Source organism: Schistocerca cancellata, chromosome 1 (assembly GCF_023864275.1).
Source record: "Schistocerca cancellata isolate TAMUIC-IGC-003103 chromosome 1, iqSchCanc2.1, whole genome shotgun sequence".
Classification (NCBI taxonomy): domain Eukaryota; kingdom Metazoa; phylum Arthropoda; class Insecta; order Orthoptera; family Acrididae; genus Schistocerca; species Schistocerca cancellata.
The window spans coordinates 184,314,257-184,458,435 of record NC_064626.1 but is presented as its reverse complement, the minus strand read 5'-3'; positions in this window follow the sequence as shown (position 1 = coordinate 184,458,435).

Below are 144,179 nucleotides of genomic sequence, written 5' to 3'. Positions count from 1 at the left end.
GGGGAAGCAATATACTGCTTGACTCCTCGGTGAAGGTATGTTCTCGAAACTTCAACAAAAGCCCGTACCGAGCTATTGAGCGTCTTTCCTGCAGAGTCTTCCACTGGAGTTTATCTATCATCTCTGTAACACTTTCGCGATTACTAAATGATCCTGTAACGAAGCGCGCTGCTCTCCGTTGGATCATGTCTATCTCTTCTATCAACCCTATCTGGTACGGATCCCACACTGGTGAGCAATATTCAAGCAGTGGGCGAACAAGTGTACTGTAACCTACTTCCTTTGTTTTCGGATTGCATTGGCTTAGGATTCTTCCAATGAATCTCAGTCTGGCATCTGCTTTACCGACGATCAACTTTATATGATCATTCCATTTTAAATCACTCCTAATGCGTACTCCCAGATAATTTATGGAATTAACTGCTTCCAGTTGCTGACCTGCTATATTGTAGCTAAATGATAAAGGATCTTTCTTTCTATGTAATCGCAGAACATTACACTTGTCTACACTGAGGTTGAATTGCCTGCACCATGCGTCAATTCGTTGCAGATCCTCCTGCGTTTCAGTACAATTTTCCATTGTTACAACCTCACGATATACTACAGCAGCATCCGCAAAAAGCCTCAGTGAACTTCCGATGTTATCCACAGGGTCATTTACGTGTATTGTGAATAGCAACGGTCCTACGACACTCCCTTGCGGCACACCTGAAATCACTCTTACTTCGGAAGACTTCTTTCCATTGAGAATGACATGCTGCGTTCTGTTATCTAGGAACTGTTCAATCCAATTACACAATTGGTCTGATAGTCCATATGCTCTTACTTTGTTCATTAGACGACTGTAGGCAACTGTATCGAACGCCTTGCGGAAGTCAAGAAGCACGGCAGCTACCTGGGAACCCGTGTCTATGGCTCTCTGAATCTCGTGGACGAATAGCGCGAGCTGTGCTTCACACGACCGTCTTTTTCGAAACCCATGCTGATTCCTACAGAATAGATTTATAGTCTCCAGGAAAGTCATTATACTCGAACATAATACGTGTTCCAAAATTCTACAACTGATCGACGTTAGAGATATAGGTCTACAGTTCTGCACATCTGTTCGACGTCCCTTCTTGAAAACGGGGATGACCTGTGCCCTTTCCCAATCCTTCCGAACGCTACGCTCTTCCAGAGACCTACGGTACACCGCTGCAAGAAGGGGGGCAAGTTCCTTCGCGTACTCTGTGTAAAATCGAACTGGTATCCCATCAGGTCCAGCGGCCTTTCCTCTTTTGAGCGATTTTAATTGTTTCTCTATCCCTCTGTCGTCTGTTTCGATATCTACCATTTTGTCTTCAGGTGAGGTGAACATTTCTGTCACTTGTTAGATGGAAATGGCAACACTGCAAGCCCATAGGACGCGTGCACCTGCAGCTTGCTGCCATCTTTGAGATACTGATTTCAGTTCAGTCATCGGGTGCAGGAGCGTAGCAAAAGCTGTAGCACAAGAGGTGACGTGATGCACTCCGGCCTACACTGCGGTACGGAGAATATACACGGGGTCCCTCGTGAAGAACTACGTCATGAAAGACCGTAGGATCGCTCGACTGTCTCTGTCTTATAGACAGATAGAAGCAGTTTAAATCCAGGAAGACGTTCCAGGCAGAGTGTCATCACAATTTGTTTCGGCAGATTACTCGAAGCTGGATTGAGATCTCGAGTCGTCATGTGCCGCTTATCGTCGACATCATACATCAGCTAAGAGATACTCGTAGGACTAAGCTGTAGAATCATAATCTACGGGGACATTCAGTGGTAGATCGACACTAACGTGTTTGTACGCGACCTGGTGAAAGGTCCTGGAAACATCGGTTCTGGACACCCAATCTTTCCAGTTTCGGGAGTCATCGTGTAATGAGCTACTGGATTCGACAACACAATCGATTTCATAATCGCTGATGGGAGGATAACTTTGGGTAGAACGTGGAAAGAATGTTCAACTCCACTAGCATAACCTTCGTGTCCATTGTGTCAAACGGTATGCTTCAGGGAAATAGTACAAGACCGCACACTGCGGGTCATCACACGGCTAGGGGAAACTAACCATTACCTGACTTGCACCATTACCTGACTCCAGCTTTGCAACTCATAGAGTATGCCTTGATTGCGATGGGCAGGCGTACAGTTTCGTACCAGCCACCAATCACCGTGAATTGCCGACACGTGTTTCACACATGGTAAGAAATTCCTCAAGATGACTTTCAGAATCTGTTTGCTTCCCTGCCACAACGAATTCCAGAGAATATCTTACAAGCGCTGTACTGAAGCGGGAAACGGTAGAGAAATATTTAACAGGATGAACACGGAGACAGAAGCCTTATTTTTGCAATCTTCCACCGGTTTATGAACTTCTTTATACGCGCAGAACAGTCGGAAACGTCATTGTTTCAATAGTGCTCGTGATGTAACGTGTTTATACAAATACAATTTTTCACGAACGACTTCGAATATTTTTGTACGAACTGTTTTTCTGACGTGATGGTTATGAAGAACGAGAAGCGTTGGAGGAAATTCTTTGCAGTGGGGTGTAGCCCACGTCCGACGCTAATTCTTAAATATTCCTTCATGGATGCCCTCAGTTTCCAGCAAATACTCACAGCGAGGCAGATGGATAGTTATCGAGTATCGTGTCATAACATTTCTGTACTAGATAACTGAGACGAAAGCGACACTACAGTTTGGACTTCCTGAAATTCACATCTCAGCCTGGTTGTACTATGACTCCTACGCATTTCAGGGTATGGTATTATCAAATGAATTCTTCCTCAAACATCAAAATGCTGGGATGTGAGCCCCTATCTATCCTTCACATATGGTGCTCATGCTACGTGAAATACTCCATCATACTCCAGTCTACACATCTTCCAGTTGCTGCTTGTTACAAATATGAGGAACATTGCAAATAATATTTTTTCGCTTGCGTAAATAGAAGATTGGCACAGAAAGGATCGGAACCACTGTTAACGTCTGAAGTGTGCTCAATAGCTGAGCTCATTAAAAAAAAAGTGTGTGAATTGTTATTGGACTTAACTGCTATGGTAATCAGTCCCTAAGCTTACACACAACTTAACCTAAATTATCCTAAGGCCAAACACACACACCCATGCCCGAGGGAGGACTCGAACCTCCGCCTGGACCAGCCGCACAGTCCGTGACTGCAGCGCCTTAGACCGCTTCTTTTTTTAACAAGGACCTCTTTTTTTAATCTCATTTTGTTCTGTATTGTTCGTTGAATTTGTTCGTGGCGGACGTCCGATGACACTCGTTCAGATTGTTCGTTGATCCGTTGACTCAGTTTTTTATTACAGAGGGTAGCTAAACCCTCTGACCGAACACGCTGAGCTACCGTGCCGGCAACGCTCGGCTAATCCCGTGCGGCTGAGCTCATTAAGATGCTGGCTGTGACCCAAAACGAGATTCGCGTCAGAAATCCTGTAAAATACGTACTTCTATTCTGTCTAGAAAGTACCGTCTGTTCAGCACAGGTTCATAAATTTCATTCATTGCATATTTGCTTCGTGCATAATGATGACTTCAAGTACCGTAAACGTTGCTTACGGCTCTGAGTTATTGATGGTAACCAGAATATCCAGAATATTCCTACAAAATGTGGTTTCTATCTGTTTCTGTTGTTAGTCGATTGGTCTAATTATCAAGACAACATAACCCATACATATTATAAAAATGGATGGATGTATGTAAGAGGTATGCCAGAAAAGTATCCGAAATGTGGCCTGGAAAGAAACTGGCTTACCTGCAGCGTTGGACAGCTAGTCACCCTCAAAGTAGTTCCCTCGGAATTGCACAATCTTTTCCCAGCAGTGCCGCTATTGTTGGAAGGATGCTCGTAGTTCTCTTGGGACTCCACAGATTTCTCCCACCAGTGCCACGATTGTTGGAAGCGTTCCGGTAGTCCCCTAGGGACTACACAGATTTCTCCTAGTAGTGCTGCCATTGTTGGAAGCGTAGTCCCCATGGGATTCCACACACATCTCCCAGCAGTACCGCCATTGTTGGAAGCCTGCCGAAAAAGCCTCTTCTGGAGTAGAGTTTAGTTTGCCTGTTGTTGCTGCCATAATGTCCTCTCTTGTCTGAAATCTCATTTCTTTCAATAGCCTCTTGTGTTTGGGGAACAGCCAGAAGTCGCAGAGGGCCAAATCAGGAGAGCAAGGAGCCTGGTGAAGCACAGGAATCTGTTTTTTCGGCAAAAAAGTCTGAATCAATTTCGAGAAATGTGCTGGGGCACTGTCACGATGGAGGCACCAATTTCCTGATAAATACAAGTCCGATCTCTTGCGCCATACGGAATCATGTAAGCGACCGAGACATCCCTGTAGCACTCTTTGGTAAGTGTTTGACTCTATGGTGTGTACTGGTGGTGACGACACCATGAGAGCCAAAGAAAGCACTCAGCAATACTTTGATGTTGCTGCATACCTGACGGGCCTTCCTTGATCTTAGTGACGGTACTACCAATGTGACGACAGGGATCTGGTTTCTTGGTCATACATGTACACCCAAGACACTCAGCAATGATTATGATGTTCACGAAGTAAGGGTCACTGCGAGACTTTAACAAGAAGCTGCATTAGCTCTTCCGTCAACAGCTTCGGCACGAATTTCGTCGACAGTCTCTTCATGATCGAATTATCGGCCACAATGGAATGTTCCGAAAAAGTGCTGATGTTTATCTATCCTGGAGTTTCTCTGATAGTCACACGTTAGTCCCGCATCACCACAGCGTTCGCTTTGGCCATGACTTGGTCGTTGTGGCATATTGATGGCCGACCGGAGCATTGCTCACTCTCCGTCGATGTGCAGCCGTCTTTAAACCGCATATGTGGGCAAATCTATGAGTAAAAAGCCCCTTGTAAACGCCTGGATCGATTTAAATCAAGTTTGGTGCACATACTAATCACTATCTGGGAAAAGAAACTTTCTGTTAGGGTGGGAGTGATAACTTGGAGAGAGAAGGAGGAAGTATGAGATGGACAGGGAGAGATGTCAAAGTAGTAGATGGACACAAATAAGTCGGTAGGAGGAAATGCACAGAGGGAGGGGGAGGGAAAAGGACAGAGGTCAGGGAGTAGAGTAGATGGATAGAGAAGGGAAAGAGGAGGAGACTGACAGAGAAAGGAAAGAGGAGGAGAGAGGTAGAGAGAAGTGGAAGAAGATATGGACAAAGGAACAGAAGAGGAGGAGATGAACAGAGAAAGGAAAGAGGAGTAGATGGACAGAGACAGCATTAAGAAGGAGATGTAAAGAAGGGGTGGGTAGGAGGGGATGGACAGAGAGAGGGGGAAGGAGTTACACACAGAGAGAGGGGAGGAGGGGATGGACCTACAGGAGTGGAGGATAAATGGACATAGGAAGCAGGAGCAGATGGTCAAGTGAAGGGGTGGTAGTAGATTGACAGGGAGCAGGGGCTGCAGGTGGAGAGGGGGTTAGAGAAGGAAGGGGGAAATGGACAGAAAGAGGGGAACAGAGGAGATGGACGGAGAAAGGAAAGAGGATGAAACTGACCGAGTATAGTGGTGGTGGACAGAGAGAGGGGGGTGGTGGAGGAGAAGGAATGAGAGAGAGGGAAGGAGGAGTATGGGTTAACAGGAGGCAATGCCAGGCACTGAGCTAGTAATGATATGAAAACGTTTGTGGCCATATAAGCATCAGATACCCGCTGTCACACCAAACGTTTCAAATAAATTACGTTAGGAAATAAGACAGTAATCTCTGTACTGCAGGGGAAAGGGGAAGCATCCCCATTTTTCCCACCTTTCGAACGCCTATACGACTTCGAATATGACATTGTCCGCCTAGTTGGCTGACTGCGAGGCGGAGGAACCGAGTTCGATTCGCGGTAATAACAAGGAATTTTCCTTGGGATAGGACTGCAGTCTGGTACTCTTAGCCTCGTGAAGCCAAATACGGAGGTACTTGACGAACTAATAGAGACAACAGTTCTGCTAACCCGACAACCACCGGAAGTGTCGAGTGGTGATCCCCCACCCACTCACATCGCTTCCCTAAGACGCCATTCGCTGAAGGACGACACATCTACTGCTAGGCCCGAATGGTTCACCTTTGGCCAGAAAGACGGTGCTTATTATAGAAAGTATCCCTGCGGAAATAAAAAATAAAGAGTTTATACTATGGAACTGTTTCATATGCGTGAAACATATTTAAAACAAAATAATGATGCCTGGAAAAACTTTTTACGGTTATACAACAGGGGTAGGAGGAGGAGGAGGAGAGAGGAGATTTGAACATCCAGTCTGCCGGGACGGATCACAAGCTCGGATTAAACATATTAAAATGATAATTAAATACCTGCAATAATTTTTATTACCATTTAGCGAGGTGTTTACCACTCAAGTATGTAAAACTGACACATTTAAAAGCACTTCTCTCCCTGACAAATTACAAATTTTCTTCCTTGACCGTTCAACATTCCAGGGTAATATTCGAGAACTAGGAAACTGGTGTTCGTCAATGATGTTGAGGATCTAGTCTGATAAATAATTATCAATAGCCCTCGTTGAACTAGTACTGGTTTGAGAAAGGTAAAACATGCAACGAAGTCTCACAGGACACATTGAAGCACGATGTAGTCACTCGGAGCAGCTTTTGGAAATGTAAAAGTGTTTCGTAGCTGTGTCATTTCTATGCTGTGATTAAAGAACACATATGTTAACGTGTTTGGTAAACGTATCAGTTTTGTGCCATGAATGAAATACATAAATCGTTCGGGGCTGAAATTCCAAACTGCAATATTTTTTTTTTTTTTTTTTTTTGTTGAACATCGTGAACTACCTGGACAATATGAATTAAAGATCAGTGAAAAGCCTTAAGTCAGCCTTCCACTCGTATGTTAAACTGCTGCTGCACGTAATGTATGTGATCGGATCCATGCAGTTACGTCTGTTGTGAGCCGTGGTAAGTGCTGATTCCTGTGCATTTCTTTCTGTGTGGTTTCATATTCATCCAATTGTTGTTTGCTTGTTTATCAAAGTCGGCATTTCCGTATTTCGCACAAAGGAAACAGAAATGTTTCTGGTGATAAGATAAATGTTATATAGCAGGCCATTACTATAGGTATAACTTATGTAAGCTACAACGGAAAACACGTCGTAGAAAAGAACACAGATGATGCTTGCAGGTCGGTGGAAACTTCTGCTAAGACAATACCGACAATAATATGGTTTATTTTTCCATTACACCATCTTCCGAACGAAGGAGTTCGTGCAGTGGCTAGCATCGTATTCAGGAGGACAACGGTTCAAATCCCCATCCGGCCATTCAGATGCAGATCTTTTGTGATTTACCTACATCACTCCAGGCAAATATCGGGACGGTTTTTCTGAAAAGGGCACTGCAGATTGTGCTCAGTCGTCGATATGTTAAACTCGATCTTCCTTTTTTTTACAGTTCTCCAATACAGAGTGATTTTCAATGGTGTGTCCTGTATCCTTTCCGTCATAACTATTTTAGAACACCTGATTAAGTTTTTAACAAGAAGTTTCAATTGTAGATGCGGGAAAGTCTGTTTCGAGGGAATCGCTGACAATGATAAAATTGATTTCCACCAAAAATTTCATGACGTTCCACACAGAGATGCTCAAGATGTGTACATAACGGCTCTCAATGAAGCATGTATGTCATGATGAGAAGACCCCGTACATTAGATGGTGACGAGCAAAATAAACGTTGTTGCAGTCTTTTGTATTTTGTTATGTGCTGGACACATAGGGTGCTGGCGTGGTACTCGTAGTAAATGGGAAACTGTCACAAGATAAACATGGGAAAAATAGAACGAAGAAATAAAACTAATGAAAGCATTTTAAAAACAACAGGGGAAGTCCTCACTTTATGCCCCAAAGGAAATTCAGTACTTAGATTTTCGGCTGTAAATGAAAACAACGTACCTTATGTACTGTTATACAGAAACAGCTGTGAAATGCTACTTCTACAGACACCTTTTTCGCAAAAATCGAGATTATCAATTCGGCACCTACACAGTGATGTTTTTGCTTTTTGTGACGAGTTAATGTGAAATTAGAAGGTGTCCATCTGTGAGAAGCTTGCAGCCAAGACACATTTCCAAGTTCATCATCGAAAGAGTCGAAAGTTTCTCTTGTCCCTGAAAGTAGCCAAACCTCAATATCTTCAAAATGAAAAAAAAGGGTGTTGTTGCCTTTGATCATATGCAGAATTTGCCATTACCAGAAATTTCTATCCGAGAAATATTTTAAATGCCCGAACTGTGGTTAAACGATTTCAATTTTCACAACATAACAGCTGAGAACACTGTGGTATTTTTGTGATGAAGGCGATGGAATAGAAGGTGCGAGTAAGGTTTTGATATTTTCTGTACTACTGCATTAAAAACTACGTTCCAGACTCTATCAAAGCCGAAATAATACAGTTGTGAGAATGCATACGGACTGACTGCTACTGGTATATCTGAGTAAATTGCCCACATGTTTCCTGAATATGGCCTAACTACCTACCCTGCGTTTTGGGTACACATAAGAAAAATACAAAACTGAGGAAGAGTTTATATCCCAAAAGAGTATGATGAATTAACAGCAAAAGCAGAACAAATGTAGGAGTTCGTATTCCATAACATGACGAAATCATTCATTTTGATAAATGGTGGCCATTTTAGTTTAAGATGACTTATATCCAGGGAAAGGGAACGACTCCTAAGAGATAAAAAACAAGTATTTCCCCCCTTAAAATTCAAGTAATTCGAGTACTGCAACAATAAGATAGAAAACGCTAAGGCGTCTAATTACATAAACTCTTCTATAGAAAAAAAAACATAATTTTTTTTTCTGAAAGTCAAGTACTGAAGTACACTGCAAAATCGTACCGTGCCACCTGAAAAGATATAGGGCGACAAAGTTCTTAAGAAGTTTAAAGAGGGACAGGACATTGGAAAGATATTAAAATATGTTCCTAAGTATGCGATGCGATTTTACGAGAACATTCTGAAATGGCTGACAATGGCCAGTCTAAGTGAATCTGTATAAAGCCACTTCTAACTAGTCACGTGTGTTTATTAGCTTATTTATTTCGTTAGGAGTTAAAATTATATTGAGTTACAGAGACACCACGCAGTTGAGCGCCCCACAAACCAAACATCATCAACATCATCATACAGAGACAATACATATCGTAATTAACAGTACACTTGTCTATTAATATGTATTTTATGGACACATGTGATCGATATCCTTGTTAAATTTACGTATACAGGTTGTGAATTTTCTAATGATCATGAAACTAAAGAGCATTAAGTCAGTTCTCGAGAAACAAAAGCAAATGTGGATTAAAGATTCAAATTATATTTTCATTAAGAAAATTTTTAGTCTAGGAATTCGTTTTGAACATAAAAACATTAATAATATGTATTTATTTGGCCTTGCTGCATCTACACAGCTTTCTCCTTATCCTGAGAAGCTGTTGAAACTGACGTAACGCCTGTTAGCTTCGATCGATGCAAGATTACTTCCTACTGAACGAAATGTTTTCGCACCCCTATTCATATGACATTGTTTATATGTTTATATACACACTCTATTCGATTAATTCTAAGTAATAACGGAAAATAAAGAAGAATTACAGGACCTATTGAATGAAATGAAGAGTGCAATGAGTACAGAATATGGACTGATAGTAAATTGAAGAAACGCGGAAATAATGAGAACAAGCAGAAATGAGGAGAGCTAGAAACTTAACATAGGTGATCACGAAGTAGATGAAGTAATGGAATTCTGTTACCTAGGCAATGAAATAATCCATGATGGACGTAGCGAGGTACATATAAAAAAGCAGACTAGCCTCAGGCAAAATTAGTATTCCTAGCCGAAAGGAGTCTCTAGTATTCAACGGAAGTCTTAATTAGAGGAAGATATTTCTCAGAATCTACGTTTGGAGCACAGTATTGTATGGTAGTAAAACATGGATTGTGTGAAAACCGGAACAGAAGAGAATCGAGGCATTTATATGAGGTGCTACAACAGAATGTTTAAAATTAGCTGACCTGATGAGGTAACGAATGAGGCGGTTCTCCGCAGAATAGGCGAGCTAAGGAATAAGAGGAAAACACTGACAGGAAGAAGGGACAGGATGGTAGGAAATTTGTTAAGACATCGGGAAATGACTTCCATAGTACCAGAAGGAGCTGTACACGGCAAAAACTGCCGAGAAAGACAGGTATTTGAATACAACCAGCGAACAATTGAGAACGTAGTTCAATCCGCTACTCTGTGATGAAGAGGCTGGCATAAGGGAAGATTTTGTGACACGCCGCATCAGATCAGTCAGAAGACAAAAAAAAAAGAAAAAAATTATAACTGGTCTCTTGACGTGTACTCTTAGCTACTACAACTGCAGTTTAATACAAGACAGAGATTAGAAGAACAGATTGATTGGAATGGGAAGGGGTACACGACCGTAACACAGAAACATTTACATCTACCTCTACACTCTATGCATTAATGATAAACGCATTACGTGTTACACCAAAAGAATACAATGGGACGGCGTTTTCAAATTGAAACCGTTTTCGCGCAAATGTGGCAGCAACCGCTAAATAAAACAAAAAGAGATTTTGGCAGAAGCGAAATACATACGCATGGCTGACTGTATTGTTGGTGTTGCTTTTTTGACCAGTGAATGAACAGTCGCGTGCTGTATACAAAGTGCCGTGTGCTTCAAATCGCGACAGTTTAGCGCAACGAGCAATTTACGTGGTGCTCTCTTTGTGAATGAAGTGTCGCTTTGCGGATCACCAGCAGTGCTCGTTCATTAATTCTCTAGCTGACGTTTTAAAATAAACCAGCTCTGCATGCGCTTTTGAAGACTAATTGAGGAAACAGGACAGGCGTCACGAGTCCAATATAATGTTCATATTTTCCGCTTCGACAAAGACAGGTATTTGAGGTGAAAATCAGACTCTGTCATCGCTGCTCGTTTAATTAGTATCACTACAGGCTATTGAAATTATGATCTCAAGTCCAACTCTTCAGCCTTTCAGCAGTTCAACAATGAAACACGTCGTTAACCTCAAAGTGAAGTGTAAATTAATATGATATTTGATTCTCTCCGTTACCGTACATGAATAACTGTAATTGTGCTCTGTAAATCCCTCTAAATAGACGACCGTAGGTACTTTGCGTTTAGCATATATTGACATCCAACCAATTATGGAGAGATTGTAAAAATAAACATTAGTGATACGTTTGTGTAAGCTGCAATTAATTATTCAATCAGCACTGAAGAAAGCCCTGACTCCATTACTTGTTCCAGCCATTTGACGTTTTAACTGCATCCGATTTCAATCGTCGCTCTAATACAAAAACAACAGGAGGAAATGAAATACAACTGATCAGCACGCATAGATAAACGCTAATTGCAGCCGACGTGGTATGCGTTAGATTATGTATGGAATATTTCTGAGAACTATCTGTCCGTTTTGTAGCGTCAGTATAGCAGTCCCACTGACGTAAATTTACTGTACAATTGTCGGATATATGTTGACTTATTATCTAACCTGACTAACTCCCATATAGGAATGAAAATGCACTTCAGTATCGCTACGTATATCAGCAATGTTGCGTTATTCTTTCACGAGATCCGGAAGGCAGCAGAAAATGGAGTCTTGTTTAGTGCTATGTTTATAGAAATATGGAAACAGCATTTTATACAAGTAGGATATCTACCTACTATCTGGCTCACTTTGTATTCAAATGACCTTTAAAAGTGCAAGTGTCAGCATTAGCTACCTACATGCAGTGGCTGGGACAGTGACCTTGAATGCATGATGGTGATAAGGAGAAAATAGAGAATGCATAAAATTCAGAAAAGATTAAAAAAGTACGAAAAATTAAAAATCTAAGATAGTGGAAGTACCCCAGTAGCCCTCCCTCTATCGAATGAATCTCAATTTAGTACCAAAATGTGACATTCAGTTGCTTGAATTGGGTGAACAAGACATCAACTTCGAATATATACTATATTTCCAAGAAAGAAGAGCCTCCCATGAACTGATCTCAAGTTGATACAAGCATTTTATGTATAATGGCATTATGTTCAAAGGTATTTACCTACGAATTGCGAACAGACACACACACACACACACACACACACACACACACACACACACATAAATATGCTCTGGTTGTTAGCTATCGCCAGCAGATGGCAGCTTTTATGATTGCATCTATGTACCATATGCGTGTACGGTACTGCAAGGCATGAAATTAGTGTTTTCCATCTCTAAATTGCTGTACGATGCTTGCTAAAAATATGCATGTGATATCAAAAGTTGAATCTTTATGTAAAGTGTCACAGTTTTGTATTAGACACCCACCCACCCACCCACACACACACACACACACACACACACACACACACACGAGAGAGAGAGAGAGAGAGAGAGAGAGAGAGAGAGAGATCCATCAAACTTATGCCTAAAACATGGTTGTTAACTCTAAAGCAAGTGGCCGAAATTTTATTTCCATGTCTGAATAGCTACAATTATTATGCTAAACCGTCAACTGACATTTAAAGTTAGGCCCGAAAGATTGAAGAAGTAAAATCAACCTTACCTCGCTTATAGCTGCAGACAACGTTTATTGGCTGAAATGCTCTGCTAAGCTGGCAAAGCATAAATAAATAGGCTGTCTGAATTACTGACAGCTACTGGTTGAATATAGTCAATTCTAGTTTTTAGAATCACTCATGGTGGAAGGCACACTGCACACTCATATTAAACATTTCCACTTCTAAAATGTACTATGATGCTTGAAAAGTATTCCACTGATATCTAAATTGCGAAAAGGGTGTTGTCTTTTAAATCTGAGGTTATTTTAATCGTGGTTCATAGAACAAACTCTCTTCGCCTGTCATTATTATAACATATTCAGTAATGTTTCACCTCAGCAAACACCAGTTTAGGGATGGGAGCCAGAAGTGATGCATCATGTTTTTCGATGTTATTAACAGTCTTTTATTGTTTTTATTTGTATACGAATAGTCACATTACCGGTTATGCACAAAAGTAACTTTTATTGAATGTTGCTACAATATTTACCAGTCGGGTCTATGTTCCCAATGATCACTAAAAGGTTTACATACAGTATTTCTTATAATTAACTACTGCATAACACCAAAATTTTACTTCAAGACATACGATGTAAAACGAACTCTCATACACAACATTGCCGAAATACCAACGAACAGCAAAACACGATTTTAGGAAGTAAGGAAGGAAGGAAGTATTTTAACGAGACATTATTTCTCTCTATCACTGAAACTCAGTATTTTCGTAATACACAAAGAGACCTTCTGTTATGTTTACACACAACATGACCAGAGACGGTGGTGGCGGTGTTCTTATTGGCGCATGTTACTACCCAACAAATTAAATTATACGTTATTACCTTGACAAATCGTAGAGGGAGACCAAGAGATGAATACAGTAAGCAGATTCAGAAGGATGTAGGTTGCAGTAGATACTGGGAGATGAAGAAGCTTGCACAGGATAGAGTAGCATGGAGAGCTGCATCAAACCAGTCTCAGGACTGAAGACCACAACAACAACAACACCTTGACAAGGGCACCTGTAAGAAAAGTGAGGTACAAGTGAACGCTGACGGCATTACGCTGAAGTGATTACCAAATTTGCAAACGTGAAATGTAGGAAGAGAGATGAAAGGAAATTTCCTTATTGATGATTTGCGCCGTAGGAGTGTTGTAGAGACATATTAGCGACGCTAGCCGAGTCTGGGCTTAACTATTTGAGTTAAGCAGAGACGCTAAAACAACACACCATTCAGTGTAAAGGAAGATAATGAAGTTCGCCACAAAAGATAGATGCTCTGAAGTCCAGCCATGAACCTTGGCCACTATCACTGATTTTTACTTGCTGTAACGTGACAGGGATGAAACGTACCATGCTACAGTATTAACTTCATATTACAATTCAAAATGCTGTCATTTCTGCTGTCACGCAGAAGTAACACACAGTTATAGAACTAACAGTGGTTGCTGTGCTTATAGGATCAAACATTATAGCGACTCAATTCTAGGGTATAAATCTTAGCTTGCTGCACAAAACGTATCCTATCTTCCGCTCATTATGATAAATTTTGCTGTCACACACTGAAAACTACATGACACTTCGACAAAATATCATACTGGATAGTAGATGTTGATTGTCATGACTGTCAATGACGACTACCCATACCCAAGCACATGTTTAATACTCTTGTATAGTAATGACGGTCACTCTACAGGCGGGGGGTGGGGTAATTACAATTAGCTAATAGCATGCCTACCATAACATGGAATAAGCATATATATACATGTGTTGGCACATTCTTCCTTGCATCCCTTAGCAAGTTACGAAAAGTTACGAATAGTTCAGAGTAGTTCCGACTGATTCCGACTAGCTCCGACAGGTAACATAAACAGGTTACATCAAAATTATGAGTGAATACCGTTACCAGAAGATACTATTGGATGGGAAAATGATAGTCATTTCAAATTATGACTGTCATTGCCTTCATATAGAACATGCTGACCTCCATTAACCGAAGATGCTATTGGGTGGGGGCAATGATGATCCATTGTCAAGGTGATTATCATTGCACTAAACATGCATTTATCTCATCTCAGCAAAACATAGCGTGCTTGGAGACTGTTTCAATGTACATTTGCAGATGTCAGCAAGTCTAATCGTGATGTCGACTAAGCAAGTTGCGAATTGTTCCAACGAGCAAAAGTGATTAATCAGCAAATTGAGACTTTTTATCACAGTGCAATGGGTCTCGGCTACTGCGTATTCCTTTCGTTCCTTCTGTAATGTATTATAACGTGTTGCCTCATTAAAGTATGCGTTACACCACACACACAGACAGATAGACAGAGAGACAGAGAGACAGAGAGACAGAGAGAATATATAGTCAACAAGTACCCATCAGTTTCCAGACCTGTGAAACTGTAATGAAGTCTCAGATGCACGTGTTCTATCATTCGTTTTAAGAAGCAGAAAACATATATGAATTACGTATATGTCGCTTTCTTATCGCTGTGCTGCAAGCATTGCATTGACTGGCAATAATTATAATTTAACTGTGAAATTAATTCGGCTGTCTAATTATTATCAGCAGATCAGATAACCTATGATAAGAATATTTTATTGCATACTGCCTACCCTCAGCTGCTGTCTCCACCCCAAGCAAGCTCTCAGAAAAGACGCTGTTAAAGCTGTGTTAAAATTTCTGTTATGGAATACTAATACAGATGAAATTGTGGTGAACCAGATCAAACCAGTTTCAAATCGTCAACATTTATTTGATAAACAAAAAGATAACCAAATACCACATTAAGTATTCCAGAAAGTCATCAAGATGACATATATACTGTTGTACCAAGAGAGTAGAAACAGTATCATGAAAGATATACTACTACTATTGCTACTACTACTTCTGCTACTACTAGCATGTCTGGATAACAATAAATAATGTTTTTTCCTCGATAATACTAGTCAATCTCTCAACATACCCTCATTCACGATGGTCAGTGCAGCCCAGCAAGTCTTCAAAATGTGGGAGCACAGAGCAGACGAACTTGTCCGTTTCTGTTTTGATCTTCAGCGAGACAGTGTTTGTTGTAAGCAAAGCCATAGTATACAGTTAACTGCCCGTATCACTGCTTCTGCTACCACACTATCGATTACACGCTATGACAGTAGCCCTACTTTGTATCAAAAAGTTGTTTTTTAATTATTTTAAATATATATGATAATGGAAATGTCTCTGTAAACTGACCACCATTTGCCCCAAGCTACTGGCAGTTGCCCATTGCACTAACAATCATTGTGTCGATGGAAATGACCTCACTTTCCACCCTCTAAACTGACCATCATTGCTCACCCTGAGAACACACCGTCATTCTTTCACTCGGTAGTATTCATGGTAATAACGGACACATGTAAGCTGACTGTCGTTCTCTATCCTGTAAAGTGACCATCATTGCCCTACCCTGCAAAGTATTGCCCAACCCAACAGCAACCAAGGTAATAGTGGTCACCAGTAAACTGACCATCATTTGTCGCAGGGTAATGTCCGTCACCTCATTAAGTGGCAATTTTTTTTTAGATGGGAAATGGTGGTCACCCTTTGAATGGACCATCATTCTCCAACTTGTAAACTGACAGTCATTTCTCTACCGTCTAAACTGGCCATCATTCTCCTACCCAGATGTATACTGAGTAACGGTGAACGCCAGAAAATTGACGATCATCCTCCACCCATAAACTGAACATCATCACTGTAACCTATGAACTGCTCATCATTGTCCCACAATTGTATGCGACGAAATCGTGGTCACCTGTCGCTTACAGGTTGCGTAAGGGATGCTGTGTTCTTGGAATGTTATACAACAATCCAAGCAAAATCATTAGTAGTTCTATTCCAATAAAGCGGATTTTCAACACTTACCTGTAAATTCGCAATAGTGTCGCAAGCGATGGGCGACATGCAAACAAGTAATGTTCTTCGCTATAGATAATGTCATGTAAGCAACTGTAATGAATCAATAGTAACTGCATTCGTAACACTCTCTGCTAGGCCTATGCGAATACTGAGCCGATACTGAGCAGCCAAGGCTGGCACGAGCGGCGCTTATATTCTCCTCTTGTAGAGGCCGCTCCTGTCGTGGTGCGGTTCTAATCAGCGCACCATTGGCCGACGTCGTTTCACCGCCTTCTCTTCTCTTCCGTTCTTCATCTTCGTTCCGGCGCTTGTGGTTACGCCAGAACACTGACCACATTCTCCATCCTGCAAACAGACCATTGTTTCCGTACCCTATAAACTGACGTTATCCCACCCAGTACTATGCAGTATGTTGGTGCCCGCATCTAAACTGTCATTCTCCACCATATGAACTAAGCATCGTTATGCTACCCTGTAAACTGACCCTCATTGTCACACCCAGCACTATGCAGGGTTAATGTGGTCACCATATAAACAGATCGTCGTTTGCAGTTGTGAATGCAGCTAAGCAGCAGTCTTCTAAATATAAGACGAGTAGTGTGAACGATCATGACAGGTTTTGTTTGGATAGCAAGTGCGTTAGGGTATTTTTTGACAGGAAAGCCACAGAACTGTTCAAACTCAATTGCCTGTTTCAGTGCTCCTGTAGTATTGATTACATGTGATCATGGTTAACCCAACTCTGTGCCACGTAGTTTTTTATAAGAGGTAATGATAATAACCCTGTAAACAGATCATCATTCCCCGAACGGTATCCATATCTGTTGTCGTTCAGAAGTATACTGAAAGCTGTAAGTTATATCAGTAGCTGTGCCCTTTTCTCTTTTTCAGTGTTACGGAACCATTTACTATATATTTAGAAAAAGTTAATGTGTCGTAAAGAGATCGAATTGTGGTTGTCTCTTAACACAATTTCAGTAGTGCTAATAAGTGAGCTACGTATATTTTAGTAAGATATACAGACAATTTAGATGTGCAAATATTTACCTGATGGCCCATTTTGTTTGCAAAGTGCGATAAAACGATCAAACATTGATTGTGAACAAGTGCTACTTAGTATTTTTTACGAGTAATACCAATATGCAAGTAATTTGTATTTTGTTCAAATCTTTTAGAAATCTTTATTTACGACAGTAGTGCCATGTGCGTTTTGTGGTTTAAATCTTTCACATTTAAAAAATGACGCACTCTTATTTTGGTACAAATTCCGAATGTTCGTTCATGATCAGAGATGTATGACTATACTGTATAATTACGATAACCAACCTCCATGTATTCAGTTTGGTGTCAACCATTTTACTGTACAAATCTCTCAACTCGGTCTTGTTCCACCAACATCACTTTCTTTGGACATGTTGTGCGTAAACAAAGCAGAAGTTCGCTTTTTGTATTACCAAAATATGCAGTTTAAGTGACACATCGAAATAAAATATTGTCAAAAAGCTTCTTCCTTACTCCTAAAATCGTGTTTCGGCATTTTTTGTCTTTTGGCTATTATTTGTGTGATGTGTATCTAATATCACGTGTTTTAATTACATTTTGATGTTACGTAGTAGTTTATTATGGTAAGTAGTATCTAGAAAAGTTTTAGTTAGCCTTGGCACCATAGTTCTGATTGATAAATATTGCAGCACCCTTCACCGACAGACTTATTTGGTTGCGTTAATCTCAATTATGGTTAGTTCATATGCAAATAAAACGAAATATTAGGCTATTAATGACATTGATTAGAGTTTATAGTGGGCAGCATGATGTGGTGTCTTGCCCGCCCAGCCCTAAAATGGTGCTTGCTAAGGTGAAACATCACTGAGAAACTTATGAGACCGACATGTGATGACTAATTAGTCTATTAATCACCAGTGAAATTACTACAAGTTTTACATATTTTACACGTGGAGATAACATTGTCACACATGACAGCATCGCAGACTATGTTAGATGCAGGGGTATTAGGGTCTAAGGCACATTTTAACTACTTACATTCTTCCAGTAGCTGATAGTAATCAGATTGCCTATTTTTTATGTGTTGTGTCTACTTAGCATAGTATGTTACCCAACATGTGTTTTCTACAGTTATAACTCTTGGCAGATAAGAGATAAGCTTTCGATGTAACTGTTCTCTGCCTAAGTTAAAATGTCAGTTGTCGATCATCATGTTATTTATAGGTATTGAGGCAAGGAAACAGCGTTGAGACACTAAATTTTAAGTTCACAATAATGTTTTGTGTGTGTGTGTATGTGTGTGTGTGTGTGTGTGTGTGTGTGTGTGTGTGTGGTGTGTGTGTGCTTTCCTGTCTGTGTGGGAAATACCATTGTGACACTAGACGTAAAAATGGCATTTTTTGTGTTGCTGGGATATCTTTGGGGTCATAGAAAGAACATTGTAACACATGATAAGCCTCATAGTACAATTTAGTTGTGGACAGAATTAATTTACGGAAGTGTTGTGTCTTACACCATGTGAATACAATAATCGATTTATGAAGTCTTCCTCCTGTTAGTGATGACAAGCAACAGGAGCATAAAACAGCAGTTGATTTTAATTCCCATTTTGAACGTTTACAGAATAGTAGTTGAGGTACATCTACATCTACATTTATGCTCCGCAAGCTACACAACGGTGTGTGGCGGAGGGCACTTTACGTGCCACTGTCATTACCTCCCGTTCCTGTTCCAGTCGCGTATGGCTCGCGGGAAGAACGACTGTCTGAAAGCCTCCGTGCGCGCTCTAATCTCTCTAATTTTACATTCGTAATCTGCTCGGGAGGTATAAGTAGGGGGAAGCAATATATTCGACACCTCATCCAGAAACGCACCCTCTCGAAACCTGGCGAGCAAGCTACACCGCGATGCAGAGCGCCTCTCTTACAGAGTCGGCCACTTGAGTTTGTTAAACATCTCCGTAACGCTATCACGGTTACCAAATAACCCTGTGACGAAACGCGCCGCTCTTCTTTGGATCTTCTCTATCTCCTCCGTCAACCCGATCTGGTACGGATCCCACACTGATGAGCAATACTCAAGTATAGGTCGAACGAGTGTTTTGTAAGCCACCTCCTTTGTTGATGGACTACATTTTCTAAGGACTCTCCCAATGAATCTCAACCTGGTACCCGCCTTACCAACAATTAATTTTATATGATCATTCCACTTCAAATCGTACGCACGCATACTCCCAGATATTTTACAGAAGTAACTGCTACCAGTGTTTGTTCCGCTATCATATAATCATACAATAAAGGATCCTTCTTTCTATGTATTCGCAATACATTACATTTGTCTATGTTAAGGGTCAGTTGCCACTCCCTGCACCAAGTGTCTATCTGCTGCAGATCTTCCTGCATTTCGCTACAATTTTCTAATGCTGCAACTTCTCTGTATACTACAGCATCATCCGCGAAAAGCCGCATGGGACTTCCGACACTATCTACTAGGTCATTTACATATATTGTGAAAAGCAATAGTCCCATAACACTCCCTTGTGGCACGCCAGAGGTTACTTTAACGTCTGTAGACGTCTCTCCATTGATAACAACATGCTGTGTTCTGTTTGCTAAAAACTTCTCAGTCCAGTCACACAGCTGGTCTGATATTCCGTAGGCTCTTACTTTGTTTATCAGGCGACAGTGCGGAACTGTATCGAACGGCTTCCGGAAGTCAACAAAAATAGCATCTACCTGGGAGCCTGTATCTAATATTTTCTTGGTCTCATGAACAAATAAAGCGAGTTGGGTCTCACACGATCGCTGTTTCCGGAATCCATGTTGATTCCTACATAGTAGATTCTGGGTTTCCAAAAACGACATGATACTCGAGCAAAAAACATGTTCTAAAATTCTACAACAGATCGACGTCAGAGATATAGGTCTATAGTTTTGCGCATCTGCTCGACGACCCTTCTTGAAGACTGGGACTACCTGTGCTCTTTTCCAATCATTTGGAACCTTCCGTTCCTCTAGAGACTTGCGGTACACGGCTGTTAGAAGGGGGGCAAGTTCTTTCGCGTACTCTGTGTAGAAGCGAATTGGTCCAGTGGACTTTCCTCTGTTGAGTGATTCCAGTTGCTTTTCTATTCCTTGGACACTTATTTCGATGTGTGCCATTTTTTCGTTTGTGCGAGGATTTAGAGAAGGAACTGCAGTGCGGTCTTCCTCTGTGAAACAGCTTTGGAAAAAGGTGTTTAGTATTTCAGCTTTACGCGTGTCATCCTCTGTTTCAATGCTATCATCATCCCGGAGTGTCTGGATATGCTGTTTCGAGCCACTTACTGATTTAACATAAGACCAGAACTTCCTAGGATTTTCTGTCAAGTCGGTACATAGAATTTTACTTTCGAATTCACTGAACGCTTCTCGCATAGCTCTCCTTACGCTAACTTTGACAGCGTTTAGCTTCTGTTTGTCTGAGAGGTTTTGACTGCGTTTAAACTTTGAGTGAAGCTATCTTTGCCTTCGCAGTAGTTTCCTAACTTTGTTGTTGTACCACGGTGGGTTTTTCCCGTCCCTCACAGTTTTACTCGGCACGTACCTGTCTAAAACGCATTTTACGATTGCCTTGAAGTTTTTCCATAAACACTCAACATTGTCAGTGTCGGAACAGAAATTTTCGTTTTGATCTGTTAGGCAGTCTGAAATCTGCCTTCTATTACTCTTGCTAAACAGATAAACCTTCCTCCCTTTTTTTATATTCCTAGTAACTTCCATATTCAGGGATGCTGCAACGGCCTTATGATCACTGATTCCCTGTTTTGCACATACAGGGTCGAAAAGTTCGGGTCTGTTTGTTATCAGTAGGTCCAAGATGTTATCTCCACGAGTCGGTTCTCTGTTTAATTGCTCGAGGTAATTTTCGGATAGTGCACTCAGTATAATGTCACTCGATGCTCTGTCCCTACCACCCGTCCTAAACATCTGAGTGTCCCTGTCTATATCTGGTAAATCGAAATCTCCACCTAAGACTATAACATGCTGAGAAAATTTATGTGAAATGTATTCCAAATTTTCTCTCAGTTGTTCTGCCACTAATGCTGCTGAGTCGGGAGGTCGGTAAAAGGAGCCAATTATTAACCTAGCTCGGTTGTTGAGTGTAACCTCCACCCATAATAATTCACAGGAACTATCCATTTCTACTTCACTACAGGATAAACTACTACTAACAGTGACGAACGCTCCACCACCGGTTGCATGCAATCTATCCTTTCTAAACACCGTCTGTACCTTTGTAAAAATTTCGGCAGAATTTATCTCTGGCTTCAGCCAGCTTTCTGTACCTATAACGATTTCAGCTTCGGTGCTTTCTATCAGCGCTTGAAGTTCCGGTACTTTACCAACGCAGCTTCGACAGTTTACAATTACAATACCGATTGCTGCTTGGTCCCCGCATGTCCTGACTTTGCCCCGCACCCGTTCAGGCTGTTGCCCTTTCTGTACTTGCCCAAGGCCATCTAACCTAAAAAAGCCGCCCAGCTCACGCCACACAACTCCTGCTACCCGTGTAGCCGATTGTTGTGTGTAGTGGACTCGTGACCTATCCAGCGGAACCCGAAACCCCACCACCCTACGGCGCAAGTCGAGGAATCTGCAGCCCACATGGTCGCAGAACCGTCTCAGCCTCTGATTCAGACCCTCCACTCGGTTCTGTACCAAAGGTCCGCAGTCAGTCCTGTCGACGATGCTGCAGATAGTGAGCTCTGCTTTCATCCCGCTAGCGAGACTGGCAGTCTTCACCAAATCAGATAGCCGCCGGAAGCCAGAGAGGATTTCCTCCGATCCATAGCGACACACATCATTGGTGCCGACATGAGCGACCACCTGCAGATGGGTGCACCCTGTACCCTTCATGGCATCCGGAAGGACCCTTTCCACATCTGGAATGACTCCCCCCGGTATGCACACGGAGTGCACATTGAGGTAGAAATGATCTCTAGCCACTTTGTATTTCTGATTGATAATTACATTGTGTAAGTCAATATTTGTTCTTAACTATTTAAAGGGAGTATGTTTATAATCGTCCTCATATTCCATAGCGATTACTGATGATAGAGTGGAGTATTTGACAAATTCCATTTTTTGTAGTGAATAATGCAGACAGAGTTGGCATTATAAGAGATGGCATTATGTATTAAATAGACAATTATGGGTGCAGGCATGTGTGTGTGTGTGTGTGTGTGTGAGTGTGTACGCGTGTGTTTTCGAAGTTCAGAGGCAAATATCACTACACATAACACCGTTTTATTTAAGAAATGCTTTGAACTGAGAGAAACTTAGATTATTTTTTTCAGAAATACTGTAAATCTTTGAACTTTGAACCATTTTATACAATTCAGTTAATTAGAACTGTGCTGATACTGACTGGGAAGAAGGAGCTAACAAGTCGCTAATAATAATTTCCACTCTCATTACACTTTCCTGTAACTCATTCAACGCTACCTAGTCACTCCCTCCACTACTGATAAGAAAACATTACTTCTGTTCTCTTGACCCTAGAAGTGTATACCCCTGAAACTGTCGCATAAGTAGTACACCAGTCACAGTGACACTCATTTATTTTCTGGAGAAACTGCGTGGAAATAGAATATTTTGTTATGAAATTGGACTTCATGAACTAAAGTCATTTTATTTCACCTCTCCCACGTACTGATTCAATCAATACTATTATTAATGCATCAAAAATTCGAGACTAAATAAAAACTGTTATTGAAACTTTTCAATGAAAAAACCTGAAAGTGATCCTGATTGTGAGACTTTATTTGTAGCTTAATTAGATGAAGATGTTATTCGTTTAATGAAATGCACATATTACACTAATATTTTTTGGTCTTCTCAATTACTCATAAATCCATTGAGTCATTATATCCACACTCTTGGAATATGGACTACAAGTTATCGGCAGCTGACAGACCTGAACTATGAGGGACAGTTATGTTCCAGCAATGACCATTATTGCTATGGACGACTGTATTTTCTCCATCGCTGCCTGAAGAATCGGTAGACTGATCAGTTTCGCCATCATATATAACTGCCGTAGGAATATAACCTCCAGAATCACTTTGATCCAAAAAATCACAGTTGAGCTCTTCTAACAGTGCTTCCCATGCAGCATATTCCGTTACTAAAATGTCATTCCTACGTGCCATTTTAACATAAATGAGCACTCAGCGAAATAAAAAAACCAATGACTCGCTGATTTGGCGAAGGCAACTAGCAAAGCACGCGGGGTGCAGGCTAAGCTGTGTATTTGTAGCATCGTACCCAGGGTTGATCGCATCATACCCAGAGCAGAGTGGAAGGTCTAAACCAAGGCTCAGTATAGGCTGCGAATTTCTCGCCCTCCGCTATCGGGTGCCGAATTGTAGGGTTCCCCTTAATAGATCAGGCGTGCACTGCACGCAGGAAGCGGTTGCTGGGGTAGCGGAGGACATGTGGCATGTACATGGGGCTTTTTTAGGTTAGAGGACCCCTCCCTTGGGGAAAAATCACGATTTTACTCTTAAATCTGCCACAGGGCCTCAGAGAATCTTGGTCTTCGTAGATCAGAGATAGATAAGATTAATATGATTTTAGTAAACTGCAGGAGCATCTAAAATGGCTCTAAGAACTATGGCACTTAGCATTTGACGTCATCAGTCCCTTAGACTCAGAACTACGTAAACCTAACTAACCTAAGGACATCACACACATCCATGCCCGAGGCAGGATTCGAACCTGCGACCGCAGCAGCCGCATCCAAGGAAAGGTCCCAGAATTAGTATCGCTTATTGAAGGTTGCAATGCACAGATAGTATTGGGAACAGCAAGCTGATTGAAGCCAGACGTCACTGACAACGAAATCCTAAGTTGAGACTGGAATGTTTATCGTAAGGATAGGTTAGTCGCCAGTGGTGGCGGCGTGTCTTTTGCAGTAAAAAATTCGATGAAATCTAGCGACTTTATCACGGATTCCGAATGTTAATGAATCTGGATGAAATTAAGTATAAAAGAACGATCAAAAATGGCGACCGTATGCTTTTATAGACCACCTGGGTAAGGATCGGTAGCTGTAGAGCGCCTCAGACAGAGCTTGCAGAATATCACTAGTAATTTTCCTGATAATGCCGTTGGAATAGGGGGGACCTCAACTTTCCAGGTATAGATTGAGAGTGTTATGCCATCAGAACTGGTGTCAGAGAGCGGGAATAGTGTGGCATCGTTCTGGATGTCTTGACCGAAAATTACCTTGAGCAGATAGTTAGAGAACCAACTCGTGAGGGTAACGTCTTAGAACTCCTGGCAACAAACAGACCTGAAATTATCGAATCAGTTAACGTAGAAGAGGGTATTAGTGATCATAAGGCTCTGACAGCATCTATGATGACGAGTCCTACAAGAAATGTTAAGAAGGGTAGGAAGATATATTTGCTCAGCAAGGGTGACGGGATAAAAATTTCATAATATCTGAGCAGTCAGCAACAAATATTCGGTGATGAGGACGAAGATGTGGAGAACAAATGGAAAAAATTCAAAGACATCGCTCAATATGCCCTAGACAATATGTTCCGAGTAAGGTTTTAAGAGATGGGAAAGATCCACCACGGTTTAATAGCCGTGTCAGAAAAGCGCTACGTAAACAAAGAGCTCTTCATCTCAGATTCAATAGAGGTGAAAACCTAAATGACAAACAAAAGCTGAACGAAGCGAAAATGAGCGTAAGGAGAGCAATGTGAGAAGCGTTCAGTGATTTCGAAAGTGAGACGTTCTCAGTCGATCTGTGTAAAAATCCGAAGAGATTTTTGTCGTATGTAAAATCAGTAAGTGCGTCAAAATCATCTATTTATTCTCTCAACGACCACACCGGCACCGAAACAAAAGATAACAAAGAGGATGACGAAGTACTGAATTCGATCTTCCGAAGTTGTTTCACCGCGGAAGATCGTAACACTGTCCCTCCTTTCAATTGCCGTGCGAAGGTCGAAATGGCAGGTATTGAGATAACCGATCGTGGAATTGAATGCAGCTGCAATCGTTTAGTAGTGGAAAGGCTTCAGGAACAGATGAGATACATTTAAGATTGTATGAAGATTATGCAAAAGAACCTGTTCCCCTTGTAGCAGTAATTTATCGTAGATCTCTTAAGTAGCGACAGGTACCTAACGACTGGCAAAAAGCGCAAGTCATTTCCATTTTTAAGAAAGGCCGTGAGACCAATCCACACAATTATATACCTATATCGTTGACGTCAATTTGTTGTAGAATTATGGAGCATATTTTAAGCTCAAGTATTGTGAAGTTCTTGGGAAATGAACAGCTCCTGTATAAAAATCAACGTGGATTCCAAAAACAGAGATCCTGCGAAAGTCAACTCGCTCTGGGCCTCCATGAGATCCACAGCGCAGTGGGCAACGGCGCTCAGGCTGATGCCGTGTTCCTTGATTTCAGTAAGGCATCTGACACTGTCCAGCATTGCCGTTTAATGAAAAAAATACATGCTTACGGAGTATGGGATCAGATTTGCGATTGGATTCAAGACTTTCTTGCAGATAGAACTGAACACGTCGCTCTTAACAAAACTAAATCTATAAATGTAAAGGTAATATCCGGAATACCACAGGGAAGTGTGATAGGACTGTTGTTGTTCACAATATATATATATATACATGATCTAGTAGAAAGCGTCGGATGCTCTTTAAGGCTGATCGCAGATGATGCAGTTGTTTATACCAAAGTAGCAACGCCAGAAGATAGTAAGAATTTGCAGAACGACCTGAAAATTATGGATGAATGGTGCTGACTCTGGCAGTTGACCCTCAACGTAAGTAAATGAAACATATTGCGATAACATAGGGAAAGAAATCCACTACTGTACAACTACACTATTGATGACAAACAGCTGGAGAAAGCGTCTGCCATAAAATATCTAGGCGTAACTATCCAGAGCGACCTTAAATGGAATGACCGTATAAAACAGTGGTAAAACCAGAATCCAGACAGATTCATCCGAAGAATCTTAAAGGAATGCAACTCATCCACGAAAGAAGTGGCTTATGAGGTGCTTGTTGGCCCGATTCTTGAGTATTGCTCGTCTATCTGATATCCCTATCGGTAAGACTGACAGAGGAAATAGAGAAATTCCAGCAAAGAGCGGCGCGTTTCGTCACGGAATCGTTTAGCTGGCGAGAGAGCCTTACTGAGATGCTAAACAAACTCCACTGGCAGACGCTACAAGAGAGACATTTTGCATCACGGAATGAATTAGTATTGAAATTTTGGGACAGCACGTTTCAGGAGGATTCAGACAACATATTAGTCCCCCCCACCTTAATATACGAGGTGCATTCAAGTTCTAAGGCCTCCGATTTTTTTTCTAATCAACTACTCACCCGAAATCGATGAAACTGGCGTTACGTCTCGACGTAATCGCCCTGCAGACGTACACATTTTTCACAACGCTGACGCCATGATTCCATGGCAGTGGCGAAGGCTTCTTTAGGAGTCTGTTTTTACCACTGAAAAATCGCTGAGGCAATAGTAGCACGGCTGGTGAATGTGCGGCCACAGAGAGTGTCTTTCATTGTTGGAAAAAGCCAAAAGTCACTAGGAGCCAGGTCAGGTGAGTAGGGAGCATGAAGAATCACTTCAAAGTTGTTGTCACGAAGAAAATGTTGCGTAACGTTAGCTCGATGTGCGGGTGCGTTATCTTGGTGAAACAATACACGCGCAGCCCTTCCAGGACGTTTTTGTTGCAGTGCAGGAAGGAATTTGTTCTTCCAAACATTTTCGTAGGATGCACCTGTTACAGTAGTGCCCTTTGGAACGCAATGGGTAAGGATTACGCCCTCGCTGTCCCATGGACACCATCATTTTTTCAGCACTGGCGGTTACCCGAAGTTTTTTTCGTGGCGGTTAATCTGTGTGCTTCCATTGAGCTGACTGGCGCTTTGTTTCTGGATTGAAAAATGGCATCCGCGTCTCATCCAGTGTCACAACCGACGAAAGGAAAGTCCCATTCATGCTGTCCTTGCGCGTCTACATTGCTTGGCAACATGCCACACGGGCAGACGTGTGGTCGTCCGTCAGCATTCGTGGTACCCACCTGAATGACACTTTTCGCATTTTCAGGTCGTCATGCAGGATTGTGTGCACAGAACCCACAGAAATGCCAACTCTGGAGATGATCTATTCAACAGTCATTCGGCGATCCCCCAAAACAATTCTCTCCACTTTCTCGATCATGTCGTCAGACCGGCTTGTGCGAATCCGAGGTTGTTTCGGTTTGTTGTCACACGATGTTCTGCCTTCATTAAACTGTCGCAACCACGAACGCACTTTCGACACATCCATAACTCCATCACCACATGTCTCCTTCAACTGTCGATGATTTTCAGTTGGTTTCACACCACGCAAATTCAAAAAACGAATGATTGCACGCTGTTCAAGTAAGGAAAACGTCACCATTTTAAGTATTTGAAACTGTTCTGATTCTCGCCGCTGGCGGTAAAATTCCATCTGCCGTACGGTGCTGCCATCTCTGGGACGTATAGACAATGAACGCGGCCTCATTTTAAAACAGTACACATATTTCTACACCCCTAGAAATGGAAAAAAGAACACATTGACACCGGTGTCTCAGACCCACCATACTTGCTCCGGACGCTGCGAGAGGGCTGTACAAGCAATGATCACACGCACGGCAAAGCGGACACACCAGGAACCGCGGTGTTGGCCGTCGAATGGCGCTAGTTGCGCAGCATTTGTGCACCGCCGCCGTCAGTGTCAGCCAGTTTGCCGTGGCATACGGAGCTCCATCGCAGTCTTTAACACTGGTAGCATGCCGCGACAGCGTGGACGTGAACCGTATGTGCAGTTGACGGACTTTGAGCGAGGGCGTATAGTGGGCCTGCAGGAGGCCGGGTGGACGTACCGCCGAATTGCTCAACACGTGGGGCGTGAGGTCTCCACAGTACATCGATGTTGTCGCCAGTGGTCGGCGGAAGGTGCACGTGCCCGTCGACCTGGGACCGGACCGCAGCGACGCACGGATGCACGCCAAGACCGTAATATCCTACGCAGTGCCGTAGGGGACCGCACCGCCACATCCCAGCAAATTAGGGACACTGTTGCTCCTGGGGTATCGGCGAGGACCATTCGCAACCGTCTCCATGAAGCTGGGCTACGGTCCCGCACACCGTTAGGCCGTCTTCCGCTCACGCCCCAACATCGTGCAGCCCGCGTCCAGTGGTGTCGCGACAGGCGTGAATGGAGGGACGAATGGAGACGTGTCGTCTTCAGCGATGAGAGTCGCTTCTGCCTTGGTGCCAATGATGGTCGTATGCATGTTTGGCGCCGTGCAGGTGAGCGCCACAATCAGGATTGCATACGACCGAGGCACATAGGGCCAACACCCGGCATCATGGTGTGGGGAGCGATCTCCTACACTGGCCGTACACCACTGGTGATCGTCGAGGGGACACTGAATAGTGCACGGTACATCCAAACCGTCATCGAACCCATCGTTCTACCATTCCTAGACCGGCAAGGGAACTTGCTGTTCCAACAGGACAATGCACGTCCGCATGTATCCCGTGCCACCCAACGTGCTCTAGAAGGTGTAAGTCAACTACCCTGGCCAGCAAGATCTCCGGATCTGTCCCCCATTGAGCATGTTTGGGACTGGATGAAGCGTCGTCTCACGCGGTCTGCACGTCCAGCACGAACGCTGGTCCAACTGAGGCGCCAGGTGGAAATGGCATGGCAAGCCGTTCCACAGGACTACATCCAGCATCTCTACGATCGTCTCCATGGGAGAATAGCAGCCTGCATTGCTGCGAAAGGTGGATATACACTGTACTAGTGCCGACATTGTGCATGCTCTGTTGCCTGTGTCTATGTGCCTGTGGTTCTGTCAGTGTGATCATGTGATGTATCTGACCCCAGGAATGTGTCAATAAAGTTTCCCCTTCCTGGGACAATGAATTCACGGTGTTCTTATTTCAATTTCCAGGAGTGTATCTCTTTCCAGTCCGGAGAAAAAAAATCGGAGGCCTTAGAACTTGAATGCACCTCGTACTAATTGTACAATAACAACAGACGACATTAAAAGAGCTCTTGCTTAGAGAAAACAGCTACACACTCAGCGTGCAAGCAGATACACCACATTGTACACAGGGTGTTTCCCTGTAGTGTGTAACTGATAAATCGCCAATCTTCTGCACGCCACTTGATCCCTTCGCTGTACACAAATCACAACTGAACTGACCCGTTGCCGACCACTAAAGCAAACTCTCAGTGCTCCTTCTGGAATCATGAAATCCCTGTCTCCTACGGAATCTCCGTCCTCTCGATCGGAAAAAACATCAGTCGTGCTCCATGCCTGTTTGTATCGCCTCACTGCAGCCACGCACCAAGCCTACTATTAGAGCAGTCCCAGTCCTGACTGCTCGGCACACCACCTCTACAATAGGCTTCGTGTCTTTGGATGTCCGCCGACTGACGAGGTGGACTCGCTACATCTTCCCACAGTAGCGCTTGCGACGTGCTACACCGCTTCAGATGTGTCGGGCTAATGCCCCAATTCCGGACTGTCGCCACCCTACGCCTCGTCAAACGACTCGCTCTGCGTTTACTGGCGGAGGCTTCCCTTGACAATGATGCATCTCCTGCACTGTTGCCCACATTTTCAATTGCTGACTGCTTCCATCAAACTCAAACCTAGCGCGGCCACGACCAGCACTGACAGCTGCCGACGTGCCGGAGGCCTGCAAGTCGCTCCCTGTGGTCAAGGTGGTAGCTTTGAGAAGAAACTGGAAGCGGGTTGGGTGACTGACATTCTCCATCTCCCATCGCGCCATGTCAGTTCGGTGTGGCGCTACTTGCGGCACAAATGTCGCCGACCGTTACCTGTAGCCAAAGATGCGTGTGAGAGCAGCACTGTCGCTACCGGTTTGGCGCGGCGGGAAGAAAGACGTGCCTGGAATTTTAAATTCATAGCACAAACTTCTCCAGTAACTGCAAGTCGCCGTGTCGTCTGTTTCGTCAGGTGTCTTCGACACTGTGTCCTTATAGCCTGCTACAACATGGTCTGGGAGCATATCGGTGTCATCTTATTGGGTAGACTATTCTGACTGGAGGAATTCTTGTAGAGATTTTTCTTTTCTCCTGTTCCTTGTTGCTGTGATGTCATCCCTTCATCCTCTAGCCCACTCATGAGGTTTTCGATTCCCCAGCTGTTCTATAAATTATTAGTTTTGCTTCATTCCGTGAATTTGTTTGAGGCAATGCAAAAATGGTTCCAATGAGAAGGACACGGAAATTTTTTATTTAATCCCTGTACTTTCTGAATTTGTTCTTCGTCTCCAATGATGTTGAAGCTGACATTGTTTTAAATCCAAAACTTTTGAAGTATTGATCACGAGTAGATGTAATTTAACTTTGTTTATTTGAACAAGTAAACTTCGAACTAAAACAATTTTGTGTTTCTGATGCAGCACTACAAAAGAAAAGTTCTCCAGAATTCGAAGGAAAAGTGCGTCACAAATAGCTGTTCTTCAGCATAATGAAAACAGATTCTGAGAACATATATCACGTTCTCTTGACCAACGAAATGTCCACCTTCATAACAAAGTACGTATTAACAATTCTGCGTCACTAACAGGACTACGTGTCCACTGCGCAAAACACCAAGGCTCGGAACACAGGTCGCGGAAGCGCATTCGTCCGGATGGCGAGGGCGACGTCCGATCCGAGACGGGGGTCTAGTGACGCAGGGGATACAACTCGTCGGCTTTGACTAATGACGTCAGAATTGGCCAGAGAACATTTATTACACAGATGAAAGACCTGACGAGAACGTTCAGAAACAAAGGAATACGAGAGACGAAAAATATAGTTGACATATATAAAGGCCAGTAGTATTTTCACGTTTTTGTATCGTATTATTTCTCTGGAAAATGGAAGGGAAAAAGTGGATGGAAAATATTGGTAGCATAGAATACATCACGTCACATATATATGAGTTGTCTCTCGAACCTCATTCGAACTGTATTGCTTAAGTGCAGTACGGGATACAAGTTTGGCGTACGTCGATTTCTTCGTTTTCACTAGCATTAGTGTCGTGTTGTTCAGTTGAACTATGCATCCCCTGCTTCACTAAACCCTAAATCAAGCACGGGAAACAAATTTTACATGTGTTGTTTGTTTCGCCTCCGCTATCACTAAGTCTGTTCTTACGTAGATAATATTTGTATCTCACACTTCCGTTGACCTCTATATATATGTACACTGCTAACGAAAACGTGGAAAGGGACGTACCTTACATTTGCAACCTGAAACTCAGTTGAACTACGCGAAGTGGCAATAACACGACACATACACAATTTGTATCCCCTACTTCACTATGGGGTACAGTTTTTTTTTTCGCCTTCGATGCTAATAGTATCCCATTCTTTACTTGAGCTATATAGCTATACACAACATTTGTATCCTGCTCTCCAGTTGCATATGTTCGTAAATCTCATCAATGTTACTTATGTCGTTCTTTCTTAGTCTCAGTGTAAAGGTCAACTGAAAGACGGGATAGAAATTTCAGTTGTGTCGGCCGTTTCGCCTTCAATATTGCCAGTACGGATTCGAAAAAATTGTACTGATATTAGTGCTGGGAAACGAAAGAAGAACGACAGCCGCGAAATTTCTATTATGTACTGGAGTACACGAAAACATACGTGTTGGTGTAATACAATAATGAAATATGTCAAAATAGTCAAGTGCAGTAAAAGATGAAAATGGAAAAGTGAACTTACCAGACGGGAACTTCCTAAAAGAACCGAAGCTCGCCTAGACAGACATTAACTAAAATCATATACCCACATACACAACATTACGAAAAAACACGCACAACACAAAACACACACACACACACACATTCACCCCCCCCCCCCACATCATAATGTGAAATTAGCTAACATATTTCAGACGGTACATTTGCCCAACGTGTTTGGGGAAAACTATGTCTCCATGAATATTCGTCCAGGTGACTTTGAAGTGTGGAAATCTGGCGTTTCCCTTTCCCTATCAGAGATTTCACATCCGACCAATAACCCTCTATGCTATTTGTGCAAGCCCCTGTGGATAATGATCTGAACTCAATATTGTGATTTACTACGAGATGCTGATAACCCCTTTCCCCTAAATCCCTGTATGAAGAAAACCCGTCTGAAATTGCAATGGGCCGGCCGTGGTGGCCAAGCGGTTAAAGGCGCTACAGTCTGGAACCGCGCGACCGCTACGGTCGCAGGTTCGAATCCTGCCTAGGGCATGGATGTGTGTGATGTCCTTAGGTTAGTTAGGTTTAATTAGTTCTAAGTTCTAGGCGACTGATGACCTTAGAAGTTAAGTCGCATAGTGCTCAGAGCCATTTGAACCATTTTGAAATTGCAATGGAATCCTCAGCAACTTAAACTTCAATTAAGCTGACCAAAACTTCCTTCCTTCGATTGGGTACTACTTTGAACACTACATCGCTACACTCCTGATCTGAAACTACTGCCCCCCCCCCCAAACCCATAATCCTTCTGGAGGTTCCCCTCTGTTGTACTTGCTTTTGCCAAAATGTGATTCGTCAATTTAGACCATAACACACGCCTCCCCCCCCCCCCCAAAAAAAAAGGCCCTATATATTTCATGTACTCCCCACTCACCCACACACACTTCCCTACAAAAAGAATACCAATGGACAACATTACGCTTACTCACACGACATTCATGCACACACAGCTACACAGGTGATCTCAAACACCAACAGTCAGTGATTTTCATAATGTGTCTCAAGGCGAGCTTAGATTTTTCGAACTACGTCCCTCTTCTACTGGATCGCCACAACCTATCTCGCCTGCAGCGCCATACGAATAAGTCGTGAGTACGGCGACGAGATACACTTGTGAGGTGGGTATGTTCGCCGCACTCACGACAACGAACATACTCAGCAATGAGACCATACATTTGCAAAAAACAAATCGTGGCCGACATGTCTTCGCCCATAGCCTATCGTAAATCATCAAGGTCCATCGGAACAGATAAATCCATACCTACAATCGAAAATGAGATACTAAAAATTGTTCTAAAATAAGAAACTAATAGTCCAAATTATCCCAATATCACTAAGAATGTAATTAAGTACCGAAGGAATTAGAAACATCCAATTAATTTAATAAATGCACACAAAGAATATTTTCAGCAATATGTAGCGATCTCTTTTAAAATCACATTCAGTTATTTTAATGTACAATGACAGCGCTTATCCGGAACACAGAACTGCTTTACTATCTATGGCTCGAAGTGAAGACATTACTATCTATGAGTAATGTATGACGTCATTGGTCAAGGCCGACGGGTTGTATCCCCTGCTTCACTAGACCCCGAAACGGTGTCCAAACGGCGATAGTACTTCAGTCGCTAGCTTCTGAAGATGGAACTGGCTCTAGCCGGTTCCACGCAGGCAGAAATACTTGCACGGTGGATGGTTACAATTTTCCTATTGGTTTTCGAAGTTGCGGAGAATGCAGGTAGAGGTGTTAGTGTGGAGTGACCCCTGCTGCTGTCATCTGCGTCTTGTGGCTGGTTACCAGGAGGGCCCTCTGTGGGGCTGAGGCGGTTACTACGGAAACCAGCCTCAGCGCAGAGGCTGTGCTGACGATAACCCGCGAAGTGTAGGTGCGTTGCGGGATAGTGGCGTCGAAGGCTAAGCCGATAGGCACGCCATTTTTACTTCCTTCGATCACTGACTATCGCTGAACCATGAATCGTCGTGTCTTACAGTCATGACTGCTCTTGTGATCACAAGGAAAATTTTAAAAAATGCCTATTATAATTTTGACTTTATGACAAAACGTAAGTAACCCCAAAAAAAAAAAAAAAAAGAAACAGCAGTTATTTAAGTGGTCGTCTATTATTAGGCTATGAATTAATATTTATTGACTTGATACAATAAATATAAATTCTGAAATTCTACCACCGACATTATTTTGAATAACATTATTCTGATGTATCTCTACAGTACATTGAAACGTCACTAGATTTTAGCACACTTCAGAGAAACGTGGAAATTTCTTTTTCAATTATAGGAGAACAGAGGTTACACGTGGCAGTGTTTTAAATCTACCTGCTCTTCCATCGTGACTGAAGCTGCTGGATTTTTTTGGATGTCCTTCCATTATTCCGAACTGCCTTATAAAAATTATGTCATTATCCAAACCTCCTCAACGCTATCAAGTGCAAATAATTTCAATACAAAAAATTCTGTCGTACTACATTATCAACCATAAGACTAGAATGGCTCACTAAAAGCTACTACCTAGTCATTTCTGATAGCTTAAAATGCACAAAATTGTTAACACTGGGCTTCATGTGACTTTGGGCTGATGCCGGTAGCCGCACGGGGGTAGTTAGCCAGCCTATCTTTGGCATGACTTCCTGACAGATATGCCGCAGATAAAAACCAGACCCTTGGTATAATGGGCACGCAAGTACATCGTAACAGTATTCCATCTTCTTTGGTAAAATACTGTAAAAGAAATTAACAGCTTGCGCGTTCCACTTACACTGATTACGAACTTCTTCTAACCTTCTCATATTGACGAATACTGTCGGTGGACGAAGTTCGGTATGTTGGTATCCTTCACTTCCTAACATACCAGTTTAGTTCATCTGAGCCTATTGAAACCCAGCATACTCCATATTTTCGCACTAAAATTAGTGTACACGAGCTATTAGCTTAGGCATTTGTAAAAATGTCACTGTTTTACTATAACAGAACAGCTCAATAAAAATACAAGAGCCAGACTTAGGCGCAAGATGCTCCAGTGGTTAACTGTAGTTGAAAGATAATTGACTGAACGTGATAGAATTCAGACGACATCTATCACTTAATTTATAGCAAACAGCGCAGTTGTTATCGATAGTTTTCTGTAAATTTTGAAATTATTATTCTCTCTATTTATTTGGTCGCTTGTCGTAAGTAAATATTACTATGTAAGTTAATACTATCCATTTACATATCTGTTTATGGTGCGATTCATGAGCAATACTTCATTCGTGAAATCTTCTCGGGTGATCAGCCGAGTAAAGGCGTCGTCTTCTCGCAACGTTTCGAAGGGTTTCGTACCCATCATCTTCAAGCGAAGTGTCGAGATGCTGCTCTCTCTCTCTCATCTTTTGCTTTCCCCTCTTTGGGGAAGTGTGAGGGGGAGTCTGTAGCCTTTAGGCTTTTACTCCCCTGTGAAAGTGTGTGTGTGATTTTTCTGTAGTTTTTGGTGTCTGTGATTTGTGATGATTGTTGTGAGTGTGTCTGGTACTTGCCTGAGGTGGGCGAGAAGTTTGTTGTTATATGGGGAGGAACAGGATGATAGATTTGGTGTAGGGATTTTCTCTTCGACTTAGTCGTCGAAGATCGTCATAGGGCGCTTGTGCTTATCGCGGGACATGTCATACCGACCTAGGGAGTGGATGAGTGCGTTTCTGGATCTGGAAGAACCCTCATAGAAGGCCCTTGCCAGATCCTGGAAACGCTCTCTCAGGAGTGGGATTTCGGCTGCGGCGTGCAAGTCGTCTGTAGGGAATCCAAGAGGTAAGCGCAGTGCCCTTCTGAGGGCGCGGTTCTGCAGCCTCTGGAGTTTGTCCAGGTGCTGCTTCGCCGCGTATCCCCAGACAGGGCACGCATACTCCATTACTGGCCGGATCAGGGCCTGATACACATTTAATGCTAGTGGGCAGGGAAGGGAGCTTGTTGAGTTCAGGATAGGATATAGGATGGACATTCTGGCGCAGACCTTCCTATGGACTTCGTCTATGTGGGGTTTCCACGTAAGACGAGAGTCCAAGGTTACGCCAAGGTACTTGGCGGTTCTGCGCCAGGGGAGTTGGGTTCCATTTAGGTGAAGGTGTAGGGGGGGACGTTGAGGAGGATCGCGCCTTCCGAGCCTGCGGGTAATCAGCATTGCCTGCGTCTTCTCAGAGTTAATGGTGATGCGCCAGCGACGGGCCCAAGTTTCTGTGTTATCTAAAACCCTTTGTAACCTACGGATGACCAGGTCCTTGTTCGCGTTTCTCGTGTAGAAGGCTGTATCGTCAGAGTACTGTGCGGTGTGCACCAGGGGGGCCGTTGGTGTGTCCGCAGTGTACAAACTGTACAATACGGGCCCCAGGACCGATCCCTGTGGCACCCCAGCACGAATACGCCTTCTGGTGGAGGTGGCAGTTTCCACTTTGACGGAGAAAGTCCTATTCGTGAGGTAGCTCTTGATCAGCTGAACTATGCTCCCGGGAAACCCTTGTGTGTACAACTTGTAGAGTAGCCCTCTATGCCATACTGAATCAAAGGCTTTGGCTACGTCCAGTAGCACTATCCCGCAGTAGCCTCTGTGGTTGAAGCCCTCTGTTGCTGCTTCAACCATTCTCATGACCTGTTGTGGGGCAGAGTGGTTCTGTCGGAAGCCAAATTGGAAATCCGGCAGAATTTGCTCTCTGGTAATATGTTCTTGTATGGGTCTTAGCAGGAGGCGCTCATAGATCTTGCTGAGAGTTGGCAAGAGGCTAATCGGCCTGTAGTGCTGCGGGAATAGAGGGTCTTTCCCTGGTTTGTGTATCGCGACCACCTCCGCATGTTTCCAGCAAGCTGGGAAAACACGGGATCGAGTAATCTCGTTGAGGACGTTCGCGAGGTGTGTGATCGCTGTGGGTGGGAGTTTTTTGACTAACTGATTTGTGACACTGTCGTGCCCTGGCGCCTTTTTTGTAGGGAGAGACCTGATTACTCTTGCCACGTCCTCGGGGGCAAAAAGTATGGGTTCGTCCTCTGGGTCCTCCTCGGCATTGAGGAAGACAGCCAGTTGACGACGGACCACTCTTTCATGCTCGTCGTCCTGGGGTTCTGCCGCTTGGAACTGCTTCTCGAAGGAGTCGGCGAGGGCGTTGGCCTTTCCAGCATGGCTGTAGACCAGTCCCCGCTCGCCATGCAGTGGCGGCATCCTAGCGCGTCGTTTTGTAAACTGTTTTGTCGCTTGCCATAGTGTGTGGTCGTCTACTTTGAGAGCTGTGAGGCGGTTTTGCCATTGCTGGTTTCTGTGCTCATTGAGCGCTACCTTCAGTTCTCTCTGTAGACGATTGAGCAGCCTCCTGGTGGCCTGATTTCTGGTGATCTTCCACTCTTTTGCTACTCTGTTCTTATGTCGAATTTGAGCTAGCAAGTGTTCCGGGAGCTGTATTTGCGGTGGTGGGCCATCCCTTTGTGGAGGGGTGGCTTCTTCCGCTGCCTGTAAGATGCTGCCTGTTAGGTCTTGTAGCGCTTGTTCTACTGTTTCGGCAGTAGGTGGCGGAGCGCGAGCGATATCAGAGGCGACAGTTTCTTGGTATCGCTCCCAGTCTGTACGTTTGTACGACGTCTGGTACCGTGGGAGTGCTACCCATTCTCCCACATCGACCTCCAGAATCACTGGGTTGTGGTCGGAGGACATTCTGTTGATTGTCCTTGCGGTCACAAACCCTGCGATCCTCCTAGTGAGAGCTATGTCTAACACATCGGGCCTGCTTCCGTTTTTCGGAAAATGTGTGGGCTCGACTGGACCCCATGTTTCGAAGTGGTGGGTGCGCGCTAGTTGTTGCAGTTTGGCGCCTGCTCTGGAGGTTACTCTAGAATTCCAGTCAGGGTGTTTGGCATTGAAGTCTCCCCCTATTACGAGTTTGCCTTCAATTTGCCCTAGAGCAGCTATGTCTCCCTCATCTATCTGGTCATGTGGGGGTCGGTAGACTGCAACAATTGTTAGGGGTCCAGTGGCAGTGGTTACTTCCACCGCCACTGCTTCAATTTTGTTGGTAGCTGGTAAGAATACCTGGTGGTGGGGGATCCCTCTTTTTATGTATATGGCCACCCCTCCGCCTTGGGTTGGCCTGTCTTTGCGATAGCTAACATAGTTGGGGACTGTCGCTTTTATTCCCGGTTTTAGGTGGGTTTCCCCCATCATGCATATGTCGATGGAGAACTCCTTCATGAGTTCTCTGAACTCGACCTCTTGATTAACAATGCCGTCTGCGTTAAAGACGCACATTGTCAGGCCTTGGATGTTTGGTCGCCTATCCATGATGGGGTTTTGATACTACTGAGGAAGTCGCAGAGGGGAGCGACTGCTGGACTGTTGCCTGAAGGGCAGCGAGGATCTGTGTGTTCTGCTTTTGGGCTTCCCTGAATTCCTTCATCATTTCCATGACGAGGTTCATGGTCTGCACCATTACACCTAACAACTGATCCATGGGGGGGAAGTGTGTCTGGGGTTTCCTAGGGCCCTCTCCGTCAAGGTGGACCTGGTCGTTGTTGCTGTGTATTTCCCGGTGTTGTTCTTGTGTTGGTGTCTGATGTTGTGGTGGTTGGGCAATGCTTTCGTGGTTCCTCGGGGGAGAAACCACTTCCGCATATGTTGCCCTTGGTGTGTCTGGCCTTGGTTTTACCCAGGCCTTGTCTGTGTGTGTTGTCATGTTTTGGTTTCTTGTGTGTCTGGATGGGTTCGTGGTGTTTTCTTTTCGTGTGTGGGGGGCGGCCTTTGCGCCCTTTGCCTGCTGTGTGTGTCTTTTATGGACCTCGCAACCTTGGTAACCCGCTGTGTGGTTTTTGCCACACAGCGCGCACCTTATTTGCGGGTCCGTGTGTTTTATGTTGCACGTTCGTGTGTCATGGGCCTCGGCGCATTTTCTGCACCTCACTGCCATTGAGCAGTGTGCCGCAATGTGGTTGAGGCCCTGACATCTGAAGCACTGCACCGTCTTGTTTTTGCGGCGCAGTGGTTCAGTGGTCACAGGGACCGCCAGGATCGTCTTAATGTCCCTTTTGTTCTGTGGGACGTCTGGCAGTGTGACCTGATACAGGGGCCATTTGCTGCCTATGTTTCCCATCTGTTGGACCGCCTTGACGATGTACCCCTGGGCAGTCAGGTCTGTTTTGATCGCCTGGGGGGCCACTCGTCTCGGTAGGTCTCTGATGACAATGTTTCTATTGCGTGTTTTTGTTGTGGGGAAAGTGTAATGGGGTATGTTTTTGCTGTTGAGAAGTGTTTTTATTGTGGTGTAGTGCTCGAGTGTCAGTAATGTAATTTTTATTTTGTCACCACCAGCAGGTTTTGCTTTGAAATTGCCTCCCCCGATTGCTGTTTTTAACATTTCGAAGAGTTCCTCGTAGTTCCGAGTGAACTCCGCGACGATCGGAGGGAGGTGGTGGGTGACCTGGTTTTGTGTTTGTGTTGTTGTGTCATGTGGTGTCTCTGGCTCATTGGCCACCGCCTGAAACCTGTTCGGGGTGGGTTCCACTCCCCGGGCTGGTGGAAGCCTCGGCTGGCGAAACGTTTTCTTCGCCAGCACGAAACCATCCGAGTCCTGCCCGGTTACGTGGTTCCCTTCCAGTGCTGGTGTTTGCTGGTCCCCTCCCAGAGCGACGACAGGTGCTGTCGGGGGCGCTGGCTCCTCAGAGGGTGTGGAAGTGGTTGGGGTGGGGGTGGTGGATGACTTCTTCCCTTTGGAATGCTTCTCCTTCCTGTCCTTCCTTACACGCCGCTGGTTGGATGTGGTGGACTTGAGTGGGGGGGATTTAAGGTATTTGGAGCGGGTGGAAGACTGAGACGAGGGGGTGGGTTTGGGGAGGATTTTGATCGGCAGACGGGGCATCTGCTTGCCATTCTTCATGGACGTAATGAATTCGGGAAGTGTGTTGGTGGCGTTGGCAAGCAGGAGCGGAGGTAGGACGAGGTTAGGAGGGGCAGGATTGCAAGTACTGACTATATATTTCGTTGTCGGTGTGTTGTGTATAACAGGGACTCGACGCCCGGTCCGCGCCGCGAACCCCCCACCACTGGCGCGGCGGCCGATTCCGCAGGTACCTGATTGGTCGGCGCCCGGAATCAGTCACTGGTCCAGGAGCCTTTATAGGACCGCGCAACACAGCATCTCGACACTTCGCTTGAAGATGATGGGTACGAAACCCTTCGAAACGTTGCGAGAAGACGACGCCTTTATTCGGCTGATCACCCGAGAAGATTTCACGAATGGAATACGCCGAGAAAGTCTCAAATCACATTTAGCAATACTTCAGTATGAAACGAGAATGTCCACCTAAAGAAGAGGGAATGAAACGCGTACTGGAACAAAATTAAACATGTTTGTAACCGAATGCAGTGTATTACATTTGACATTTAGTTTGCAAAAGCCACAGGCTTAACTTGAAATTCATTATGAATAACATTAAAATAATATCTACTCGGAAATACTCAGTGATTTTTATTTCTCTTTTTACCAGCTTAACTACACTGCATAGGAAACGCCATCATGACAACTAAAAAGCCTACTACAGTTCACAACAAGTAGAATTACTTCTTCAAGTATACAGTCTTGACCCTTGTAGTTTGCAATTTACGCACTAACATCGCGGCTGTTCGGCTGTGATCAAGACTGTGATTTGATTATTAGGGAAGTGTATATTCATGAAGTTTTTTGGAGTGCTGTAAGATATCGAGCAGATGTAGTTTATGTTATTATCAATAACATTCACATAATACCATCGTAACATACTACTGTTTGCAGAGGAAGCAATATTGTGTGCGGTCACTATTTTATGGTGTCACAAAAATATGTTCTAAGTTCAAATGGTTCAAATGGCTCTGAGCACTATGGGACTCAACATCTGAGGTCATCAGTCCCCTAGAACTTAGAACTACTTAAACCTAACTAACCTAAGGACATCACATACATCCATGCCCGAGGCAGGATTCGAACCTGCGACCGTAGCGTTCGCGCGGTTCCAGACTGAAACGCCTAGAACCGCTCGGCCACCGTGGCCGGCTATGTTCTAAATCCATGGGACGATATGGAGAACACTCCAATTAATACATCGAAACTTATATACACCACTTGTTTGTTACAAAAGAAAAAAGTAAATGTAAATTTAAGTTAAGATTATAAGACAACGTAGAAACAGCCCAAAAATAGTAATCACAAAAGAAGTAAAGATTGTTCGGTGGAAATCCAACAGGAATAGCAATGGGAAAGATGTTAAAATGTGGAATATTACAATTAAAAGGGGAGTGGCATACAAACAAAGAACCTATTTGCGCCAATTGCATACTCATACAGTAATAAGTGAAAGAAGGAGAAATATGTATGTTTAGATTGATATCTCACGTTTCTCTGGTGAGATCTTAATAAATTGTGTACCGGACCCCAATCCTGATTCCAATTTAAACTTCCGTCACGACTTATTGCGGTTTTCTATAAACTCATTTACTGTATATCCCAGAAACCTTGTGTCTGGACTACAGTTGCCACGTTGTGATTCCTTCCTTGATTATACCCGAGGGAGGGCTCGAAGTGTGCTCTCGGATATTCAGAGTAACCCTTTGATCTCATTTGTCTTACAGAGATCGCGCTGTAATTCAGTGAAACACACGTTACACCAACATTTTCCAGCTGTGATAGTGATACGGTTGGTGAAATCTTGATAACTTGTGTGCCGATAACTCCGGCATGGAATAACATTTCGGTTTCTGAAAAACAAATGAACAGACGCAGGGAGTCGAACTCGGCTTTAAAATGTAGTGCTGTGTTTGAGCACGAATCGCCTACTGCGTGACTGGTCACTGTACACAGCAAGACAATGAAAAAAAAAACGACGTGACAACAAGATGGGGAAACCATCACCGACAGGCCACACAACTTCAACCCAAGGAAGAGAAAATACAGCATAACCTGCAATAACCAAGGTAGAAAGGCTCGTGGAAGTGAGAACAAGACTCTAACGGCCCGAGAAGTTTATGTCACTGCTCGAGTAATTTCGAGTTCTGCTCCATCATCCAATCCAATCCACGACATTCGTCCGTACTATCTCCAAGACGTCTCTTAGCGTTATTAAAGTAATTTCGATTTTAATCATGAAAAATCTGAGAAAAAGTGATGTGTAATCAAGGAAACTAATAAGTAAAATAGTCGTAGTCTCGGACTTACGCTCGTTCTATGATCTAGCACTTGCAACCTACGTCCTCAATTACATTCGAATCTTTGTATCCATCTACAGTTTTTGCTCTTTAGGGCTCCCTCTAGTACCACAGAAGTTACTCCCTGATCGCATTTACAATCAGGCTGGTCGTAGGTTGTGTTCCAAAAATGAACTGCATAGAGACAGAAGTAATGACACTTTCTGCAGGACCTGTCCATCATTTTGCAGGACAATGCTCAAGCACGTACTGTGCAAGCTGTTATTGATTTGTTTGACTGATAGGGCTGCTAAGTGCTATACCACCTACTGCACTTCCATGACTTAAGCCCTCGTGAGTTCAACTAGATTTCTAAACTGAAGGAAACACTTCAAGGCTTTCGCTTCAAAACTGCTACAAATTCGTCGGGCAATAGACCGCGCCACTCGAACTGTCGACACAACTGGCACTGCTAAGAGTATCCTACGACTTCCACATCACTGGTAACGGGTTATACACAATGCTGGTGACTACTTTGAAGGTCCGTAAAACTTTGAAACACGTATCTATTTTGTACGAGCTGTAAATAAATATTTGCTACTATTAAAGTAGCAACCCTCGTATATTGTTTTAACAGTCACTGGTTACCTCATCCATTACTACAAACATAAAATTTATACACCAATAACTTTTTGGTGTATACAGACTGACATTACGGAATTACTCATTAATTCGTTCGTCTCACATCGCAACACAAAGTTCTACACGGCTTCCACCTTTTAGTATTGAAATTTGCAAAATCAGTTCGTCAACAATTTTTTTTTCTGAAGTTGCTTGTATAATGAAATTTATTAGTTGGAAAAATGTACACGTACATAGGTGCATTGCATAAATACTAACGAAAAGCTAGTTTCACTTCTTGTGAGCAGCGCGGGGTAGCCGAGCGGTCCCAGATGCAATGTCACGGTTCGCGCGGCTCACCCGCCGGAGGTTCAAGTCCTCCTCGGACATGGGTGTGTGTGTTGTCCTTAGCGTAAGTTAGTTTAAGTTAGATGCAGTAGCGTGTCAGCTTAGGGACCGATGACTTTAGGAGTTTGGTCCCATAAGAGCTTACCACAAATTTTCAAATTTTCGTTCTTGTGGAAGATATTCTGGAATTACAAAATGAAAATCGTTTACCTTTTATGTTCAAGTATCGACTAGTAACAATCGAATCAGAACAGGGGTGTGATGAAATCAATGACAGTATAATAAATTGAGGTTTAAAATGGTCAGATAAATTACGCAGTAGTGTTACAAAATTTATATAAGACTCTAAAGTGCCAGCCTGACGCACGAGGTCAACATTTTGTATCACACCTCCCCTAATGCTCATGCATTGGCACGGTTTTTGCTAACCAACCTAAAACATACTACTCCTAATATGTATAATTATTAATCTGCAGGGACTAATGAGCTCAGCAATTTGGTCTCATATGGCCTTACGACAAATTTCCAAAATTAATCTGCAAATGGAGAAATTAGTGTGTTAATATTGTTCAGTACACTGTCCTCAGTCACCAATAAGAATCTCTGCACTTATATCTCCAACACCCTGTGTATGTAGATGTTGATCATTACGTCACAGGTCAAAGCTAACTTTCAGCATTCATAGGTAAAATCTACCCGGACTGGTATTCAGTGGATAGTTTCTAGTGTCTGAATTACACGGAGAGTCCTTAATGATGATGAGTGCATGGCTGCTACATTTGACATCGATAGTAAGAGGTGTGCGAAAATTCCTGATTGTGCTTACAGAGGTGCTCGTTTACACGGTAGCGGTGCGCTGCCGCAGACGTCCCCGCGTCCCGCAAACATAACGGCGGCAGAGAGGCGTCCCCGCCGCCACAGCATTAGGGCGGACCCTAACGACGACCACATCGACGTCGCGGCGCCTGCCGTAACGCGCCGCGTCCCAAATGAACACGGCCGCGGATCGCTGTTAGCGCCATTACGAGCCGCCGCGGCGGCTCCTTTTCGAGGCATCCATTGCCTCTCGCCGCCACAGCGCGCCAGTCGCTGGAAATACGAGTAGAGTTCATTAGCGGGTGGGGGCTTTTAATGGCTCCACAAGTTAGAGCCGGTCGCTGCAGCTCCCTCGCAAGTACGACAGCTGCGGTCAGGTGATGTCTTTGCCGAACATTAGCCCGCTCCATTTACCGGTGTAAGCGGAGCCTCTGGCGACAGCTGCACTCGAGAACGCCTCATTGTGTTTCTGATTCTCCGCCTAATGTAGACGTTCCACCTCCTCGTATATTCAGCGCTATCGGATTGCACAGTGTAGAATGTCGATCGTGTTGAGGTACTCACGAGAGGCTTATATCAATGGAAAAGTAAACTGCAAAATATTATTAGCTTTGTGGTTTTCTTATCAATAGAAATGTATTAACTAGTTTTTGGAAATCTAATATTCAGTAGCATCTTTTGCACCTATTATATTTGTGGTGTCACCGCCAGACACCGCACTTGCTAGGTGGTAGCCTTTAAATCGGCCGCGGTCCGTTAGTATACGTCGGACCCGCGTGTCGCCACTATCAGTGATTGCAGACCGAGCGCCGACACATGGCAGGTCTAGTCTAGTGAGACTCCCTAGCACTCGCCCCAGTTGTACAGCCGACTTTGCTAGCGATGGTTCACTGTCTACATACGCTCTCATTTGCAGAGACGACAGTTCAGCTTAGCCTTCAGCTACGTCATTTGCTACGACCTAGCCAGGCGTCATATTCAGTTACTATAATTACTATCTTCAAGAATTTATTCTGAACAGATAATATTGTGAATCATGTACCGTTCATCATTAATGGATTAAAGTTAAGTATCAAACTAATTACGTCCGAATTCTGAATTCTCATTCCTTGTCTTGTTTCATACCTCACGTGAGTATAGTTCTTCCCTCCTCACGCCAGCCTGCGTGAGCTAAAACGCGTGCATTTCGGCCTCCACTCGTAACACGGTGTTGGCTCTTCCGCTGATACAAAAATATTGAAATTAAAAATGTACATACATCTATGACTTCCATAAAATCAAAGTCTTTACAAACAAAACCTAGCATATGTCGAAATAATCAGTAACCATAGACCTTATAATTAATTTTCCTCAAGATATTTAAGTAATCTCATAGTCAGCATTCCTGCCTAATAAGCAAGGAGACCTGGGTGCAAGTCCTGGCCGTGGCATAAATTTTAACTCATTTCTTCAGGCTCCATCATTATCATAATCAATAACCAGTTGCGTAAACGAAATTTTATTTCTTAACCTGTAACAGACACTTAAAGCTGATAACTATTACCTTATTTGCGACGGTATAAGTAAATCAAATAGCAGTTGCACTTTTTGTTGGGATTCTATGTACAATCGCAAAAATGTGATGTTTAAAACCTTCTGAACAAGGGCACTATGTCGATGCAACCGGCTAAAAAATAAAATTTCCTTTATGCAGCTGGTTGCTGGTTACTTCCATATACAATGATGAGCTTCAGCATTATACTTAATACACTATGTGATCAAAAGTATCGGACACCACAAAAACATACGTTATTCATATTAGGTGCATTGTGCTGCCACCTACTGCGAGGTATTCCATATCACCAACCTCAGTAGTCATTAGACATCGTGAGAGAATAGAATAGGGCGCTCCGCGGAACTCACGGACTTCGAACATGGTCAGGTGACTGAATCTCACATGTGTCATACGCCTGTACGCGAGATTTCCAAACTCCTAACATCCGTCGGCCCACTGTTTCCGAGGTTATAGTGAAGTAGAAACGTAAAGGGACACATACAGCACAAAAGCGTACAGGCCGACCTCGTCTGTTGACTGACAGAGATCGCCAACAGTTGGAAAGCGTCGTAATGTGAAATAGGCAGTCACCTATTGAGACCATCACACAGGAATTCCAAAATGCATCAGGATGTACTGCAAGTACTGTGACAGTTAGGTGGGAGGTGAGAAAACTTGGATTTCATGGTCGAGCGGCTGCTCATAAGCTACACATCACGCCGGTAAATGCGAAACAACGCCTCGCTTAGTGTAAGGAACGTTGTCATTGAAGGATTGAACAGTGGAGAAACGTTGTGTGGAGTGATGAATCACGGTACACATTGTTGCGATCCGATGGCAGGGTGTAGGTATGGCGAATGCCCGGTGAACGTCATCTGCCAGCAAGTGTAGTGCCAACAGTAAAATTCGGAAGCGGTGGTGTTATGGTGTGGCCGTGTTTTCCATGGAGGGGGCTTGCACCCCTTGTTGTTTTGCGTGACACTATCACAGCACAGTCCTATACTGATGTTTTAAGCACCTTCTTGCTTCCCACTGTAGAAGATTAATTCGGAAATGGCGATTGCATCTTTCAAAACAATCGAGCACCTGTTCATAATGCACGTCCTGTGGCGGAGTGGTTTCACGATAATAACAACCCTGTAACGTACTGGGCTCCATAGAGTCCTGGCCTGAATCCTACAGAACACCTTTGGGATGTTTTGGAACGGCAACTTTATGGCAGACCTCACTGACCTACATCGATACCTCTCCTCAGTGCAGCAGTCCGTGAAGAATGGGCTGCCATTCCCCATGAAACCTTCCAGCACCTGATTGAACTTATTCCTTCGAGAGCGGAAGCAGTCATCAAGGCTAAGGGCGGGCAACGGCATATTGAATTCCAGCATTACCGATGGAAGGCCCCATGAACTTGTAAGTCATTTTCACCCAGGTGTCCGGATACTTTTGATCACATAGTGTAGCTTGTTTGTCAGTCTTTGGGGCGAAATACATAACTGATTCTGCGTATCAGGGACCCAACAGTTTGTTGTTAGGTTTGTGAAGGTATCTGGCACTAGATGCCTAGTCATACGTTATGTAATTCGCGTAAATAACGGCCCGCTGATTTGCGTACGTGGTGATGGCGCCCAGTAGCGACAGAGTTCTGCTACATAGGATTTACATCAACCGAATTTGGTTGCCGAGGTAACAAAATGAGTTCACTGTAATGTTCCTCAAATCACTGTAGCACGGTTCGGGCAATGTCTCCCATGGCATAATACTGCTGCCACCAGCCTGCTTCAGTGGCGCGCTGCTCGTCTCGAGCCGCCGTTCACGTCAAAGGCGGCGTTTGTGGAGACGACCATCGAACTAGTGTAGCAAAAATGTGATTCACCATAATAGCTGAAACTTTTCCACTTAGCGTAGCTCGAATCCCGACGGTCCTGTGCCCAGTGCATTCGTAAATGACGATGTCGTTGGCTCAACATGTGAATACGTGGGGGTGGTGTGTTAGAGAGCTCGATATTCAACAATGTATAATGATCGGTGTGCTCCGAAACACTCGTGCGTGCTCAAGAATTGCGCTCTTTCGGCAGAGACGCCATAGATCACCATCTATCCGACTTCACGGAGCAGGCAAGCGTCCGAAAAGCACGCTCTGTGAAGAGTTCAGGACTTCTAACAAGGGAACCTCCCCATCGCGCCCCCATCAGATTTAGATATAAGTTGGCACACTGGATACGCCTTGAAAAACTGAACACAGATCAATCGAAAAAACAGGAAGAAGTTGTGTGGAACTATGAAAAAATAAGCAAAATATACAAACTGAGTAGTCCATGTGCAGGATAGGCAACATCAGGGTTAATAGAGCTCAGGAGCGCCGTGGTCCCGTGGTTAGCGTGAGCAGCTGCGGTGCGAGAGGTCCTTGGTTCAAGTCTTCCCTCCAGTGAAAAGTTTAATTTCTTTATTTTCGCAAAGTTATGATCTGTCCGTTCGTTCATTGACGTCTCTGTTCACTGTAATAAGTTTTGTGTCTGTGTTTTGAGACCGCACCGGTAAACCGTGCGATTAGTAGACGAAAGGACGTGCCTCTCCAATGGGAACCTAAAACATTTGATCGCAAGGTCATAGGTAAACCAATTCCTCCACAGCAAAACGCGTCTGATATATTCTATACGACACTGGTGACGGCATGTGCGCCACATGACAGGAATATGTTACTGACCCACGTAACTTGTAGACTTGGCGAATGGGTAAAACATTCTTCTACCTTACCCGATTTCGGTTTTCTTGTGGATGTGATAATCACTCCCAAAAAGTGTTGAAAACATAAGAGTTTGTCACATAAACTGAAAAAAAATTAAAGTTTTCACTGGAGGAAAGACTTGAACCAAGAACCTCTCGGTCCGCAGCTGCTTACGCTAACCACGGGACCACGGCGCTTCTGAGCTCAAAGTAGCCTTAATATTGCCTATCTGGCACATGGACTACTCAGTTTGTATATTTTGCTTATTTTTTCGTAGTTGCACACAACTTCTTCCTGTTTTCTCGATCGATCTGTGTTCAGTTTTTCAAGGCCTATCCACTGTGCCAAGTTATAACTTGGGGAGGTTCCCTTGTAAGCATTTAGCGCCTATTGGTACTTTCAGTGTCATTCTACCTCTTTCCGTTACATGCTCACGACAGCAGCACGAGAACATTCTATCACCTTCACCGTTTTCGAGATACTCTGCGTAGTAATAACCTGTCCTTTGTCTTAATCACATATCTCAACGGATTTGCCCATTTTCAGCCCATATGTTTGCTAGAGTGATGCCTCGTCCGCATCTGCTCCGCTTACTTACGTGCCCGCTCTTCACTTATGTGTTTCAGAATTGTGCGAATCGATTTAAATTTTGTAGGAAGGTAGACAAATACATGCAATTAACGGTCGTCCTGCTGTCTTGTGAAAGATCCATCGGTTAGCTGCCCTTCCAATACTTCGCTGTCTCTGAAAGACTTACAATGTCAATGACAAGCCTCAAAGAGTGGCTAAACTTTAATTATTTCTCAAAATCTTTCCGTGTTTCCCTCTACTGCTTGCTCAATAAACAGATTGAATATCTACGGAAACAGACATCAACCCTGTCTCAATCCCTTCTCAAGCAATATGCCCTTTCATGAAATTTGACTCTTGAACTGCCATGTGGTTTCTGTACAAGTTGTAAGCAGCTTTTCGTTCGCCGTATTTTCTCCCTGACACCATCAGAATTTCAAACAGTGTAATATGAGACACTTTCGTTTAAACATCCCGTATAAGTGCCCATGTTCCGAAAACTGTCCTTCAGTACCCCCTTCAGTTTATTTGTGCGCAGCTCGTGGTCTTGCGGTAGCGTTCTCGCTTCCCGCTCAAGGGGTCCCGGGTTCTATTTCCGTTTGCGTCAGGATTTTTCCTGCCTCGAGGTGACTGGGTGTTGTTGCGTCGTCTGCATCATCATCATTCATCCCCACTACGGTCGGACGAAGGCAATGGCAAACCACCTCCACTAGGACCTTGCCTAGTATGGCGGTGCGTGTCCCCCGCATCGTCGCCTACGCTCCTCGGAGTATAGGACCTAATCATCATCATCAGTTTATTTGTATGTAAACCGTGAATCTGTCACTTGCCGCACGTTCATCCATTTCGTCAGCCCGACCAGGCAGCCATGCCCTGGTGCTATTTCTGTGGTCGGCAGCATTCGAGCAGCATCTAGCGCCGCTCTGAGGTGAGCTGGGGTGGCGCGAGACGGAGGTGGTCAATAATTCCCTCCGCTTCCTACTAACAACTTCTCATGGAAGCGAGCGCCTTGGCCATCTTAAAGTTGCTGGGATAAATCTGTGGTGCACTGCGGGCCTCCAGTCCTTGTGGCAGCAGCCGAGACTGTTAGAGATAACAGGCTGGGCCTAGAGGTATTGGACAGTGAGCCGGGAGACGCAGCAACTTTGAGCGTCCGGCTAGCGCCGTAGAGCCAGTGCCTGGCGAGATTGGGGGCATTATCAGGTCTGGTAGTGAATGCTGGAGCTGCAAGTAGTGAGTGGATTAGTGTCCAGCGACCAAGAAATTCAGCTGAGACGTGGAGTGTGGAACCGGGGGATATTTGAATACTGAAACAAATGGTCGACGCCGGGTGTGGCCGAGCTGCTGTGGACATTACACAGCAGGAGGGCTGTTGGTGTCTTCCCGGAGAAAAGAGTGAACGGCAGCGCCAGCAAGATACAAAGACGAGTGGCTTTGATTGTTACAGCAAAGGTGGAGCTCTGTCAGTGTGCTTTAATGGTCTTCAGTGACATCAGTTGACAAGCGATCAAATTCAGTGTCGTGTGCACCGGGGTAGGAGTGCGACGGTTCATTACAGTTGCGTATTGCGTGCTGGGGCAAAAAAATGGTTCAAATGGCTCTGAGCACTATGGGACTTAACATCTGAGGTCATCAGTCCCCTAGAACTTAGAACTACTTAAACCTAACTAACCTAAGGACATCACACACATCAATGCCCGAGACAGGGTTCGAACTTGCGAGCGTAGCGGTCGCGCGGTTCCAGACTGTAGCGCCTAGAACCGCTCGGCTACTTCGGCCGGCCTTGGTGGGGCAGCGAGCACAGTACACCCCGTATTTTGTTTCCTTACACGTGCCTGGCGTGTGTTAATTCTTCTCAATACTAGAGTTTTGTGACTTAATTGTCTTATTACTCTGAGAGCTGTGTCATATTCTCTACACAGTAAGTGCAGAGAACGGTGCGTCAGTGTCTTGCTTTTTAGTCTTTGACCGCAAAGTAATAGCTTGGCTGAAAGAAATTCTCATAGTAGTAAGAGATTAAGCAGTCTGCAAAGAAATTTGTCAAAGAAGGAAACTGAAGCGCCAGCTAAATCACGATGCGCTAACAGGTAATTAGGACTGTGGAAAGGGCCAAGGTATTTGCGGCCGGATTCATTTCACAATTGTAATTTATTATTATTTAGTTCACAAATACACTTTTAAAAGAGTTAAATTTGCTCCGCGGCTGAAGGCCTCGTAACAGATGCTTTAGAATAAGTTCAATTTTGAAAAGACGTGACACTAAATTTACGAATAAGATAAATCGTATACATATATGAGATCAGCAAGCGGAGCGGGTGAAGGCCGCCGGACTAAATCTTCAAAATTCCAAATATACTATGATGATTACTGAAGGTAGAAGATGTTTTCGGATGCTAACAGGGCTCTAGGCCCACAAGGTGCACAGAAAGAGATGAACAAACACAATAAGATGGCTGAAGGCCGCAAAGTTAAATTCTGCAAATTAAGGAAATACATTTTACAACAATCGGTAAAACAATAAATTAAGTTTAAAATTTTCCTTTTTGGAACACCAACGGTGGAAGGCCGACAATAACTTGTAAAACCTTTCAGAGTAAATTACAATAACCTTTCAAGAGCAGAAGGCGATAATATTTGGACTTGAAGGAAACTCTGAGAACATGTTTCCAGGGCTGAAAGCCCACAACTAACCTTGCCAAATTAAAAATATAAAATACAATTAAGTTACAACAACAGTAACACTCCCATAAGGATAATTAAGAGAAGGGCAGTCAGGAGTCTCCAGTGGATCTGTCCGCCCTCCTTCACTTAGGCGAGACAGGTTGTGAGTCCAAATACGCTTAATTCGTGCGAACCCAACCAAAGGACAGTCACGGACCGACCGACCAACCGCTTGCTTGTCACGAAAGAGTACACGAGAATTCAAGTCCCCCCAAAAAAATTACAAGTATCACTATCCCCAAACAAACGCGTATGTGAACTGAGCTGCCAAAACTACACAGCATGTTGGGCAGCAACAAAAGGTGAGGAAAATACAGTGCCTAAAAGCTATGTTAGCGACCAGGTCACGTAACCAGAACACTAACGGCCACAAGGCAGAAAATTCCACTGGTTTGCTTAACTACGATACAAGATAATATGGTTAACTTCACCCAAAATAAACACTGCCTGAATTTACGTTGGCGGCCAGGTCATGTAACCAGAACACTAACGGCCACAAGGCAGAAAATTCCGCTGTTGCACTTGACTATGTATAAATTAATTTGATCAATTCCACCTGACGGCGGCTATCTCGAACACTTCACTCGTTGTTGCTCACAGGAAAGCCTCCACAACAGCAACACCGGAACCAACAACGTAATGCTCAAAACCACTCAACTTTCACGTCCTGGGTCGGCGAGCGACGATGCTCGTACCGATCGGACAGCTCCAGACAGACTCCCGACACTGCACAGAGACCGCCAGCGGCCCAGTCGACTACGCCGCATGGAGATGTCCTGGGATGAACCGACCGACCAACAATCCACCAAAAGTCAGGGCCGGCTTAAGTGATGCGTGGCGGCAACGGTCGGCGGGCAATGTCCACGCAGGGCTCACTGCTGCTGCAAGCCGGCGACTGTCTGTCCCGCGCTGCGCTCCAGATGCGTTGCAACTGACTGCCAGGGCCCATCTCACGACCCGAGCCGCCGTGAACTCTCCTCCTCGTCCGTTCCGACTGACTGCATGACAGATGACAACCGGGAAGTAATAGCAGCCGAGCAAAGATCCTATCAGAGGTAGAGATGGGGGATCTGCTCTTGAACTAATTCATAGAGTTGAATCTTTCAAAGGAGTGAACAATCAGTGATTCAGAAAAAAAGAACGGTAGCTCCAAACGTTTCCCACGGCAGAGAGAGAGAGAGAGAGAGAGAGAGTGAGAGAGACGGAGCATATCAGCAGCGCCTCTGCTGGTCAGAGCACAGTGCACGCCACACAACACAGCCAGCGTCGGCCTCTGCCCTGCTTCTACCTTGGCTGCCTGCATTGTGCAGTGCCCCATTGGATTTTGTGTTTCACATATGCCGTGCCGTCTCTGTGCGTCGTCTGCCGCTTGCAGAGTCTGGCGCAGCTTAACTTCGCATCGCACTCTGTCGGCGATCGTTTCAGTCGCACGTCCTGCCCTCTGGGCAGTTGATGCGAGCAACAGGACAGAGAGCCACCTAGCAGATAACATAGGAACTACTTGCAACAACCTGCTCGCAAGGGAACGGACGATTTGTCTCGGAGCGGGTGAGTTCACTGCTCCCCCCAGCCTCGGAACTCGCCCGCTCAACGCTCACCCCACCGTCTCGACTCTAGCCAGAGCGTTGAGCAAAGCGACTCAGGTGTCACTCTGGTCTCTGCGGTCTCAGCTCACGTAGTAATACAGCTCGCGGCTCGACCTGCTCGACTCAGCGCCTCTGCATCGGAGTTCGTCCCTACTGGATATTGTTCTTCATAGTAATACTGCTATGTATATTACATTATTATGTTATGTATACATCAATTATTTTTATTTGTTTAAACTGATTAGATTAGGTTCCTGATGACTCCTCTTACTATAGGATTTTTATTATGGACACTCGAATTTACGCTTTAATTACGAGCGAACCGATAAACGTATCGCAAAATGTGATACACCAATATTTTCCTTGTTTTATTCTGCGTAAGGCTATATGCAGCACTTTCGTTTTACAGTCAAATTTATATTTTTTTTTCTTATTCTGGTACGGATTTTGCGATTTTAGGCGTCTTTGGAAGGAAACGTTCACTTTAAAAATATATGGCTTGCGATGTATATGTATGAGGTTAATGAAATTTTAATACATTATAGCCAAATATATTGTTAATGTAAATCTCAAGTTACAACATTTTCCGATCACCCAGAAAACCACGATAGTGCAAAATAAATCAATAATCAAAAACTTTGTCATATCGTGGAAATTTCAATAAACAATACAAAATTCTTACTCATTATCTGTGTTACTTCAAAATAGGATCAAATAAGATCAAAATACAGGTATAGTACTGGAATAAATCAAGTTTAAAGGGCAATGTGCCTTCCATTTATTTTCTATTGTAAATGAGTGGTGAGTCATGAAAAAGAGCTAATTCATTTCAGGGAGTGAACAGTTCTGATCCAATCTCTGAAAAGAACAGTTTTGCCCATCTCTAATCAGAGGGGGTATATCGATACGCACTACTAGCACCGATGGTGGTCAGGAAAAACAGCACCTCAGTAACGTTGAAACGTCCCCTTAGAAAAATTATACAAGACTGTGCTTAAACTAACACACAATATTTTTTTGCGCAACGCAGTCTGACTTTCAATAATACCTACAAAAGAATGGCCCTGACTAACATTAACCTATACCTTTCACAAATCACTTACCTCACAAAAATCTTCGTTACTCGAACTACTGCAATACAGCGAGCGCCACACTACTGCCAGCTAAATAAAAGATTCAAACTACTGAAGGCACTAACTACTGATAGGCATAGTTAGCAAATGAAAGATTTTAATGGAGAACAAACAATGTATTTACCTTAATAGTGTTGAAAAACCATAATATACATAGCAGTTCATAATATCCAGTACAACAAATTTCAAAACTCCGCCATCTCTCTCCCCACATCCACCACTGCTGGCGGCTCACCTCCAACTGCGCAACGCTAAGCGCTGTTCACATCCAGCTGCCGCTGCCCAACACTACAATGGCAGACAACAATGCAAACTAGCTACAGACTGCACACAGCACAGCCAGTAATTTTCATACCGAGCGCTACGTAACGTTGCCGATAAGAAAACATAAACAGCCTACTTACAACGTCAGTAATTTAAAACAATGTGGTGAGATGGAAATACGTAAAAACAGGGTGTAAATTCCCAAATGGTGGGACGGCGAGCCATGCACGGCTCAGAAACATATTTCTTTTCAAATGGAATTGCCGACCGCGGTGGCCGTGCGGCTCTGGCGCTGCAGTCCGGAACCGCGGGACTGCTACGGTCGCAGGTTCGAATCCTGCCTCGGGCATGGGTGTGTGTGGTGTCCTTAGGTTAGTTAGGTTTAAGTAGTTCTAAGTTCTAGGGGACTTATGACCTAAGATGTTGAGTCCCATAATGCTCAGAGTCATTTGAACCATTTTCAAATGGAATTAATTATTTAAAACTTCATCTAGGCTAGATTGACTGAGAACAATAAGCTTTATATTGAGAAATGAGTTATTCTGATTTTTCAAAACAAAGTGTTTACAAGCATAAAATTTTCTCTGTGAAGAACGCAAGTAAAGAACCGAGGTTTCGAACCTCTGTGGCGAAACTCAAGCAAAATATGACGTGTACTAGATATTCTGTTATATTAATACTGCTTCGACAGCGTATTGTTAACAATCTACTACGAACAGTGTTTGGTGTTTACAACGTTCCATATGTGTATGGCGAACATTACGTTGGACAGGCTTTGCTTCGTATCCGAGCGCTGTTGTTGAACTACACGTCATATCAAGTTAATAAACTTAGGAAGGTTGATAGTGGCAGAGGACATAATATCTTCTTCGGAACGTAATAACTTCTTAGAATATCTTAAAATATTGTCTCCATTTTCTACTTATGGGGACTCTATAATTAAGCAGCGCTATAAAAAACGGGCACAAATAAATTTAAACGAATCGCGACAGCCTTAGTGGGGCCTGGAGCCAGGAATACGAAAAGAGCACTCACCAACAACAAACGTTATTTCAAAGGGGTATTGTGGTGGTCCTCTCACTTAATACCGGCCCAGAAAGATAAAGGCCTGTACCCTCTTCAGTGTCTGTCACCCATACTTCGGCACACAGGTACCACACCAGCTGATGTCCACCAACGGTGAGCCTATCACCGGTATAGAAGATGCACCCTTTGGTTCCAGTTCCTGGTGTGGAACTTGGGCTTGCAAATAACATAAGGCGACTTGAACACCAAGGAAACAACGAAGTTTTAATCACCCCATTGAAGAAATCAAACTACGACCGTGAAATCTGGCTGAAACGGCAGGAGACGTGGAGAGTGCAAGATGCTGGTAGTTTTACTGGGAAAGTTTAACTTCATCATTTATTAATCGAAACGAAAACTGAACTTCACACATTACAGCAAGAGCGCATAAGTTAGATTTCGAAACATATTTGTTACATTGGCTGTAGAACAACAAATCTTTAATCTTATTACTGACATCAAAACGCATGTCTGAAATTTCTCATGCTCATTACATTAAAACAACAAGTAACAACATCAAACATACACATGTTATCAAGGTGCAGTGATAGAGGAAAGATGATAACTGAATGCTAATGGCCAATATTAAAATTCAAAATTTTAAGACAGATGTTTCAGCAAATTCTCTAAAGTGAATATTCACACAAAACTTTACAAAAAATGGTTCAAATGGCTCTAAGCACTATGGGACTTAACATCTAAGGTCATCAGTCCCCTAGAACGTAGAACTACTTAAACCTAACTAACGTAAGGAGATCACACACATCCATGCCCAAGGCAGGATTCAAACCTGCGACCGTAGCGGTCGCCCGGTTCCAAACTGTAGCTCCTAGAACCGCTCGGCCACTCCGGCGGGCCAAAACTTTACACAAGACCATACATGACGTGGTCATCAACGCAGTTGAGACACATCGAAACGCTTGCATACTTTGGGACAACTGGCGCACTAAACATCACATATTCATGGAAACTCTACAGAAGAACATAAGTGGAATGAACACCACTTAACTTGAGGTACATGGAAATCTTTACGTCTCAATAAAGCATGACAGTCTTCGGCAGCACTTAAACACTTCATTACAGACATACACACATGGCAATCCACACTTAGCACTAATTTTAACAAACAGGAGCGAATGAGAGAGAAACTTGGCATGGAGAAGCAGACCTACTGGCTTAATCGAGAAACCAACGAACCGACACACACAATTTAATAAGACACTAACTGGCGTGAAGTAGGCAACATCAACACTTCCTGCACAATATGAACGTGACTCATAAGACAGCTAAAACCTCAAAAAGCACAACGCCATATGAACCATAATGATCGAAAATACAACATCGCTCACGTTCACGATAGGATTTTAGCATCCTCAGCTGAGCACCATCCTAAGGTCCCTGGGGAGCTGTACTCCAGACAGCAGCGAGAGAATGGCAAGCCGACAGCTTACATCCGTTGCTGGTGAATCCACAATGGCCGTCTAGGTGCGGTACTTGGAACAAATAGGAAAATGTGAACGTCACACTAAAACAAAATAGTGCACAAAAGACAGTCGGAAGCGCATCATATACGTAAATTTGTGGAGTGAAACGTGTGTCCAAGCCACTTCTACATAGTGAGATGAAAAATTCATAATTGAGCAGGAGAAAACGTGAGTAATCACGGTCAAAATACGAAACACAATCCTTGAATAGCAAACTACACCAAATAGTGCATACATACACATACTGTATCCACAATATTTTAGGTGCGTCTTATTCAAAATATCCTTTTATACAACTTTTTTTACCGGTGACTATGGAATACTTTCATAAATACTGCTCGACTTTATGTTGCAATCTGGAATTGTAAACATGATTGTGACAGAGCGTCGCGCTTCAGTGATCGATTTAGACACTGGTTTTCATTACGTGGTACGCTCTCTTACAGCTGTTATGAAATCATTAATTTTATTTCTTCTTTGCATTATGAGCACTGGGCTGTAGCTTGCTGAATGTTTTAAACATGGCTGTGTGGTCCACGGCCGTTTACAAAGTAAAAGTAAAGCAATAAGAGCCCTCGGTCACAAAAAAGAAGTCTTTTGATCTAGGTTTCGGCATTACTACGCGTGCCTTCATCAGAAGTAAAGCACTCAAATTGACATGTCACACACAAAATATAAATATCAAGCGATAAAGAATAGGGCACAAAATTTTTGAAATAGAATACATAAATTTGGTGTCTAAAGCTTTTCTTTATATTTATTTTATACGTGACATGCCAGTTTGAGTTCTTTACTTCTGATGAAGGCTCTCATAATAGTGCCTAAATGCCGGACGCGGTGGCCGTGCGGTTCTGGCGCTGCAGTCGGGAACCGCGGGACTGCTACGGTCGCAGGTTCGAATCCTGCCTCGGGCATGGGTGTGTGTGATGTCCTTAGGTTAGTTAGATTTAAGTAGTTCTAAGTTCTAGGGGACTTATGACCTAAGATGTTGAGTCCCATAGTGCTCAGAACCATTTGAACCATTTGAATAGTGCCTAAACGTAGGTCAGAAGACTTCTTTTATTTGACACCGACGACTATTATTGCTTTAATTTTGCTTGCTGAATACTTTCAGATCTGACGATGACCATTATATTGTTCGAAACTATTAATATTCCCTGCAATCTCGGCAAATAAAAAGTCTTCATAAACAAGACTAAAACACTGTTTCACGGTTGTTACTGTTTCGATTTGTTGCCAGTCGTTCTAATCGAGTGTTAGTGGAACTGGTCGCATATTTATGCTCAATACTTTCTTTTTATTTATATTCAGGATCAACTGCCAGACGCTGCACCGATCGTCAATCCTCAGGAAGTATTCTCGCTTTTGTTCTAGCGTTGCGACTTTCCTATAGATATTCGATCCCCGTGTTACCTCAAGAGGTATCCTGTGTTATTCACTAGATCATTAATACGAACTATAAACACTAACGACCCTGTAACAGTCCCTTGGGGTACTCCTTCAGTTTAGCGGGCTTGTTCCATTAATAAAGATGTGCTGAATTCCATGTGCCAAGATGTCGCGAATCGAATCGCACAACTGGTCCAGTATTCAGTAGGCCTCTTTGCCCTGAGAACGACAGTTTGCTCATTAGTTACTGATCTCAAAGTGATATATCTCGGTCCGAATCATTTTGCCCCTGAAGTTTTGGGACGCAGCCGCAGAGCCGCCTGCTGGGTAGGCTTTCCTGTGCCTCCACTGGCGTCGAGCCGGCTGAATCCACGCGCTTTGGGCCGCGGCGTGGTGCTCATCGATTGCCTGATTGCCTGTGCGGCCTGATTAATTGGCCTCGCCGCGTTTTGTTCGGCAGGCGCTGCCGCGAACAGGTGTCGGCGCACCCGCGCCCTTAATCAATGCGCTCTGCCCCACAACTCATTTTCTGCTGCTCCTCTGCTCCCCTTACTGAGGATCACGCCCATCTGTTTCAATTAACTTAATAGTTCAGCGTGTTTATCCGGTTATGCAAAGTAACTAAAGCACCGATTCTCAAAATTTAATGACAAGGTACTGCTTTCACCATCTGACAGTTTCTAAATGTAACGCAACACGTAATGTAGGCTATTTGAAATGATATGTTCTACACCAAGTTTACAATTCAGACATTTTAATTATACTTTGATGTACAATCTACCGTTTATGGCTAGACTGAGTCTCATTTACAAGAATTTATGCACACCCGCCTGATAACTAGTAATATTATTGTTCGAAAGCAGTAACCTAACATCAGAATGACACAAAAGTTCACGTGTGGCAAAAATATAATTAAGACAATCACTGATTAAAGTTATTAAATTACTGTCGTTCCAAGCAGATAGTAGTATCGAAACGAACACGTTGTGCACAGCAAGCATAATTTGGAAATAACACAGTTCACAGTCCAATAATATTTGAGTTATTGAACCTTAGCACAATCATAAAGATAATTACACATTCATTGTCCAATTAATAATTTAAAACAGCTAGTAAATTATGGAATGATCTCCCAGACTCGAAATTTACATAAAACTAAGCATATTTTACAACTTTTAATTTGTAGTAACTCGTCTCTGTTCATTGTCAACAAATTTTGGTTACAAATCGTGCTCGTATCATAAACTTCTGCAGACTGATTGAAATGGCATTGAGCAGCCTTTCTTCTGTACGTTCGCTAAAATTAAAACTAAACTTAGCTATTGTTGATTACTGGCCATTTTACTGATAACAATTAAAGATTTACATTTCTGAGTAACTGAATAATACCGGGACATTCATCTAAACGTAAAGTTTTATATACAACAATAATTGTTATTCATTTATGCTCCCTAATTTCCCAAAATATTGGCTCCTATTTCAGTAACAATGTCTTAGATAAGAATCCTAATAGCTCTGGAAAAATGCAAAAGTTGTTAACATATTTCCACCATGATCTGTATAAATATTACCGGCCTTCTCATGGCTTTTTCACCTACTTCATTAGGAAGTGAGCATTCAAGTATACATCTACATATGAACAATGACAGCGAAATTTTTATTAGTGGTTTTCTGTGTTTAGCATGTTTTTTCAGGCAATCTAATGACAGTTATGCATTCTAATTAACCAAAAGCATGTAATATATAATAAAGTTAATGTGGATAACCCCTGAATCCATATTTCTAACTTTAAAGTATTGTGCACATTCCATAAAAATGATCATATTCAAAATTTTACAAAAAGAATGTATAAATAACAATTTTGGGGCAAGAATAACACGAGAAAGGAATTCTCCTGCTTTGTTGCATGTTATCCTCAGCAGAAGTATTTTTCGACGCTGTCTACAGTCTGATTTGATGCAGATGTCCACCCCAGTGTATCTTGCACAAGCCTCTTCATCCTTATGTAACTACAGCAACCTACATCCAATTGAACCTACTCATTGTAGTGAAGCCTTGGGCTCCATATACAACTTTTACCATCTAACACTTGTCCTCGTTAAGAAATTAACTGTTATTTGAAGCCTTTTTATGTGTCCTATGAATCGATTCCTGACTTTACTCCAGTTATGCAGCCATCCTATTTTTCCTCAGAGTTACATTCGGCTCATCTTAATTAGTTATTTGGCCGATCCACTCAATTTTCAGCACCCAATTTCAAAAATGTCTGTCCTTTTTCTATCTTAACTGGGGAGAGTCCTAAATTGCACTTCCACACAAGACTGCTCTCTAGATCCCATCAGAAGTGACTTCTTACTAGGAAACTTTATGCTCAGTTTTAACAAATTTCTCTATTCCAGAAAAACTATTCTTGCGATAGTTAGTCTGCATTATGTATTCTCTCTACTTCAGCCATAGTCACTGGTTGCTCCACTCAAGTGTCAAAATTCATGCATCACCTTAAAAGTCTTATTTCCTAATCTAATCCCCTTTGTATCACCTGATTTAATTAGACCTCTTTTCATTATACAATCTATTCGGTTTAACTGACCTAGCTGTTCTTTTGCCGTCTCTGACTGAATCACGATGTAACCGGCAATACTAGTGGCTTTTCATTATTTCATCCAGTATGCCATTTCTAAATATCTCCGTGGTTTCCTTTAAGGCTTACTCACTCCATAGGTGGATAACCTTGGGTATATGCCACAAACCTACTTCCTTTCTCAATTACTTCTTCCATTTCACCTCCTTCTACTGATATAACCACAATATCATAAACATCTATATCTTAATCTACATGACTATCTGTCTTTCACGCTTAAGTGCATGTCAGAGGGTTCATAGAACCAACAGACTGTTTCTACCGTACCAATCTGTGAGTTAACGGGTATTTCGCTCTCATGTAAATATATGGCCAAAGGAGTCAGCCTACAGGAATTGTGAAAGGAACCCTGTCGGCGAGGACCGTGTACCACAAAGGGCACAGGGGAAATTCACAGGCCTCTACTGTCTATTGAGTCCTAAGCGCTGTAGTGTGCGAGTGCGGTAGACGAGAACCTACGTTATAGGGAAACCCAGTAGAAGCCGTTTGTGGCAGAAGAGACGTAGCAGTGTTAAATATGGCGGACCTAATATCGGCCATAAAGGGAATAAATTATGGAAACAATTTAATTCAGTAGCCATGCAGGGAGTCAAGCCACAGTAATTTTAATCTACCATCCACCATAAATTTTCATGGTGATCCCAATAAAACTTGAATACTGATCATATGTATAATAGTTTAGGATTTACTGTTAAAGTTAAATTAACAAGTTTTGTATGAAAGACATAAATGCTAAAATCTGAACGCTTTGGTCGATCTTAGCGATCGACATTTCATATAGAAGCGCATCATTAAACTGACAAAGGTTGTTTATGTAACAGAATTTAACGTTTATTACGTAATCTATATTATTGTTACTTTATTTCGAACGTGAAAGTGGTCGAGCTTTAATTATTTAAATATTTTAAAATGTAAAATAATGTAGAATAAGCTGTAGCCAATCAGGTGGACGGCCTCAGGAAAGGAAACTGCCCTAGTCAGTTGAGCAAAGATGTTCGGCTCGCGGGAAAACGCGGCCGGGGATGCGCAGAGACAGTGCTGGTGTAGACGCGGAAGGGGCACAGTTCGGCTGGAGACACCAAAGGTTACATTACGGATACAGACGCGATAGCGGACAGTCGCTCTTTAGGTAGCTAGGAAGTGAAACGAGTTAGAAAATTTCGCGTTGTGTGGTATCGCGTGACTTACTTTCTGAGCGGCGAGCAGCCACGCGCCTGGTATGAACTGTAAATTTTCGCGTAGATAACTTGTATTTCGCGATGAGATTGTGATTGATCGAACTGTGTCAAATGGATATTTGCTCTAGTGTAACAGTAACTTCTTGAATAAACATTATTCTAACCAAATTGCAACCGTGTGGCCTACACCATTTATGCGTCGTTAATTTAGCACCCGATATTATTATTACTGTTATTATTTGCTGTGTTAACTTCGTATTTCGCAAACTTGCCATGAGCCAGACAATTTAACCAAACGGTGACAAGTGTCTAATTTACGGCGTGTAATGCGACACGTGGGGTTTAACCCCTAGACGCCTTTGAGCCAAGACATTTCGACGAAGAGGAACTGCAAAATATTTTCGCATTCCGAGGAGAATGTTGGAGACTAAAGCTCCGTGAAAAGATCTCCCCGCAACAAAATGAATGACTGCATATTCCACGCGTCACACTCTTTCTCCTATTTGGCGATGATATAAACCGAGCTGTCCTTGTTAGAAATTTTTCGATGTCGTCCGTCAATCCTGTCTGGAAAATATCGCAGATAGCACAGCAGTATTCTAACAGTGGGCTGACAAGCTACTGTGTGTGTAGCCTCTTTAGTAGACCTCTTGCATCTTGTAAGTGTTCTGCCAATGTAACGCAGTCTTCGGTTTGCCTTCCCCACAACCTTATATATGTGATCGTTCCAATTTAAGTTGTTTATAATTGTATTTTCTAGGTGTTTTGTTGACCTGACAGACTTTATATTTGTATGATTTATCTTGTAACCGAAATGTAACGGATTAATTTTAGTAATGTTGCGGATGCCCTCATACTTTGATTATTCTACATCTACATCCATACTCCGCAAGCCACCTGACGGTGTGTGGCGGAGGGTACCTTGAGCACCTCTATCGGTTCTCCCTTCTATTCCAGTCTCGTATTGTTCGTGGAAAGAAGGATTGTCGGTATGCCTCTGTGTGGGCTCTAATCTCTCTGATTTTATCCTCATGGTTTCTTCGCGAGATATACGTAGGAGGGAGCAATATACTACTTGACTCCTCGGTGAAGGTATGTTCTCGAAACTTAAAAAAAAAAAAAAATAAAGCCCGTACCGAGCTACTGAGCGTCTCTCCTGCAGAGTCTTCCACTGGAGTTTATCATCTCCGTAACGTTTCCGCCATTGCTAAATGATCCTGTAACGAAGCGCGCTGCTCTCCGTTGGATCTTCTCTATCTCTTCTATCAACCCTATCTGGTACGGATCTCACACTGCTGAGCAGTATGCAGCGAACAAGAGTACTGTAACCTACTTCCTTTGTTTTCGGATTGCATTTCCTTAGGATTCTTCCAACGAATCTCAGTCTGGCATCTGCTTTACCGACGATCAACTTTATATAATCATTCCATTTTAAATCACTTCTAATGCGTACTCCCAGATAATTTATGGCACTAGCTGCTTCCAGTTGCTGACCTGCTATATTGCAGCTAAATGATAAGTGATCTTTCTTTCTATGTATTCGCAGCACATTACACTTGTCTACATTGAGATTCAATTGCCATTCCCTGCACCATGCGTCAATTCGCTGCAGATCCTCCTGCGTTTCAGTACAATTTTCCATTGTTTCAACCTCTCGATATACCACAGCATCACCCGCAAAAAACCTCAGTGAACCTCCGATGTCATCCACAAGGTCATTTATGTATATTGTGAACAGCAACGGCACCACGACACTCCCCTGCGCACACATGAAATCACTCTTACTTCGGAAGACTTCTCTCCATTAAGAATGACATGCTGCGTTCTGTTATCTAGGAACTCTTCAATCCAATCACAATTTTTGTCAATTGCCGTTTCTCACACAATGCAGAAATCTTATTTAAACCATTTTGCAACAAATCCCAAAAGCAGGAAATATTATTAATGTTTGTTGACTTATAAAAAGCTATTGACAATTTAAAGTCAAGCAAGATGTTTGAAATATTCATACCAAATAAGCATACACAATAGAAAAGCCGTGCAATACAAAATATGTATGAGAACCATGAATGAAGTGATCGGAATAAATAAAGGAGACCCGCAGGAATGCACGCTTCCTTATCCAATGTTCATCCTGTGCACTGCAAAAGTAATGAAATAAATATGACAAAAATTAAGAAATAAGATAAAACTTTGGAATTAACATTTGTCAACAATAGTAGGGTAGTTGTACCAGTTCTGGAACATTTACATCAGCACTTCTTGTGTCAGTTTACACAGTTGCGCCTGTTATTTTCAAGGTCAACCCTCCCTCAGCCTTGCACCCTTCACCTCCCCTCTCTCACCTCCCTCTTCCCCAGTTTGCTCTTGTTCAATCGCATATCAAAGTATTCATGTTCTTAGCCAGCAGCTGTGTGGTACCATTGCTCTCAGACAATTTCCTCTCCCCCAATAGGAGTTAAGTTCCAATTCCTCTTCCCGCTTTTGCTATAAAAATACAATTGCCTAGGCCACCTCTTTCGAGATATGTACATCAGTGTTTAACGATCGCTGTGAAGTGTCATCAGTAGGGATCAGCCACTACTTCTGGCCAGAACAAAAGGCAGAAGACTTTCACGTTTGAAAGTAGGTATTTTTCCATAAATTACTGATAGTATTCTGATTAATATTGTTCTTCTCATTTACTAATATATTCATTTATATTTACGTTTTGTTATTTATTTTTAACAGCAGCGCTACCTGTCCCTGATCCAGTAGTAACGGAAATGCTTACCAAGGACATGGAGGTCCTCAAGACCCCATTGTCTGTGTTACCACTGCAGTAGCAGCTCACAACCAGTCTTTCAGATTTATCTGACTACTCAGCACCAACATAGCAGCTGCTGCCACAACTTCCTCATCTCGCAAATCCTCATTTAAGTGCCAGTAGAATACTACTATTCGCCAATACATATAATTTGACTGATAGTAGGTCTAATCATGTGAATTTGGGCCTAACACCCAACAGTGACTTTGATGTAGAAACTGTAATAGAAAAAATTCAAGTATTGGGGTTAGAGTCCATTATTCATTGCACGAAACGGGCTACCCGTGCACCTTGAAGGAGTATGTAGAGAAGCAGATGACTATAGAGTATGAGCATCCCACACACTAATTAACATCCATGTTTTGGACGAAAAGATTTCGATAGCCGATATGTACATAGAAGTTGTACTTGAATTAACTTCAGAAGAAACACTCGCGTATTATGAAGTGGAGCGATCTATACTGTGGATTAGCAATTGTGACCAAGACTGAAATCCTGGCGTGCGTATGTCATAGGTGCGCATTATGACTTTGTGAACAATTTGCGGGAGAACAGCATAAATATCAATCAGTTAGAACAGAATGAACGCTTCTATTCATCCAGTGCCGAAGTATACAAGTGTAGATCCAATAAGCAATAAGTTTCTAGAAGCTAAATTCACAGATTCTATGCCTATGTATGTTGTTGTGCCTATAAATTTGAAAGCTATTCAGGCTGCATTTAATGAGTATAGAAGCCAGCTGTTCACTAAATATTACACAACACACAATGACAGCAAAATATTTAGCATTGTACACAGGTAAATAAAATAAGGTATTTCCTACATAATTGTTTACATTGCCGCCCCCGTCCCATTCACATGCAGTGATTCAAATGGTTTTATACCACACTTTTAAACAACGCACAAAAACTATTGCTAGTAGAAGAAGGTGATGGAGAAGGATACGCTATTACTGAGTTCAGTAGCTAAAAAGAAGAAGAAGAAGGATATACTACTACCGCTTTCAGTAGCCATTGTAGTAGTTAGACAGAACATACAGCATCAGCAGGGATAAACAATATATGCTGCGGAACTACCCTACACGTTCAACAATACATCCAATACGGTCTGGGAACAAGGAATTTCAAATAACACCAAGTTTATTCGATTTAATATCCTTAAAAACTTCGAAGTCAGACAAGTGTCGTCCGAGATAGAAACATACGCTGGAATATTGCATATGACTAGTAAAGTAAATAGGGGAAACAACAACCAAAATGGACGAATAAGAAAACTAAAAATTAAGAAATATAGGAATATTATTCGACCTCCTTTAGTTGGTAAGGATGGCATGGTCAAAGATCTTGACATTCTGCATAAAAGAATGAGCATTGTACCTCTAGAATATGCGTTCTAGAATGAACATAATGAAATACTAGGACTGTGATATCAATCATTTCAGAGCTTTGAGAAAAACGTTTTATCGAATAAATATGGAGTCAGTTGTTCATGAGCCCCACAAACCTGCATTTAAAACATTCCCATGTACACATGTTATAATATGAGATTTGGATGATTTGTGGCGCACTGCTTCCGTGGGTATGAAACAATATTTGTGATCAAATAAGCGTTTCACGTGTATTTCAATCGTTGCCCGTCAGTATTTCAGATACACTTGACCCTGCTTGTGAAGGCAAAAACAGGGAAGGTAATTTCCGAGGTATTTGACAACTACTGCAGACAGGGACGAATCGGTGCGCTAAAAACTTACAAATCGATCACAGAGGCACTTGAACTCTTCAAGTGTGAAATCCTCAAGAGCACATCAATTTTTAATTGCGATGAGTACAAATGCCCGTCAGTCTGAAGACGCAAGGAAACGTGTCGTGACAACAACAGTGGTTGTATGTGTGTTTCAGATAACGTAGAAATACTTTTATGTTGGGGTATGAATAAGTGGTATTGTCTTTTAAACCTTTATCTCCTCCTATACCTCTTACAGAACGTGTTTCCCCACGTCTTTTAATGCTACCATGTGAGCTGTGGACCCCGCATTCAGGTTGTCATCTGTCAGGTACCATAGTGGCTACTCTAGCATGCATCATATACCCAAAATTTCGCGTTTTGACCCGTGTGCAACGCCGCCGCGTATCAGGTACCAAATCTATGTGACTTGCGGCGTGAGTATGCCAAAGGCTGCGGTTTCCTACTCAAACCCTGTCAATCTCTCTGGGCTGACCAAGTTCCATGTAAAGACACACGATTTTTCGGTGAAATATTGTGTGCTTATTACACATCGTTGTCTTGTCGATTTCCAGCTAGGCTGCTCCTTACTTAACTACGTACAATCTGATAGTTACAGTATCATTGCCCTAAATAGCTCAGATCTCCCAGCCTATTATTATATGCTTATTATACAGTGGTGTCTCATTGACGTCCGCTCAAATGCACAGCCATGTGGTGATGGTGTAAAATTATGTTTTCACATACACCCATTAGTAGTACAGTGACTGCATAATTTTGCAGTGTATCATCATTATTCTAACTGCAAATTGCGCCTTGCATGCTTGCTCCTTCCAACTCTGACTATAAATAAGCTACACTGAACAGCTCCTATCCAATTGAGTTCAGTCATAACCTTTGACAGCAACTGCGTCAATCATAAAGCGGCTATCTGCCTGTACTAATAATGATAGAGCAAATAAGTTCTGTCGTTTGACAGCTAACGATTGGGAGATTGTTACAAAATGCAGCTTACTGTCACCGCTATTTGGCGATGAAACTGTCGCTTTCCGGGTGAATTATTTACAGTAATCTGAAAATCTGTTTACATTTTTATATTTACATATCTATGTGCGCGTGTATGTGTTTTAATATTCTTTTACAAAAAAAGTGTTTATAATAACTATTTACATTTGCAAATAGTACTTTATCTATGTGTGAGGGGTTAACACTTTGCATAATGCAATTATTCTGCCCCAGCTAGAGCAGGTCTGAACCCAAATATCATGGGGGATTAGCCGCAATTATGGAGGATCATATACATCAATGATAATCTGCATTTCTTCTTGTTCTACAATAATCTACTCTGCAGACAATATTACGCTGTGTGCTCTCGTTTCGTAGGTGCTGCTGATAGCCTTGTGAGCGAATGGATCGACGCCACATCCTTAGACATCGAACCCTCACAAGGCATGATTCCATTTTCTATCCGTAGTAAATGGAGGATGACACCGTCATTGAGGGACAGATACGTATGTAAGTATTACTTCTTCTAAAGGTAATTTATTTCTGCATACAACGTTAACCTTGCGTGTTGTTCTTTACTAGGTGCCCCGCGCCCGAGTTCCCGGGTTCGATTCCCGGCGGGGTCAGGGATTTTCTCTGCCTCGTGATGACTGAGTGTTGTGTGACGTCCTTAGGTTCATTAGGTTTAAGTAGTTCTAAGTTCTAGGGGACTGATGACCATTGCTGTTATGTCCCATAGTGCATAGTGCTCACAGCCATTTGAACCATTTTACTAGATGCAGTTGATGACGATATACTGACAGATGTTTATGCTGAGTTGAACAGAAAACATTATAATGCATTAATATTCCAAATAATAATGATGATGATGATTGGTTGAAATCCTTTATTAGGTAAACTAATGTTTGAGCAAAAGCCGTTTTATATTTAATACCAATTCTGCTATTTATTTACTGGCTGTCTAATTTCGGGCTTTTCCCAATTCCACAAGTCACCTCTTACAGATAACAGAATTTGTTATGAGTGGATGTGTAGAATGTGGATAATAAAGTTATCAGCGATAAAATGGTTCATATGGTAAGTACTTACGTATTTATATTTTGGATATGATTGGTGTGGACTGTGCTGTTTATGTCATCACACTTAAATGTATCTCATCCCTGCGTTAAAAGATGACACTGACGAAGTTATATTTTACACTAGTATTTTAATGTATCTGTATTATGTATATTTTCTTTAATTATAGTACCTTCATTATCAAGCAGCATGTGATCCACGTGACAACATTGTTGTATACACAATGGAGAATTTGTTCTTATTAGATTACAGTGTGTGTCTCACTTATTAACCATAGATGTTATTATAATTTTGACAAGTGTTGACGCAAAGAATTTTATTATAATGTGTAATATGTAATCTCGGATATTTTAAAATTATTTAGTGATTGCATCAAAATCATGTACTACCTCCATACACACAGTGTTCCATCACATCTTTTAGCACTATACAGCAGGAAAATATTGTTTCGTCGTATTTAAGTGTAATCCATAAACATAGTTTCGTTACGCTCTTGTAATTTTTAGTGTATAGATAATAGTGTCGTGCTGGATGAGTGGTTACGGTAGTATGGAGTGCGATTCATTGGCTCAATGAGGCGTTATTTAAGATTTATGTGAATAATTTGACGTCACATATTAGGATGGAGTGCTTTTCATACTCTGATTAAGGTGCTATGGAAATTTTCTGTGAAATTTTGCTGCACAGTTCTGCTTGTTGGTTTATCATTTGCTCTGGATTCTTAGTCATGTGAATGGACATTTGAATTGAAATGTTGCGACCCAACTGAAGTAATCAGATACAATCATAACACATGCACATGTCTGGAGATGCAGCCGATAATCCTTTTGGAATAACAACTAAAAACATAATTACACAGGCCTTCTGAAAGAAGAGACGAATGGTTCTCAGATTGAGGAGTCTGTGGGACTTAGAAAGAAGTATGTATACCGTGTTGATGAAAGCACCACCTGGAGGCGGGCTAACGGTGCCCATAGTGCGGTTTCAAGGGCTGCCTCGACAGAGAACTACAAGAAGTGCCCAATCGAGGGCGTTAGCACAGCTCTACATGTGTTATAGCTAGAAGTCTTTCGATCGAGGGGTCATGGCGTACACATTGGACTGCAGCTGAAAACAGGGCTCATACATCATGACGACAAATCTTTCATCCGTGAGAACGGAATCTGGAACCTTCCATTCTCACACGATTCACTTGAATGACTGAGTGTGAGCGTGTATGTGTGTGAGAATTCGTAAGGAACCATGCTGCTGAGGTCATCGGTCATGACTGTGGGTGTGGATGTCCACGTATTTATAAACAGTAGGTCTGTGCTTGGAGTAGGCGGATGAAGCATTTGTTACCGGTGCATATAAGTGAATGTGTAATTGATTGCACACTATATCTGTTACACCGAGTGTGTACTGTTGACCCGTGCAAGTTGATTGCAAACTATGTGCGTGTAAGTTATCACCATTACCACCACTGTCGGAAGAAATACCCCACTTTGACACGATTCAGCAGCTTAAAATGACTCTTGACCTTAACTGAAAAGATAATTATTAATAAGTCTGAAGCCCTTTACCACGGCTCTCCCCCTCGGAGGTTTGAGTGCTCCTCTGGCATGGGTGTGTGTGTGTGTTATCCTTAGAGTAGGTTAGTTTAAGTTAGATTAAGTAGTGTGTAAGCCGAGGGACCGATGACCTCAGCAGTTAGCCCCCATAATTCCTATTATACATATGTCAACAGCATAAAAATCATTTTAAAGTTGGTAACTTCCTCATAATCTCTATTTTATAGGGTCGTATACATTTAGTATCGAATTTCTACACCCAGTCTTCTGTTACCAAAGTATTACCTTCTGATTCCTTTTATTGTCAGCGGCTACAAAACATGAATCTGAATGAAGTTGTTCGTATTACATTGCTTCGTTACGTACTCGTCTGTGGAATTGGCTGGGCTTAGATGTGGAATGAGATTTATTTCAGTTTCTATAATGGAAGCTTACTGAAAAGCAGTTATGTGGAACAAGAAAACCACTTTTAGAAGTGTGGACGCCCGCATCTCGTGGTCGTGCGGTAGCGTTCTCGCATCCTACGCCCGGGTTCCCGGGTTCGATTCCCAGCGGGGTCAGGGATTTTCTCTGCCTCGTGATGGCTGCGTGTTGTGTGCTGTCCTTAGGTTAGTTAGGTTTAAGTAGTTCTAAGTTCTCGGGGACTGATGACCATAGATGTTAAGTCCCATAGTGCTCAGAGCCATTTGAACCATTTTTAGACGTGTGGACACTTAAGTTTTCCTCGGATATGTCTCTGCAGTCTCTCCACAAGACGTGAAGAAAACCAACACAGACGAATGCTTCTAATTTAGTTTCTATAAATTTTTTCTCTGTTGCAGATCGCATCATACTGTATAACTAGTTCAATAGGTGTACAACCAACAAGAATGTTCTGAGCATCAAGCCAACGAACACACTATTTACTTACGACATTTCTTAAATCGATGCTTCGATGTTGTCTGCGTGGAGGTTGTTTGTCACTCCAGTCACGGAGACTGTGAAGGGTAGAGGTCATTAAGAATTGCCGATGACATTTTCCGTTCATTTTCCATTGTTGGGTACCTGAGATCGTCATGACTCACTGTATCACGACCACTTCTAATTACGCCACATGGAAGTTTATATTATTTCAGTACATATTTAGTCGCTAACGCACTGTGAAGAAATACAGGAGCTGCTAACATAAGGAAGGAAGTAAAATTTTAGATAAATATAAACGATTTCCTTCTTTCTTTCTTACTGGCAACGGAGACGAAAACGTATGTAGTTTCAGCCTGTACCATAACGGCCAAAATACAATGTTCTCCAACTATCCTACGTTACAAGAGTGTCCAGACGCAAAGTGCAATTTAAAATCAGAACTGAAAGCGGGGTGGAACTCGTCTGTGACAGAGCAATTTTCCAATTCAAAACTAAATTCTTAATCAAATATTTTTCTGCGGGCCGCAAGTATCTCAAGCGCCAGCTGTGCACCGTTTCACGGAAAATCTCTGTTTAATTTCAGTCAAATTCTCTGACGAGGAGCTTCTGAACGTGACAGCTTCAATTTGCCGACCGGCGACTGGCAGAACTACTAGTTTCTTTTACTTGGCTGAAATTAAGTTCCCGCAAAACCAATACTCGCCGAATTTTTAGCAGGCCGCTTGTGGCAGTTCTCTGCGCAGTAGCGTGGTACTTACGGATCTTCTAGTTGTAATTTTAAATTTAGCATTTAAGAAATCTTTCACGTTGGAGGATCGTACAAACATACTGCCGTTTGAGTCTCGTACAGAATCCCGTATGGAGGACATAGAGATAGACATCCCTGGGGTTGTGAAGCAGCTGAATGGGGTGGAAATAAATAAACCGCCAGGTCTTGATGGGATTCCAAATCGGTTTTACAGAGACTACTCTACTGCATTGGCTCCTTACTTAGCTTGCATTTATCACGAATCTCTTGCCCAACGTAAAGTCCCGAGCGACTGGAAAAAAGCGCAGGTGACGTCTGTATATAAGAAGGGTAGAAGGACGGATCCTCAAAATTACAGACCAATATCTTAACATCGGTTTGTTGCAGGATTCTCGAACTTATTCTCAGTTCGAATATAATTAATTTCATTGAGACAGAGAAGTTGCTGTCCATGCATCAGCACGGCTTTAGAAAGCATCGCTCCTGCGAATCGCAACTCGCCCTTTTTGCACATTATATCTTGCGAACCATGGATGAAGGGTATCAGACGGATGCCATATTCCTTGACTTCCGGAAAGCGTTTGACTCGGTGCCCCACTGCAGACTCCTAAGTAAGGTACGAGCATATGGGATTGGTTCCCAAATATGTGAGTGGCTCGAAGACTTCTTAAGTAATAGAACCCAGTACGTTGTCCTTGATGGTGAGTGTTCATAGGAGTTGAGGGTATCATCTGGAGTGCCCCAAGGAAGTGTGGTAGGTCCGCTGTTGTTCCCTATCTACATAACCGATCTTTAGGATAGGGTGGATAGCAATGTGCGGCTGTTTGCTGATGATGCTGTGGTGTACGGGAAGGTGTCGTCGTTGAGTGACTGTAGGAGGATGCAAGATGACTTGGACAGGATTTGTGATTGGTGTTAAGAATGGCAGCTAACTCTAAATATAGATAAATGTAGATTAATGCAGATGAATAGGAAAAAAAAAAATCCCGTAATGTTTGAATACTCCATTAGTAGTGTAGCGCTTGACACAGTCACGTCGATTAAATATTTGGGCGTAACATTGCAGAGCGATATGAAGTGGGACAAGCATGTGATGGCAGTTGTGGGGAAGGCGGGTAGTCGTCTTCGGTTCATTGGTAGAATTTTGGGAAGATGTGGTTCATCTGTAAAGGAGACCGCATATAAAACACTAATACGACCTATTCTTGAGTACTGCTCGAGCGTTTGGGATCCCTATCAGGTCGGATTGAGGGAGTACATACAAGCAATTCAGAGGCGGGCTGCTAGATTTGTTACCTGTAGGTTTGATCATCACGCGAATGTTACGGAAATGCTTCAGGAACTTGGGTGGGAGTCTCTAGAAGAAAGGAGGCGTCCTTTTCGTGAATCGCTACTGAGGAAATTTAGAGAACCAGCATTTGAGGCTGACTGCAGTACAACTTTACTGCCGCCAACTTATATTTCGCGGAAAGACCACAAAGATAAGATAAGAGAGATTAGGGCTCGTACAGAGGCATATAGGCAGTCATTTTTCCCTCGTTCTATTTGGGAGTGGAACAGGGAGAGAAGATGCTAGTTGTGGTACGAGGTACCCTCCGCCACGCACAATATGATGGATTGCGGAGTATGTATGTAGATGTAGATTATATGCAGGCTGTCTATCATAGGTACAAAAGAAAGGGAGCGAGTAGAGAACAAGAAAGCAAGCAAATAATCCTAATAAACCTAAACAAAACCACTGGTTACCCCGATACGACATACTACGGCTGAGTGCATAAACGCCTTCAACATAGTCCCCGAGGATACAAACAACGCATATACACCTGATGGAAAACAAATTGCAAGAGATCCTCATGGCCACCGTTCATACGCAGATACGCTTCAGGACATCACCACAGATGTCTGTACACGTTCAAAACTCCTAGGCGTGTTTTGAATATACTGACATCCACCCACATTGCGTTCTCGGTGTTTATCGACGCAATCTACAGAGGTGGAATACACCAAAGCTTTTACATATTTCCCCACAAAAAATCAAGTGAGTTCAAATCGGAGGTCCTGGGAGACCATAGAAATGGCAGGCCACGTCTGATTTACTTGCTGTCGAAGATTCGTGTTTCATATTCGGATTATTATCTTCTTATTTGCCCTCCTTTCGTTCTTTTCTCATATGCCCATAATACCCAAACACTTCGATACAGTACATCGCAAATAGTGTAGATCCGGTGGCTATTACACTTTCGCACAGGTTACGGGTCCCACAACGTGACAAAGTCATCATATATAGCGAGGAAAGTAATTGTCATCGGCAGACGGCCACATACGGGGTGATTCACGAAGACATGCAAGTATTTTAATGTTATTCTACAAGTGAAACTAAAGAAATAGGTTCATACAAACATAGGTCCGCAAATGTTTAGTTATGTAGTTACGGCCAATAAAAGATTTTGCCTGAAATTCAGCAACTTCTCTAATATGAAGCCATCGCAAAACTGTGCTAGGTTAAAGGAAAGCACGATTTCCATTTTTTTTGTTTTTTGTTATTGATCCGATAATTCTAATAAAACATGCCCCAGACTTGTATCTGCAGTAGTTTTCCAGAACATCCAGAGAGGCAAAGATTATTATACAAGTAAATTTGTTTACTTCCCATTAAGAATCTAGAAACGTTTATATCATTGCTGGTAACTGTTAGTGAGTTGTTTCAGTCGTTTCCTAACCTTAAAACGAATATTTAAGTGAAACCACATAGTGACTTTTGTAGTCTGTAGATTACTTTGAAACAGGGATGCCTTCCATATTTACGACAGAGCAATACGCCGACATGGTGTTTATTTACAGCAAATGTGATGGTAACGCTACGGCTACAGTTAACGAATATCGTGTACGTTATCCAACTCCGAATGCACGAATCATTAGCGAGTATTTCGAATGTTACGAGAGACAGATTCTCTACCTAGCGTTTATAATCAGTACGAGCGCTCGATATGTGAAGACGATTATGAGAATATTATAGCTGCTTTTCAACGTAGCCCGGGTATCAGTACACGACGTATCTCTCAACGATTAGGCATTTCACACTCTAAGATATGGCGTACACTGAAGTACAATAATCTGCATCCTCATAATAAACAAAAAGTGCATAATTTACATCCGTGAGATTCTGCCCTTCGCTTGGAGTTGTGTAATTGGGTAAATACTGATCAGTAGTTACACAAATACGTTTTATTTACTGATGAGGCACAGTTTACTCGAGATGGTATAAACAATTTACATAACGAGCACGTATGGTCTGAAGCTAACCCCCGTGCGACAGTGCAATGCAGTTTCCAGATTTAGTATAATTGTGTGGTGTGGTATAATAAACACACACTTTAATGGACCATTCATGCTCCCGGGACATCTAACGGGAGAGACGTACTTAGAATTCCTTCAAGAAGAAATGCCCCGCTTGCTCCAGGATGTTCCACTTTCTATGCGATTGCGGATGTATCCTCAATATGACGGCGCGCCTCCACGTTTCTCAAACGACGTTACTAAGCATTTAAACGAACGTTTTCCCCAGAAATGGACTGGACATAGAGCTACACGTCTGTGGACACCCATACCGCCCAATTTAACACCATTGGATTTTTGTGTATACGGACAGATGAAAGACATGGTTTATGAGGACAAAGTCATTCTCGTCAGACATTACTTGCTCGCATTATGAATTCAATAGACGAAATTAAGAACAACCGTGTGAAACTGAAAGGAGCAACAAAATCTGTTCATATACATGCAGCTAAAGGCATTGAATTCTGCGGAAACATTTTTGAACATTCATTGTGATCGTATTGTGAAATTGTATGTACACTGTACTTCTTTAACACTGAGCTTGTTTTTCCTGTTTCACGTAAATTCACTTGTGCTATAGTATTATTGAAAGCAGATTATCTGACACATTCATACAGTTTCAGTTAACGTTATTACCATCATATTTCCAAAATTTAATTCTCTACGACTTTGTTGAAAACTTTGTGCAAATGTCTAGAATAGAAAAACACATTGGGTAAAGTAGTTAATAAAATAAAAAATCTACGAAATTACTTCTTTGCTTCTCTGGATGTTCTGGAAAACAACTGCAGATACACGCCTGAGCCATGTTTTATTAGATTCACTAAATAAATGACAACAAAATAAATGGAAATCGTGCTTCACTCTAATCGTTTACAGTCTTGCGGTGGCTTCATATTTGCGAAGTTGCTAAATTTCAGACAAAATCTTTTTATTATCCGTAACTTCGTAACTAAATATTTGCGAACCTATGTTTATCTTATCTTTTTTCTATAGTTTTAGTTGTAGAATAACATATTAAAATATTTGCATATCTTCGCGAGTCACTCTGTATGTTATCCTGATCATGCACTGTCACGTGGTAGATTTTGAAACAATTTCCAGATTTAACAATTTATATATGTGTTCGAATTTTGTGTTACTGCTTATGTGTGGTTAAGCATCCATAGTACCTTCGTTGATGTTATTGTGTTGGAAGTTCATGGTCATACTAAACAAAACTGTTTTCCGAACATTTATGTCGTTTGAAAGCACACTTTACAGTGAGGGCGTAGCTTTTTCTTGGTTTCTCCATCTCCTCTAAATTCGATCGTCAGGCCAGTCACTGAAGTGACAAGGCCGGGGTTATTGATATGCACCAATGCAGATGGCGGTACTAAGGCGTACGCAACTTATAAAAGTGCAGTGCATTTGCGGAGCTGTTATTCTTAGATGTGAAAAGGTTTCCGTCGTGATCATGGCCGCTCTCAGGAAACTAACAGAATTTGAAAGAGGGGCTGGAGGCATGGAACATTCCATGTCCGAAATCGTTGGGTAATTCAATATTATGAGATCCTCAGAGTCACGAGCGGGCCGCAAAAATGTTCAAATGTGTGGGAAATCTTGTGGGACTTAACTGCTAACGTCATCAGTCCCTAAGCTTACACGCTACTTAACCTAAATTATCCTAAGGAGAAACACACACACCCATGCCCGAGGGAGGACTCGAACCTCCGCCGGGACCAGCCGAGCGGGTCGAGAATGCCAAGTTTCAGGTATTAACTCTCACCACGGTCAACGCAATGGTCGACGGCCTTCTTTAACGACTTAGAACAGCGGTGTTTGCGTGGAGTTCTCAGTGCTAACAAACAAGCAACACTGCGCGAAATAACCGCAGAAATCACTATGAGACGTACGATGATCGTATCCGTTAGGACAGTGCGCCGAAATTAGGCGTTAAATAGGCTATGGCAGCAGACGATTGATGTGACTGTGTTTGCTAATAACACGACATCGGCTGCATCACCTCTCGTGATCATATCGGTTGGACCATAGACGACTGGAAGACTGTGGCTTGGTCAGATAGGTCCCCATTTCAGTTGGTAAGAGCTGATGGTAGGGTTCGAGTGTGGCGTTGAATCCACAAAGCCATGGACCCGAGTTGTCAATAGGGCACTGTGCAAGCTGGTGGTGGCTCCATAATGGTGTGGGCTGTGTTTACGTCGAATGGACTGGTTCCTCTGACCCAAGTGAATCGATCGTTACCTGGAAATGGTTACCTTCGGTTGCTTGGAGATCACCTGCAGGCATTCATGTAATTCATGTTCCCAAACAACGATGTCATGTCACAATTCTGAACAATGCGAGTGAATGATCTGGTCTCACAGATCGCCCGATATGAACCCCATCGAACTTTTATGGGACATAATGGAGACGCAGGTTCGTACACCGGGAACACTTTCGCAGTTATGGACGGTGGCAGATTTACGATGTCTCAGTATTTCGGCAGGGGACTTCCAACGACTTGTTGAATCTACGCCACATCGAGATGCTAAACTACGCTGAGCAAAAGGAGGTCCGAAAAGATATTGTGAGATATCCCATGAATTTTATCAGCTAAATGTACTACAGTAGTGTAGATAGGTACAGCAAGGAGTCGCAATGAGTGGTTGGATGTTCAAGAAAGTTTTTATCATCCTTATTCTTGTATTTTTTGGTGTTAGACTATTTCTGGACAACAGTAGTTAAAACATAATCTGTCGTTTGTTATTATTAAAATAAATAATGAAGTTGAATATTTACAACCATGCTGTTGATCGATGGACAAAGTATACAAGTCAGAAATCTTAATTAGTCAATATTATAATAAGTTCTAAACTACAAATTATCCCTCATGAAATGAAAGAGTGATAATTAAATATCATATAGAATGAACCAACCACTCTGTGTCACGTTGGAATTTCCTCCTTACTACTTTAGAGAGACCTATCTTCAAGTACATCTCACAGTCGTTGTAAACAGTTTAAATGTAGTCATTATCCGGTAGTGGCTGCCACTTTATTTTAAAAGTCATTGACCGATTTTGATCATTACATAATTTTCAAGTATGGAATCTCCACAAGTTAATACATTAAAATGATCGCTATGATGGGTGGCAGAGCGGGGCAGATCATGGTCAGGACCACCCTGAGGTGAGTAACAGTGAGGTGGGAGTAGGTACCTAGTAGACGTTTCATGGGGTGTCGTAACAACAGCACTGTAAAAACTCACTGTTACAATAGTGGTGACCCTGATCCAGGAAGCCAGAACTGACATCAGCACTACCTGCCTAGTGGAAAAGGTGCTGTGTCAGCACACAGCCCGCAATCACGGAAAGGTGGTGGCACTATGTAGGTGAAGAAACTATGAATCCCATGGTAGGACAAGGCTGCTCACCCAGCGAAATGAGCACTCTTCATCAACAGCACTGCCGAGAGGCACGCAACAGCTCTGGATGAAATACACCATGGCATGCAGGATCCTGCGGTTGGCGCGTTGTAGAAAGAGCAGTTCACGTAGCATAGACTGTCAAAAGCAGAGGCGGCAGCAATGAATTTGCCCACACAGGTAAGGACGGTTGAATGTCTGCATGATCTTGGGTGAGAGCAGAGACCTTGAAGGTGGAAGGCTGGCTGCAGCTGAAGTAGGCTCCCCAAGTGGTCTGCCAGTTTTGGTGTGCTGAGTACATAGTAATGGATCAGCAAGGGCTGCAACTAGCAGCAGCAGTATTTGGAGAGGGTGACAGGTTGAACCATGGAGACTCATGGACATGTATCTCCTCAGGACTCGTTACTCGCAGTTCACCAAATGATGCTGCTTATGGACCTCCACATTAGGTGTCTGGTTCATGTGCCCATGCTGACTGCTGTTCACTGGAGACGAAAGCTTTAATTTGTACGCCAATATCGCAACTGGACGTCCGCTGACTGGCGACAGACAACCTTTTCAGATAAGTCACGTGATATGCTCCATCGGACTGAAAGCAAACAGCCTGCAATAATCGTCAGAAGGTTCAGGTCGAAGGAAGGAGAGTCTGGGGAATGTTTTCGTGGTGTTCCCAGGGCGATCCCACCAATGGATCAACAACTATGCAGCTGCCATAGTGGGACAATATCCACCCCTACATGAAGTTTGCTTTTCCTTGGCACGATGGCTTGTACCAGCAGGACAATGCAATCGTATTTCGAAGAGCACCGGGATCAGTTCACTGTAGTCCCCTGGCCACCAAATTCCCACCCAATCGAGAAAGTGTGGGATCACATCGATCGGGCTATAACAGGGATTCTCATCCGCGAAACCTAGCGCAGCTGACGCCTGCACTGAAGTCGCCACTGCTTCACACCCTTGTCAGTATATTTCAGAACCCGAATGGCTCTCACTGCACTACTGGCAGGAGTTCGCACTGTAAAAGGTGGTTATTCAGACTCTTGAGAAGTGGTCAAATTAATGTTATTGGGCAGTATGTAATAGTCCTGTCCTAAATAGCATCTTGATCCTAATTTGGTATGCAATACAGAAGCAAAACTGTGTGACATGAATTTAACAAGAGCTTGGTGGGCTCCTGAGGTTGTGTGGCAGCAGGTGACTGTGAACGCGTAACTCAAATCCCTTAAATTTCAGGCCAGTAGTTGGTGGTCGTGGAACTGGCATCAGATAGCGACACAAATGTGTCCCACCCCGTTCCCGTCTGGAGAACTTGGAGGTCCATACATAAACTTGGGATCACTATCATGATTCTCAAACGACGGTATCATTACTTAAGCCTTCTTATGTGATAAGATATCTTGCTGGAAGACGACATCGCTGTTGGGGAAGGCATCAAGTACAGCGTGACAGTTCTTGAGCTTTCTGAAATAAAATCGTCATAACTTCAGAACGGTTTGCGTTAGGACGGTTGGCCACAGGGCACGATGGGAATTAGTGTATGTATGATGGTTTGATTTAGCGACGTATCCCACTTTCATTTGAATGGGTTCGTCAATAAGCAAAATTGGCGCATCCGGGAGACTGAGAATCCGCATTTGGTGACCGAGAAGTCGCTTCAGCCTCAAATGGTTCAAATGGCTCTGAGCACTATGGGACTTAACATCTGAGGTCATCAGTCCCCTAGAACTTAGAACTACTTAAACCTAACTAACCTAAGGACACATCCACGCCCGAGGCAGGATTCGAACCTGCAACCGTAGCAGTCTCGCGGTTCCGGACTGAAGCGCCTAGAACCGCACGGCCACCGCGGCCGGCTCAGACTCAACGGGTGCTGTGCAATGTCCAGTCAGGTAATAATCGGTGCGGTATTCCTTGACGGCATGGTAACTACCGAACAGTACGTGAAGGTTTTGGAAGATGATTTCATCCCCTTATCCATATTGATCCTGATTTGTATAAGATGTGCTTCACGCAAGACGGAGTTCGACCCCATCGAAGAGGAGAGTGTTGGATGTCATGAAGGAACACTTTGGCGAACGTATTCTGGCGTGGGGTACTCAGAGCCCACTGACAGGGGCCTCGATTGACCGCCATATTCTCTTATTCTGAACACATGCGACTCCTTTTCGTGGGGCTATATTAAAGACAAGGTGTACAGTAATGATCCCAAAACCATTTCTGAGCTAAAAACTGCTATTCAGGAGGTCATCGAAAGCATCGATGTTCGACACTTCAGCGGGTCATGCAGAATTTCGCTATTCGCCTGCGCCAGTGATAGTAGGCATACCGAACATGTCATAACGTAAATCTGAACTCTGTAGTCACATTTACATGTTGAATAAAGTGCGTGTCCGCCGTTGTTTGTGACTAAGTACCTTGATTTCATATAGTTCAACAGTTGTCACCCTGTATGAGAGAATGCAGGTCACCTGCAGTAATTTTCACTTAATCCGCAGCCGTGTGGTGCCTTCCATGACAGATCCCATGGAAGTGAATGTTCCTCATATCACAATACTGCCCTCGCCGGCCTGTATCCTTGGCGCTGTGAAATATATCGAAAGACTCATTCACGGTCCTTTCTCGATGATACTATGGGTACCGCAATAATAACTGATGATATCATTGGGTCTACAAGGGAATAGGTAGATGTCGTCAAGAACATGTGGTAAACAATGTGTTCTTAAAAACTGAGCCTGTACCAGCATTGTGCTCTGTCATCATAGGTGCCACAGATCGCCGTCTATACTTCTTCACAGAGCAGACAAGAATCTGAACACGTTCTATGATGAAGCTGGGACGACGAATACCACGTCGCTTATACGTAGTTTCACCATTCAACCACATTCTGTAGATGCTCAAGATAGTAGCACATGAACAGCTAACGAACTTCGCCTTTTCCGAGATGCTCGTCCCCAGGCTCCAGGCCGTAGCAATCTTCTCATTTTCAAAGTCACTTACGTCAGTGGATAGCGTTTATAGCTTTGTTTATTTAGACTGTTTTCATGCGGCACCTTAAGAATTCCTTTCTTGTGCAAACCTCTTCATCCCAGAGTAGCACTGGAAAACTGCGCCCTCCATTATTCCACGGACGTATTTCTATCTCTGTCTTCCTCTACAGTTCCTCTACAGCTCCCTCTATTACCATGGAAGTTATTTCATCATGCATCCCTTCTTCTTGTCAGTGTTTTCCACACATTCCTTTGCTCGACGATTCTACGCAGAACTTCCACATTCTTACCTTATCAGTCCAACTAATTTTGAACATTCGTCTGTAGGGCCCCCCAACAACTTTAGAAATTTTGATGGAATGTTATGTATTCTTTCTTCTTTAAAATCTAAGTCTTCCAACGCTCTTTTATATTCAGATTATTGTAATAATGGAGCCCCTATCTCTTCTATGTTGACTGTTCTTTCTTCTTACATCAGACAAACCTTCTCCCTCATAGAGGCCTTCAGCGAACTCCTTTCACCTATCTGGTGTGTGTGTGTGTGTGTGTGTGTGTCTGTGTATGTCTCTCTCTCTCTCTCTCTCTCTCTTTCTCTCTCCCTCCCTGTCCCTCTCTCCTCTGCTTTTATCTATGGAATTCGCACATCATTCTTAATATTAACACCCTTGCTTCTAATTTCACAGAAAATTTCATAGAAGGCTCTTTTTGTTTTTTCTATATGGTGAGTCAGTCTTTCCGATAATCATTTCTTTTTCGACTTCTTCACTTTTCCGTGCAGCCATTTCGCCTTATTCCTTCTTACTTCTTATTTATTTCATTTCTAAGCGAACTGTATTTTTGTATTTCAGAGTTTCGCTGAACATTTTGTTGGTTCCTTTTTTCGGCTATCAGCTGAAGTATTACTTCTGTTGCCCATGATTTCTTCGCAGTTACCTTCTTTGTGCCTACGTTTTCTTTCCAGTTTCTGAGAATTCTCCTTTTAAGGATGTCCATTCTTCTTCAACTGAACTGTCTACTGCGCTATTCCTTATCGCAGCACTTATAGCCTCAAAGAACTTTAAGCGTATCATCTCATTCCTTACTACTTCCGAATCCCACTTCTTTGCATATTGTTTCTTCATGACTACTCTCTTAAACTTCAGCCTTCTCTTCATAACTATTGGATTGTGATCTGAGTCTATATCAGCTCCTGGGTACGCCTTATAGTCCAATACCTGATTTCTGAATCTCTGCCTTACCACGATATCATCTAACTGAAATGTCCTGGCCTTTTCCAAGTATGCCTCGTCTTGTGAATCTTGAACGGCGTATCCGCTATTATTAGCTGAAATTTATCGTGTAACTCAATTACTCTTTCTCCTCTCTCATTGGTAGTAACAAGGCTATTTTTCCCGTAACATATTCTTTTCCCCTTTCCTTACAACCGCATTGCGGTCACCCGTGCATATTAGATTTTATCTCTCCTTACGTACTGTATTATTCGTTCTAGATCCTCGTATACTTTCTCTATCTCTTCATCTAAAGATTGAGACGTCGGCGTGTATACCTGAAATATCGTTATCGGTCTTGGTTTGCTGTCGATTTTGATGAGATCAACCCTGTCACTGAACTGTTCACAGTAACATACTCTCTGCCCTACCTTACCGTTCATTACGAATCCTACTCACGTTACATTACGTTCTGGTGCTATTGATATTACGCAATATTCATCTGACCAAACACAATTGTATTCTTTCAGTTTTACTTCACTGGCCACCACTATATGTAGATTGAGCCTTAGGATTTCCCATTTGAGATTTTATGGCTTCTGTACATTGTTCAAACTTCTGACACTCCGCCCTCGACTCGTATAACGTTATCCTTTCGTCAGTTATTCAATCTGTTTCTTATGGTTACCTTCACCTTTGCAGACCCATCTTGAAGATACGAATGGGGTCTGTCCCGGACTCTTTTGCCAACGGAAAGATCATGACGCTTTTTCAGTTGTAGGTTGCATGTACGTGTCTTAAATTCAGTGGTTCCCATTGCCTTCTACATCCTCATGCCGCTGACCATCGCTGATTCTTCCGCCACTAGAGGCAGTTTCCCGTCCCACGGGCCAAGGAGTGCTCTGAACCTCTGTCTGCTCCTCCATCTTCTTTGACCGTTGGCAGAATGAGGGTGACTTCTTATGCCGGGAGTTTTCGGCCGCCATTGTTGCTGATTTTTATTCAGCATTAAAGGGGTTGCGTGGTTCGAACTCGGATCCGAGGACGTTTCGATTACTGATCAACGACGCTACCGGTAGGTCACCGGTTCCGACCTGCTTACATACACTGACGGAAAAACAGTAGCAAAACCAAGAAGGAGTTGTGAGGCTTAAACGAAAGTTACAAGGCATGTTTCTACATCTGAAAGAATAAGTCAATTCAAATTTTGCTCAAGTCGCGTAAGAGTGGTGCTGTTAGCGCCTCTACGATGCTGCAAATCAGGTTTGCTTTAAATACACGCTGTAACGGCCGTGAGCATTGGTTACCTTTGAGACGAGACGTGGTAAGTTGATGTCAGTCAAGGATGCCTTTAAGTCGACAAAAATGTCATTGTCAACACCTCACTTAGTTCGAAGGTCGTGTAATAGGGCTACAAGAAACTGAATGTTCCTTCTGCACAAGTAGACCGGGCCCTGCGTTGGTCAGAAAGGGGCCAGTTGAGGGTTTGCAACCAAACCTGTCTGCGTGCTAAACATACTGGACATACACCTGGAGCTATAGTCTGGGCTGAGATCTAGTATGACAGTAGGAGCCCTCTCGCAGTTATAACCCCCACTCTGACTGCAAATTTATTCATCAGTCTCATGATTCGATATATTGTGCTGACATTCATGAACAGAATTCCAGTGTATATTTTCCAACAGGATAACGCTCGCGCACATATCACTGTTGTATTCCAACATGCTTTACAGTGTGTCGACGTGTTGCCTTCTCCTGCTTGATCACCAGGTCTGTCCCCAATCTAAGTCATAAGTGGCATCATCGGACGACAACTTCAACCACAAAGAGCATTAACCATCGTTCTATTGACCGACAAAGGGCAACAGGCATGGAACTCTATCCCTTAAACTGACGTCCTGCATCTTTACAACACAATGCATACACATTCACATGCTTGCATTCAACATTCTGGCGGTTACACATGTTATTAATGTACGTACCAGCATTTCACATTTGTAATGGCTTATCTCGTGCTTAATATTAACATGTGATCTTGCAAAGTTAATCATTTAAATTTGTTATAAACAAATTTATTCCCGTAATTTTATTCCTCTACATTAATTATTTTTTGGTGCTGCGATTTTTTTGCGTCAGCGTAATTTCCTTGCCACGTCATGTGTACATAGCACCGACTGGCGGTATTTCCCTCGGAGTTCACTGGTCATAATGTAGTAGCTCATCCGTGCACAATTGTTGTTTGCTTTCCATACACGTTGTAGGAAACCCTCAGTGAGCTCAACACTCAACTGAAGAGACAACTTCTGCCTGAATAATCGTGACGTTGTTGGTGCAGAAGCCATATTAAAAGAGAGGCTCTCGAAGGTGTTTGAAGATTTTATGCTTGCAACTATGGAGAGATTTTTCCTTTTATTTTTGACGAAAATGATTGAAAGTTGTATTGCATACGAACACAGTAATCCGTGTGTGACAGTTTAGTTCTATGCACTTTAGTACAGGGAGGGGAAAATGAAAGCGGCCCGGACGATTGGATACGATTCGATGCGAATATACTGTATGCATATTACCACACCCCAACAGGATGGAGCAACTATCCTTACAGCCGGCTGAGCCTTCGAGCACACTTACTCAAACTTCACAGCTGGCAGAGTTGTTAACGTCACTTTGGTCGCAGCCCTAGCTGGTCTCCCGAGTCACCTGATCTGTCAGTGTGCACCGCGGCCGAGTTCGGCGAGTTCTACGGCAGCGAGTTCAAGAGTTGCGTCAAGACTAGCAATTGAAATTTCCTTTTGTAGTAAACGTCAATTATACGATTTGCTTGAATTTTTGTCTACCGATCCGTGAAAGAAGGTTCCCTAGACACCCCATATTTCACGTATAGGCGGGATACAACAGGAGGAGCATGTGATACGTTCACTGTAAAAAATCCCTTGGACCAGTGTGCGACGATTAGCAGCGGCGGAAGGCGTGTCTCACTCTCTTACGTGGCGGTACTTGTCGAACAGTTGTTGTAGCCATATCATCTGCAGTACGTCCAGGCCCTAAGGCCACAGGATTATCATGTCAATGGCTATTGCAGAAGTGTAGGTTTCGCAAGACATGGTAATATGAATTTCCATAATTAGCATATATGGGCAGTGTAAAAATCCAAGCCAATCAGGAAAGAGGGCATCAACAAAAAAAATGGTTTAAATGGCTCTGAGCACTATGGGACTTAACTTCTGTCAGTTCCCTAGAACTTAGAACTACTTAAATCTAACTAACCTAAGGACATCAGACACATCCATGCCCGAGGCAGGATTCGAATCTGCGACCGTAGCGGTCGCACGGTTCCAGACTATAGCGCCTAGAACCGCTCGGGCACTCCTGCCGGCAGGGCATCAACACCGATTCTTAATTAACATATGGGCAATGGTACTTGACGATAGGTTAATAGAGTCATAGCTGTTACGGCAAAGTTTAACTGGGGCGTATTACCGGGACTTCTTCATTAACGTATTGTTTTCCTTGCTGGAGGCTGTGCCACTGTGTGTTTCATGTATGATGGAGCACCGGCACACTTTTGTCACAATGTGCTCAAACACTTGCTACAGACATTTCAAGATCGCTGGATGGTTCATGGAAGGGTGAGGGGGAGGGGGTGAGGCGGGGAGGATGTCCACACCTTGGCCTTTTTGTTCCCTGGAACTGAATCCCCTACACTTTTGATTATGGGGACACTTCAAAAAAACTGGTCTACGCTGCGATATCAACGATGTGCGGACAATACAAGGTCGCGCCTTCAATGCGTGCCAGCAGATACAACATCCGGGTGTACTTCAAAGGGTGGGTCATTTCTTACTCTGGAGGGCATAGGGGTGCACTGACATGAATGGACGTCATGTTGAACACCTCCCGTAAGCCAGTGTTTATCACAGAAAGTTTGCTTTTACGGACCCCTGTTTACTGACTTATTTTTCTTGTTTCTATGAGTATCACCACCTCTGAAAGTATTCGACACTTTTTTTGAACACCCTGTATACATACGCTTTGGCCAGTTACGTCAAAGAAGAAGTTAGAGTTTTACAAATGTTGACCCAAATATTAATTTTTTCGGATCTTTGTTTGTAAAACTCTAATTCCTCTCTCTCAAACACCACCCTATGGTGAGAGAGGGAGAGTTTTAGTTTTAGCGAATCAAAATTTACGAAGTAAATAAATATTTTTTATTCATCCGTAACCATTTTCCACGCAGAAATGAGAACATGTATTTTCTTGAATTACAGCGCCAACTACCAAGAATCAAAGCAAATGTTTCAGACAAAATGTACGTGGGTTTTTATGTAGAATCTGATTTTGCAATAAAAAATGGGGGTTCCAATTTGAAATATTAAAGTTTCCTCCCGCCTCACCCCCAGGGGGCGCGAGTGGCGGGCTACTTTTAGCACCAGCAGATGTCCCCCTCGAAAATAATCAACTTTGGATTATACACATTTTTTCGTGTGAAGCTTATTTTTCGAGTTATTCTGGTTTGTCAGCTTAAAATTTATACCCTGTATGTACGGGGTTCGCTGGCCCGAGACCGAGGCAAGGAGTTTGTGCATTGGCGGTAGCGTCGCGACAAGAGGTCAAGAGGTCCGAGCGGCCGAAGCCACAATCCGCTCAAGGAGGGCCTGCGCGGAGCGAAGATACCGGAGTACTTCAACGGGGTCAGCGTCGACTACAATCAGCAGGCCGACATACCGTCGGTTCGTTGGCAACATTCTTGTCGGACGACCGCTCGTGGCCTGGCTGCCCTCGTCTAACTGGCTCTCAGTAAACCGGTACGACGCACTGTGGATCTATGGAACTACTTACTGATAAAGGGAAATAACATTCTGTAATCCTCGTGGTGATTTGTTTCTTTGTCTGCGTGACCTCATTATTTTCTGGTTTGTACCCGACCCTCAGAGTTTTACTCGGTCGGGTCTTTGGTCGTAAATATGAGAAGTGTTGTTCAAAATGGTTCAAATGGCTCTGAGCACTATGGGACTTAACATCTATGGTTATCAGTCCCCTACAACTTAGAACTACTTAAGACTAACTAAGCTAAGGACTTCACACAACACCCAGTCAACACGAGGCAGAGAAAATCCCTGACCCCGCCGGGAATCGAACCCGGGAACCCGGGCGTGGGAAGCGAGAACGCAACCGCACGACCACGAGTTGCGGACAGAAGTATTGTACTAAGACGCTAGTTGTCGTATGTCCCGCTGTTATATTGCGTTTCCTTTCTAGTTTCAACCCGATCATTAATGTTCTAGCTTTTGGTCGTAAATACAGCCTGAACAATTGTTTCCGTTAAACAAAAGAGGGACTTTGTGGTTAGATTTAGCTGTTAACCAGCTCAATTCTTTGATTTTATATACATTTCTGTCATTATTTATAATCTGAATAACCTGTTGTACTAAGCTGTTCGTTTATGTGTTTGAAAGTGTATTTTATCTGGATCTTGTGGTTCTGCCGAGTGAGTTCTCTTGTAGTAAGTGTTCACAAGTAATCTTTTAAGACGTTCCTTCAAAAATGGTTCAAATGGCTCTGAGCACTACGGGGCTTAACATCTGTCATCAGTCCCCTAGACTTAGAACTACTTAAACCTAATTAACCTAAGGACATCACACACATCCGTTCCCGAGGCTGGATTCGAACCTGTGACCGTAGCAGCAGCACGGTTACGGACTGAAGCGTCTAGAAGCGCTCGGCCACAACAGCCGGCAGACGTTCCTTCAGAGCGTTCTTAATAATTGACAATGAGTTTAACCTAGAAAATATTAACAGCCAACTGTCACAAGGGCTTTAGTAAATTTCGGAAGGTACGGATTGGGTCCAGTCGCACATTGGTTGCCGATTGAAATTAAGAGGTTGGTCGCTTTGAAGTAAGGCTTATCATTGTCATTTTGTTTGCTTATCTGTTTAACCTTTAAGCAGATGTGTGCATCTTAACCACGAACCTTTCGACATACAACTTTCAAATTAACAGTCAAGTCATCTCTTTTGAGTAATTTAATCACTCTTGTAGTCTATGGTGCTTCTTTAGTTTTCATGTGTTGCAGACGGGCATTTCATAGGACAGCCTGTGTACAGCACGGTAGTAAACACCACTGTTTCACCCGATGACAGGCGGACTGCAGGCACGGCCGTCTTGTAATCACTGTCGTATTGTTTGCCGTTTTGCAATACAGCACTTCAGATATCTTTTACAAAGATTAAAAGCTTATTCAGCTTAAGGTTAAGGTCAAACGAATTGTGAAAACTTGTTCATTTTGTTAAAGAAACTTTTATGGTTAAATTCTTCGATTATCTGTGAAACACAGTTTATATATTGTTAAATAAACAGGTTGTGTTTTCCTTAATTCCAGTAAGTACCACGTACCAATTGTAAATATATTTCAGTCAGAAAGAGAGGATCTCCACATCAGTGCAAAAGAGCTTCCAAAATTTTGTCCAGATGGCAGCTGATACATATGGTAATTAGCAGTTTCAACAAAGTTATATTGCCATCTTCAGATCGTCATATACGTGAATTACAAAGCCACTGCGTATGGCATTGCATAGATCACATGGCTACGTGGTAATGCGCCACACTAGTGGCTTTATACATGACGTATATAACGATCTGAGGATGGCAATACAGCTTTGCCGAAACAGATAATCAGTATATGTGTCAGCCGCGATCTGGGCAGTGAAATCTCTGTTTTGGAAGCTTTTTTACATCTTTCATTTTTCGCGTGCAGTATTCATGTCCTTTTCCATTGGATGAGAATGCAGTTAATTTTTGACCACTTGTCGCAACATACACATGTCGCTACATAGCTGAAGGGAGGCGAGCGTCCGCCATACTGGGAGAGTGGCACCAGCACGCGAGTGTGCAGCGTCGGTGTTGCGGCCGGCGTGGCGCCTCCACCCAGCCGCGACGTCCTCGTGAGCCCAGCAGGGCAGCGGCGGGGCGGCGCCGCCCCAGCCTGCCGCCGCCCTACGGCCCTTCACACACACTCAATTATTGGGCGGCCGGCGCGGGCTGTTTGCGCGCCGTGTGTGCCTCCGCCTCCGCCAGCGCCTCCGCCTCCGCCGCTGCTTATCTCGAACGCCCTGGCAGCTGCGCCGTCCCCGCTCGGCAAACACGGCGCCCGCGTCCCTCCCAGAAACACGATCCTGGCCCGCGCCCGCTGCGCAAATTCCGCCACGCTTCATCCTGACCCCCGGCCGTCGCTCCTCCTTCCTTGCATCAAGTGAGCAGCCTGAAAGATCCTGCGATAACCCGCTCCACCACGCAGCACGGGGCACTACTCCCTGCTACTTTCCTATTTACACTGCGATAGTAAATTAATCAGTACCCTCTCTCTTTCTTTCTCTGTCATTCTCCCACTGTACCCATCTCCATCCCTCATTCTTTATCACTTCTCACATACACGCACACACACACACACACACACACACACACACACACACACACACAAGGAAGGAGGCATGCTGGAAAGCAATGCCTTCGATTTTTTTATATGAAATCTCTTAAGGCTTTTTAAATAAAACAGACGTTTTTAACATTCTACATCTTTATTCTTTACGTCTACAAGATGAAAAAGATCCTAACTGTATGACAAGAAAGTTTTTTTTTCCTTTATTGAGTTTCGATTCCCCCTAAAGGGGGCGGGCTGGCAGCAGCTTATTACGCCGCTCTTCAGCCTGCAGAATTTGTTGTAAGGAGATGAAGATAATAAGAAAATAATAACAGTTGGCGATAAAATCGATGACTTAAAGGTAAAATGGCAGAAAATTCTGGAGCTTAAAACATAAAACACAGGGTGGATGATGCTAATAAAATACACAGGAAGCAGAAAAATAATAGACAGACAATTAAAAAACACGGCTACAGTCTGGGTTCTGTTCGCAAAAGATATAAAAAGCACACTCAGCGACAGCATGATATCTGTTCGCAACACTGTGGAAAGACGCACAACACTGAACACTCACTTAAACACTGCACGAAAAAATTGGCACAAACATGACATACCACACCCTAGAGCAGGTGGGGGGAAACTGGTCAGATGACGGGAAAAAGGTGGGGGGGAAGGGAAGGAGAGGAAAAGTGAAGGGGGAGGGGGGAAAGGAGCCAAGATGAGGATACATAAGAGGGGGAGGGGGTGCTGAGCAGACGTGCCACGGAGTGGGGAAGGCAGAGGAGGGGAGGACAAAAGGGCTCGGGGGGGGGGGGAGACAAGAAAGCTTAAAGATTAATATAATAAGGTTGGCGTAACGTGAAGAAGTGTGAGTACTTGGATGCAAGAACGGGAAAAGTAAGTAATTTGGAGGTAGATAGAGGAGTAATTGTAGGCGTGGAAAAGGCAGAATTTCTTGTGGTATTCTTTAATAAGCAGGAACAAGATGAGCCGTGGTAAAAATTGCTGTTTTGAAGAGCGCGTTGCAGCGTGTAGTGTGAAGCACTCGCCCTCCGTTTCTGGCGGTGGCACCTCTGTGGCAATCGCAGCTTTGGTGTCTCCCTCTGGTGGGAAAGTGGAAAGGTTGCCTGTTCACGTGGATTTAAGGGGCGCTATGAGCTCTCCAGGGGCTTAGTTGGTCAGCCGGGTCAGTGTGGGGCAGTCATTGGCTGTCTGTCGTCCGGAGTGCTAGTATGTGTTAGGCCGCCAGTCTGCTCGAGTTTGTTCAGGCAACGGTCATTGGCAGTTGGATCGATCGGTTGGTCGGCCGCGCACTGAGACACAAGATGCCTTGTCCGTCTTGAGCGTAGGCGCATGTGCGGTCGCCACGTGAGTCCAGTGGGCCGCGGCGTATAGCGAGGGGTAGTGACTTCGCGGTCGACACGAGAGCAACAGGACTCAACCCACGACATCAGTCTGGCCGGTGCGAGCTGCGACGCCGTGAGACGGGAGATCGGCAAGCCTTCCTGCGTCCTTTGAAGCGGCTAGCAGCGGACGGTTCGGGAGAGCGATTTGGGGTGCTGCGCCAGGTCTTCTCGAGAAATCGCAGTTTATTAGAAGTTAAGTGATTGGTGATATCTTGTTTGATTTACTCCTGTTAAATTCTACTTGTTTTCTTAGTGAGGTCACCAGCCGCTTTGCTTTAGGGTCGTCCCACCATTCTTCTCCATTTGCTCAACCGCGTAAAGGTGGTTGTTTATAAATTGCATGGTCCGTTTATCTCTTGTGGAGTAGGGGTGGGTTAGAGCAACCTGCGGTTCGAGTTGTTCGGTAATCTCCCTATCAATCTACCGTACGTTAGTAGCTGCCTCTGTCATGTTTGTCGGGTGTTGTGTGATGTCCTTAGGTTAGTTAGGTTTACGTAGTTCTAAGTTCTAGGGGACTGATGACCATGGATGTTAAGCCCCATAGTGCTCAGAGCCATTTGAACCATTTGTCATGTTTGTCGGATTTGGTGGGTTAATGAATTTATTGCTTGGAGCGTAACGGCCTAATACCTGAAATATTTTTTGATCTTTGGAAACCTTGATATTATTGCCTATGATCTTGAGAGGCGGTATCTGTGTACTGTAGAGCATCTTAACTATTGTGCGGCCAACCTTGTAGAATTTTATATAAGATTGCATTTCATGGGCTTTTATTTAAAAGATCATTTTAGTATATAAAGTTGCCACCCTTTCACCGTAAGACTTTTCTTAGAAGTTAAAATCAAGTTGCACCTTTAGTGGCAAGGTTAATATTTTAATTGTTTGTGTTTTGTACCATTTCCATCTCTCCCACGGGGGTGCATACTTTGTGTGCTTGTGTAAATTGTTAAAACTCTTAGCTTAAAGTTATCTGGTGTGTTGCATATTTGCACCAGTGTCGTCCTTCAGAGGCTGTTGTGAGCGGTCGTAACTATGGCCGTGTCAAAAGGGAGCGCCAAGGTTCTCTGCCCGAAAGCTCATACAGTCAAAACTTGTTTCTTTCTGCCTCTGAATAAATCGTAACTTTGATATTTAGAGGGTGCTTTCTGATTGTAATTTTAAATCTGTTTCTTTTAAAAATGCTTTTAGGCACTATTAAAGTGAATAAAATTCCCATTTGTTAAAAGGAATTTGATTATGATTTCATCAGTTACTCCCTGGCAACTATTTCCATGCTTACATATTGTGATTAAATGTGTTAATGTTCTTGATGAATCGCTAGTAAATAAAATAAATTCTTAAGAATACTCTTTGCAAATAAATCACGGTTCACAAGCAATTATGAAATCACTATTGGGATTAACATAGGACGGGCTGTAACAAGGACAATTAACTCTGTTGTGTGGAACAAAAAGATAACAAGGACAATGAAGAAGATATTATATTACACTACACTCCAGAGCATAATTTTGGACGGAGCAGAAGTCCGGAAAGTTAGCAAAAAATTTAAGCCGAAACTGCTTGCCGCTGAGATGGATTACTTAAGACGAAGTTGTAGCTGTGCTAGGACGGTTAGGATAAGAAATTATGTAATGCGACAAAGAATGAAAATGGAAAGGGATGTCTGTGACGACATCCTACAAAAACAGCTGATGTAGCTTGGCTATGAATGTAAACAGGATACCAAGGAAGACATACTACAATGTATATCATCCCAATGGAAATAAGGGGTCGCCCACGACGCAACTGGCAAAATAATGTGGAGGAAGGAATAGGAACGTTGAGGAAAGCCAAGATCGATGAAGATGCTGACTGGGGGTGGAGAAGCGGCGCCAGCCGCATATAATGCGCAAGCAGAAGAACGAAATTCCAGCATGCTGGAATAATTACAGGTTCGCAGCTTCTGTTAATCGTTACAACGGAAAATCAGCCATGGTAGCACATTCCACTTTTATTTACTTGGTGACTAGTTTCGGAATGGGACCAAATCATCCAGATATCCGAAAAGGTATTTCCGAAAATACAAAAGTCTTGTCAAAAATATATGCACATATGTATGCGCTGTAACCATTCGTTTCCACTGCATAATGCGTGTATATTTTCTCATGTTTTTTTGTATTTTTGGAAATAACGTTCTGACTATTTTTATTATTTGAAAATTTGTCCCGGACCGAAACTAGTCATCAAGTAAATAAGAAAAAGTGAAATTGTCAACTTTGGCCTATTTTCTGCTGTACTGAGAAAAAGCAGAAGCCTACATAATGAGATTTTCACTCTGCAGCGGAGTGTGCACTGATATGAAACTTCCTGGCAGATTAAAACTGTGTGCCCGACCGAGACTCGAACTCGGGACCTTTGCCTTTCGCGGGCGAGTGCTCTACCATCTGAGCTACCGAAGCATGACTCACGGCCGGTACTCACAGCTTCACTTTTGCCAGTATCTCGTCTCCTACCTTCCAAACTTTACAGAAGCTCTCCTGCGAACCAGGAGAGCTTCTGTAAAGTTTGAAAGGTAAGAGACGAGATTCTGGCAGAAGTAAAGCTGTGAGTACCGGGCGTGAGTCGTGCTTCGGTGGTAGAGCACTTGCCCGCGAAAGGCAAAGGTCCCGAGTTCGAGTCTCGGTCGGGCACACAGTTTTAATCTGCCAGGAAGTTTCAGAAGTCTACATATTTGCAGCCCTCAGCCACTAGAGGGCTCCCAGTTGTAGCATGTAACATGTCAGTGTATAACGAGACTGTGTTGGTGCGTGAGACACAGCTTGTTGTAATCGAGTATCCAACCTAAGACAAGTTTGTACACACATGGAGCACCCTCTCCTGCAACGAGAAAATACCAAACGACATACGAGAGCCGTGGTATGTGCAACAATCCGACGCCTTGGGTTCACTCTCCCTACTGATTACAAAACTTAAACACGTTCGAGGACTTCACTTTGATAGTGGTGAAGCAGTGCAAGCAGATGTGAGGTTATTGCTCCGTCAACCAAGTCACACACTCTACAGTGACGGTATCAAGAAACTGAGGTCTCGTTGGCAGACTTGCGTTCATCACCAGGATGATTTGTTGACAAATATACGTTGGTATGAAGAATAAAGACGTAGATTGTCAATAACGTATGTTTTATTTAAAAAATTTCGATGTCATTACTTTCCAATATGCTTTCCTATATATAACATTCATACCCAAACGCAAACAAACACTATGTAAATATCAGACCAGCATTTTCTTTAACAAAGTGAACAAATTTGCAAAAATGCTTTTGAGCTTAATCTTAAGTTGAAAAAGCTTTTAATCTTTGCAAAAGAAATCTGAAGTGCTATATTGCAAAACAGCAACGTATTTTTCAACATATTTTCTGCAGTAGATAGCAGCGAAAACATTGAAAATTTGAAAATATTTTTGAGGTGGAGATGTCATAACTACATGTGGCAATGGATAGCGAATATTGCTGTCTCACAAGCAGCGCAGTTAAAAAAAAAAAGACATAGCAGTAAGACCTGCCTATGGCAACTACTGAGTACTCCCAAATAGCATAAATTTTGAGATCAGCGAAGATTCTCATGACGTGGTTTTCTAGCACATCTCAATACTGGTCTGAAACCTGAGCAATAGTGAAGGCAGAAATGAAACGTTGAGAAACATTTGAAATTTTGTGTTGCAGTTGAATTTTAAAAAGCAGACAGCATACTAACAAATAAGTAGAGGAGAAGGTCCAAATTCCGACTACCAGTTGATTTTTCATCTGTAAGTCATGTTAAATTAACTATAAACTTAGACGATGACAATTACTGCACTATATGAAAAAACTTAAATACTAGTGCGTGCACACACTTCAGTCAACATGTATACGTCGGATTTAGGTTATGACATATTCGATATGCCTGTCATCATTGGCGATGACGTGGAACAGATGAATAGCGAAATTCTACATGACCCGCTGAAGTGTCGGAACATCGATGCTGTCGATGACCTCGTGAACGGCTGTTTTCAGCTCAGCAATGGTTTTGGCGTTATTTCTGTACATCTTGTCTTTAATATAGCCTCACAAAAAGGAGTCGCATGTACTCAAACCTGAGGCACATGGCGGCCATTCGAGGCCCACGCCGGTGGTCTCTAGCCAGCCTAGAGCCAGAATGCGGTCCTCATAGTGCTCCTCCAACGCTCTCCTGCTTCGATGGGGTCGAGCTCCGTCTTGCATGAACTACATATTTTCGAAATCAGGGTCACTTTGGATAATGGGGATAAAGTCATTTTCAAAAACTTTCACGTACCGTTCGGTAGTAACCGTGCCATCAAGGAATGTCGTACCGCCCATTCCGTGACTGGACATTGGACACACAGTAACCTGTTGACGGTGAAGGAGCTTCTCGACCGTGAAATGTGGATTTTCAGTCCCTCAAATGAGCCAAATTTGCATATGAACGAACCCATCCAAATGAAAGTTGGCTTCGTCGCTCAACCAAACCATGCATGCGCATACTAATTCCCATCATGCCCCGGGGCCAACCGTGCAGTTTGAAAGTCCTAACTCAAACCGTTCATAAGTTATGGTGACTCATTGCGAAACTTTTCCAGTATATATGCCATTTTTAGAGTTCCATCCTACTTTGTCCGTCTATCTGTCTGTTCGTCTGTGCCACTGTTAAAAATCGTTTCTCTCAGAAACGGTTAGTCGTATCATGTTGAAATTCCTGTCACGTACTAAGATCTTCGTTCCATTGATGGTAAAAAACATTGACGCTCCTGAGTCAATGAAGTCAAAAGATGCGGCCATTTATATCACATATTTTGATACTCGTAAACTCACTCATCAAAACCTGTAGGTTACTACGCCTATAATCATGGGATTTGGCAACAATCAACGTTTCACAGCACAACCGAAGCAAAGAAAAAGAAGAAAAAAACTGAAAATTTTTAATTTATAATTATGTCACACGTAACAAACTTTTTGGTGATTGGCTGTCCAATTGTCTGTCTGTCCGTCCGACTGTTCTTCTTCTCAGGAATGTGTAGACATATCAAGTTGAAATTTATGTCACATACTAAGGTCCATGCTCCTTTGCTAGTCAAGGGATATGGCCAATTAAATCACAAATTTTGACTCTTGGAAACTCATTCATCATAGCCATAGGGTACTTCCCGTTAACCTAGAATCATGAAATTCGGCATGGAGCATTGTTTCACAGTACAAGACAGGTCTAAAAAATCTTAAAATTGCTAAATTATATCACACAAAAAATATTTGTTTGTCATTTGTTATGTGACTGTCCCCCTATGTGTTAGGACCATCTTTTCTCACGAACGGTTAGATGTATCAAGTTGAAATTTGTGTCACATACTAAGGTCTATAGTCCCTAGATGTAAGCATCCAAGCCAATGCAATCAAAAGAAGCGGCCCTTTATGTCTTGTATTTTGATGCAAACTCGCTCATTAGAACATATAAGGTACTTCCCATTGATCTAGACTCATGAAATTTGGCAGGAAGCAACACTTCGCAGTACAAGTAAAGGAAAAAAATTAGAAAATTGTTAAAAATGTAATCGCATCACACGAAAGAAGTATTTTCTTTTCACATTTCTTTGTCGACTTCAAACTAGAAATCAAAACATTTCGGAAGTCTTGGAATCCGCGGGACCGATATCTTGCCAGAATCAATGTCGATAGCAGAAAAAGTCGATATTCTCGATTCCCAGAATGGTCGAACTGTGTATAAACGATTAAGATTGTATGGAACCCGAAGAAGGCGAGTCCTACTCAAGTCTGACCAACTTTTACTTGAACCTTTTTACTAAATTGGAAAACCATGTATCCGTTTCGACTTCAGCAGATCATTATGTCCCAAATATCGTATCCCATGGATACTTTTCACAGTTGTCCTTAGTTGTCATTTGAAAATAACCTTCCGTAAAAAAAAGCATCGCCGGCCGGGCAGGCCGAGCTGTTCTGGGCGCTTCAGTCTGGAACCGCGCGACTGATACGGTCGCAGGTTCGAAACCTGCCTCGGGCATGGATGTGTGTGATGTCCTTAGGTTAGTTAGGTTTAAGTAGTTCTAAGTTCTAGGGAACTGATGACCTCAGATGTTAAGTCACATAGTGATCAGAGCCATTTTTGAACCATTTGAAAAAGCATCTGCTTTTTGTGGGAAATTCGTGTTGGTTAGGCTTTCATCAACAAGGTTTTCTCTAATACTGTATTCATCTGAAGAAGTGTCTTCTGTTGTTTCTTCAGAACGATTCTACAGGATCCCTTTGTCTCTTCTTTGAGCTGTTGAACTATTCGCTCAAATGTGACGAAACACCACCATGCACTACCTTCGGAGTATCCATTTACTTGTTTCCTACAGTGAGAATTGCTTCTACCTTATTAGCCTTGCCCCGTTCTTCTTTTATTCTTTCGAAGTTTAGATTGTTTCTACGCAGTATGAAAGAATATACTGCCACTAAGTGATTTAGTGCCCGACTCTACAGGTCACTATAGAATTATTCATTAAAGTAAATTTTTACATTGTTCAAGTGTAGCTCATTGTGACATGCGTCGCCAATAAGATGGTCGGCTTTTTGTGCCCGTGATATGTGAACTGCTGCAAGTTTGCGCTCTGTGCACTCGCAGTGCGCATCCGATAGTGATCGAGAGAGAGGAATGACGTTTTCATAGCTGGCTGTCTCTGAAGAGTGTAGTCTCTCGCTGGAATCGGTACCTCGCTAGTTAAGACATGTTTCCTTCTCCTTTGCGGACTAACGTACATTTCTTAAGCATCTTACCTCGGTACCACCATAATTGCCGGGGCACCTTGCGGAACAACCTGGGAGTGTCCATCTGTACTACGTATAAGGGATAAACTCCCTTTCATAAAACATGTACGTCTTATGATTAACGCCCGTCAAAGACGGCCATAGCCTACTTTGGCCGTCCTGAGAATGCTCTCCTTGCACCTGTACACGGCTAGCAGTTACATTTTAGACAAATTTGTGTTTACACTTTTGAGACTATACAGAGTGAACCAGAACTCCAACGACAGACCTTCACAAGTGGTACCATTGACAAAAATAAGAAAAAAATTCTAGTACACATGGGCTCTAAAATACTATGAGCGCTTACTTATCTTCACTACTCTGAGGCACATTTCTTCCTTTATATGTAAACTGAAAGGGGATGGTGGACGGGAGGGAGTGGGAGCGAAAGGAAAGAAAAGGGGTTACTGACGCCAGCTGCATCGGGACATTATCCGGAATCAGCAGCGACGAGTGAAAATATGTACCAGACCGAGACTCGGTCATGGGCCCCCTGCTTATTGGGCAGGTGCGTTACGCCATTGCGCTATCCAGGAGGCAGCGTTATCGCAACTGCGCGGACTATCTTGGAACGCCTCACGGCCGACCCACATTCCTACCGAGCGCAATCCATCAACAGTCCTTGACCGTTTCCACCACGCTCGCTACTCTGAGATTCTCGCCGGAGGTCGGACGAACTTCTTCATCCGGACATTTTTGAAAGAGGAGACTCCACGAATTCATGTAATTGATTCGTCTAGATGGGCAATGGATCCATCCTCTTCAGTGCGGATGCACCAAGTGCGTCCGACCTCCTGCAGGAATGTCAGAGTATCGAGCATGGAGGAAATCGACAAGGTCTACGGATCGGTGGCGCTCGGTGGGAATTTTGGCCGGATTGTGAAGCATGCTGAGATAGTCCACGCAGCTGCGATAATACTGTGTCCCGGATGGCATTGTGGTTAGCATACCTGCCCAGGAAATCGCGGGTTCGAAGCCTGGACCGGTACACGTTTTTACTCCTCGCCACTAATTCCGCGTAATGTCCCGATGCAGCTGACGTCACTATTACCTTCCCTATCCTTTCCCTTCGTCCCCTCCACCTTCAATCAACATATAATGTATCACAGCTGGGGATTCCGCACAGTCTCTGTTCTTTTGGAGAAGTCCAAAAAAGCAGAAACCACGCATTCATACGAGGGTAATCCCAAAAGTAAAGTCTCCTACTTTTTTATAAGTACATAGACCTGTTTATTTCTACAATGGTCTACAGCAGTTTACAGCTTGAACATTTAGCTATTTCCGACAAAATCACTATTTCTGTCGAAGCATTTTTGTAGACGCTGTGGTAGTTTCCATATGACCATGTCATACCAGCTCGCCGCTATGCTGTTCAGAAAGTTATGAACATCTTCTTTCACCTCGTCATCGGAGCTGAATCGCTGGGACCACAATTATCGCTGACAGGTACTGTGAGACTCTGAAAAAACTCAAACGGGCAATTTAGAACCGGAGAAGAGGAATGTTGAGCAAGGGCGTACACGTTCTCCATGACAACGCTCTCCCATACATCTCTCGGCGAACTGTTGATCTCCTGCAACAGTTTCAATTGAACATAATCACCCACCCGACCTATAGTCCTGACTTGGCACCTAGTGACTATCACCTGTCCCTAGGCCAAAAGAAAGCGATTCAGCTCCGATGACGAGGTGAAAGAAGAGGTTCATAACTTTCTGAAAAGCATGGCGGTGAGCTGGTATGACATGGGCATACCAAAACAGCCACAATGTCTACAAAAATACATCTACAGAAATGGTGATTAAACTGAAAATAGTTCAATGTTCAAGCTGTAAACTGATGTAAACCACTGTAGAAATAAACAGGTCTATGTACTTATAAAAAAATAGGAGACCTTACTTTTGGGATTACCCTCGTATAACATTTCTTCCAGTGAACATGTATTCATAGCTCTTCATGTGATGCCCTTGTTTACTGGCTATTTTTCTTCTTCTTTTGATTCAAACTATCTATCCTCAGAATATGGACAGGAAAGAGCTATCAGCAGAAGAAATGTGTCTGACAGTAGCGATGATGGTTCAAATGGCTCTGAGCACTATGGGACTTAACTTCTGAGGTCTTCAGTCCCCTAGAACTTAGAACTACTTAAACCTAACTAACCTAATGACATAACACACATCCATGCCCGAGGCAGGATTCGAACCTGCGACCGTAGCGGTCGCGCGGTTCCAGACTGTAGCGCCTAGAACCGCTCGGCGACTCAACCGGCTAGCGAAGATGGACAAATGCTTATAGATCTTAAGCTATGCACTTTAGGCGCCATGATTACTCGGCATTTCTTTCCTCTTTGTGTTCATGCTACCTCCTCCCAAAATATGGAAAACAAAGAGCCTGCATTAAAAGAGATGTGATCACAGTATCAAATACGAACAAGTCATCTTGCCTCCTAAGCTAAGCATTTTAGAGCCCAGGTTTCATAAAACGTTTTTCTTCTTTTCTTCCATACAACCTCTTCTCAAAGTTTGTTGGTGGAATTCTCTTCCACCCTATATATGGCATATCTACATCTACTACATCTACATTTATACTCCGCAAGCCACCCAACGGTGTGTGGCGGAGGGCACTTTACGTGCCACTGTCATTACCTCCGTTTCCTGTTCCAGTCGCGTATGGTTCGCGGGAAGAACGACTGTCTGAAAGCCTCTGTGCGCGCTCTAATCTCTCTAATTTTACATTCGTGATCTGCTCGGGAGGTATAAGTAGGGGGAAGCAATATATTCGATACCTCATCCAGAAACGCACCCTCTCGAAACCTGGCGAGCAAGCTACACCGCGATGCAGAGCGCCTCTCTTGCAGAGTCTGCCACTTGAGTTTGTTAAACATCTCCGTAACGCTATCACGGTTACCAAATAACCCTGTGACGAAACGCGCCGCTCTTCTTTGGATCCTCTCTATCTCCTCCGTCAACCCGATCTGGTACGGATCCCACACTGATGAGCAATACTCAAGTATAGGTCGAACGAGTGTTTTGTAAGCCACCTCCTTTGTTGATGGACTACATTTTCTAAGGACTCTCCCAATGAACCTCAACCTGGTACCCGCCTTACCAACAATTAATTTTATATGATCATTCCACTTCAAATCGTTCCGCACGCATACTCCCAGATATTTTACAGAAGTAAATGCTGCCAGTGTTTGTTCCGCTATCATATAATGATACAATAAAGGATTCTTCTTTCTATGTATTTGCAATACATTGCAATTGTCTATGTTAAAGGTCAGTTGCCACTCCCTGCACCAAGTGCCTATCCGCTGCAGATCTTCCTGCATTTCGCTACAATTTTCTAATGTTGCAACTTCTCTGTATACTACAGCATCATCCGCGAAAAGCCGCATGGAACTTCCGACACTATCTACTAGGTCATTTATATATATTGTGTAAAGCAATGGTCCCATAACACTCCCCTGTGGCACGCCAGAGGTTACTTTAACGTCTGTAGACGTCTCTCCATTGATAACAACATGCTGTGTTCTGTTTGCTAAAAACTCTTCAATCCAGTCACACAGCTGGTCTGATATTCCGTAGGCTCTTACTTTGTTTATCAGGCGACAGTGCGGAACTGTATCGAACGCCTTCCGGAAGTCAAGGAAAATAGCATCTACCTGGGAGACTGTATCTAATATTTTCTGGGTCTCATGAACAAATAAAGCGAGTTGGGTCTCACAAGATCGCTGTTTCCGGAATCCATGTTGATTCCTACATAGTAGATTCTGGGTTTCCAAAAACGACATGATACTCGAGCAAAAAACATGTTCTAAAATTCTACAACAGATCGACGTCAGAGATATAGGTCTATAGTTTTGCGCATCTGCTCGACGACCCTTCTTGAAGACTGGGACTACCTGTGCTCTTTTCCAATCATTTGGATCCTTCCGTTCCTCTAGAGACTTGCGGTACACGGCTGTTAGAAGGGGGGCAAGTTCTTTCGCGTACTCTGTGTAGAATCGAATTGGTATCCCGTCAGGCCCAGTGGACTTTCCTCTGTTGAGTGATTCCAGTTGCTTTTCTATTCCTTGGACACTTATTTCGATGTCTGCCATTTTTTCGTTTGTGCGAGGATTTAGAGAAGGAACTGCAGTGCGGTCTTTCTCTGTGAAACAGCTTTGGAAAAAGGTGTTTAGTATTTCAGCTTTACGCGTGTCATCCTCTGTTTCAATGCCTTCATCATCCCGGCGTGTCTGGATATGCTGTTTCGATCGACTTACTGATTTAACGTAAGACCAGAACTTCCTAGGATTTTCTGTCAAGTCGGTACATAGAATTTTACTTTAGAATTCACTGAACGCTTCACGTATAGCCCTCCTTACGCTAACTTAGACATCGTTTAGCTTCTGTTTGTCTGAGAGGTTTTGGCTGCGTTTAAACTTTGAGTGAAGCTCTCTTTGCTTTCGCAGTACTTTCCTAACTTTGTTGTTGTACCACGGTGGGTTTTTCCCGTCCCTCACAGTTTTACTCGGCACGTACCTGTCTAAAACGCATTTTACGATTGCCTTGAACTTTTTCCATAAACACTCAACATTGTCAGTGTCGGAACAGAAATTTTCGTTTTGATCTGTTAGGTAGTCTGAAATCTGCCTTCTATTACTCTTGCTAAACAGATAAACCTTCCTCCCTTTTTTTATATTCCTATTAACTTCCATATTCGGGGATGCTGCAACGGCCTTATGATCACTGATTCCCTGTTCTGCACTTACAGAATCGAAAAGTTCGGGTCTGTTTGTTATCAGTAGGTCCAAGATGTTTTCTCCACGAGTCGGTTCTCTGTTTAATTGCTCGAGGTAATTTTCGGATAGTGCACTCAGTATAATGTCACTCGATGCTCTGTCCCTACCACCCGTCCTAAACATCTGAGTGTCCCAGTCTATATCTGGTAAATTGAAATCTCCACCTAAGACCATAACATGCTGAGAAAATTTATGTGAAATGTATTCCAAATTTTCTCTCAGTTGTTCTGCCACTAATGCTGCTGAGTCGGGGGGTCGGTAAAAGGAGCCAATTATTAACCTAGCTCGGTTGTTGAGTGTAACCTCCACCCATAATAATTCACAGGAACTATCCACTTCTACTTCACTACAGGATAAACTACTACTAACAGCGACGAACACTCCACCACCGGTTGCATGCAATCTATCCTTTCTAAACACCGTCTGTGCCTTTGTAAAAATTTCGACAGAATTTATCTCTGGCTTCAGCCAGCTTTCTGTACCTATAACGATTTCAGCTTCGGTGCTTTCTATCAGCGCTTGAAGTTCCGGTACTTTACCAACGCAGCTTCGACAGTTTACAATTACAATACCGATTGCTGCTTGGTCCCCACATGTCCTGACTTTGCCCCGCACCCGTTGAGGCTGTTGCCCTTTCTGCACTTGCCCGAGGCCATCTAACCTAAAAAGCCGCCCAGCCCACGCCACACAACCCCTGCTACCCGTGTAGCCGCTTGCTGCGTGTAGTGGACTCCTGACCTATCCAGCGGAACCCGAAACCCCACCATCCTATGGCGCAAGTCGAGGAATCTGCAGCCCACACGGTCGCAGAACCGTCTCAGCCTCTGATTCAGACCCTCCACTCGGCTCTGTACCAAAGGTCCGCAGTCAGTCCTGTCGACGATGCTGCAGATGGTGAGCTCTGCTTTCATCCCGCTAGCAAGACTGGCAGTCTTCACCAAATCAGATAGCCGCCGGAAGCCAGAGAGGATTTCCTCCGATCCATAGCGACACACGTCATTGGTGCCGACATGAGCGACCACCTGCAGATGGGTGCACCCTGTACGCTTCATGGCATCCGGAAGGACCCTTTCCACATCTGGAATGACTCCCCCCGGTATGCACACGGAGTGCACATTGGTTTTCTTCTCCTCTCTTGCTGCCATATCCCTAAGGGGCCCCATTACGCGCCTGACGTTGGAGCTCCCAACTACCAGTAAGCCCACCCTCTGCGACCGCCCGGTTCTTGCAGACTGAGGGGCAACCTCTGGAACAGGACAAGCAGCCATGTCAGGCCGAAGATCAGTATCAGCCTGAGACAGAGCCTGAAACTGGTTCGTCAGACAAACTGGAGAGGCCTTCCGTTCAGCCCTCCGGAATGTCTTTCGCCCCCTGCCACACCTTGAGACGACCTCCCACTCTACCACAGTTGAGGGATCAGCCTCATGCGGGCAGTATCCCGGGCAACCACAGTCGTAGTCCGATCGGGAGATGCGTGGGACGAGCTGGTCGTCTCCGACAAACCCCCATCCGGACCCCCACAGTGATGCCCATTGGCAACAGCCTCAAGCTATGTGACCTAAGCCAACACTGCCTGAAGCTGGGAGCGTAGGGATGCCAACTCAGCCTGCATCCGAACACAGCAGTTGCAGTCCCTATCCATGCTAAAAACTGTTGTGCAAATAACGTCTGAACTAATCTACAGAGAGCGCAAACAAATCGACACAAAATTTAAACGGTTATTAAAATACAAGATTGCCTAGTAAATGCAGTAATGATGCTACTTGCGCACTTCTGACACACTGCTCGGCGGCGGAAGGAGACTACGCGATTTTACACTATTCGGGTACTAAAACGCGATGCTACAACTCTCAAATACTATAATATGCCGGAAATTTATAAATTAAACAATGCAAGTACCAAAAACACGCAAAGAAATTAAGAATTAAACTATGTAACAAATGAGTGAGCTAGGAGTATACGACTTGCTGCTGCAGCTGCTTATCCAACGGCGGCAGGGAGCACACTGACTGTGACCAACCGACACTGGTCGTTCGAAACAAAAACAGAAGACAGACGACTACGCGAATTTACACTATTCAGGTACTAAAACGCGATGCTACAAGTCTCAAATACTATAATACGCCCGAAGTTTATAGATTAAACAATGCAAGTACCAAAAACACGCAAAGAAATTAGGAATTAAACTATGTAACAAATGAGTGAGCTAGGAGTACACGACTTGCTGCTGCAGCTGCTTATCCAACGGCGGCAGGGAGCACACTGAGCACGCTGAGCTCTGAGCGTGTTTTTTAGGGAATAGGCCTAATCCATAATTTGGACTAGATTTTCAACACCTTCAAATTAGTAGTTATCTAACATTCTGCGTGGTGTCTGTTTGTTCAATATCGTGTCTCCCTGTCACTTTCGCGCAACGACGCTCTGAGCGAGTTTTTTAGGGAATTGACTAGTTTGAACCTGGGACCTGTTGCTGGTAAGGAGACGCCAGACCACACATATGTAGAGTTCAGAAGAGTTCAGTAAGACTAGCGATGATATAACCAAATACCTAATGAACAAAATGAAAAAAAAAGTTGGTACAGCACTTGCCTGCGAAAGGCAAAGGTCTCTGATTTCAACGTCAGCTCCACTGCACTCCTTGTAAAAGAATCTTAATACTAACTATATTTAGTGGAAGGGGTTCAAGGCTTTCCTATTTTTAGTTAGCTGGTAAAATAACGCCGAAAAAGCAGTTAAGTTTACCATTGGAAATTTTATTCTACTCACAAAACATTGTTTGTAAATTGCACTATTGATTAAAGGACATGTTTTAATACAAGATGATAAAAATCAACTGTGTTCAACAAAAATCTGAACGAATTTCCCTGAATGGGTTTCCAAGTTCTACAATGGATCGAAGAATGACCTATGCCATATCACATCTATAATCTAGGTTTAAATTAAGTTTCACAAAAGAGAAAACTATCAAAATGGTCTACAATTACCCTCAATTATCTTTAATTACTTATCTAACTTCTCGTAAATTACAGTGACTGATGTGGCTTCTCAATAACTATATAACAGAAAAATCATCGCGTTTCAGATTTTTACTTCAAGTGGCAAATGAGAACACCATGAGCTTTAATTGACGATCGACACTAGTATTACGCAAAAAGGGGTGTAACAGATGAGATTTCTGCAGTTCTGAGTGAAGCTTTATGCGCTGTTATGCTTCATCGCGTGCGTTCATTACCTTGTCGGCGTTCGTCAGGGGCGGCGGGCAGCACAGCTCCGCTCACCTCGCCATCTCGGAAGCAACTCTCTCCTAACGTCTGCTTACTACAATTTACCGAAGTTGGTTTAAAAAAAAACTATCTGGCTGTGTTTTCATCTGACCAGTCTGGGTCTCAATGTTAACCTTAAGCCCCGCCTACAAAAATTATGTCTATCGAATTAGAAACGTTATACTTTTCGTGGTGGGGCAATGTTTTTAAAGTTTGCAACGTAACAGAGACGCGAAAAGGTCACACGCTAAAACTTGCAGTTGGTGTGGTCCTTTTAGTGTTATCGTAAGATCTATACTGTTCTTCTGAAGGGCTCTATCTTTTAACATGGGCTGGGGGGTGGTCCTGACGTAACAGAGACGCGAAAAAGTCTCACGCTAAAACTTGCGGCTGGGGTAGCCCTTTTTGTGTTATCGTAAGATCTATACTGTTTTTCTGGAGGGCTCTAGCTTTTAACATGGGCTGGGGGGTGGTCCTAGCGGTTAGCTGGCGACGTGGGTGTCCGTCCCTTATCGTAGGACCTTCCAGCTTAACATGGTTCTGCTCTCGGCTTCTGTTCTCGTTTCTCCCCTCGGAACTGCGTCTGTCTCACGGTGGGAAGGTATGACATGCATTTAGGCATTCTTGTGTCAGTATGTGGTATTCCATTTGCTCACTCGTTACTCGTATTACTTTGGTTAATTTAATGTCACTATTTATTCGGAGCTATGTGACATACTACTGGATTTGCTTATCATGTCAGGGTTTTCATGGAAGGTGTTGGATTTGCCTGACACCTTACAGTTATATCGCTGCTATTAACATGTAATCTACAATAAAATCGAGAGCTCACTCATTCAGAAGTTTGAACACGAGTTAAAGCTAACCTTAGGTAACTTCATTGCAGTGAGTTGAAGCATTCATGGAGAAAAGGCTTGTACTAGGGTGCTATTTCACATTCCATTGGGGATAAGGCCCCATCTTCTAGTAGCTGAAACGACTCTGGTCTGTTTTTAGACCAAAGTCGATCCTTGGATCTCTTCCACACCGATCGCAAAGAGGATGTTTCAATACATACTGTGCCCTGAACAATTGTTGAAAACTGTAGTTGTCGCTGTAATAAAAGGAAGTTATCGCAGATATTTTACTGTCTTACAATTTCATAGCTGTTTTGAAACTTTCCGCAAGGGACAAAAAGGTCTGTTCTGTTCTCAATACACACTACCTGTTGTAAAATTTGTAATTTTATGTGCCCAGTCGATAAGAAACCTCTAATTAGTCTGGACGGGGATATTTGTCGGCTGCGACAGCAAAACACAAAGTCATGTCGAATGAAATTGAAGCAGACTGCAATTTTACGCACCGTCGACGAGGATGTCATTAGCGACGGATAACATGCTCATATGGGATAAGATTGGCCATAGGTATCGGTCGTGTCATTTTCGAACTAACCAGCCCAACATTTTTTCTTACGTGATTTAAGGAAGCCAAGGAAAATGTAAACGTGGGAAGCCACACGTGTGTCTTAATCCCTATTCTCGTCAGTGCGTGTTTTAACCTTTGTGATATCTCTCTAAGTAAATGTCAGGTACTTCAGGAACGTACTGGCACTGTTTGTATCTTGCTGGCATCATCCGTGGTTTTCTTATTTTTGTGTGAAACGTTGCATCACTTCTGGCATTCTGAGAAGTTTTTTCAAGAAGTAATTTCTGTTGGTTGACTGACAAGCTTTTGTAGGGAAAACACCACCGCACAGGGAGGAAATAAAAGAGAAAAGGTGATACAGCCCCGAGGAGTAGGTTCGGATGCTTAATTGGAAAGGTTTTTTTTTCTTGACCCACAACGCCACCTTTCCTTCTAGAAGTGTAAGTGTTGTGTATTAAATACATCTGTCAAGTGTAGCTAAGTTTTGCAAATGCACGTCGTGCTTTAATGTCGTGTTTGTATTGTTGATGACGATGAGAAAGAGCAAACAGAGAATGAAACTTTTTTTATGTTCACCCTTGTGATTGGGCTCTTGACGGACCTCGGCCGTTCGCTTATGTAATGATGTGCAACACCCACAGCCGTCCTTTCGATGTCATTTAATATATGACTACCAGTTTCAATGCTTCTGTGCACTATCTTCATGTCTTAACTGACGCCGATGGAGTTAACTCCATCCGTATACAAGATTCACCAGTGGCCAACAACTGTGAACTGGTTTTCGCAGACAAACAATAACAACGATGTTGACCACTGATGGAGTAACCCCCTTAGCGTCTGCTCAGGCCTGAAGATTGTGCATTGCAGCACCGAAACTGGTAGACATATAATAAATAACATCGTAAAGACCGCTGCAGGTGTTGCATTTCATTGCAGAATGAAACCTGGTGCTAGGACATATCCTGTTCCTCTGAAATAGCGCCAAAGGCGCATCCCATCTTAACGTCTGCTTCCCACAGACTGATAACCACTCACAATGTAGCTTGCCCTCGCCTCATGATACAGGGTGGTTTTTAGTTTGACCGAGACATTACTGCAAAGTGATCAGCCAATGTGCACCACCATCTCTTCTACCCTTGCCGGGCAGACAGGCCTCTTGACTATTTGATTCCTTGCCACACAAGAACAAGCTGTAAGCCACTGTGTCTCTTGCGGTATTTCCTTGTAATCATCCGACCTGTGAACTTATGTATCCAAAGGAACCTACACCCTTACTGTATCTGCAGGCATATAAATTCCCAGCCCTCTTGTGTATGTTCTTAAACCTCCTTACGAGGTAACTGGTTTATACTACGTTATATATACTTTTCGACGGCTTTTGGACCTTGTAACACCTGAAAGTGGCCTAAAGCCGAGATGTCTACAGTAAAATAAAGATACATTATATACAGTCAAATCGAGGAAATATCATTTCGAAATCAGTTATTACTAGTTTCCCATCTTGAGTTTACTGCAATTTAATTGAAGAGAATTACACCAAGCGCGTTTCGCTTTTATTTATAAAGCATCTTCCGTGGGTCCAAACCACCGCTTCTTCCCTCCTTGCAAACAGCACCTGACGTCGGAACACTTCGATTCAGATATTCTCTTGGCAGTTTTTGCCATTCTGCAGTATTTCTTACGCTGCATTATTTACACTTCAATTTTATAAATGTAAATGAAAGTAGAGTGAGAAACACACATAACTTCAGTTGAACAGACAAAAGTGAAATGTAAATAATGCTGCGCAAAATGGCAAAAACTGCCAAGAGAATATCTGAATCGAAGTATTTCGACGTCAGCTGCCGCTAGCAAGGAGGAAAGAAGCAGTGATTTGGAGAATATGTAAAGAAACATCAATAACCACGGAAGATACTTTGTAGATAAATTTAATTGCAGTAAGCTCAAGACGGAAAACCAATGATAATTAATTTTAACAGTTGCTGTGGAAGGCGGGCAATCAAACCAACGTATCATCTGTACGAAAATTTTACATGCCCGTGGCTCCAGGAACAGAAAATATCGTCAGTTTGTACAGGTAGTTCATGTGTAGGTTCTGGTGACTGAGTGAGAGGGTATAAAAATGTTTAACACTTACAGCTGCATCTTTCGACAGCATTGGCTTAGAAGTTTAAATTGTTTACTTGGCCTAAGGACCTTAGGCTTCACTATGTTGCATGATTTCAACTCAAGAATTGTACCTGTCCCTGAGACAAAGGATTCTTAATCCAGAATGAGATTTTCACTCTGCAGCGGTGTGTGCGCTGGTATGAAACTTTCTGTCAGATTAAAACCGTGTGCCGGACCGAGACTCGAACTCGAGACCTTTGCCTTTCGCGTGCAAGTGCTGTACCAACTTTTTTTTTTTTTTGCATTTTGTTCGTTATTGATCGTTGTGTTTGGTCGCTGCGGACGTCGCAAGACATCCTGTTCAATTTCGGTGGTTGATCCTTCCACTCAGTTTTTTATTACAGAGGCCAACCGGCTCTCTGACCGAACACGCTGAGCTACCGTGCCGGCTGTCAACTGAGCTACCCAAGCACGACTCACGCCCCGTCCTCACAGCTTTACTTCCGCCAGTACCTCGCCTCCTACCTTCCAAACTTTACTCCTGCGAACCTTGCAGAAATAGCACTCCTAAAAGAAAGGATATTGCGGAGACATGGCTTAGCCACAGCCTGGGGGGTGCTTCCAGAATGAGATTTTCACTCTGCAGCGGAGTGTGCGCTGATATGAAACTTTTTGGCAGATTAAAATTCTGTGCCGGACCGAGACTCGAACTCGGGACCTTTGCCTCTCGCGGGCAAGTGCTCTACCAAGTGAGCTACCCAAGCACGACTCACGCCCGCGAAAGGCAAAGGTCCCGAGTTCGTGTCTAGGACCGGCACACAGTTTTAATCTGCCAGGAAGTTTCAGGATTCTTAATATTCGGACAGATAGACGGATAACAAAGTAATTCCGTAAGGGTTCTGAGGCGTGGAACCCTAAAAAAGATCAGCTGTAATGATTCTATGTTACTGTGCGCCTGAGTGAAAGAGAGATCTACGGAGGGCCATAATAGGTTGTGGGGCAACGGTGTGAATTCAGCATGCAGGCCACATTTTTACACTGACCCATTCCCTTTAAGAGCGGCGCCCCCTCCCGTGGCGCGTCACAAGTTGGCTTTCCCGGGCTGTACGGGGCATCATTGTTTGGCAGCATCCGACCGTGTCTTCCCCAGCCGCCGCCTCTCGCCTTGTTTTCCATCCAGCTCCCCGAACGGCGCGCCGGCTCCCCGGGGCTTCACACCAGATCTCTTTGCTCTCCCCCTGGGCGACTATGAAATAGCAGTCGTCAATTCCGGTAACAGCTTTTACGGCGTACAACGCGCTGACGGCGGGTGAGATCACAAAGGCGGGCCGCGAGGAGGCAGCGAGGGAGCCAGTGCGCGCACCATGCCCTCGGACTACTCGTCTCTAAGGCAGCGCGACAGGGATGGAAACTTATTTCAAAACGGCCTCCTGTTATAGTGACAACGGAAAAAATACAAGAAAACTTCGTTAGTGAAAAACGAGTCTCATTGTAACCTACGGGATACAGTTCCTGCGACAAGTAACGGACAGTACCAGGTGGTCAAAAAATCAGTATAAATTTGAAAACTTAATAAATCACAGAATAATGTAGATAGAGAGGTAAAAATTGACACACATGATTGGAATGACAAGGAGTTTTACTAGAATGAAAAAAAAAAACAAAGTCCACAAAATGTCCGACAGATGGCGCGGGACAGCAAAACTGCTACCGTGACGGGTGAGAGGTACGCCGATATGTTATTGAATCGCGTCATCCCCAGCCTGGCTGATAAACACCTGCTGGAACGTACGATGTTTTGCAGGATGGGGCTCCACCCCATACTGCTAGACGCGTGAAAGATCTCTTGGGCGCGTCGTTTGGTGATGATGGTGTGCTCAGCCACCACTTTCGTCATGCTTGGCCTCCCAGGTCCCCAGACCTCAGTCCGTGCGATTATTGGCTTTGGGGTTACCTGAAGTCGCAAGTGTATCGTGATCGAGCGACATCTCTAGGGATGCTGAAAGACAACATCCGACGCCAATGCCTCACCGTAACTCCGGACATGCTTTACAGTGCTGTTCACAACATTCTTCCTCGACTACAGCTATTGTTGAGGAATGATGGTGGACATATTGAGCATTTCCTGTAAAGAACACCATCTTTGCTTTGTCTTACTTTGTTATGCTAATTATTGCTCTTCTGATCAGATGAAGCGCCATCTGTCGGACATTTTGTATTTTTTTTTTTTTTTTGTTCTAATAAAACCCCATGTCATTCCAAGCATGTGTGTCAATATGTACTTCTCTATCTACATTATTCCGTGATTTCTTCAGTTTTCAAATTTATACTGAATTTTTGATCACCTGGTACGTGTGACGTTACGAATCCGATCTCATGCCAGTGTTTGTCTTGAATAAAATCCCGCTGTAATCTTGCAAAGGTCACAGGTTGTAGTCGACTCCTGATATAGCTGTGGTCTCCATGATTACAGAAAGCTCTCAACTCTTGTGCGAGGAGCGTCGGCTGTGTTGTACCTACGTCAGAGTTCAGTTTATTTCTAGGTTTATTTATCTTCGTATAAGAAAACTGTTGACACAGTGACTAAAACACTAGCTCAGTACGAGACATTTGCGTATACTGTACGTGCTCCTAATTCGTACCACTGCAATAAAATTCGTGCATATTGTAGTATACGACATTTAGCGAGTTCAGCGTGAACTAAATGCTTCTCGAAGACATAATGTCAGCTACGGATTATGTGTCTTGGGGCACACATCGTCTAAGGACAGCATTGATTTTGTTTCAGTGGCGGAGAGAATTATTGTAATGATGTAAGAGACAATGTACTATTTACGTGTAAATTTATGTGATATTACCTTAGTTTTCAGACAGTCATGATGAAAGACGTGCATCTGCCTTGCACTTCTTTCACTTATTTACGATTTACGATATTGTAGTCATATTATTATCATTACTAATACGGCAATAACATGCCATCTATCCTGCTGATTTTTTCAATGTGACAGCATAATGAAGCTGGAGAGAGGATTGGAGCAAGGTACTTTTATTTCCATATTCAGCAGTCTCCATCAGCTAGCCATGTTGGCTTTCCTTTTCCCGCGCTGACCTTTTAGCTTGGAAGCATGGGCCGATAGTTTGAACGACTTGGAGAAGCCAAAGTAGTCTTCCTTCTTATTCTTCTAAGTAGTAGTACCAACCTAAAACTCAGTTTCTCCTTCTCCTGCACGTTTTACTCTGTAAAGAGGCCTCCCGGACGACTCCCTGACTAAATTCTATCCAGTCACGAGTCATGCTGCCAAGTAAGGAATGTCTGCTTGAACGGCAGCTAGTTCGGCGACAGATCCGTACCCCCTGATTGGTGGGCAAAAAGTGCGCCAATTCCCACCCCCACAACGCCCGGCTCCGCTAGAGCAACGGCCGGTAGGGGGTTAGCAGTCGTGAGGAGTCGGTGGCGAGATCCAGAAGAACACGGTTGCAACCTGGTAAGCATGCGTACTCATGCTATGTTGGGAAGTGGATTGAGTCGCGAATACATATTAAAGTGTTTGGTGATCTTTAATTTCGGGAAGATTTCCGCCTCATTGCTTTTATTTCGTTCTCATTCTGCTATTTTGTTTTTGGACTTAGCGCCAGAGCCTGGTCGGTTGCAGTGTGGAAAACATACGTAGGACTCTCAGTCAGCACGTTTGGTATAATTCAACCACACTCGTAACTACTTCGCATTCAGCGAATGTCTTTCCCACTTCTATACTCCGTGTTATTAGAGAACATTTCATAACGGACTTTGTGTGTTAGGTTTTCCCTTCTTCCTCATCCACGCGTGAACAGGTGACGAATAGTTCTGCACACGCTATGTAAATTGAACCACACGTTATTCATATTTGTAAATCAAGGGGTTGCAGAATGAGTTTCATGAATATTACTAGTTTACGGACGGGAGGCCGATTTAATAAATTGTATCCACAAGTAGTTCATAGCTGGTCTTTTCAATATATTTACGTATTAGCTATTGGATCCCGTCTCTTATCTTTCATTAACTATTAGAGTAAATTTTTTCTGAATGGGTAGCTCCTACTTTTCCTTGTCCATTTCGATCGCTAGTATTGTGGGTGACTGCTGAATTTAGGCCATATCCCCCTAGCACCCGCCCCCCCAGTCTTGTATTAAACTCCATAGGTAAGAAGATATGTATACTCAATAATTATACTTCGTTTGTACAAGTGTTATTTCGATTTATAATAAATTGTGGTGCTTTTAATCCGAAAATCCGAATTCCAATGAAAATTGTTAACCCCATTTATAGAGATATCAAGGAAATGCTAACATTGCAAGGCCACCTACTGAAAATGCTCCTCTTAAGATGATAAAATTGATTGTAACTCCAGTGAGTAGTTTTTGTTTGATCGAGGTGGGTATTTTTTATGCAGTAAGATAGACGATCCCTCCGCCAGGCCCTACTCCTTTCTGATGTGCCGACGACTCTTGTATCTGGTGATCTGTATGAAATTCAACCCCAGTCCTCCGTACTAGACAAGGGAAAGTCACACTGACAGGGCAATTGTGAGCAAAATCCACGTTATGTGGTGAGAAGAAAGGATAGGCCCTGCCATTCCCAGTCCCTTTTAATGGGCAAGGTACCTCTTTTACTGAATTCGTATTCCTTCTGGTCCATTTGTAGGAAACTGATAAAGAGAAAGTGGTGTTGCTGAGTATAATGTAACGCTATAAGTTTTCGCTATTGTACCGGTAAAATTTGAAAACTTTCTCGTCCACTGAGTTTAAAAATTGCTTCTAGCACTATTAATGCTACATAATGTTTAAAACATGCTTTTAGCACTATTAATTCTGCATAATGTTTAGAAATGATGTTGTGAACTTTTTAATGTGTTCTTTATCCTAAGTGATTAATTAAAGTAGTACGTGTTGTATTACTTATTGAAGCCGTATATTAATTTTGTAACTTAATGTTTAGACTATAATAAATAAACTCTTGAAAGATGTCAATTTAGACGTCGCTCCCATGCTGTCTTTATTTTTCTGTAATATAGATCTTGTTTAATTGTGTACAGAAATCTTGTTCCTTGGTTCTGAAATGGATAAATTTGTCTGTTTCTTGTTTCAAGTATTTTAAATGTTCAGTTTATCTCAAGTATTTGGAATGTTCGAACCTGTTTTTTATCAGGTCGTTCTGAAGATTACACAGCGCCAAACAAAGAAGGAAACATCTGAATATTTCCTCCAGATTTCGCATGTGCAAAGGTGGTCATTGAACGTTCTGAGTATTTCGTCAAGAAGCTCATTATTACTGAAGATAAAATTACGATAACAGGTAATTATGCCTTACTAGTTGGTATGATCATTCTGAAGCTGATGCAGGTCACGGTACCATTTCCATTCCTGGATAACCATGGTATGTGTACTACGGGCAGAAATATCAACAGTATAGGAAAAGGCAGATTGCTACTTACTCTGAAGAAGACACGTCATGTCGCAGACAGGCACAATTAAAACACTCACACAAGGCTTTTGGCCACAACCTTCGTCAGTAAAAGTTCCATTGGTAGTGACCGGGCCAAATATCTCACTAAATAAGTATCAAATGAAAAAACTACAAACAACGAAACTCGTCTAGCTTGAAGGGGGAAACCAGATGGCGCTATGGTTGACCTGCTAGATGGCGGTGCCATAGGTCAATGGATATCAACAGCATTTTTAAAAATAGGAACCCCCATTTTTATTACATATTCGTGTAGTACGTAAAGAAATATGGATGTTTTAGTTGGACCACTTTCTTCGCTTTGTGATAGATGGCGCTGTAATAGACACAAACATATGGAGCACAATTTTTTACGAACAGTTGGTAACAGGTAGGTTTTTTAAATTAAAATACAGAACGTAGGTACGTTTTAACATTTTATTTCGGTTGTTCCAATGTTATACATGTACCTTTGTGAACTTATCATTTCTAAGAACGCATGCTGTTACAGCGTGATTACCTGTAAATACCACATTAATGCAATAAATGCTCAAAATGACGTCCATAAATCTCAATGCATTTTGCAATACGTGTAACGACATTCCTCTCAACAGCGAATAGTTCTCCTTCCGTAATGTTTGCACATGCATTGACAATGCACTGACGCACGTTGTGAGGCGTTGTCGATGGATCACGATGGCAAATATCCTTCAACTTTCCCCATCGAAAGAAATCTGGGGAAGTCAGATCCGGTGAACGTGCGGGCCATGGTATGGTGCTTCGACGACCAATCCACCTGTCATGAAATATGCTATTCAATACCGCTTCAACCGCACGCGAGCTATGTGCCGGACAACCATCACGTTGGAAGTACATCGCCATTCTGACATACAGTGAAACATCTTGTAGTAACATCGGTAGAACATTACGTAGGAAATTAGCATACATTGCACCATTTAGATTGTCATCGATAAAATGGGGGCCAATTATCCTTCCTCGCATAATGCTGCACCATACATTAACCCACCAAGGTCGCTGATGTTCCGCTTGTCGCAGCCATCGTGGATTTTCCGTTGCCCAATAGTGCATATTATGCCGGTTTACGTTACCGCTGTTGGTGAATGACGCTTCGTCGGTGAATAAAACGCATGCAAAAAATCTGTCATCGTACCGTACTTTCTCTTGTGCCCAGTGGCAGAAATGTACACGACGTTCAAAGCCGTATCCAACTAATTCCTGGTGCATAGAAATATGGTACGGGTGCAATCGATGTTGATGGAACATTCTCAACACCGACGTTTTCGAGATTCGCGAACCTCGCGCAATTTGTCTGCTACTGATGTGCAGATTAGCCGCGACAGCAGCTAAAACACCTACTTGGGCATCATAATTTGTTGCAGGTCGTGGTTGACGTTTCACATGTGGCTCAACACTTCCTGTTTCCTTAAATAACGTAACTATCCGTCGAATGGTCCGGACACTTGGATGATGTCGTACAGGATACCGAGGAGCATACATAGCACACGCCCGTTGGGCATTTTGATCACAATAACCATACATCAACAAGATATCGACATTTTCCGCAATTGGTAAACGATCCATTTTAACACGGGTAATGTATCACGAAGCAAATACCGTCTGCACTGGCGGAATGTTACCTGATACCACGTACTTACACGTTTGTGACTATTACAGCGCCATCTATCACAAAGCGAAAAAAGTGGTCCAACTAAAACATTCATATTTCTTTCCGTACCACACGAATATGTAAGAAAAAATGGGGGTTCCAGTTTAAAAAAACGCAGTTTATATCCGTTTGACCTATGGCAGCGCCATCTAGTGGGCCAACCATAGCGCCATCTTGTTTCCCCCTTCAAGCTAGATGAGTTTCGTTGTTTGTAGTTTTTTCGTTTGATGCTTATTTCGTGAGATATTTGGCCCGGTCACTATCAGTGGACTATCCTGTATATACATATTTGCACAAAAGCGAGCACACCTCACGCTCACTCGATTGCCAATTCCAGCATCCCTCTTTTTCTGACGAAGGCTGTGGATTTTAATTGTGCCTATCTGCGACTTGACATGTCTTCTTTACGGTATGTAGCAATCTGTCTTTTCGTACGTCGTTCATGGTACATGTGTGTGCGTCCTTTTGCAGGAAATCTCAAAAGAAAGAGGCAAAACAGATTTTGTGTCGGAGGAACTAAAGCTTCGTGGAAGATAAAAGCAGCAGGAAACAATTTCGATGACTTCAGGAATAGAATGAGAGAACTGTTATGTACATAGTTCCGCGTAGTCAGCGTGTACACAACTTTCCCACAAGAGCGCGCCCTTCTAAGCACAACAGCGCAGGCGCAGCGCTCGTCCGTCTCCGCACTACGAGATGGCGCTGCCATAGAGACGGACCAAATTTTGCTTCCGCCAATCCGCGTATTAATATGTAACGCAGCCAATGAGATTGCTGCTAACGTAGAACCTTTTCTCCTCGCGGATCGCACTCGAGCAGTGATACCTGAACACGTGAGGTATTATAACGAGTGTACAGACCTCCGATTGGTCAGTCTGCATTTGTCTGCACCAGCTTGTACGAGTCTGCATTAGTCTGTACCAGTCTATAGTCAAGTTTCAGTCTGCGCCTAATAAGATTACCATATTCCTGTACATAGCCATGAAGATAAATGTATAGACACTTTTGTCAAGTATCAGAGGTACATGTGAGAATGAGATTAACGTACCAATACCAAAGGAAGTTCAGATTGTCAATTGGAAATAGCATCCAGAATCAAGTAAAGTAAGGTTTATGATTGTTGTTATTTTAATAAATGTGTGTGAAAATTAATCAAGTTCTGCTTAAAGTTGGTCACTGTCAATCTGGTACTCTAAGCGTGCAAGTGGCATTTCTATCGTCTGACCTAACGGCAGAAGATAAGCCACGATAAGACCACGATACAAATTGCTGACTCTCGCCTACTTCGTTAGAGCGACAAATCAAATAAACTGATGGTGTGAGTACTGAAGGTCTTACAGTACGCACACCACAAGAACTAATGTAAGTGACCTTGTTATAAGATTATATGCCGTGACGGCACATTTCTCCTCGCCTACAGAGAGTCAGTTTGTCGCACTGCAGCAGAGGCCAGCCGGCGTGGTCACGTGACGGTTACGAGCACCGCCGAGGCCGATCTGGTAGCAAGCACGGTCGGGAAACAGGTCAGCAGCAGCAAGTGAAGCCAGCAACATCTTCTGGAGTCCAGCGCCATTACTGTGGTGCGAGGGATGGACAAACTTGCGGCGCCTCGCCAGGGGTCAGCTTGGCACGGCGGCAGAAGTGTACGTAACGACGAGGCGGGTCTGATGGCGTTGTACTCGGTCGCTGCGCGGAGTGGACCGAGGTAGTCCTGGGCAGAACCTTGAGCAAATGGCTCGAGAAACTAGTGCGACGTCACTATGGCCTGCGTGGGACGTGGGCGCTGTATGGACACAACAGTCACTAGGAGCAGATGGTGTCGTTTTCCCAGACGGACGGCTATCCCAGGCGAGACACAGAAACGGGCGATACTACATATGAAGTACTACCCAATTGCTTCTCCAGGTGACATTTGTACTCCATTGGTTTTATGGTTGTTACAGAGTACTGTATGGAATGCAAGCGGTATGGTTGTGCCGCCTCCGCCTCCTGAAACTCCTGTCTGGCTGGACGTGGGGTCTGCATCCTTCCGCCATCCTTCACACCTACAAATCCATGGTCCGCCCCATCCTTTGTTATGCCAGCATCGCTTGGATTTCCGCCCCTCCCCGGTTCTATAAAGCCCTTCAAATCCTCGAACGCCATGCACTCCGCCTCGCCTTCCGCATCCGCCTTCTGTCCACCACACGCATCTTCTATGACCTCATCCCCTTCCCCCACCTTCTCCTTTTCCTTGAACACATCTGCACACTATATATTGTCCGCCGCCTTGAACTCCCTCACCCCCTGGTGTCTCCCTTCCTCTCCACTCCCAACCAGTTGCCGCGCCTTTACCGTAGTGTCCCTCCATCTCCATACCCTCCATCTCCTTTCCCAACACAACTTCCACCGTCTACCCCTCCCGGATGATGAGCTTCGCCCTGACATCTACCCTTCCTACCAACTCTAACCCCCTCTTCATGCCTTCCCCTCGGGCTCCCTCTCCTCCCCCTCCCTCCTTCTGAGCGGATTTCCCCTCCTACTCCGCCTCCATCTCTTGTGCCTTCTTTCAGTGTCTCTACGCTCCCTCCTGCCCTGTCTTCCCTTTTCCTCTCCCGCCCCATGTATCTCCTGCCTCTTCGTGAACCCACGGTTGCCCCTCCTCTCTTCATCCCGCCGCTTCCCCAGCTGCCCCATGCTCTCCCCTCCTTTTTCATCCTCTCTGACCTTTCCCTCGGCAGGTCCCACCTGGTAGTTTTATTCTTCGTCATGTGTGCTCCAAGTGGGTTTTAAGTGTGTTGTTTCGGAGTGTTTTTAATACTGTGGCCAACTTTTAACCTGTGCATGAGCATCCAATGTCTTCTCTGAGTTTTAAGAATCGCCAACTGTGTTTTTCAACTTTCTGGTGACTTTTTTAACTGTCCCCCATGAACGTCTACATGTCCATGTCTTTTTACCCCCATTTTCTCCCCTTACTCTGTTTTATGTTCCCCTTTTTATCTCCTTATGTATGTATTATTTTATTCTTGTTTTAGCTGTCGTCACTCGGCTGGAGAGCGGCGGATTGTGCTGCTGACAGCCCTCCCCTGCCCATATGGAGCAGGGGAATGAAATCACAATAAAGAAAAAAAAACTGTATGGTTGTGTGTTTTGTTAGTGATAACATTCCCCACGTAAGTCTATGGTTTTTGATTTATCGGCTTTTCCGGTATGGTTTGAGAATATCAGAGAACAGACAAATAATAATAGGTAGTGGTAGTACTATGTGATCAGAGTATAAACTTTTAACGGGCGTAATACAAACTTTGGGCTCTTGAAATGGTTCAAATGGCTCTGAGCACTGTGGGACTTAACATCTGAAGTCATCAGTCCCATAGAACTTAGAACTAATTAAATCTAACTAACCTAAGGACATCACACACATCCATGCCCGTGGCAGGATTCGTACCTGCGACCGTAGCGGTCGCGCGGTTCCAGACTGATGCGCCTAGAACCGCTCAGCAACAACAGCTGGCTTCTTGATAATGGCTTTTCGCGTAACGTCTGTTCATTGTAAGTTCGACCATGAGTGATTTTTCTTTATCGCACTTCGTAGATTGAATAATTCCAAAGTTTTGGCTCGCGCTGGATTATTCTTAAGGTTTGGAACACGGAACCTTTACCCATGCCAAGACGCTTTTTAATTGGAACAATAACTTGCAACATAAATGAAAGACAACATTAAATAATCTCTGTATTCACAAAATATTCTACTAAATTAAATTACATAGACACTTCATTAATTTTGTTGCTGTGTGTAGCTATGAGTACGCCAAGTCAGACTACGCCTCAATAAAATATTAATAATGGCGCAGTGCCAAATAATTAAATGCAGCGATGGCGGATATCCGTCCGATCCGGACCACTTCAAGAACAAAAACGTTGCCGTCTTCTCGACAAGACACCTGAACTGTGTAATTATTCTAATGTTTCAGTGGTTACGTGCGCCGACCGATACAATCGCTCATACTAGTTCATATTTTAAGTAATTCTTTATTTACGTTCTCAACTTACATGTGCGTTTTTGCAAATGTGCCTTTAAAGGTTGTCGTCTGCACGGGTAAAGCTATGGTTGTCGTGTGATATGCTGAGGTTGTTTATTGATGACACGCAAGAGTGCGGGTGTGTGCGCTGTGAGCGAGAGGAATTCAGTTTGTTAACTACACGCTCTTGTATATTTTGTTTAAGCTACACTATGAGTGTGACTCTGCTGCTGGCACAATTCTGCAAAGAATTTCTATTGTTATTTGTTCTGTGTTAATAAATAATTCTCTGAATTTTGGATGCATTTGTTAAGATATATGCGTAGGTGTTTAGTAGATTGTTGCGTATATCTTGTTGTGGTAGGTATCTGGTGATGGTGCTAGTGGCAGAGCAGTGCATAGCTGTATGTTATGGTCCTAGTTCAGGCTATGGGTAATTTTTCCATCTTATGTTTGACTGCCGAAGTTGTCTCCTATATTGTACTGACTATGGCCAGAGGCAAAATATTATAAATTTTTAATATTGTTGCTCGGCTGCGTATTCAACAGAAAAGATTGACTTTAATTATTTAATATGTGGAAAGCATTCTGTTGCATTGATTGTGTGAAGCCCTGTTTTTAAGGATCTTAACAGTCTTCAGAAATGTTGAATTTTATTGACTGCTTATTTCTCTTCTGCTGTCCCAAATATCGTTTAGCTAAATAAAATAATTGTTAAATTTGGTCTCATGTCTGCACAGCCCACAGTCCGAACCCAACTCCACCCAAATCCTACTGTACAACAACCGCTTACCTCATTTAAGAAAACTCAAATGATCGCCTTGAAGGCATGGCGTGTTCAAAACAATATTGAAAAATGTCTACAGCTTTTATTCCCCCTTCTAATTTCCTCTGAAAAGTTAATTTGCTTGAAACATACTTGCAAGAATCTTTCATACTTAAACCCGGAGTGTGCAGTGCTAGCGCCTTTGCCTGTCGTAAAATTCAGTGACACAGGCTTCCTTAGATAGAGATCTCTCTCTCTCATTCGTTTTATAAAAACAGATTAAGCTATGAAGCCATTCCTGGAATACGTAGAAGCAGTAAAATTCTTACCTTCTGTATATATAAAGTGCATCTTCTCCGTAGAATCGGTGAGCGCAGGTTTCTACATAAGATTCTAATACAGGTTTTAGGACGATACACTGTGTTGCACCTATGGTCTAGAGAGTCAGAGGGTTAGCTACCCTCTGTAAAATAAAAAATCAAAACTGGGTTAAAGGATCAACGACGAACTGAAACGGGTGTCTTGCGACGTCCATCCCGAGCAGATACAACGAACGAAAACGAGCAAAATGAGGTTAAAAAAATCAATCTAACTAATCAAAACATCCTGAGTCATGGGGTCGAATCCACCTGGTGCTTAAATTTTGATTAGTTGTCAGAACTGCCGGCCGAAGTCTTCCGGCAAAGGAAGTCACTTTCCCCAGCAGGTCCACAGCTCTTTTGTGATTACGTGTGTGGCGAGTACAGGACGACGAGCTAGTGCAGCTCTTTTCTTCAGGGCTGCGTACCTTCCCTTTCCACATCTCTCCATGTCTCCGATCCTCTCCCCCCCTTCAGCCCCTTCCCCTTCTCCCTCTCTTGTTTTATGCCTACGTCCGGAGATGGACGCTAGTGAGTGTAAGACGTGGTTTCTCTTCTTTTCTCTGTAGACTGGAAAGTCTCTGTCCTCCGTCTCTTTCTTTGGGTCTTCTTATTTTCTTCTCCACTGCGGTGTTTGAGACTTCTTGTCTTCTTTTCCTTTCTTTGCTCCTCCGTTTCTCTTTCTTTCCTCCCTGTGCGTGTTTGAATGGCAACCCACGCATTCCCACGCGTAGCCGGTGATGGTGTAACGCGTAACTCCCCGCCCCGGGTAGCTGCGTACCCCCTGTTAAAGGCCAGGCCCAGGGAGGGGCTGGTACTTTCCAAACGTGCTGATTGGTCCCTCCATCCGTTTCTCGGGATGCGTGACCTGAGGTGTGGACAATCACTTAAGGCGGGAGTGCCCTCAGAGAGGGCCCCCACTTGGAACGAGCACGCCATCGGAGACGCCGGTAATCATGAGGGATGCTTTCGCAATGGTTACCTCTACCTATACAACTTCTGCCCACAAGAGAAATCTAGATAGGTCTCAGCCACAGATAATCCTTCCATCAGTTCCAAAGTTCCTAGTAGTTTCTCGGTCTGACTCCACAGTCAACCCTTTCATTGATCAGAAAGATGTCGACGCAATTGCAGGTCCCGTAAAGTCTTGTGCCAGGTTAAGAAATGGCACATTACTGTTAGAAACACAGTGCCCTCGAAGCACATAACTTGCTTCGAACTTCACTGCTACACAGCTTCCACTTCCGGGTAGAAGTGCATCATACTTTAAATTCATCATGCAGGGTGCTTTCTACAAGATCACTCGACAGATTATCCAATGAGGACATTCAAAATCACCTGTCTGACCAGGGCGTAACAGTTGTACATCGAGTTATGAAACGGGTTGACAAGGAATTGGTACCGACCCGCACTCTCTTCTGGACGCCGGGCGGTGTGGCCGTGTGGTTCTAGCCGCTTCAGTCTGGAACGGCGTGACCGCTACAGTCGCAGGTTCGAATCCTGCCTCGGGCATGGATGTGTGTGATGTCCTTAGGTTAGTTAGGTTTAAGTAGTTCTAAGTTCTAGGGGACTGATGACCTTAGATGTTAAGTCCCATAGTGCTCAGAGCCATTTTCAACCTCTTCTTGACATTTGACAGAGATCAACTTCCATCGAACATTAAAGTGGGATATGAGATAATTGCAGTTCGCCCTTACATCCCCAACCCTATGCGTTGCTATCAGTGTCAGCGGTTTAATTATACCAGCCAGTTGTGTTCCAATATGGCAAACTACGTTGCGTGTGGCAGGGACGCTCATAAGGGTGATTGTCCACTTCCGTCCCCTCCTGTCTGAGCGCCCACGCTGCTTCCTTGCTGATTGCTCTAGAGATTGCCCTATTTTTAAAGATGAATGAATTATTCAGGAAATCCGAGTGAATGAGAATTTGTCTATCTTTGCTTCTCGTAAGTTATTCGCCAGTAGAAAGCCCACTGTGCTCCCAGCAGGTAAATATAGCACTGTCCTCGCCTCTCCGCGACCTACTAAGGAGGTAGCCATGCACACTTGCGATCTGAACTTTAGTGCCACGGTCGTCATATCGGCCAGCCCAAAGATCTCCCATTCAACCTCCCCATTATCACCTGCTCCCTCTAAGACTCCAACTTCATTGGCTCTTTCTAAAATCGGACACCCAGACTTACAAAGAACAGCCTACTCGTGAAGACTTTTTATGTACCCAGACCTCACAACCATCGACTCCTCGCACATCTCAACGTCCTGCTTCCAAGAAGGCCCATAAAAAACAAAGTTCCTTTCCTTCTCCCCCACGACATATCTCTTCTACAGCGCCACCCAGCAGTAGCCACCTTCAGCCGTCTTCCATGTCACCCAGATGCACTGCTGGCGGCCGATCAACCAGCCAAACACTTGTGGCAGGAGCTGCCCCTGAACAACCTATGGATCAGGATCTTCTGCCTTTGGCTGTATGTCATTCAACGCTTTCAGCTCTCAGCAGTCGAGTAGACGGCAACCATGGTGAGATTTTTCCCTTTTCAGTCCAACCTATGTCAATTATCCGTTGGAATATCCGCAGAATTCGCTCCAATGGGGACCAATTGTTGGTCCTCTTACGATCCTACTCCCCAGTCGTCTTCTGTCTTCAGGATACAAAGCTAAGTACCCATGATCACTTTGTCTTCCTTCGGTTCCAATCATTCCAGTTTGATCTCCCCTTTGTTGATGGCAGTCCAGCACACAGGGGCTTAAGATTCTCCTCCATGGTGCTATCCATCATCATCCAATCCCATTACAGTTCCTTACAAGCTGTCGCCCCCTTGCAGCTTCGAGGGGTTAGAGTAGGCCTGAGGTATTCCAGCCTGTCGTAAGAGGCGACTAAAGGGGGTCTCAAACTTTATGGCCTTTGTGATGGTCCACTGTCAGGTTTGACGTCCATCTTTCTAAATTTTCCTGAAGAAAGAGTCAACTGGTGAAGAGTGCCTTACATGGTGCATCATGTCCATTGTGCTTTGAGATCTTTAGCCCAATTTCTCATTGTCGCATTTTAGTACTGCTCATTCTCCATCTTCTGGGTGAGGAACCTTCCTGGGTGTGTTTTCTACCATGCACTGTGCAGTATCGCTTTCTGTGCCAACAATGACCATGGGCTTCTTAACACCTCATATCCAGCATGGTAGCCAGTCCATTGTGGTAGGGACACCATCTACTCTTTTGGTTGTAGCCCCTTGACAACAAAGGGTTCACTCCAGTGATACATGCACCATTAACTCCCCACATATGTCATGCAGTAGATGCCCATCTCTCTGGGGCACTGGTGCTCCCAACAATGGCCACCCTGCCAGGTAGCCCATGCTGAGGCTGGATGGTGCCCATGGGGAGGACCCTGGTCAAAGTGGGTGGGATCGCTGTGGATGACACACCATGAAGCACAGTATGACATCTCTTGCTGGTGTTCTGCCGCCAGCAGTCGCTAAGTGGACAAAGTCTAACTTCAGTCTAAGAAATATGACCACAAATCGTTCCTGTCCACACCAAGGCTAAGGATGGCAGTAAAACTTATTCGCCCCATACCTCGTATGTACGAGAGTTGATGGGGAATCTTTCATGTCCATGACGCCTCAGTTTTTTGTGGAGCATTTGGTGGACAGGTTTGGGAGGGGGGGGGGTGAAGGGCTCGTCTAAAATGCGCTATGGATCAGTCTTGATAAAAACAGCATCCTCTGACCAGTCACAGCATGACTTGCTTGTGAGAAGTTGGGGGATGTTTCTGTTACTATCACACCTCATAAGAGCTTAAATATGGTCCAGGGTATTATATTCTACAAGGACCTTCTTTTGCAGTCTCACAACGAGCTGCACACCAATATAGAGCGGCGAGGTGTTCATTTCGTCTGGTGCACCCATCGGGGTCCTAGCGGTAATCAGGCTGCCACCGGTGCCTACATCTTTGCCTTCGAGGGTGACACATAGTAGGTCTACTACTGTGACATCAAGCCATATATCCCTCCCTCAATGCGGTGCTTTAAGTGGTGGAAGTTTGGCCATATGTCTTCCCACTACTTCCATCATCACATGTTGAGCATCACATGTGTCACATCTGTGTCAACTGCAGAGAACATCATTCACCTTCCTCACCAGACTGCAGGATTGTACAGGAATCCCGGAAAATCCAGGAATGTAAAACCCTGGACTGGCTGACCTACACTGAGGCTAAGAGGAAATTTGAGCACATACATCCTGTGGCTATAACCTCCTCATATGCCGCCGCTACGACAACAGTTGTCACCACATCAGTTCCTAGCATTCCTGTTGCCTCTCAGAACCAGAAGACTACACCTTCCCCCTTGATGGTGGGGGCACTTCCCTCCCTGTTGCTCATGTGCCACCTACTTTGGGAGGAACACCCTCCCCCCCCCCCCCCCACCAACCATTTTGTATATCAGTCCCCATTCCTGAACCAGAGAAGTGTGTCTTCTTCGGCTCCTCTCGCTAAGAAGGGATCCTTTGTCGCTCCCTTCCCAGGTTTCTCCTAGTGGGAAAGATGACACCTGCCAGTGGCTGAAGAGCCCAAAAGCAGCTGGTCATAGGGCTTCACGCTCATCCTCAGTCCCGGAGACTTAATCAGTGAATTCCTCCCAGCCAGTGAAACCCAAGGAGAAGCGAGAGAAATCTAAAAAGAAGGTCCCCAAGACCAAGGAAATTGCGGTGGCACTCACACCGCCAATGAAATTTTCAGAGACTGCAGAACAGAAAAAGCCACTTTTGGTACTATATTCATTATATACCCCCATTAGAAAGTTCACAAAAATATTTTCTGCAGAAAAAACTTAATATTTTTTGTTAATAAATTTAAAAAAAAGTATTTCTTAAACTATAAAATGGATAAAGTATATTTTAGAACAGTTGAATCTATTAGCGTCGTGTAACATACAGGAAAAATATTAAGGTCCTACATCAAATAGTTTTCAGAAATGGGTCAAATACTTGCCTAAATAAACATGGGTTACATAGGCAGGGTGTGGTCCCCTTAATAGTGCAGGGAAGTATGAGAACTGTTGTTCAGTCTGAGCTCCTAACATAGCCTGAAGTTTCAGTTACGGATGAAATGGTTCAAATGGCTCTGAGCACTATGGGACTTAACTTCTGAGGTCATCAGTCACCTAGGACTTAGAACTAATTAAACCTAACTAACCTATGGACATCAGACACATCCATGCCCAAGGCAGGATTCGAACCTGCGACCGTAGCGGTCGCTTGGCTCCAGACTGTAGCGCCTAGAACCGCACGGCCACTCCGGCCGGCCAATACAGGAGAGGACAGTGCCGAGTGGAGAGCGGTTGGTAGCCAGATGTAAGCAACAGGTCTCAGTCTCGCGTCAAGAAGAGTGTTTCTTCGACAGGATTTGCTGGTCATGGTCGTAGCGGACGGATTTCTCTCTACAGGGGTGTGCCTTGGGAGAAGCCGTTGCAAGTACAGCAAGGCAAATGGGCCATACGTTGTCAGTTTCACAGTGTCTCTCTGTGATACCTGCTATGGAAGTTGACCAACGTATTGTAGCAGTGGTTCAGTGTTTGAATGGTAAGCATCTGCCTTACTACGTTCTTTCAAGAAGTGATCCAGTTGCTGCAGGAAGCCTACAAGTCTACATCAACCTGGTTTCCTATTTTTTGTGTTATGGTTAGCTGAGAGCTCGCTGAGACTGCAGCGCGATATAAGCCGTATTTAGAATGAGAGATGAAATAATGTGTGTTCCGCTGACGTATACGTAGGAAAATGTCATTTATCAAACGTTGCTGTGTAATTCTGACCTCAGTGCAGATGGCTATTGTTGCACATTAAGTTATAGTACGCCTAGTCAGTACTTTCTTGTTTTGGCTTGTAAATATCCTGAGCCGCTACAAAATTATTTTAGGCGAAGTACTTTATATTTGGTGGCTCATTCAACTGTGGGCCTCGTGTAATTACTGAAGGTTCTTTTCAAGTTTTAAGTGCTTTTGCTTCTTGAAGTGAGAACGGTCTGTGTTATCGTACGATCTGTTAATTGTCCTCGTCACTATAGAGGGTGTTCGGAAATTCCCATTCCAAGCTTTCACGCCTTGTAGACGGAACTGAGTATATAATATTCTGAATATGGACTTGCCATTTCCGTTCTACGAGGTGCATTCAAGTTCTAAGGCCTCTGATTTTTTTTCTCCGGACTGGAAAGAGATAGAAACATGCGCATTGTTTTAAAATGAGGCCGCGTTCATTGTCAATACGTCCCAGAGATGGCAGCACCGTACGGCAGATGCAATTTTACCGCCAGTGGCGAGAATGAGAACTGTTTTAAATACTTAAAACGGCGACGTTTTCCTTACTTGAACAGCGTGCAATCATTCGTTTTCTGAATTTGCGTGATGTGAAACCAATTGAAATTCATCGACAGTTGAAGGAGACATGTGGTGATGGAGTCATGGATGTGTCGAAAGTGCGTTCGTGGGTGCGACAGTTTAATGAAGGCAGAACATCGTGTGACAACAAACCGAAACAACCTTGGGCTCACACAAGCCGGTCTGACGACATGATCGAGAAAGTGGAGAGAATTGTTTTGGGGGATCGCCGAATGACTGCTGAACAGATCGCCTCCAGAGTTGGCATTTCTGTGGGTTCTGTGCACACAATCCTGCATGACGACCTGATAATGCGAAAAGTGTCATCCAGGTGGGTGCCACAAATGCTGATGGACGACCACATGGCTGCCTGTGTGGCATGTTGCTAAGCAATGTTGACGCACAACGACAGCATGAATGGGACTTTCTTTTCGTCGGTTGTGACAATGGATGAGACGTGGAAGCCATTTTTCAATCCAGAAACAAAGCGCCAGTCAGCTCAATGGAAGCACACAGATTCACCGCCACCAAAAAAATTTCGGGTAACCGCCAGTGCTGAAAAAATGATGGTGTCCATTTTCTGGGACAGTGAGGGCGTAATCCTTACCCATTGCGTTCCAAAGGGCACTACCGTAACAGGTGCATCCTACGAAAATGTTTTGAAGAACAAATTCCTTCCTTCCTGCACTGCAACAAAAACGTCCGGGAAGGGCTGCGCGTATGCTGTTTCACCAAGACAACGCACCCGTACATCGAGCTAACGTTACGCAACAGTTTCTTCGTGATAACAACTTTGAAGTGATTCCTCATGCTCCCTACTCACCTGACCTGGCTCCTAGTGACTTTTGGCTTTTTCCAACAATGAAAGACACTCTCCGTGGCCGCACATTCACCAGCCGTGCTGCTATTGCCTCAGCGATTTTCCAATGGTCAAAACAGACTCCTAAAGAAGCCTTCGCCGCTGCCATGGAATCATGGCGTCAGCGTTGTGAAAAATGTGTACTTCTGCAAGGCGATTACGTCGAGAAGTAACACCAGTTTCATCGATTTCGGGTGAGTAGTTAATTATAAAAAAAATCGGAGGCCTTAGAACATGAATGCACCTCGTACGATGGTATCAATTCAAACGTGTAATTCATTCACATCTGCTTGAGGAATTGAATTAGGAGCGATGCCGTAGAATTATTAGATAAGAATTCGAAAGGAGACATGCCTAAACATACATTTAAGCACATTTGTTTGTATTACCACTCAAACTTTACTTGTTTACCATATTCTAAAACAACAAATGTCACAGCATACTGTATGTATTGGTAAGCACTGATGCATTACAATAGCGGCGCGATTGACACTGTACGTACGAAGCATGTTCCGGTACACTCTCTCCGTCCCACCTGGTGTCTTCAATTTTTAGTGCAGCGGCCAGAACTCGTGCTAGATCAGAACACCTGCCTATGTCACTACAGAAGACTCGTAAATTAAACTTTGCATACGCCCGCACAAGAAGCAGTCCATGCAGGTATGATATAGTGTACGTTATTCTGTCTACCCTACTGCATACCAGGGCAAGCAACTCTGAAACTTTTCTCTTTACCTCAGCAGACGTGGCTGCGTTAAACGCTTGAGTTGAAAACGCCATAGAACGGACATGGTACGTTTCCGGATATGGATTCCCAATCAAAATATTGTATACTGACCCCCCTCGACACGTCTTGGAAGTTTGTATCGGATGTTTTCAAAGACCTGTACACATTTAATGTTTTAAGTAGCTTTTTATCGTTTGGTGCATGTCTTGAAACTACATCGGGTATGAGGAACCTGCGGCGTGTGACATTACGTGGGTGTTGCAACCTCATTGCCGCTGGGTCTTTACTTTGTGAGAGTTTCAATGGCCACGGATTTTGGAGATTAAATTGGTAAATCTTTTATTAATTAAATTCATTCTTATCAAGTTTATCATTTCCTATTACCTACAGCAGACATGATTTATCATAAACAAAAAGATAAAATCTTGTTCGATGCTCAGGATTCTAATTATTTTAAATGAATTTGTTTAAAGAAGCACGGCCTTTATTAAACTCCACCACCTAGGCTCCTACCATTTCAAGTTGTTGGTCGTGCGACAAAGTATTTTATCGCTGTTAGGCTTTCTGCCATTTTGATGCCACCTATGAAGCGTTATGCTGACACTTTGGCACAAGCTGCACAGTACGATAAACAATCGACCAACGCATTTCTAAACTGAAATGGGCAAAATTGTCCAAATGACAAGCGGTAGGAATAAGTTCTCATCCGCCACCAGCGTTTCGAAACGACCGCTTTTTGTGTTTCCCGAAGATGAATCATTGTGGTGTCAATATATAGCATGATGAATTGTAAGGTTAAGTGGTTGTGCTCAGCACAGCACGCTCATATAATAAAATGTAAGCACAACGAACAAAAAGACATCCCCTTGAGATATAACGCTAGTACCGTCTCTTGCCTTAATCATACCCTCATTTCAGCTATGAAGACAGAATACAAACTTTTACAGATGTGCCATATCTAGCTGAAGGCATCTGTTGACGTTTAGCTCGCACAGAGATAACAGACTGTTACGTTTTATCCGCAGTTCCAGACATTTTATATGGGATTTATGATCGGGTGGGTCAGGGAAGCAGCCGAGATGCGATATGCTGTCACAGCGCTTGTCAACTGAGAAACTTGTGCCTGCAGCCCTACGAATACAGCTATGGTCACCTTGATTGACGTGAGCGTCGACAGCTGACTCTAAATGAATACGGCAACGCTTGTTCTCCGAGAATGTTGAGGTAAATATCCTGTTTCATTTTCACGGTAATCCTCATGTGCCCAAGTCATAGTACAAAGCAAAGGATCACAGGATCACCTCCGGCATAAGCCACATCCTACACACACTGTGGCTTAACCGCTTCATCGGATCGTCGTTGTACTCCAACACCATCATTTTCCAAGTAGGCAACACTGCAGTTTTTCAGCCCATACGACTCTATGCCTGTCAGATGCTGCCCGTTTTCTGCAACGTTGATTGGCACAGTGAATTTGTGTAGCTTTATGTGTGCTGTGAGCAGGTACTCGACGCCGACTCCAAACGTCTATCGAACGAAGTTCGCTCACAAAATTTTTGCGAAGGACCTACATTCACTGACAGTAGCAATTCCCCTGCGGTTCATATCTCTTAGAATCTTATTACGATGGTTGTTCTTCAGTTATGTTAGCCGCGAATTGCCCACCACTACCTGTCGGCACGTTGGACGGCCCAGCTCGATACGCTAACAAAACGGACATCTTCATTCACAGTGTGATCATGGCGAGTTCAAACACGATACTTCCTTTCTACCATGTCGCTTCTTCGTGTTACCCATCGTACAGCGCTGATTCCTGCAACCGACTGGCGCAGACGAATATACGCGCACATGCACACACACACACGCGCACCATTTCAGTGCTATGATTTACTTCAGCTATGGGTGGTCACATGAGCGACTGGTACCCGTTCCACACTGTAATCCATTTATTTTATTTATAAATTAACCTATTTCTTTCAGGCATCAGTCTTCTGACTGATTTCATATGGCTCGCTACGAATTCCTGTTCTGTGTCAACCTCTTTATCTCATTGTAGAACTTGCAACCTACGTCCTCAATAAACTGCAGTGCGTAGTCAATCTCTATTTTCCTCTACAGCTCTTACCCTCTGTAGCCACCTATTGTGCTATGGACATTACTCTGTGATGCCTTATGTTCTGCCATTTTGTCAGCGTTTTCCATACATTCTTTTCCTCGCCGATGAAGCTCCTCATTCCTTATTTTGTCAGTCCACCTAATTTTCAACATTCTTCTGTATCACTACATGTCAAATACTTGGATTCACTTCTTTTCCAGTTTTCAAGCAGCCCATGTTTCACTACCACACAGTTCTGTGCTCCAGACGTACATTCCCAGAAATTCTTCCTCAAATTTACACTCTTTCCCAGTGCTATTCTTCTTTTTATGTCCTCCTTGCTCTCGAATGTCGTCGGTTATTTTTCCCAGATAGCAGAATTTCTTAACTTCATCTACTTCGTGATCACGAATTTCGACGTTAAATTTGTCGCTGTTCTCATTTCTGCTACTTATCATTACTTCAGCATTTCTTCGATTCGCTCGATAATTAGACTGTTCATTAGATTCAGCAGAGCATGTAATTCTTCTTCACTTTAACTCAAGATAGCAATGTCATTGGCGATTCGTGTCATTGATATCCTTTCACATTGAATTTTAATCCTCTCCTTAACCTTTCTTTTATTTCCGTCATTGCTTCTTCGATGCACAGGCTGAACAGTGAGGGCGAAAGGCTACATACCGATCTTACACACTTTTTAATCTGAGCGCTCTGTTCTTGGACCTCTACTCTTATTATTCCTTCTTGTCTCTTGCCATATTACCCGTCTCTCCCTATAGTTTACCCTTATTTTTCTCAGAATTGCGGACATTTTGCAACATTTTACATTATCTAAAGCTTTTTCCAGGTAGACAAATCCTATGAACATACCTTTATTTGTCTTTAATCTTCCTTCCGTTATTAGCCGCCAAGTCAGAATTGCCTCTCTGGTGACTTTAAACTTGCGTAAAGGAAAATTATCGTCATCTAACACATCCTCAATTTTCTTTTGCATTCTTCTGCATATTACTCTTGTCAACAATTTGAATGGATGAGAGGATAGCTGATTATGCGAAAAATCTCGCACTTGTCATTTCTTGCAGTCTTCAGAATTGTGTGGATGATATTTTTCCGAAAGTCAGATGGTATGTCGCTAGACTCGCACATTCACACACCAATGTGTTTGTTTTGTTGCCACTTGCCCCAGTGGTTTTAGGAATTCGTTGGCATGTTATCCATCCCTTGTGCCTTATTTGATCTCAAGTCCTCCAAAACTCTTTTAGATTCTGCTTCTGCTTCTGCTACTGGTTTCCCTAAGTCTTCTCCTACCACGTCATCAGAAAAAGTCATCACTCGAATAGAGGCCTTAATTGTATTCTTTCCACCTATCGCGTATCCTCTGTATTTAACAGTCGAATTTCCATTGAACTCTTAATGTTAAAACCCCTGCTTCTAATTTCACCCAGGGTTGTTTTGACTTTCCTTCAGTCTTTCCAACAATCATTTGTTCTTCAATTTCCTGGCTTTTTTTTTTTTTTTTTTTTTTTTTTTTTTTTTTTTTTTTTTTTTTTGCAGCGACCTCGTCTTGCTTTTCTGCACTTCCTATCTATTTCATTTCTAAATAACTTATATTTCTGTGTTCCTGAATTTCCGTGAACATTCTTGTACCCTTCCTTCATCGATACACTGAAACGTTTCTTGTGTTGCCTATGGTTTCTTCGCGGTTATGTTCTGTAACGATGCTTTTCTTTTCAGCATCTGTGATCCCCCTTTTTAGAGATGCCCATTCCTCTTCAACTGAAGTATTCCTTATCGCAGTATCTGTTGCCTTAAAGAATTTCAAGCATATCTTTCATTCCTTTGTACTTCCGTATCACACTTCTTTGGGCAATGATTTTTTCTGACTGGTTTCTTGAATTTAGCCTACTCTTCATCACTACTGAAGTGTGATCTGAGTCTATATCTGCTCCCGGGTACGCCTTACAGTCCAGAATATGATTTTGGAGTCCCTGCTTCACCATGATGAAATTTAAGTGAAATCTTCCCATATATGTCGGCTTTTTCCATGCATACCATCTCCTCTAGCGATTGTTGAATAGACTATGCGCTATTACCGACTGAAATTTATTGCAGAACTGAAATAGTCTTTCTCCCGTCACATTACTAGAACCAAGCCCATGTTGTCCTGTAACCCTTCCTTCTACTGATTTCCCTGCGACTGCATTCCAGTCCCCCCATGACTATTAGATTTTCATTTCCATTCACATAGTGAACTACCCGTTCAATACTCTCATATACTTTCCCTATCTCTTCATCTTCTGCTTGCAACGTCGGCTTGTGGACTTGAACTACCGTTGTCGGTGTGGTTAACTGTCGATTCTGATGAGAGCAAACATACAACTGTACTGTTCACAGTAACTCACTCTCTGCCTATCTTGCTATTCATAACGAACTCTACTTCTGTTACACCATTTTCTGCTGCTGCTGTTCATGTCCTGCACTCATCTGACCAGAAATCCTTCTCTTCATTACCTTTCATTTCATTTCACTGATTGTCACTATATTTAGATTGAACCTGAGCATTTCCTTTTTCCAATTTTCTAGTTTCCCTCCCATATTCAAACTTATGACATTCCACGCCCCCACTCGTAGAACGTTACACTTTCGTCGATTATTCAATCTTTCTCTCATGGTCACCTCAGCCTTGGCAGTCCCCTCCAGAAGATCCGAATGGGGACTGTTACGGAATCTTTTGCCAATAGAGAGACCATCAAGACACTTCTTCATTTACAGGCCTCATTTCTTGTGGATACACGTTAAGTGTCTTTAATGCAGTGGTTTCCATTGCCTTCTGTATCCTTATGGCGTTGATAATTGCTGCTTCTTCCGCCTTTAGGGGTATTTTCCCACCACAAGGACAAGAGAGTGCCCTGAACCTCTGTCCGCTCCTTTGCCCTCCTTGACGAGGCCGTATGTAGAATGATTTGTTTGGTTGGTTTGAGGGATTAAAGGGACCAGACTGCTACGGTCATCGGTCCCTTTTTCCAAACACTAAAAACACCCACAGAGAACAAAAATCGAACAACAGAAAAGACGGCCGACGACACAGGACAAGAAAGACTCAGACAGAGATCAGACAAAACGAATTAAAATCACACAGGGTATGACAGTGGTTGGCCGACCATAGAGACAAAAAAGGAAAAGCCCACCACCGAGAAACTCACTAAAACTCAGTCTAAAATCGTATGCCAAAGGCCAGACTCAAAACAAAAAAACATAACAAACACTCAGATTAAGTTATAAAAACCCCCTGCCCGAAAAAACGCGAAACGAAGCCTGCCATAGCAGAGTCATCAGTTAAAAGGGCAAGGAGCGAATCAGCCAGCGCAAACGTCTGACTGAGCACAGTTAAAAGGGGACACTCCAACAAAATGTGGACCACCGTCAAAGCCGACCCGCAGCGACATAGAGATGGGTCCGCATGGCGCAGTAAATGGCTGATGTAGAATGAGGGTGACTCCTTAACCCGGAAGTCTTCGGCCGAGGTTGCTGATGATTTTTATTCAGAATTTTAGCAGTGGTGGCACCCGACCCCGGGCTGGTCTACTGCACCCCAAAGCGACCAGTGTGCTCCTTTAATCGTGTGGTTAATACTTTCTCCGGTGATCCTGTTTTCGGACGATACGGTAAGTTGCCGGTTTGGTAATTTAATTGAATGTTTACTGTGATATTTTGATATGGCTCCGTGTATCTGACGTAAACAAATCACTTTACTCGAAAACAATTATAAAAGAGTTCATCTGAGTACGACATTAGGCTAGGATCTCAGTTAAATCTATATAGGTAAAATCATAAAGAAATGATTTAAGAATCACTGAAAATAATAAGCGAATGCCTTTAAAAAAATGGAGAGAAATCTAGAATATGATTCAGATCTTTGTGTCCTCACCAATGGATGCAACCGGAGATGGCTTCATGAGACAGTTTCCGACTGGCGCCCTGGATGGCACTTCGTAGTTCGCCACCAACCACAAGCGCAGCCCAATCAGCCGCCTCCGCGCCGCCGCCAATGAGATGGACTTCCGCGCTGTGATAATCGGTGGCCACAGGTAGCAATAGGGAGTGCATCGGCGTTGGCATAAAGCTGTTAGAGTACGGAGCTCCAGGGTTGGAGTTCGTAGTTATAATTCATACTGCAGATTAGCCTACGAGACTTAGTCTACAAGTGGAATTGCTTATAGCCCTGATATAGGGACAAGTGTTTACTATAGTGATTGACTGTGTGACCCCCAGGACAGACATAGTTTTGTTGACATTGTATTCAGTAACACACGCTCTGACAGGTCATTGCTGAGTTGTATCTTTCCGCAAGCACAGCCAACCAATGCTGTACAACTATTTAAGTACCGGTATCGCAGAGCAACAAAGTATATATTTATGTGTCACTAATTTGTTTGCACTGTTACATATCCTACGCCTACCGTGGAACACCTAAACTCAATAAGACGTGCGAGTGCGAGCTGCTTCACCCAGACTACCTGTACACATGAAAATGAATTCTTATATGGATAATACGTTTACATTTTAGGAAGTTGTACCATGGACGGCGACGTCTGATGCGTAGAGGTATAAAATACTACACAAGGATAAGCGTGTGTATATATGAGTTCAAAGCATGTTGAACCTCTAGCTGCAAAGAAGTCTTCAGAATGAAGGCTGAATTTTGTTTATTTATTTACACGTCAAGGTCCGTAGGACCAAACTGAGGAGTAAATCTCCAAGGTCATGGAACGTGTCAGTACACGAAATTACAACATAAAACTAATAACAGATGAAAATAAATGTTCATAAACCTGAAAAATGTCAGTCCATAAGTTTAAGTAAACGCTATCAGCAATACAATAAGAATCAGCTTAATTTTTCAAAGAAGTCCTCGACAGAATAGAAGGAATGACCCATGAAGAAACTCTTCAGTATCGATTTGAAGGCACGTGGATTACCGCTAAGATTTTTGAATTCGAGTGGCAGCATACTGAAAATGGATGCAGCAGTATACTGCACACCTTTTTGCACAAGAGTTAAGGAAGTCCGATCCAAATGCAGGTTTGATTTCTGCCGAGTATTAACCGAGTGAAAGCTGCTTATTTTTGGTAATAAACTAATATTGGTAACAAGAAACGACAATAACGAATATATATACATATTGAGAGTCCAATGTCAAAATACCCAGACTCGTGAACAGAGGTCGACAAGAGGTTCGTGGACTCATACTACTTATTGCCCGAACCGCCCGTTTCTGAGCCAAAAATATTCTTTTAGAATGGAAATAGTTACTCCAAAATATAATAATAACATACGACATAAGCGAATGAAAATAAGCAAAGTAGACTAATTTTCATGTCGGACGATCACTCATTTCTGATACTGTTCGAACAGTGAAAATGGCAGTATCAAGTCTTTGAACAGCATCCTGAACATGAGCTTTCCACGACCGCTTGCTATCTATTTGAACATCTAGAAATTGGAACTGTTCAATTTCACTAATCATATGCCCGTTCTGTGAAATTAAAACGTCAGGTTATATTGAATTGTGTGTTAGTAACTGTAAAAACTGAGTCTTACTGTGATTTAGCGTTAGTTTATTTTCTGCAAGCCATGAAATTAGGTCATTTACTGCACTATTTGAAACCAAGCCTATGCTGCACACAACATCCTTTACTACCAAGCTAGTGTCATCAGCAAACAGAAATATTTTAGAGTCATCCATAATACTAGAGGGCATATCATTTATATAAATAAGTGGCCCTAACGCTGATCCCTGGGGCACCCCCCACTTGACAGTACCCCAATCAGACCCCACATCACATCCGTTATCAACATTCTGAATAATGACCTATTGCTGCCTGTTGCTAAAGTAAGAGGTGAACTAATTGTGAGCTACTCCCCGTAGTCCATAATGGTTCAACTTCTGGAGCAATATTTTGTGATCAACACAATCAAATGCCTTAGTTATATAAAAAAATATGCCATGCGTTCGAAACCTTTTGTTTAGCCCATCACGTACCTCACAGAGAAAAGAGAATATAGCCTTTTCAGTTGTTAAACGCCTTCTAAAGCCGAACTGTACATTTGACAGCAAATCGTGTGATATAAAATGATCAGTTATCCTTATATACACAGCCTTTCCAATAACTTTTGCAGACACTGATGGAAAATAAATAGGTCTAAACTTATCTACATTATCCCTTTCTCCCTTTTTATAAAGTGGCTTTACTACTGAGTACTTTAATCGCCTAGGAAACTGACCATACCTGAAGGAAAAATTACAAATATGGCTAACTACAGTGCTAACATGTGCAGCACATTAATAATCTGCTAGACACTCCATCACACTGAAATTACGAACGTCATTAAAAATAATTCGACTTCCCTGACAGTTAGCCTCGCTGCTGTGGCAGGATCTCACCTCACTCATATCTGCAGGAGGCGGGGATCTGGCTGCAAAGTGGCTCTGTACCAATAGCTACGGTCCATCTGTATCTAAGTTCAGCTCAGTTGTGTGAGAGCCTCTCGTCCAACACGAACCTGCAGTATTAATCTAGAAGTAGTCTTCCCATCAATGCACTGAAGTAAGAAGAAGTAGAAGAAGAAGATGTAACTTTCTGCAGTTCGCTTCTGATAAGGAAGATTTTGCTGGCTGCGTTTTTTGACGTCGGATAGGTTGGCTAAATGGCAATTATTCTGAATGCCGACTAGCGAGAAAGTGTCTCCGTCCCTTACTCGCATTTCGGGTGCTTAACTAGCTACAAAATGCGTTACAAATGGTTCAAATGGCTCTGAGCACTATGGGACTCAACTGCTGAGGTCATTAGTCCCCTAGAACTTAAAACTAGTTAAACCTAACTAACCTAAGGACATCACAAACATCCACGCCCGAGGCAGGGTTCGAACCTGCGACCGTAGCGGTCTTGCGGTTCCAGACTGCAGCGCCTTTAACCGCACGGCCACTTCGCCGGCCAATGCGTTACATTTGGCGCTCCCAAACTGTGTCTTAGTCTCTCTCATTCTCTGTCTACTTCAGTGTGCTGGCCAGTAATGGTGGACCTGTGTAAGCTTAGCAGCATTCCCTACTCCCACTTCTAAATTACTTACATTAACTAACGGTGTCTTACATTCCATTAAAAGTTCAAGTTTTGCACGAACTCACCCCAGTGTCTCACAATCTTCAAAGGAGCCCTAAACATCCGATGACATTCCTCTTTCTAAGATGTTATATTACAGCCCTAGTTACTTCAATCACTTGAGACTGCCTGCAGTTCTTTCGCAGTAACAGCCCTTCCAAGACTTTTCCAAAAACGCCACACATCCCCAGACCACATTCAGGCTCTTAAAAGTAGTCTCTCTTGTCCCTGCACAACCTGGAGGTGCTGTCTGTGTTGTGTGACTTTAGGTCCCCAGCGTCAAAGAGCGTTTCAAAACACTGCCCAGCCCGACAGTCGGGCGTCGCTCTACCCACATCTGCGAACAGCATTTGCGTAAATACCACTGATGTCTGGTTCTCTGCTGGGTGCTTTGTCCTCTTGTTGTCCGCTCATTCGCAGCCAAATCAAACCTGCTTTCATAGAGGCTTGTTACTTTGGTGTATATGCAATTCAACATAGGAAATTGTATTCTAGGTAGTTTGGTATTGGCTGTTACTTGTACTTCATATACTTCATTTTCTCGTGGAGATTAATTTATGCTGATTTTATTTGACTCTTTGTTTCGAGTTTTATATAATTTACGGGACAGTTTGTAAAAAAATGTTGGAGTAACAACACGCAACGTTGACAGCCGAACTAAATGTTGGATCATATGTAACTCTGTAACTATCCCCTTCTTTGGTAATGGTTTTCGGTACATATCATACCTTTCCTCAGTTTTTTTGTACCATACGAGGTGCGTTCAGTAACACATCTTATTTCTGCAAGCACGTTGGTTTTATTCAGGATTCCAAAAAAATGGTTCAAATGGCTCTGAGCACTATGGGACTTAACATCTGTGGTCATCAGTCCCCTAGAACTTAGAACTACTTAAACGTAACTAACCTAAGGACATCACACACATCCATGCCCGAGGCAGGATTCGAACCTGCGACCGTAGCGGTCACGCAGTTCCAGACTGTAGCGCCTAGAACCGCACGGCCACACTGGCCGGCCAGGATTCCAATACACCTCATTATTTTCCACTCTTTTTCTGCAAAATCCTACATTTAAATATACACTCCGTTCAGTGCGACAGCCTGACACCACTTCACTAATAGGGCCCGTGTGCCCGTTTGCAACCATTTTACTGGTTCACGTCGGAGATAACGTCTCGTTGTATCAATACCCTCCCCATCATCCACATACTGCTTCACGCGGAGAGCGTCCTACATTGGGCCAGACAGATGCAATCGTAAGGTGCGCGATCCGGGCTTTAGGATGGATGAGGAAGAAGTCCAATGTTTCTGATGAGGAGGAGATTAGAGCTAAGGTCGCGTCGACAATGAGGTCATTAGTGACGGAGCACAACCTCGGATTAGAGAAGGATGTAGAAGGAAAGAGGCTGTGCCCTTTCGAGGAAACCATCCCGGCATTTGCCTTCAGCAACTTGGGGAAATAAATAAAAAAAAAAAACATAAATTAGCATGGCCGGATGAAGGTCTTAATCGTCCAGGATTCTAACCACTGCGCTACCTCGCTCGGTTTTTCTCGGTTGCGCAGACTTGTATGAATCCTTGCTTTTTCATGCGTACGTACAAGTTCGGTTCAATTTTCTTTTTTGGGGGGAGGGGACTCTGAAGTCGTGTAGCACTACGCAGTTCAGAGTTGGTCATTGCAAAACAAGGGAGGATATCAAACAGAACAACCCCTTCAGAGTCGCAGAAAATGGTCAGAATCAATTTACAGGCTCAGGGCGTGGCTGTGAACTTTTTCTTCGGTTCGAAGTGATGAAGCCATGTTTTATCGACAGTGACGGTGCTCGACAAGATATTGGCACAATTAGTCACGTGAGGTGCAAGGAATTCCATACAGAGGGTTTTGCGTTGCTCTGTATTGTCCTCTCCCTCTGCTGGGTGGCGAGGAACGCAGCGAGCACACACCTTTGAGTACCTCAACTGGTGGATGAGTGTGTCAGCATTACCAACAGAGACGTCCGTCCAGTTGTGCCGCGATGAGTTTGATCGTTATCGGCTAACCACCACGAGTGAGAGTGTCCGCACGTTGCAACAGTGCAGCTGCCACAGCTGCGTGTAGCCGGCCGGCATGCGGGAAATCGGACCTTGTTGAAATGATAACAGACGCCTCGCCCAACGACTCAACGTGCTTTTGTTTACTGAAAGGTCTTCGTATACATTCTGTCAGCAGCTTTGAATATCTGTTATGCTCTGGTTTTGTGCCAAGAATCTCAATGACGTCTCTCTGCTTGGAACGTACGTCCGTTACAGACGCCAGTGGCAGAAGCGGGAATATTCCACAATGCACAACCACAAATTCTCCATTTTTTCAAGTGAAATTGGCCAAGAAAAAAAAAAGTGATACATTACTTACTGAATGCCCCTCGTCTCTGTTTCCTTCCGTATTTCACCTGTCCGTTTAATTCCTGCCATCCTTCTGTAGCATCGCATTCAAACTGCTAACAGCTGAACACCGTAGGTGATACAGATTTCAGGCTTCGCGATGTCGGCAGTTCTGTCTGTCCGCCGGCAGTGTGTGCGCAGAAAGCGCCACAGCTCGCCATCAGTCAACAGGTGTCAGGAAGCTGTCAGCAATTCAGGCGGTGCTCGTGCCACGCGTGTGTGGCTGTGTAGGGTGGGGTTGGCAGCGCTGGCGAGAGTGCGGCAGACACTGGCCGCCTGTGTGTGATGCGCGCCAGCCAGCCCGCCGGCTAATGATGCGGCGCTGCGCTCGGCCGTCGCTTTGATCAACGGCGCTGGCCCTGACGCGCCAGCGAGCACTGCTTCAGGACCTCGAGAGCCGGCGAAAGCCGCACTAGGGCACGTGTGTTCTCGCTGTACCGTGTACCCAGCCGCAGGGCCCCCACACGTTCTAATCTAGGTATACAGGGTGTTTCCGTGTTGAAGATACCAACTGTCAGACATGATGGAGTGAATACGGGTATAGCACATCCGGAAAGCTGTATCTGGAGGTGGGAAATTCTGAGGTTGGCGGTAGCTCCAACGACGATGATAAAAAACCAATTTATTTAATAATTTTGTTTGCCTGTAAAACTTGCACAAGATGACATACTGCCTGTTTGTTTCTCGGGTTTGTATAACGATTTTTCTAACGTTAAGCCACACGAGTGGCTGGTATTGTTAAAGATGAAGCTACTCGTGCTGGCGGAACGTCAAAAATGTCGTCAACCAAATGTCGACCGAAGAACGCGTGAGAGACGTCAACAGGGAGTAGGTCAAAAAGTGACCACGAAAGCCTTAACAACACTGTACTTGCACTGGTTGTTCCATTTCCAACAGTTGTTCAAAGCAGCTTCCCCCACTTTCTATACAGGTAGACATCGCCGTACGAAGTTCTTCCTTACTCATTCGAACTCACTTAGTGGAAGGTGGTCTGACGGCGTAAAGCAAGAAGCGAGACAAGGTGGGACGTGGAATTCAGCGCACTGTAGTGTAGGGAGAAATAAGGAAGAGACCTTCATCCACGAAAGAAAGGTTAACGGCTCATGGTGTTGTACGCATTTGATAAGGTTGTATGATAGGGAAATCCGATATACATGTAGCCTTTTCTCAAGAGGATTTGGAGCAGAAAACTGCAGTAAGACACGGCGTTGAACGGTATCTCTCTAGATATTCGTACATATACTTAGTTCCAAAATGATACAGCCTCAGGTCACGTTCGTCTCGTGTTCCCAATGAGGGCGAAAAGGAAGTGCCTCCTCACGACCATCTCGTTCACCAGACTTGACCCTACTTGATTTCTTGTTGTGTGGCCATTCAAAAGAATGGTGTACGAGACACCTGGCCAGAATCGATAATTTACAGGCAAGAATACCCGCTACCTGTGACTTTGAATAACGCTAAGGGTGAAACGTCCTGCTATATTAAAAATGTATGCAACACCGTGACGCAAACGCGAGACCTTTGTCTTTGGCTGGCAAGTGCTTTACAGACTGAGCTACCCAAACACGATTCATGACCCTTGCTCACAGCTGTACTTTCATCAGTACCTCATCTCCAGCCTTCCAAACTTCACAGTTCTCCTGCGAA